Source organism: Vigna angularis, chromosome 1 (genome assembly GCF_016808095.1).
Source record: "Vigna angularis cultivar LongXiaoDou No.4 chromosome 1, ASM1680809v1, whole genome shotgun sequence".
Classification (NCBI taxonomy): domain Eukaryota; kingdom Viridiplantae; phylum Streptophyta; class Magnoliopsida; order Fabales; family Fabaceae; genus Vigna; species Vigna angularis.
In genome coordinates, this window is record NC_068970.1 from 57,469,706 (window position 1) to 57,572,463 (window position 102,758).

At 32.3% G+C, this 102,758-nt stretch overlaps 9 protein-coding genes and 1 pseudogene across 11 annotated transcripts; 6 read left to right on the forward strand and 4 right to left on the reverse strand.

The window, feature by feature from the left end:
* Positions 1-16,366: 16,366 nt before the first annotated feature.
* LOC108325771 (probable LRR receptor-like serine/threonine-protein kinase At5g10290) lies at positions 16,367-22,902 on the reverse strand (annotated as a pseudogene).
* A 2,642-nt stretch (positions 22,903-25,544) lies between these two features.
* Positions 25,545-31,650, forward strand: LOC108346296 (eukaryotic translation initiation factor 4B2). The gene is made up of 3 exons (XM_017585338.2): positions 25,545-27,031; positions 30,679-31,119; positions 31,285-31,650. Exons 1-3 carry the CDS (start codon positions 25,875-25,877, stop codon positions 31,307-31,309), a joined length of 1,623 nt encoding a protein of 540 aa, XP_017440827.2. The 5' UTR covers positions 25,545-25,874; the 3' UTR covers positions 31,310-31,650.
* A 3,708-nt stretch (positions 31,651-35,358) lies between these two features.
* LOC108335696 (GDSL esterase/lipase At3g26430) lies at positions 35,359-38,057 on the forward strand. Its single transcript, XM_017571806.2, has 5 exons — positions 35,359-35,672; positions 35,752-35,961; positions 36,739-36,908; positions 37,173-37,443; positions 37,535-38,057. The coding sequence occupies exons 1-5, from the start codon at positions 35,432-35,434 to the stop codon at positions 37,807-37,809; spliced, it is 1,167 nt and encodes a 388-aa protein (XP_017427295.1). The 5' UTR covers positions 35,359-35,431; the 3' UTR covers positions 37,810-38,057.
* A 1,738-nt stretch (positions 38,058-39,795) lies between these two features.
* Positions 39,796-45,375, forward strand: LOC108347687 (chloroplast sensor kinase, chloroplastic). Its single transcript, XM_017587089.2, has 9 exons — positions 39,796-40,256; positions 40,512-40,676; positions 40,786-41,106; positions 41,467-41,532; positions 41,608-41,676; positions 42,429-42,521; positions 43,479-43,705; positions 44,267-44,540; positions 44,849-45,375. Exons 1-9 carry the CDS (start codon positions 39,903-39,905, stop codon positions 45,104-45,106), a joined length of 1,827 nt encoding a protein of 608 aa, XP_017442578.1. The 5' UTR covers positions 39,796-39,902; the 3' UTR covers positions 45,107-45,375.
* A 6,774-nt stretch (positions 45,376-52,149) lies between these two features.
* LOC108325761 (early nodulin-75) lies at positions 52,150-53,788 on the forward strand. Its single transcript, XM_017558852.2, has one exon. The coding sequence runs from the start codon at positions 52,174-52,176 to the stop codon at positions 53,566-53,568; it is 1,395 nt and encodes a 464-aa protein (XP_017414341.2). The 5' UTR covers positions 52,150-52,173; the 3' UTR covers positions 53,569-53,788.
* A 9,642-nt stretch (positions 53,789-63,430) lies between these two features.
* LOC108331063 (uncharacterized) lies at positions 63,431-67,847 on the forward strand. Its single transcript, XM_017565682.2, has 14 exons — positions 63,431-63,575; positions 63,692-63,800; positions 63,914-64,051; positions 64,833-64,937; positions 65,641-65,724; positions 65,805-65,920; positions 66,078-66,179; positions 66,459-66,572; positions 66,667-66,723; positions 66,799-66,865; positions 66,974-67,027; positions 67,135-67,209; positions 67,302-67,337; positions 67,507-67,847. The coding sequence occupies exons 1-14, from the start codon at positions 63,556-63,558 to the stop codon at positions 67,618-67,620; spliced, it is 1,191 nt and encodes a 396-aa protein (XP_017421171.2). The 5' UTR covers positions 63,431-63,555; the 3' UTR covers positions 67,621-67,847.
* A 2,012-nt stretch (positions 67,848-69,859) lies between these two features.
* LOC108323802 (uncharacterized) lies at positions 69,860-76,277 on the forward strand. 3 transcript variants are annotated; one of them, XM_017556554.2, is made up of 15 exons: positions 69,860-69,974; positions 70,085-70,153; positions 70,273-70,384; positions 70,490-70,591; positions 71,001-71,105; positions 71,738-71,821; positions 71,901-72,016; positions 72,107-72,208; positions 74,740-74,862; positions 74,947-75,000; positions 75,102-75,168; positions 75,388-75,441; positions 75,528-75,602; positions 75,702-75,740; positions 76,005-76,277. In XM_017556554.2, the coding sequence occupies exons 2-15, from the start codon at positions 70,110-70,112 to the stop codon at positions 76,119-76,121; spliced, it is 1,194 nt and encodes a 397-aa protein (XP_017412043.1). In that variant the 5' UTR covers positions 69,860-69,974; positions 70,085-70,109; the 3' UTR covers positions 76,122-76,277. The 3 variants fall into 3 exon arrangements, with proteins under 3 accessions (XP_017412043.1, XP_052727793.1, XP_017412044.1); XM_052871833.1 differs by lacking the exon at positions 69,860-69,974 and having other exon boundaries at positions 70,003-70,153; XM_017556555.2 differs by lacking the exon at positions 69,860-69,974 and having other exon boundaries at positions 70,003-70,153; positions 75,702-75,778; positions 76,005-76,087.
* Positions 76,278-76,895: 618 nt separating this feature from the next.
* On the reverse strand, positions 76,896-77,500 carry LOC128195018 (uncharacterized). Its single transcript, XM_052871834.1, has one exon. The coding sequence runs from the start codon at positions 77,436-77,438 to the stop codon at positions 77,163-77,165; it is 276 nt and encodes a 91-aa protein (XP_052727794.1). The 5' UTR covers positions 77,439-77,500; the 3' UTR covers positions 76,896-77,162.
* Positions 77,501-80,590: 3,090 nt separating this feature from the next.
* Positions 80,591-83,401, reverse strand: LOC108323773 (uncharacterized). The gene is made up of 2 exons (XM_017556507.2): positions 82,928-83,401; positions 80,591-82,190 (listed from the first exon to the last, which is right to left on the reverse strand). Exons 1-2 carry the CDS (start codon positions 83,006-83,008, stop codon positions 81,096-81,098), a joined length of 1,176 nt encoding a protein of 391 aa, XP_017411996.1. The 5' UTR covers positions 83,009-83,401; the 3' UTR covers positions 80,591-81,095.
* Positions 83,402-100,254: 16,853 nt separating this feature from the next.
* LOC108337374 (putative clathrin assembly protein At4g40080) lies at positions 100,255-101,497 on the reverse strand. The gene has a single exon (XM_017573896.2). It carries the CDS (start codon positions 101,293-101,295, stop codon positions 100,315-100,317), a length of 981 nt encoding a protein of 326 aa, XP_017429385.1. The 5' UTR covers positions 101,296-101,497; the 3' UTR covers positions 100,255-100,314.
* Positions 101,498-102,758: the final 1,261 nt, after the last annotated feature.

The window sequence follows — 102,758 nt, forward strand, 5'->3', positions numbered from 1 at the left end:
TTAAAATTAAATTTTAACAAAATAAAATTAAGTAGGTGGGTTGGTAGACCAGCCCGGCCCACCACGGGTTCAATCCACATAAGTTGAGTTTAAATGAACCGGATTGAAATCTGACCCGTATAAAATAAATATAATTTTTTAAAATTTAACCCGGCCTGAATCTACGATGGACCGGATTAGTTTACGTAACCTATTTTTTCTAAAAAAAAACGTATTTGAGATTGTAACATTTTCCTGAATTCATAATCCAAAAATCATAATATGTAGTTTTTTCTTTTACTTTTCTAACACCCCACGAAGGTGAAGAAAAGATACCATGAGACTGAACAAAAAATATAGTTCATGAAAGTCACCCTCTTGAACTCAGTAATACGTAACGACCCGTAATATTTTTTACAACTTTTCTCATAATTAAGAAGTAAAATCACACATATTACTTTCGTTTTAATATTTTAAAATAATTTTAAATATTAAGTAATATATTTATTAAATTATTTTATAATATATTAAGTAATAATTGTTTACTAATAAGATTATGTGATTTAAAATTATGTATATCCTCAAATATATTACTATATGTGATTTATAATATATTAAATTATTTGAGGAGTTTTCTAATATCTCGTTTAGAAGGTGATGAGAATAAAAGTATACATTTGATTAAAGTTAAAAATAAATAAACATTGAGATTAAATTTCATAAAAAGTTTTATGATTAATGATAAAATATTTTTATAAAGGTATAGTGAAAAAAAAATCACACGTTCAGATAAAGATTAACTGTTTTTATTTTGATTATTTATTTATAAATGGGTTTCATTTTGTTTCATGCACAAATTGCTTAGAAAATTAATATATAAATCACTTTTAAGTTTGTTTATCTGATTCTCAATATTTGATAATTTGAAAGGAGAATGAATGAAAAAGATAATAAATTCATGTCTTGTAGTAATCTTGCCTTTTTTCTACAAGTTACTAAAATACAGATGAAATAATTTCAATATGTAAACTAAATTTACATTTGATTATTTTTTAAATGTATGGAATGACTATAAAATAATAAAACTTGTAATTATGGACATTGTCCATTTTAAAAAAAATAAATAAAAACTTCTATATTCAACTTGATACGGTAAACTATATTACAAGGCAATATTATAAGAAATGATTATTCTAACTGATGAAGTTTTTTTAGACAGAAACAAAATTTATCAATAAATTAAATTACTGATGAAAATATTTAACAAATTTCTAGAGAAAATTTGTCAGAACAATTTTTCAACAATTCATAATTTTTATTATCAATCAATATTTTAATTAGAGTTTTTGCTTTTATCTTTGATCATATATTGTGGTAAAATGTATGAATAAATTCATTGGTATGATTTTTTTTAAAATTATCGGTAACTGAGTTTTTAAAAATTCATTACTATCTTAATTTTTTAATATTTGTTAATAAATTTATCGATAAAATTAGAACCAAATTCTCGTAAAATCTAAAAAAATATGTTTATAAAAAAACCAAGTTATAATATTATTAAATTTTTTTACTAATAATTACATATTTACAATAATTATTGACAAATATTTATTAATGATTTTTTTCACTCATCAATAAAATTTATCAACAATCATTTCAGATTTTAACAGTTAAAAGCATGAGCCTGGTAAAAGCATTCTAATCCAAAAGTTGAAAAATTATATATATATATATATATATATATATATATATATATATATATATATATATATATATATATATATATATATGATTCAAAACTATGTATACACTATCATTAAACTATATATACACACATATACGCGTCCTTCTTGATTTTATAATTTTTAATAAATTTAACAATATAATGTATTAAAAAAGTGTTAAACTCCTCACCTTGATATGATAAAATTAATCAAACAAAACTAAGTTCGGACAAGCACTTATCGACCATATTTCAAATTAAATCCACCATTGTAACAATTGCTTTGTCAGAGTGACCATGCAAAATGATTTATAGAGAAGTGATCAATTTTAAACTAACAGCCCTTTCTACAAATGCTAATTATTTTAAGAAAGGATGTTGACTCTTCCCCCATTAAGCATGGACACTACCAACATGTATAAAGCTTATGTTTCTATGCATAAAATTGCAGAATGCATGAAAGTGAGACGGTTCATCTTAGATACTATACATTAATTCTCTGCAAATAAATTTAGCATTGGAAGAAGACACTTTAACATCTAGGAACTTCAGTGGAAACAAATTCCCCTCACATTGATGACAGGAATATTACTTTCAATCTATGATGATGACATTACAAATCTCAAAGGCCATTAAGAAAAGGTCCAACTGTCATCCTTTAAGTGCTTCCAAACATAACAAATACATATGAACATGACCAATAATTTATGGTATTTACATGAAAGCTTCACAAGGAAAATAAATGCACAATAGGATATTTAATGATAAAAAAGTATAATCAACATAAGTTATCATAAAATCATACTGTAATTGTTAATCATAGAATCAAACTTTTTTAGATTATACATAGGATAGAAAAGCTCACAAACAATTTTCAAATTATAAAATTTAAAAGGACCAATTTTAAATTTGAGGAATAAAGTACGAACTAACTCTAAACTTAAGAAATTATAAGGTTTAATACCTATTTTGGTCTCTCGGTTTGTAGGGTCTGTTCAAAGTTGTCCTCCTTTTTTTCAAAAGTCCACTAACATCTTACATTTCTCAAAAACGGTGCACGTTAGTCCTTTTTGCTTACGGCGTTAAAAAATTAACAGTAGAGTTGCTCCCTGGCCAAAATTAAATGACCTGTCCATTAGTTGGTAAGCTCAGCCAATAAAGAACTGCCATGCTCAAAACTAAAAGTTTTATCACACTTCTCCCTGCAATTTAGGATAGAAGAACTAGTGTCGGAATTTGAACCATCTCTTCCCCAAAATAGACCAGTTGAATCAAGATTTTAGCCTCGCTGGTAAAGTATTGGTTACTGCATTAACTAATGTGCTCCCATTTTATTAACTTTTCATAATGGATGAAGCTTAGAAGCATAAAAAAAACCCTTTTCACGACAAAGTGTAACATCTGATAGAATTATCCAGAATCATGCTACAGTGACAACTACCAACTTACTAACTCAGATTCCCATGACTAGTACTACTACACTAAAGCAACAGCTAGTAGTTGTGGTTTCACCTTCGAGGCATCTCTCAAGTAGAACAATTTCTCCATATTTAGTGCATCAGGCAACTAATGTTAATCTTGAAAAACAACAACCACTAGGGGATGCAGGCAATCTGGTTTTTGGGATAGAAATAATCAAGGAGGGGAAGATTTTGAATCATAGAATCCTAAAAATAGTCCAACTAGAAATCCTCGTGCAGGTATAGTGGCCTTGGCGTGATCCACGTGCAGGTAATTCTCGATGCAGGCAAATTGCCCCAGTGCAATCGACGCCTCTTTTGTTACCTCCGCTTCCCTTTCATCCAAAAGCCTCACCAAGGGCTCAATCAGCCTTGTCTCAGTGGCCTTGAACGTTCTCGCCAAATTTCCAATCGTCTTGATGCATGGAATCAGAAGGATTGAATCTGAATCCGCTTTCTCGATTATCTTGACCACTTGATCAACCACGGCTTTGCAAGCGGGAGAGTTGGGTTTGAACACCGATTTCCTCAATTTTGGATCTTTCTCTGCCACAACTGTAATCTCCATCAAAGTCATCGTCGAATTGTACTGCACAACCTCTGTTCCTTTCTCAAGGAGAACAACCCTTAAATGACGACGCAGAGAAAGCCTTGCCCATTCTGCAATTGTGAAACCCTAACTTTAGATGGAAAGGATATGTCACGTGACATCTTCTCATTGGCCTCAAATGACCCCAATATGCCACGTCAACAATAATTGTACAAGTCATCAAGTTTTTGCCAGCGGAGCAAGTTTGCCGTTAGCCATTTTAACGTTGTAAGCGAAAAGGACTAACGTGAACCTTTTTTGCAAAATATAGGATGATACTGAACTTTTGAAAAAAAGGAGGACAACTTTGAACAGACCCTACAAACCGAGGGACCAAAATAGGTATTAAACCTTTTTTGATATGTCTGTGTAGCAGTCTTTTAATATATATATATATATATATATATATATATATATATATATATATATATATATATATATATATATATATAACATGTATCGGCACCCAAACGCCTTTTTAAGGCAGAAAAGAAAAGAAAAGAACGTGGGAGGCGCAAGCAAGAAACGAAAAAGGTGAGATTCAATCATCGTTCATCTAGCAGGTATTTCATTTCTCATTCTTTTTGGTTTCTGAAGGTTAAAAGTTTTTACTCCTCTTACTAACCATTTTTTTTAAGTAAAAAATGTTTGGACAAATATGGCGCCGCTTCTATTCCAAGAAGCCGGAGCCAAAGAAGTTATCAGAAATTATGTCGCAGCGGAAGAAAACCTGGCGAGATGAAGTGCTAGCAGAGCAGGAGAAAGTAGGTGATATTTTGAAGTCTCTTATAAAGGCAGAAGAAGACAAAGAAAGAAAGGAGGCAAAGTAGGTATTTGAAAGGTTGGTGAAGCATCGGGAAGCATGTAACCTGCCGAAGTTAAAAGAAAGTTTTGAGGAGTGGTTTGATCGTCTGAAAAAGGAAACAGAAAGGGAGAAAAGAGAAGCAGAGAGGAAACTATTTTGGGAAAAAATGAAGGCAGAAGGTGTCGGGAGGAACCCGTCGGAGTTGGAGGAGTATTTTGACAGTAAGAAAAGAGAATCGGAGAAAAGAGTAGCGGAGTGTGTAACGTTTGGTGCATTTGTAAACCTTACATAAGCTTTCTTGTATAGCAAAGTGAAGAACATCATCTCACAATACTAAGCAATGTGGGACTAAAAACACACTACAAAAACTTAATCAATTACACCATTCAATTCAAACCATCCTATATACTTCAAATCCAAAGTACCGTACAAAACCGTACAATAGTCCAAAATTCAACATGCATTCATTTACAAGGCAGATTCAAGAAATAATTCAAAGAAAAATAATTAGCTCCCCTTACCTGGGTTCAAGGACAGTGAAGGAGAAGGGGATAAATGACTTATCGATCGGAATGAAGAGGACGTTCGGTAGAAATGAAGCCCTCTACTCCGCGGACGCTTGGGTAGCACCAAAATCGAATTCTTATGGTTTAAGGAGCTGGGAATCTAGAGAGAAGTCAGAGAAAACCTTTAGGGCAAGGGTTGTAGAGAGAAAAAGGGAAAGAGCTCAGGAAAGTGAAAAAGAACTATGAGAAGCCCTTCCTAAGGTTAAGCTGGCCTTAGGCTGATGGGCTTGGCTGCCACACATAAGGCCCAATGACTTCTTATTCATTTACAGGACCTTACAAAGTGGAAACGATCTTGAAAATAAATGCAGGCAGCGCTGGACAAGCCAGAGTTAGAAGAAAGTGTGAAGGAGCAGTTTGACAGTACGAAAGAGAAAACAAAGGCGAAGAACAGAGAAGCGATGAGGAAACAATATTGGGAAAAAATGGAGGCAGAATGTTGTTGGAGGATTTGGATGGAGAAGTGGAAAAGAAAATAGAATTGGAGAAAAGAATACCGAAATGGAAACAAGTTTGGGAATAAAATGGAAAAAGAACCTGCCGGAATCGAATTGGTTGGAGGAGTCGATTTAGTGCATTACTAAGGAACAAGATGAGGAAAAGAAGCCGAAGAAGACGGATTCATAAACATTTACACCTTTTTTTTTAGATTCAACCACAATCACGAAAGTTTTCCTATCATATCAGTGAAATGAAATTTGGAGCAATTTACTTTTGATTTTCTTCCTTTTTAAGTATGTCACTGTTACCTCTTCTATTTTTGCAGTTTTTAAAAGTATATCACATTTGTTTTGAAATCCTGCATAAACCTTGTGTGAAATGTTCAAATTATACTTAAACCTGTTGGGAACAAGGGTGTCAATACCAAATTTCGTCCGGATTGATTTTTGGCTTTACTGTAGTCTATTATATTATTTACTTATTTATATTTATATTTTGTTATTTTTATTTTTATTTTTTATTTTTTTTATCTTTTATTTTCGTTTTTTTATCTTTTATTTATTTATTTATTGTTATTTATTTATTTCTTTCTTTTCTCATTTTTTTTATTATTTTTTTATTATCCTAGTTTTATTTAGGCTTAATTACCTACTTAGTCCCCATGTTAAGAGGTGAATTATTGTTTAGTACTCGGTTTTAAAAGTGTAGACATTAGGTCCTAAAGTTGTGAAAATTGTATCAATTGAGTCCCTTCCGTTAAGTGGATAATAACGGAGTTAACTTTCGTCTGACGTAGCAAAGGAATCTGCGTTCTTTATTCTCTCTCTTCTGCCTTTTCCTGAAATCTCTCCAACTTTTTCTCTCTTTTCCTTTACCTTTTACCCCAATGCGTTTTTTATTCTCTCTCTTTTTAACTAACGTTCTGATATTTCACAGCCTTCGTTGTGGATCTGGATGAAATCCCAACCTAGCAGCAAGCTCTTGGTCCCACAAGCAAGGTGGTGGTGGTAGGAGAGGAGGCACTGTTGGTGGTGGCGGCGCTGCCACCGGAAATTCTCTGACAGGAAGGGCATATTGTAAGGGTTGGCACTGGAAGCTGCATAAAAAGGGGTCCCTGCAATGCTGTTTTCATCGATTTAAGCTCTTCCAACTCTTTTTGCAGCATCTTGTTCTCTTCTGTTAGACTTTCACAGCATTTTTTCAGTATCTCACAGTTCACTTCCGTTTGCTTCAGTATCTCACAGTTCACTTCCGTTCACTTCCGTTTGCTTCTCTACCTCTAACTCAATTTCTTCTCCGGCCAACTCATCTCGCTCTCTCTTGATGATGCTTGATGAGTTAAGAAACGAAGACACTGCACTCGGAGGAGAAGCACGACGGTGAAAATCAAAACATTCATCGGAATCCTTCCTTTTCTGGCTTTGTCTTTGTCTTTGCCTTCGTTCATGGCTCTTCATGCATGTTTCTTGTGACTGATCTTGGAGGCCAAGACCAAGACCTAGTTGAAGGTTAGAGGTACCTAAGACCATGATATTCTGAGAAAGATCTAATGAACAGAGTTCAATTGATGCAGTAATCTTATGAACAGTCTACAGCAATGCGCAAAGAGGAGTGAGAGGTAGAAGATGAAAGAATGGAGAGAGCGAGAGAGATGTGGAATGGTCCAAAGAGAACAATTTATAGTGGAGAGGGTTTTTGGTGGGGACCCTTTTATTATTGTTCATCAAGAAACAAATGAAATAATTAATGCATTAAAGGAAAATACAAAGTCTTAAATTACTAATATTGCCTATGATAGAAAGTTTTTATGGAAAGCAATAATAAAAAAGCATCCAAAACAAACTAAAGTATACTTATTTTTTACTAAGCTTATTTTTATCTTTTGTAAAAGGATTTTTTTTTTAATTATTTTTAAGAGATATTTTTAATAAAAATATATTTTGAGCTGTCTGTATTTAAAATTTTTGTTATTTCCATAGGCAGTTTATAATAAATTGCAAAGCCGTGTCATAAGGATCATATGCTTTTCTATTTGCTGAAATCGAAATGCGTAAGTGCATTTTTATTGTAACTATATTTTTATGATGTATATCGTCATTTTCTTTAATAGAAGAAATCTACTTGATATTAAAATTTCCATTGAATTTGTATCTTCTATAAAATAATATTCCTTACAAAAAAATATTTTATTATTTTTAATTATAAATATGAAAGTAATAATTTACTGTAAAAACATAATTAACTACAGATAAAAAAATTATATAAATATAATTTTATAATTTTTTTAACTTTTTTATCATTTAAATAAATTGACACATTAATTATTAAAATACAGCGTGTCGTTAAAAGGAAACGTTTAAATTATTATTATTATTATTTTTGAAAACGTAAAGTATTTATAGTAAATATTAAAAAAACTCCACGATTTAATCTAATCTAAGTATATTGAATTGAGTTTTTTTCAGTCAAGTTAAATCTATCTAAACTCCAACTTAATCTTTTATGGATTGAATAACAAGTTTATTAAATCTATTAAACGATATTCATTAATAATGAGAATATAATTATTAGGCAATTTATTTTAAGTCTCTGGTAAGCGGACAAATCCTACAAAAGCTATGCGGCTGTGTCATTGTATGTGGTATATAGTATACGTGGAAAGTAGTCGTCGCCACAATAGAAAAACTCACATGATATTTCACCCTTTTGCAGTTTAATTGTATTATGTTAGGCCTGCTCAAGAGCTTGATGCTAGGTTGGGATTTCATCCAGATCCACGACGAAGGCTGTGAAATATCAGAACGTTAGTTAAAAAGAGAGAATAAAAAACGCATTGGGGTCAAAGGTAAAGGAAAAGAGAGAAAAAGTTGGAGAGATTTCAGGAAAAGGCAGAAGAGAGAGAATAAAAAACGCAGATTCCTTTGTCACGTGAGACGAAAGTTAACTCCGTTATTATCCACTTAACGGAAGGGACTCAATTGATACAATTTTCACAACTTTGGGACCTAATGTCTACACTTTTAAAACCGGGTACTAAACAGCAATTCACCTCTTAACATGGGGACTAAGTAGGTAATTAAGCCTTTTATTTATATATATATATATATATATATATGTATATTTATTTCTTCTTACATTTTTATTATTTTATTTTTTATTTTTATTTTATTTTCATCTTTAGTTTTACCTATTTAAAGTTTATTTTGTTTAATATAATTAATACGGTTAAAAGAAAAAAAAAGAAAAAAAGGGAGATATGAGAAAAGAGAGAATGTTTTCGGGTTGGGGGACAAAAAAAAGAAACAGTGTGTGCTGGAGGGGAGTTTTCTGCAGAGAGCGAGTGGTGGCAGATGCGTGAGGGACGTACGAAATTGGTACAAGGCGATTTGGACATATGGGCTGGGTACGGAACGATTTGGGGGCAGAGAGAATTGCACAAAAACACAGAGAGAGAGGGAAGGCGAGGATTCTGGTTTTGGGGAGAAAAGCAAAGGAGTGGATACTGCTTCTTCGGACCTTGATCTTGAGTCATCATCCAGTCACAGAAGGGCATCCACCATTGGCTCCGGCAAAGAAAGACAAGGGCCAGAGGAGGAAGGAGAGGAAGTCACCGGATACTCGCAGCTAGCAGCAGCCATAGAGCTCCAAGAGGTAAGCCTCTTGCTTACCTGTGTGGTCATGTATGCTTACTGCATAACTGCCTTTTATGCTTATTCCATTTTGCTTTTATGCTTATTCCATTTTGCTTATGCTACGGTGAGTCTGCCACATTCCCTATTTTAGAATCTTATAGCATTCGTTCATCCTTTTCCTCTAAGCATCAATCTTCATCCCTTCATGACACTGAACCTCCAACACCCATCATCCATATTCACCCACTGCCACAAGCCATATTGACACCCACGACCAACATCTATCATCTTCGTCCCTTCCCTCTTCGTTTTCACCTCCAACATTTGATCTCAAGCACACTGACACAATTCCCTTTTTGCTCGCCACCCCATCTTCATCCTTACCTCCCAGCCAACATCCATCTCGTCTTCCCCACGGGATACCACCTCCAGCATCATCATCTTCACCCGTAACCATCTTCAACACGACCAACATTCATCATCAACCCCAACAAACAAATCCAGTGTTTCCCCCTCACGCTCATATGCACACAACACACTCATCGTTTCCAATCCCAAATAGACGAGAATCAATCAACATTAAAACAATCAATAATTGGTGTTGCGGGGATGTTTAGCAGTTGAGAAAATCCTCAACTGGAGAGGGAGGAGAGTGACGCTGGTGGCGCCGGTGAGGAAGCGCGCTCATTCTGCAATTGTGAAACCCTAACTTTGGATGGAAAGTATATGTCACGTGACATCTTCTCATTGGCCTCAAATGACCCCAATATGCCACGTCAACAATAATTGTACAAGTCATCAAGTTTTTGCCAGCGGAGCAAGTTTGCCGTTAGCCATTTTAACGTTGTAAGCGAAAAGGAATAACGTGAACCTTTTTTGCAAAATATAGGATGATACTGAACTTTTGAAAAAAAGGAGGACAACTTTGAACAGACCCTACAAACCGAGGGACCAAAATAGGTATTAAACCTTTTTTTATATGTTTGTGTAGCAGTCTTTTAATATATATATATATATATATATATATATATATATATATATATATATATATATATATATATATATATATATATATATATATATATATATATATATATATATATAACACGTATCGGCACTTAAACGCCTTTTTAAGGCAGAAAAGAAAAGAACGTGGGAGGCGCGAGCAAGAAACAAAAAAGGTGAGATTCAATCATCGTTCATCTAGCAGGTATTTCATTTCTCATTCTTTTTGGTTTCTGAAGGTTAAAGGTTTTTACTCCTCTTACTAACCATTTTTTTTAAGTAAAAAATGTTTGGACAAATATGGCGCCGCTTCTATTCCAAGAAGCCGGAGCCAAAGAAGTTATCAGAAATTATGTCGCAGCGAAAGAAAACCTGGCGAGATGAAGTGCTAGCAGAGCAGGAGAAAGTAGGTGATATTTTGAAGTCTCTTATAAAGGCAGAAGAAGACAAAGAAAGAAAGGAGGCAAAGTAGGTATTTGAAAGGTTGGTGAAGCATCGGGAAGCATGTAACCTGCCGAAGTTAAAAGAAAGTTTTGAGGAGTGGTTTGATCGTCTGAAAAAGGAAACAGAAAGGGAGAAAAGAGAAGCAGAGAGGAAACTATTTTGGGAAAAAATGGAGGCAGAAGGTGTCGGGAGGAACCCGTCGGAGTTGGAGGAGTATTTTGACAGTAAGAAAAGAGAATCGGAGAAAAGAGTAGCGGAGTGTGTAACGTTTGGTGCATTTGTAAACCTTACATAAGCTTTCTTGTATAGCAAAGTGAAGAACATCATCTCACAATACTAAGCAATGTGGGACTAAAAACACACTACAAAAACTTAATCAATTACACCATTCAATTCAAATCATCCTATATACTTCAAATCCAAAGTACCGTACAAAACCGTACAATAGTCCAAAATTCAACATGCATTCATTTACAAGGCAGATTCAAGAAATAATTCAAAGAAAAATAATTAGCTCCCCTTACCTGGGTTCAAGGACAATGAAGGAGAAGGGGATAAATGACTTACCGATCGGAATGAAGAGGACGCTCGGTAGAAAGGGAAAGAGAAAACCTTTAGGGCAAGGGTTGTAAAGAGAGAAAGGGAAAGAGCTCAGGAAAGTGAAAAAGAACTATGAGAAGCCCTTCCTAAGGTTAAGCTGGCCTTAGGCTGATGGGCTTGGCTGCCACACATAAGGCCCAATGACTTCTTATTCATTTACAGGACCTTACAAAGTGGAAACGATCTTGAAAATAAATGCAGGCAGCGCTGGACAAGCCGGAGTTAGAAGAAAGTGTGAAGGAGCAGTTTGACAGTACGAAAGAGAAAACAAAGGCGAAGAACAGAGAAGCAGAGAGGAAACAATATTGGGAAAAAATGGAGGCAGAATGTTGTTGGAGGATTTGGATGGAGAAGTGGAAAAGAAAATAGAATTGGAGAAAAGAATACCGAAGTGGAAACAAGTTTGGGAAAAAAATTGAAAAAGAACCTGCCGGAATCGAATTGGTCGGAGGAGTCGATTTAGTGCGTTACTAAGGAACAAGATGAGGAAAAGAAGCCGAAGAAGACAGATTCATAAACATTTACACTTTTTTTTTAGATTCAACCACAAACACGAAAGTTTTCCTATCATATCAGTGAAATGAAATTTGGATAGTTTACTTTTCTTTTTCTTCCTTTTTAAGTATGTCACTGTTACCTCTTCTATTTTTGCAGTTTTTAAAAGTATATCACCTTTGTTTTGAAATCCTGCACAAACCTTGTGTGGAGGGGAACCCTTTGGCATGATGATGGAGGAGACAAGGGCGTTGTCGCGACGGTCATGGGGGTTGGCGTTTCTGTGGCGGCAGCTCCTGACGACGGCGGAAGAGAGGCGGCGGCAGGCGGTGCCCAAGGTGGAAAAGCCTCAACCCTAGGTTAGTGCGAGAGAAACGAGGGAGAGAAGGCGATGCAGCCAAAGGTGGCCACGGTGGGGCTAGGTCTCGCCGACGACGTCGAGACGAGGTGTCGCCAGTGGCGCGGTGGCCGGTTCCGGCTGAAGAGGTGGTGAGCCTACGGAGAGAGTAGGAGACCTTGGGTCTCTAGAGAGTGTGTGAGCTGAGGGAGTGAGCTTACGAGAGAGTGTTGGATCTGAGTGGGTGAGGAATGGAAGGGGAATGCTGAACCCCTAGGGGATTCTAGGTCAGAAAAGCCAACTCGGGCCAGTGTTGGGTCAAGCCCAAGGAAAAAAACTCCTTTCTCCTTCGTGCAGCCCCTGTTTCTCACTTCCGCACCCCCTTTCAGTTTGGGTTTAGGCCCAATCCATTGACAAAAGAAAAAATAGTTTAGACACCCCAGTTTCTCATTTTGGCACCCCCTACTATTTGTTTTATTTTTATTACTTATTTGTTTTTCTTTATCTCTTTTATTTTGTTCCCTTATTTATCTTATTCTATTTGTTTTTTTTTATCTTATTTTATTATTTTTATTGTTGTTTTAGTTTTTATTGTTTTCATTTTATTTTATTTATCTATTCTAAATATTTATTTATTTTAAAATACATATTTAATAATACATAAAAAATAATATATATATATATATATATACAAAATTTACAAAAATATTTTAAAGGTTTAGGCACATGTGTGATCACACGCATGGTCCTTGTGCTAAAACCTTTTCTTCTTCTTTTCTCAAAAAAAATAATAAAATGTTTTAAAGGTTTAAACACATGTGTGATCGCACGCATCGTCCTTGTGCTAAAACCCTTTCTTCTTCTTTTCTAAAAAAAATAATAAAATATTTTAAAGGTTTAGGCACATGTGTGATCGCACGCATCGTCCTTGTGCTAAAACCTTTTCTTCTTCTTTTCTCAAATAATAAAAAAATATTTTAAAGGTTTAGGCACATGTGTGATCGCACGCATCGTCCTTGTGCTAAATCCTTTTCTTCTTCTTTTCTCAAATAATAATAAAATATTTTAAAGGTTTAGGCACATGTGTGATCGCACGCATCGTCCTTGTGCTAAAACATTTTCTTCTTCTTTTCTCAAAGAATAATAAAATATTTTAAAGGTTTAGGCACATGTATGATCGCATGCATCGTCCTTGTGCTAAAACCTTTTCTTCTTCTTTTCTCAAATAAAATACGAAAATATATTTTAAAGGTCAAGCACATGTGTGATCGCTCGCATCGTCCTTGTGCTAAAAAACATTTTCTCTTTCTTTTATAAAAAAATACAAAAATATATTTTTAAGGTTTAGACACATGTGTGATAGTTCGCATCGTCCTTGTGCTAAAAACTTTTCTCCTTCTCACATGAAAATACCAAAATATAAAACATTCACATCTTTAAACAACAATCAACCTTTCTCCCAGAACTACGTGATCCTTGATTCTCCATCAAGAGTGGAGATACGTAGGAGCAAGGTTGGTCCTTGTCAGGTTCACTTCCCCAAAAATCCAAATTTATCCATAATCAATTTTTCCAAACAAAATTCTCAAACAATTCTCCAAACAAACTTTCCAAATAGTTTCCAAAAGAAATACGTAACCCTGATTTCTCATTTTGAATGAGAATACGTAGGAGCAAGGTCAATTCTTGTCGGGCCCAAAAAACTAAAAAAATATATTTTGTTTATTTAGATTTTTATTTTAGGGGATAGTTAAACATTTTGAAAACCACATCATATTCGTGCATTTAGTTAAAGGTACTGCCTTAGGGCAGGCGTTGTAGGGTGCTAATATCTTCCCTACACGTAACCGACTCCCGAACCCAGAATATGGTTTTCGTGGACTGTGTCTTACTATTTTATGGTTTTTCCGTAGTTTTCCATAATAAACTGTGGTGGCGATTCCAAAATCTCTTTTCAAAACCCGTTCCATTTTTGGATCGTCGTCCCGTTGCGATTCCGGTTGCGACAAAGGGTAATAAAGGAAAGAAGAGAGAAATAAACACAAGTAAGAAGTATTTGTTTTGGTGCATTTGTAAACCTTACATAAGCTTTCTTATATAGCAAAGTGAAGAACACCATCTCACAATACTAAGCAATGTGGGACTAAAATCACACTACAAAAACTTAATCAATTACACCATTCAATTCAAACCATCCTATATACTTCAAATCCAAAGTACCGTACAAAATCGTACAATAATCCAAAATTCAACATGCATTCATTTACAAAGCATATTCAAGAAATAATTCAAAGAAAAATAATTAGCTCCCCTTACCTGGGTTCAAGGACAATGAAGGAGAAGGGGATAAATGACTTACCGATCGGAATGAAGAGGACGCTCGGTAGAAATGAAGCCCTCTACTCCACGGACGCTTGGGTAGCACCAAAATCGAATTCCTATGGTTTAAGGAGCTGGGAATCTAGAGAGAAGTCAGAGAAAACCTTTAGGACAAGGGTTGTAGAGAGAGAAAGGGAAAGAGCTCAAGAAAGTGAAAAAGAACTCTGAGAAGCCCTTCCTAAGGTTAAGCTGGCCTTAGGCTGATGGGCTTGGCTGCCCCACATAAGGCCCAATGGCTCCTTATTCATTTACAGGACCTTACAGAGTGGAAACGATCTCGGAAACAAATGCAGGCAACGCTGGACAAGCCAGAGTTAGAAGAAAGTGTGAAGGAGCAGTTTGACAATACGGAAGAGAAAACAGAGGCGAAGAACAGAGAAGCGGAGAGGAAACAATATTGGGAAAAAATGGAGGCAGAAGGTTGCTGGAGGATCCCGACAGATTCGAATTGGATGGAGAAGTGGAAAAGAAAATAGAATTGGAGAAAAGAATACTGGAGTGGAAACAAGTTTGGGAAAAAAATGGAAAAAGAACCTGCCAGAGTCGAATTGGTCGGAGGAGTCGATTTAGTGCGTTACTAAGGAACAAGATGAGGAAAAGAAGCCGAAGAAGACGGATTCATAAACATTTACACTTTTTTTTAGATTCAACCACAAACACGAAAATTTTTCTATCATATCAGTGAAATGAAATTTAGAGCAGTTTACTTTTGTTACCTCTTCTATTTTTGCAGTTTTTAAAAGTATATCACCTTTGTTTTGAAATCCTGCACAAACCTTATGTGAAATTTTCAAAATATACTTAAACCTGTTGGGAACAAGGGTAATAAAGGAGAGAAGAGAGAAATAAACAACAGTAACAAATATTTGTTTTGGTGTATTTGTAAACTTTACATAAGCTTTCTTATATAACAAAGTGAACCACCATTTCACAATACTAAGCAATGTGGGACTAAAAACACGCTACAAAAACTTAATCAAAATACACAAAAACAAAACTAACAAAACCTTCTGATAATATATTTTTGTAATAATGTTATAAATAGAGCTAAATTGAAATGTGTAATACTTTAGATAAATTGAGTTAAAGTGTAATATGATAGGAGGGAATTGAAACATATCGAATTATTCTAAATTGTGTTTGAATTGTTTTGAAGTATCTAACTTATTTGAATTATTATTTATAATATCTTATTTTAGAGTAAATTTTACAATTTCATAAATTATTTAAAGAAAACTCTATTTTAATTAATTCAATTCAGTTTTTTTTAATTTTTGAAGTAAACTTTTCTACATTACATACATATTCCAAAAGTATAATATATTTCGGGCTCTACAATCTAAAATAAATTTCAGAATTTTTTTTATTAAGGGTAAAACAGTTATTTTATGGAGGAAGAAAACATGAAGGTGAAGCAATGGCCTAGAAAACATGTAAAAAAACAGTTTTATGACGTACTTGAATATTGGAGTTTTAGCAAATGCACAATAAACTAAAATACAATTATGCCTATCTACTTGAAAAATCTGCTGCTGCACTACGAACATTGAGATTATTCAAAACACCAAAACGAGAAACAAGTTTTTGTGTCTTCTCTCATCTTAACGTTTGCAAGTTTTCAAGTCCAAACGAAACACAGAGTAAGTGCCAGATCACTGTTTGACAAGCCGCAATATAATGTTGTAGTTGTTGGGTACCCTGTAATGTAATGGGATAGATCACACCAACAGATTTTCCTAATAAATTCCTTACTTATCCAGAAACAAAAAACAAGTTCCTTGGAACATCAAAATTTTACAACCATTTCCCCCCTTTCTTTACAGTTGGAAAACAAGAAAAATCATATTCCTAATCAAGCTTAACCCATCATAAAAGGATATTAGTTACAAGATACAACATACATGTTTTAAATTTATAGATAATCTCATCTCCCACACAACTCAATGGCATCTTGATTATAGACGGAATCTTCTCCCCAATCAAATCTTCTTTGTAATCTCTCGTATTCTTGTCTCCGATTGACCTCACGTGCTGCCATTCCTCCCACCTTTCAGCCAACCCTTCTCCTTCAAGCATTCTTACCACCTTAGACATTGGTGGACGGTCTGTTAGGTATCATATTACTAAAATAAGACTCTCACAACTAAAATAAAAATGAGAAAAATTTATAACTAACACAAGACCAAGGACAAGAAAAATATTTACTAGATAAAAGAGATTACAACACCCTCTCTTTAAAGCAAGGAGGATACAAGTAATGTTTGGTGCATTTTACACCTTCTCTTCTTACACCTCTATTTATATGCAAATGAGGGAGGGAAGTCTTTGCCCACTTTAGATGTGAGACTTCTAACAACAACTTCTAACACGGTCCTCTGGTGTTGCTTGCGTACACAATAACGCAACTTGTATAATCATTTTTACTTCTAGTAGATTGTAATTTTTAGGTTTAAACCCTCCCTTAGGTTCTCATTTTTTTATCCTAACCGTTAACTCGTCTCAGACTACGTTAAATTAAGGTCACATGGTGTAGAGAGAATGTGCTTATGTGTATTTGTGCAAAGAGTGTTTTGATTGTGCATTTGTGCAAAAAGTGCTTTGATTATAATCATTAGATATATAATTTTATTACTTTGAAACGTTAAAAATATAATATATGTGTTGAATTTATTTAAATTTAAAAATAATATATATTTTTTAATGAAATTCATACAAAAATAATATAGATAAATAATTAACTATTGTACATTATTAAGCAAACTTTTTAAGTATATATTTTCTTTTTAATTTTCTGAGTTTTTCTTTAAAAATAAATTTATATAAATAAAAAATATATAAAATACCGTAATTCACTATAATAATATTATTTTATCTTAAGACAAAACATCACATCTTATATATTAAAGATTTATTTTTGTATTTTTAATATAATATTATTAAATTATTTCATTTTATATAACTTAATCCTAAATCATACAGGCTAGGATAACAAAATTTAATATAAGTAAAAGTAATTTTATTAAAAAGTTTATATGATTAAATATTTATAAAGTCTTATCTATTACAATTAATTTATGATTTTTTTATATATTGATTATTTTATTTTAATAATATTAAAAAAATATATTAAGATAATATATTAATTTAATTAATAATTCAATTTAATCATATTCACTAGTCATTATTTTAAATTAAATTATTTTAAATTTAGTTTTCTAATTTTAAAATTTTATAAAATTATGTGTATTTTAATTGAATATTAATATACAAAATTGTTTATATTATATCAAATTATTATATAAAAATAATAACTTATTTAATATTTTTTTTAGATGACTATTTGAGAGAAAACATTTCTTTTTAAACTAAAATATGTTTATTATATTTTAGATTTCATAACTAAAAATAAGTCTTATATATAATTTTTTAAATTTTTGTCAAAATAAATTCATAAAAACATTTAAACACAAAGAAAATTAAAAAATTATGTATTTTTACAATTCTATCCAAATATAAATAATTTTTAGACTTATAAAAGATAACTTATTTTAATATTTTTTTAAAATTATTTTATTTTTAAATTTAAATAAATTCAACATATATATTATATTTTTAACTTTTCAAAGTAATAAAATTATATATCTAATGATTACAATAAAAAACACTCTCTGCACAAATGGACAATCAAAAACACTCTCTGCACAAATGGACAATCAAAACACTCTCTGCACATACACACGTCAACACATTCTTTCTGCACTATATGGCCTTAATTTACCGCCGTCTGAGACCAGTTAACGGTTAGGGTAAAATGTGTTCATTTTTACAAAAGAATATGACCCAATTGAGATAAATGAAAAAATGAGGACCGAACTGATATTTTCATGCAAAAATAAGTAATAAGGAAGGGTTTAAACCTAATTTTTATATAGGTTGCGATCAACAATGGCGTCTAATCTTTTCTCCCGTTCTAATTTCTTAACCTGTAGAACACAAAAATGCAGTAAACACAGTAATCAGATAACCAACGAGTGAAAAGCATTAATGGTGCATTTTGGTTTTTGAATAATGATGACCACAAGCAACATGTTCGCTACGGCAGAACGCTAAACAAACACCGCAGTTCAGCTTTTCTTCATCAACATTATCATATAAATAACGCACACCAGCTTATTCCAACCTAAATCAAAATGCCTATGTACTATTATAGCTACACGAACTTCCTTGGCTCACTACAGCATTACTCATGTCAAGAGGGGTAATGATATACTCTTTAGGTAGAGCAACTATGACCGGCTGATTCTTGAACACAACCACTCACGAAATCACCCAAGAGTCACACAAAAGATATAAAGCGTGCTAAACACAAACAAGAAACAAACCAAAAAGACAACAAATAAGGAGGCCATGATGTTAGAAAGTGATCTTACATGGTCAAGTAGCAGCACGTCATCTTCCTCTTCTAATCGTGAAAAGTCAATTGCTCGTTGACCTGTAACGAGCTCCAAGAGCATAATCCCATAACCAAAAACATCAGTCCTTCCCGAAGATTTTCCAGTGGACAAATATTCTGGAGCTATGTGGTCCATCGTGCCACGAATTTCAGTTGTCACGTTGGTTTTCCGAACATCAACTAACTTTGCCAAGCCAAAATCACCAACAACAGCTTCAAAATCTTCATCTAGTAATACATTAGCTGCCTTCACATCCCGATGAATAATCTTAGGATTGCAATGCTCATGAAGATATTCTAAGGCTCGAGCTGTTCCCAGGGCCACTCGTTTTCCAGTAGGCCAGTCCAGAACAGGTTCACCAGGTTTGAGTTCTGCATCAGTATTCACTTGGTAAACCATCACTGGTAAAGATGCCAGATTTTACATATACACAACAAAATGTGGAAATCCAACCTACCCAAACACATTAAAGAAAGTATACAAAAATCATATTTAAATCTTAATCATTTAATCTCTGTTATTTATGGTTATGATATCATGTAAAGGTTATAAAGCTCAATATTTAAAATAGCAGCAGTCAGATGGCGGTGTTAGTGATGAAACCCCCATTGACACTTTTCATATCTTGTTTTATTTTGAAGTTCCTCAAATAAAAGTAATTTATAAAAGTATTTTTCTTTTGAAAAGACCATAAGATAGAGTTAAAGAGTCAAACCACGCTTGCATTCAAAAAACAAGTGAAAACCAGCAAAAACAGGAGAAATAGATTGGTTTAGGAAATGTGTACCGCAAAACTAAAACTAGGACTCGGTTGGGTCAGAAGTCAAGTCAGGATAGAATAAATCCTAAAAATGGTTGGCATATATCCTCAATTGTGTACTTTAAATATTTTTACCCAGTTATTTTCTTATAAGTTTAAAATGATAATATGACTGAAACAATATAAGAACTTATCGTGATGATATTCAACAATATGAAATCTGAATGGTCATACAACTCCAGTTACAGAAGTAAATAATACTTTCTTTTTGTAGAAATTCAAATTGAATGCCTAGCATACCAGTGACGCCAAAAATGATTTATTAATTGTTACCTCGAAGACGATAGGCGACACTTAAGTTCTGCATAAAAGGGATAAACCAAGAGACGCTCAGTCGGGGTAGTACAAAACCCAATCAACCGTAACAGGTTCCTATGCACAGCTACACTTATCGTCTCAACCTCACGCTGGAAAGCTGCATCTCCCCCAGGACTTTCATAATCAGTTAACCTTTTGACAGCAACTTTTGTGTTATCAGCAAGAACACCTTTATAGACCTTTCCAAAGCCTCCCTGTCCTAAAACATTCTTCTCACTGAAGTTGTCTGTAGCTATCTGTAATTCCAACAACGAGGCCAGTTTTTGATTTATGTGATGAACCTGGCAAAAGTAGACAGATTAGTATTCCGCTTGTAGAGAGGAATGAGGAAGAGATAACATGCACATCAAAAGGATGGAATAAACGTTCAAATAAAGTAACCTTGGTCTGCATTATCAGATTCGCAAAGTCGATGACCACAGTCCAAATTATTTCCAGTGAAACTGCAATAATGAGCACAATCACAAGAGTAAAATGTAATGGTAAAAATTATGTTAAAAATGGAAAAGCATCTCATGCACATAAATTAAAATAATATTCTAGCCGAGGACTCCGTGCACAGAGCATGCCATGTGGTCCCACAAGATAAAAGGGGGAACAAAAACATTTTCAAATTTATAGTTAACTACATAACCAAACAATAAAATTAAGAATTTTTTTATCATTAATGCTCTCATTTGCTGCACTTATAATGTGAGTTCCTTAACATGGTATTTGATCCACTTTGACCAAGTAGATGAGAGTTCAATCCTCATTACTCCTTTATTCTCATTTTAAATCAACTTGTTGCAGAAAATATTACTGCACAAAGTTTTGTCTATTCTTCAGGATCAAAAGGCCTATATATGACAAGGTATGTTAAAAGATACAAGTAACAACAGTTCTAGGTTTTCAAGCAAAAACCTAAGCTATTTTAGTAAGAATATAAAACACTCCAACACCTTTCATTCAACAATACTAATCTAGTGTCCAATCAATTTATTTCCTGGATGTTGAAAATGTTGTAATAATCCAAACATTCTGTATTAACTGTAATAATTACAGTTATACAGCCTTGCATAGCTTTAAATAATAGTAAACTTTGTAAATTCAGTGTGTAAATGAGAAAGTCTCTTGTTTCTCAATTTACTAATATAATTCAACATATCAAATTCTAAATTTCACAATACATAATTCACACATCAACATTATTAAATCAACAAAAACACAATTTTAGTATACCAACCAAAGTTTCACAATCATTTTATCAAATTAAACTACAATTTAATAGAACTATTTAAACTTAATCTAACTTTACTTAAATGGATAAATGCACTTAGATTCTCGTGTTTTACACATTATAAACTCTCACAGGCTCCATAATCTCGTATTACATATGTTTTTCTCTATTTATATATAACAAACTTTAATCAATGATAAAAACATACAAGTCCAAAACACAACACATGAACAAAATTTTTAAAATACTAACAAGAATGATAAAAAAAGATAACTTACTCTGTTCAAGATTATGATAAAATAAAATTGTAAACTTCGATGTCGTATGTTGTACTCTAATATTCAAATAAATGAAGAATGAAATAAAAAATCTAAAAAAAACATTTATTTATAAAAACGATAATTTTTGTAAAATAAGATTTGATAATAAAAATACATCTATAATTAAACTTTTTAGAATAAAATAATCAAAATCAAAATCACCAATACTCTTAAACTATTAATTTTTCAAGTCCTTACATATGAACATATTTTACTAAAAAATAAATATCTAAGAAAGTCTTCTTATTGTTACCCTTAAGAAGAATAGTCTGAGTTAACATATATTTATTGCTTCATAAGAGGAATGAAATTGAGAATAATATGAACAAAGAAAGTGATATGATGGTTTAATCGTTTAGCAGAATTAAAAAAGAAAAAGAAAATAGTAAAAGACGTAAACAAGATATTTTTGAATGACGTAATTATCTCTTAATACAAAGAGACATAAGAAAGTAAATACAATTATTAAAAATAAATATAACATAAAAATATTATATATTCGTAAAATATTTTTTATTCATTTATAGTGAATATATATACTATATATAATAATAATAATAATAATAATAATAAATTTGTAAAAAAGAAACAAATATAGTTAAAAGTACTTATTTATTATATTTTTTATATTTATTAACTGACATAGAATAACAAAATTTTACTTTTTTTTGTTATAGTCATAAATGATATAATGATATTTAAATATTCTTCACTCTCTTTATTATTGTTTTGTTTGTAATATATAGAGAAAAAAAAATCTTCATCAAGTATGATATGATATCATGTTTCGTGTATCGTTTTCCATTACTCGAGAGAATGATGCTCAATAACCATGTTTTATTTCTTTTTCTTCTACATATAAATGTTAGTTTTTCTAAAAAAAAAAAGAACTTTTGATTCTTTACTTAAATGCTAGTAATAGATATCAAATATATAAATAAAAAAATTACTTATATTTCTTGTAAGGACTTGGACATGAGTCAGCAAAAAGGGATGACAGATGGCAACAGATGAGAGGTTGAGTATTTTAAAATAAAATTGCATTGGTTTTGAAACGCTGATTTTTAACTCATTCCTCTTGTCTGAGAAACCATTTTTTTCCGTGCAAGCTCTCTCCTCCTCCTATATCTTCTCCCTTTCCATTCTTCACACTGAACCATTAAATTCTCGATTAGGTGCTGCCCCAATGATCACAAAGTAGCGGGTCTTGCTTTTAGTCGATCAATTTCTCCAATCAAAACCGGTAAGTGAAATCCCCTTTCTTTTGTTCACCTTAAAGCAGTGATCATGCAACAAATCCGGTTGCATGTAGCCATGGTGTATTTTTTTCCCAAGTTCTAGCTCCAATTAGGTTTTCAAAGTTGTCTTCCGTTTCCAATTTGTGATCAATGGGTAAAATTAGTTTTTCATTGAGGTGCAAGTGAGCAATTGGAGCCTCTGTGTCTTGAGTTGTTCGACTGAGAGGTAAGGGAAGCTGGAGTTTTTGTGTTGTTCTGTGAAATTCTTGAATTTGCATGAGTTAGATTTAGTAGATATAATGATAGAGTGCATGTAAAGTTTATGGGTTGGATTTTAATTAAGGATAATCTGAAAACTTGTGATTTTGCCTATTTGATCGTGTACTGCTGGTTGATGTTGATATGATCTGTGAATTGGATGATTAGGAACTGGTATTGATACAATGATGTGATAATTTTGAATGCTTAGAAGAAATGAATTCTGTTAAATAATTTATTAGGAAATAACCATGTGAATCATTGAAGTTTATAACCTATGAAGAGAACTAAGGTAGTCAAAATCTGAATTTTGTATTCTAGGGTGTTAGGATCAATTTAGATAACTTGGGTAAGTTAATTGTGACTCATTAGGAGTGTTAAAAGTGTTACAAATAATTTATAAGTGGTAGATTCAGAATTGAGTACCTAGGTTGATGAAATTGAGGGTTTAGAGTTTAAATCAACATTAAATCACTAGATAATAAGATTAGGAAGTATTAGAATCAGTTATACAAGTTTATTTCGTCATATAGATCAAGTTTGGAGTGTTAGAAACTCATTAAAGTGTCTCAGATGCACTAAAATCAGAAATAACATGTTGCTGTCAAAAACTGATAAGAATAATCGATTATCTCATTTGATAATCGATTATTCTAGTCAGAACGTCATATTTTCTTCAAAGTTCTAGTACATAATCGATTATTACATATAATAATCGATTATTGTCGTCGAAAAATCATCCAGGACAGTTTTGGGTGGTTTTCGGGGTTCCAGGTATCATTTTTGGAAGTTCTTTAGGTCATTTTGGGAGTTTTGGACCTTTCTGGAGCTGTTGGTGACGGTTTAAGAGTCATTTTCCTTATCTAAGTATGAGTTTACGGGGTTTTGTGTTGTTTAGTGTTTCTTCTGGGTCTGTTATTGTTTGTTTCTTCCTGTTTTGATTCCTTTCTTCTTCTGTTTTGTTTGGTTGATGATATATGGGTTTGGTATGAGCTAATAGAGTATGAATACACTTAAATAACTGTAATAATGGTGTGTTTGATGAATCAAAGAGAATTATGAACTGATCAAAGTGATGTGAATAGTATCAAGTAAGATCTCTAGGTGAGATCATTTAGTGTTAGAATGAATGTAAGAGGCTTCCATACAGGGGGTTATCCCAACACTCTAATGGTCTTTCATTCTCACTTAGAGAGGATTGACGCATGTGGTGAGAGTAGTGGGAGGTCCTAGTGTAGGCGTTTCTTGGAAGGCCTATTGCGCTGTAACAGACTAACCTTGTGTGTAGTCGGGTGAAACCCCTCGGCAATGGCTTTGCAAAGCAGTAGAGGCCACCACAAGTGCACAACCCGTCCTAGATCGATATTCATTCTAAGTCCAGACGAGTCTAGTATGTTTTATAATATGATATGATACTTGCTTTGTTTACTTGCTTATGAATGTGCTGTTATACTTAATATTATTAGATATCATGTATGTTTTTCAATCTAGCTTACCGTTGCTTTTTTGCTGTTTGTTTGTGTCTTGTATGTTTGTGTTTTTCCTTTTATAATGATCATCCACTTGGATGTAAGCAGAGATAGAGGAGATGCTTCTGCTTCTGGAGCAAATTTTGGAGAAAGATGATGCAGCTACCTAGTTCTTAGGATTCTTTTTAGTGTCTTCTCTATTTTGAAATAGTAAAGTTTTAAATGTATGGTCAATTTTGGATGACTGAAAAGCTTATAACTATATTTATATCCTTAAACTATTATGTCATGTCATAATGTTTATCATTCGATATTATATAGTTATATATATAATTATTGGGATGTTACGATTCTTAATCTCCTTATTAATAAAAACAATTTCTGTTATTTTAAAATAAATATTATTTAACTGTCGTTATTATGACCTTCATCAATAAAGTCTGAATACGAATCTTATCTTTCAAAAGATTGATACCTTTTGAAATTTAAAAGGTTGATACCATTTTAAATGAAAAAAAGAAACCGCTTATTACATCTCTGCAAAATGAGATGTGAAAAAGTAATTTAAAATGAAAGCATATGATAAAAAGAGTAATATTATTCATTTGGTTGTGAAAAAATATTATCTCTATAATTCTTTCATCTAAATAAAAAGTTAGGTAAAATTTTACTCTATAGATAAAATTGTCTAATGAAAAAGTGATCAAATCTTAACAAGTAAGATAGACGAGTATCACGAGAAAGAAAGTAAGAAAAATTAAAATGAAGTGCAATTTCTAAAATTGATCTATCTAAATTAATATATGAATATTATAAAAATTATCAGATATTCTGTATAAATTAAGAGTATATTGTATTTGATTTAAATTGAAGATATAATAATATTGAGAAATATGAGGCATGTGCGTATTGATTTAAAATTAAAAATAGTAAAATAGGTGGACTGAAAAATGGCCAAAAATAAAGAGTAACGAAAAAGAAGGTGGGTAACACGACGACGCATTGCTCTAGGCCATGAAAAATGCCCAATGGTACTTTCCCAATTGGAAGGAAAGCATGAACCCCTGATCCGCGCGTGAGGAAATCCCAAAGGCACGCGCACACGCTCCCAAACCAAACAAACACAAACGCACGCTAATGCTGGCCTCCTTCATCATCCTTCTCACTCCCCATCAACGCATTCTACGCTCTCCTAATCCTCTTCCGCTTCCTCTTCTTTGCATGTTATCGGAGCTCCGGCTCCACTAGCGGAGCCCCGGCTTCAGTTCAAACCCAACCACAAACCTATCCACAACTCCATTCTCTCTTTCTCGAGATCTCAAAATGTCCAAACCCTGGGGCAACATCGGAGCATGGGCCGCCGATTCCGAGCGGGCCGAGGCCGAGGAGCGCGAGGCCCAGGCTGCGGCCGCGGCCGCCGAGACCCAAAACTTCCCCAGCCTCAAGGAGGCCGTCAGCTCCAAGCCCAAAAAGAAGAAGGGTACAACCATCCCGCTCTCTCAGTTCAACCAGGGCGGCTTTCCCTCCGCCGGCGAGCACCAGGGCCTCACACGCGACGAGATGTTGGCGCTTCCCACCGGTCCCAAGGAACGGTCCCCCGAGGAAATGCAGTTCAACCGCCTCGGCGGCGGTTTCTCCTCATACGACCGCTCCGCCGGTCGCTCTCGCGACCGCGACGGCGGAAACAACGACGGCTCCTGGGGTGGTGGCGGGAGAAGATCCTATGGCGGATTCGACGAGGAACGCAGGGGTTCGAATCCTAGGGTTTCGGAACTCGATCAGCCTTCCAGGGCTGATGAGGTGGACAATTGGGCCTCCGTGAAGAAATCTGTCCCCGCGTTTGATTCTGGTCGTCAGAATCGCTATGGGGGAGGCGGCGGCGGCGGCGGCGGCGGTTTTGGTGGCGGAGGTGGTGGTTTTGGTGGCGGCGGTTTTGGTGGTGCGTCTAGGGCTGATGGTGTGGATAATTGGGCGGTTGGTAAGAAGGCTGCTCCTGTTAGATCTTCCAATTTTGGTTCAGGTTTTCGTGATTCGGGCGTGGAACCGGATCGTTGGTCGAGAGGTGGTCCGTCGCGTGAGACGGAGCGGACGGAGCGGCCGAGACTGGTATTAGATCCGCCGAGGGGCGATGGTTCGGTGAATGATGCTTCTGTGAAGGCGACAAACAAGGGCAATCCGTTCGGCGCGGCGAGGCCCAGGGAGGAGGTGTTGGCTGAGAAGGGATTGGACTGGAAGAAGATGGATTCAGAGATTGAGGCGAAGAAAACGAGCCGGCCCACGAGTTCTCACTCCAGCAGGCCTTCCAGTGCTCAGTCCAATCGCTCTGAGGGTCCCGCGTTGCAGGGGGTCGATGCTGTGCCGAAATCGAGGCCCAAGTTGAATCCGTTTGGGGATGCCAAGCCTCGGGAGATTCTGTTGGGTGAGCGAGGCATGGATTGGAGGAAAATTGATCTTGATTTGGAGCATCGCTCTGTTGACAGGTTTTCTTTTGTTTCTTGGTTAATTTATGCTTTTTTGCATCCATTTGTTCTTTGATCCATTGTCTCAACTTCTAAATGTTGTCGTGCTTTTACTTGTGATTGATAATGGTCTTAGATCGGTCTCTATGTTTTTGTTTGGTCTGTCTGGTGGTCATCCATGATTTTCATGCATTATTCAACAGTTGCAAGTAACTATCAAAAATAGCTTTTGTCCCCATGGTGCAACAAGGACCACCAATGTGTTTTTGTTGTGCTTGTTGTGGGGTGAGTTGATTTGTATTTTGGCAGCATTTACAGATTAGGCAAATCGTATGGGCTAATATTCAGGTAAGTTTTTTAACTGTATTTTATCATGTTTTTGTGTAAAAACGGTCAGCCTTTATGGTTTTTAAAGTTAGCATTAGTTGTGCAGGATGGGCTATCTTGCTCAACGATTCTTCATTATTCCCCAAATTTTTTTTATGTTGAGATGGTAATTTTTAATAGGATATCTTTCGTTTATGGCACTAAATGTAGGTGACTATTGTTTTTAACTATTATGTCCACATCTCATTTTTTAAGAGTGATGACTGATATTTTTTTATCAAAATATTTGACCTAATTTGTCTGCTAACTGGCTCATTGGAGAGGTTGTCAAGGCTGAATATACTTTTCAGATAGGTTGTATATTGTGGTGAAAATACTAATATTAATTCTTACCACATTACCATGTGGCAATGTGGTCAACATTAAGAGCTGTGCCTGTTGTTTGGTGTTTTCTGGATGTGTTGTTCTTTCTTCTTCATTTTCTGTTCTGTGTTGGAAGTGTTCTGCTTAGAACTTGAAGTATTTTGTTCCTTTTTTCTTGTCTATATTATTTTTAGTCTACTATACTTATTTATACATGATTAGCTTTTGTGGGTTGAGTTATGATCCCTGATTTTTACAATATTTTGTTCTCCCTATTGGTCCAATTGCGATCCTTGAGTTTGACTACAATGCCATGTGCGTTTGGGTGGGCTTTAGACTATAGAATATAAGTTGATAATGTTTTTATTAAACCAATTTTTCAGACTGGAGTACAAAATTCTTACTGTTATTTTTTCATTTAAATTTCACATAACCAGACAAAAATGATTGTTTTATCTAAATATTGAACATAAATCTAAATATTGAAGGGAATACTAACGGGCTCATTTCTGGCCAAATTAATCAACACAAGTGCACAACCTAAACAAGCATAGCTTGCAACTTAAAGGTGGCTGTAATGAAAGTGTGTGCTTTTAGCTGTTCAAATGTATCACTTTGATTTATTGTTCACACCCATGCAGTTATTTAAATATCTAACTTTTGGTTGAGTGCATGGCTCCCAAACAGCAGGCAATTGCGAGCACTTTGGTTTGGGAAAATTTATTGTTTGGTAAAAGCAATGAATTGCCTGTAGTGTACAGAGAAAGAAATCTAGAACTTTATTTCATTTGTGCCATACATTGGCATTGAATATTTTATGATGGCATTGAATGATGGGTGTTATAGTTACTAGGGAATGAAATCAATATAACGGAGGTGAGGATGTTGCCTGCATAAATAGGCACGCTAAGCAATCTAAGGTCAAGAATGATAAGTTGATAACATCAAAGAGACAGTTGTGGTAGCACCTACTTTAGAAAAATTGGTAGAATCTTGTGCTAGGTTGTTTGGGCATGCGTGGAAAAGTCTTAAAGAAGGCCTGGTTAGGAGAGTACATTTGATTAGGGGAGTCTAATCACCAGAAAGTAAAGGAAACTGAGATAAACTATACGAGAAACCATTAAGAGGGATTTAGAGCTCAATGGTATGTTTATGAAGACATGATTTACCATAGAACATTATTATTTTATCAATGTAACTGTTGCACCTAGTGGGGAAAAAAGGCTTGATTAGTGTAGTATTATGCTCTAGTTATGGAGAGTTGAGATTGTACTTGCAGTACTAGTACTTATTCAAGTTATTAGTATAAATTTTGTATCATACTTTCATTTGGTTACTACTAAAGTTTTTTTCCAGTCTCTACTAACATGTACTTCATAATTCTGACGTGATTCATCATACTTATTGATAATGATCTGTCCTCTGCTGAGCTTGTAAAAATTATATTTTCTAAACTATTCATGTTTCTTTTAAGTTTCTTATTATGGTTGTGAGAAAGGCGTTTCCTAAACACAGCTGAATCTCTCTTGGCTGGTGACCAATTGTTCAAGTGACCATGGGGGGGTGTGGTAGCAAGAGTTTGAAGTCACTGTTGGCCAGCCTGATGTGATGTGCTGGCTATGGTTAACTGGCTGTTTTTCTGAGTGTACACTAGTTCCCATGCACTGTTATTGAACTCTGACCTGAGTTCTATAATTCTATTTCAGCTTTATTTAAGGTTGCAAGTAGCTAGGGGCAAAATGTTAGGGTGCCACTGGTACTGGAGTCCCTTGAGGTGGTTCATATTGATGGTTAAAGTCATCAGTATGCCGCCTGCTCCAGCTTGTTTTCTTCTGACCTTGTTCAAAACTGTTATTTGTTCCCGTTTTATGTTTTTAATTCTGCTTCTTGCGAATCTGTTGTGCTTATGGGTGGCATTTCTCTTTATTTCTATCTGTTTTTTCCTTTTTGGGGTCAGAATTGCCCTTGATTTCTTTGAGTTTGGTTGTTCTTATTCCTGTGTTTGGCATGCTTGGTTGCTGTTGTCACCTCTTTTTGGTCGTTGATCTTTGTTATGCTTGGCTGGACTTGTCTGATTTTAGACTTAGAAACTGTTTGGGTGAGTTTCCCCATAAGCCTCTTCTGGGAGAGAAAAAAGAAGAAAAAATGAAATTAGTTTCCCCATAAGCTAACTTGTGTAAGTTAATTTTTTGCTCATGGAAGAAGTCAAGTTATTTCTTACAAGGGCTTGTGGAGAAATTTGTCCAAACAGGCCCTTACATGCTGTTTGGGGCTTTGGGGTATTTATTCTTTTACCTGGAGATTGGAATTTGATGTTCTTTTTTCTGCCATAAAGTATTTTGATTACTTGGTGGTATGAGAGTCCTTTGTTTAGGTATTAGTTTGTATGTCAAGGGAGACCCTTAAAGTAGAAAATCAAAGGCTTCTAGTAGCTGTCTACGTAGGACATGGTCAATAGTTTGATATTCATGTCTAGTAGCCTAAATTCTTCAACTGAATTGACTTGTATTAATTTTCGTTTTCCCGTGATTTTGCTATTTGTAACAAGCTTAAGTGGGTAAGCTTGGAGGGAGAGTGTTAGAGTATTAGGATTAATTAGTTTCAGTGTTATTTGCCTTGGGCTTGTAGTTGTACCAAGTACAAGACACATTTTTTTAGTACAAGTAGAAGTAGATTGTGGTATTGTCTTGCAGCTATTTATCAATTTCAGTATATTAGTTATCTTTGTATCAACTTTTTCTTTTCCCTTATCTAAAGCTTGTAATTCCGAGAGTTGGATTGCTAGTAGGTAGTGTAGTTGTTCTATATCATTTACTAGTCTGGCATCTTTCAGGACATGTCTTAAATCTCATTCTTCTATATCATTTATTATGCACAGCGTTCCTACATAATTGTGTAACTACTTAGGTCATCCTCTATGTGTGAGTTGTCTTTGAAATATTCAATTTACCTTGTTGACTCATGCATTAACATTTCAGGCCTGAGACAATGGAGGAAAAATTGTTAAAAGAAGAAATTGATAATTTGAAGAAGGAACTTGAGAAAGAGTCTCCAATAAATTCAAACAAGGAATCTGAGGGTGAAGCTGGTATAGACCAAACCAGTACATATGCAATATTACAACAGAAAGAAAAGGAGCTGGAAGCTCTTGTCCGTGATTTGGATGATAAAGTACGGTTTGGACAGAAAGCCGTTGAGAGGCCAGGTTCATCAGCAGGAAGATCTTCTGGTTTTTCTGATAGGCCACCTTCTAGATCTGGTTCATTTGAGGATTCTAGAAGCGTAGATTATACAGATAGACCTCGATCTCGTGGTACAGCAGGTACAGGAGATGTGTGGACCCGTCCTAGTGATGACAGAAGACAGTTTCAAGGTAGTCGGGAAAGGGGGTGGTTTTCTGGCAGCAGAGATTTGAATAGGTGAGAAATATACAATTCAGTATTGGCATTGTTATCTCACAATTCTTAGCGCCTCTGATAATAGTTTGCTCACTTTGGTTGTTATGTGGCTTTTAATTCAATTTTGTTTCTTGTATTTTAAATGTTGGGAAGTATTTGAGAATGGTTATATTTGTTGTCTGACAGGTCAAATTCAAGAGAGCGTTGGTGAACAGCAGTTTTGAGTGGATTAAGAGTTATCTTCAACTTTTGATGACCAGAACCTAATACTATTTTATTACTTGTCTTTTCTAATCGTTTTGTTCATTTTACTCCAGGCATTTGGAGCAACAATCATTGAGTACTGGCACAAACTTTTGCCTAATCTGTTATTGCATCTCGAAACATTGTAAATTTCTTTTTCCTCTTTCTGGTAATTTTTTGGGTGTCTGGATGAAGGCAGAAAGCCTGTAATTTTATTAGGACTAAATTTTTATCGAGGATTATTGAACTTCCTAGTTAATGTTAATGTGATATTGTTCAGATATTAAATTATATTCCTTCAATTTTGCATCTGCACCATTGCCAAGTTTCAACCCGCTTTCCTCTCTACCTGTGAAGGGTGGTCAGAATTTAGCATTGTAAATTTGCTGGCAGACCCATTATTTATGTTTGCAAGCTTCTTTGAGAAGCGTTTATCGGCTATTTATTTTTTAAAAACATTTTAAATTATTTTTGGTGAGATAATGTAAATAAAGAATAATAGAAACTCTTGAAATTTTTTATTATTTAAAATTGTCTTTTTTCGAGTTAGGTAAGAAAATATTTGAAATTTATCGTCTTTCTCTCTTCTTTCTTCCTTTTTCTCTTTTCTTTTAATTGGTATTTCTACCCTTTCTTTTCGTATGCTCTTCATTCTCTTCTCTACTCCCTTTCTCTTTATTTCTTTATTTCCCTTCCCTTTCTATATATATATATATATATATATATATATATATATACACACACACACACGGTGTTACAGTTCATATTTTTTAATCACTAAACAATATTTACTCTAGTTATTGAATATTTAATATCAATTCGTTTTATTTTTACAATGTCAGTTTTAAAATTAAAAAACTAAATATATAAGCGTATATCAGAAATGAAATTACTCTACTTAATCTTAAAAATTAATATTTAAGAATTTTGAACTTATTTAACCAATCTTTTAAACGATGAAGGGAATTTAAATCAAATCATTTAGGTTTCAATCTTTTCAATTTTTTGAAATTTTAAATTTTGCTTTCAAACACAACAATTATTTTTTTGATGTCATTTTAGCTCAAGTGAATTGTGCTTTCTCGTTTAGATCTCCTGAATCTGATTTCACAATCTTTAGAAAAAGAAGTTTCAAAGAGTTCTATAGCTCATAATAAATGTAGTCTCAGTGTTGCAGAGGATTCTTCCTCCATGTGTTACATTTTTCTTCGTGCATCTCCAAAAGTTTCTAAATACCTTGAATATTGGCTAGAGTAAAATCTTAATTTTTTTCTCTTTTTATATTTGATCTTGAAGCACTTACCCCTCACAATTTTACTCGCACGTAATTTCTTTCGCTCATTCCTCATGCACCAATCTTACACCCCATAATTTGTGTTGTTTTTTTTTCACACTCTTCATCCCACAACCTCGTTCCCTTTCATTCCTCCATTATATTCCTTTTCATCTTCTTTGTTTACACATTCATCAAGAAAGTTTCCATTTCTTTATATTTTTTAATTTCTTATTTGAGGTCTTTTGTGATAGAAATCCATTTTGATCATGAGATCTACGTAGGTAGGTGATTACTGAATTTTGAAATTTGATTTAGGATATTATCAGATTTCAAAATCTGGTTTAGATTAGTATCAATCAGATTTTGAGATTCGATTAAGAAAAGTACTGAATTTTGAAATTTGGTGTATGGAATGTTACAAATTTGGAAAAGGTACTGAATTTTGAAATTCAGTTAAGTAGTGTATTGGATTTTAAAATTCGGTTAAGTACTGTATCGGATTTTGAAATGTGATTAAGTAGTGTATCAGATTTTGAAATTCGATTAAGGAGTCTATTGGGTTTTGAAATTTAGTTAAGTAGTCTACTAAATTTTGAAATTCAATTAAGTATTCCACATGATTTTGAAATCTAGTTAGTAGCCTACTAGGTTTTGAAATTCGATTGTAGACTATCGAATTTCAAAATCTAGTTATTTATTCTATCGAACTTCGAAAGCTGGTATATATAATTTCTTTTAATTTATTTTTAAGGGCTTATGATCTTGTTAATTTTTCTTTATGTATATTGCTATTAATGTTTTCTTTTTTTGAATTTGTTTATTATAAAAATGGAAAGAACTTGATGCGCCTCAACATATTGGCTAAGAATTTTACACATGGTGAAGCTAGAAGGTGATATATGACATTTGCTCGAGGTCGTAATGGTGAAGCTACTGAAACTGCAAGATTAATTGATCGTGATGTTGATGAGCAGTAAGATGATGTTATTGAGCAACACAAAGATGTTGTTCACCAAGAAAATGAAGTGGTTGGATATCCTATAGGTCTACATGACACTTTTTTGCTAACTAGTTATGCTGATCACGTTGCATATGCATTATAGGAAGGTTGAGTTAGTAATGATTTTTTTTATGTTGATAAGTTTTTTAAATTTTATATGTAATTATTATGTGTAGGATCGAGAGAGATAAGTTGGTCTCTCATGGAAAAAATTAAATAAATTTAGAGCATGTCATCTCGTTGTTTAAAATTATGTGTTGAATTCTTGTTTAATGTCTCAATGTGATATTTCGTACGTTTACACTGATAAAGGATAGATATTGGCATTTATTGATAAATGACATAGAGGGACAAACACTTTTCATGTCCCTGTGAGATGATTGTCACACTAGATGATGTGTCCATGCTGGTACATCTGCTTATAGTGAGACATTTGTCTGAATGAACCCCTAGACTTTGGAACAACTTTAAAAATTCTCATGGATCTTTTTGGACGTGGATCGTATAAGGACTACATTTGAGCTTAGACAATGTCGTGGTCCACATGTAAGACTGAATTGGTTAAGAGACGTATATCATGATTGTTGTGAGTACCAATTATGAGAGTATGCCGCATGGACCTATTTGTTGCATTTTGTTCCATGCACCATTTTTGTGGATAAGAACGCCACATACATCCTTGTATCCTACTTGTTTCTCTTTAGAGATATGCAATCATGTGACAAATATGCTTGGGGAGTTGTTACACTTGGCCTCTTGTACGAACAACTTGAAAATGCTAGCTTTAAAAGACTAATGTGACATTACAAATAGCTTGTGAGACATTCAAAAAACATGCCTCAACAATAGAAGAGGTCTTAGTGTACACCACAGGAAAAAATACACCCACGAGAGTTATAAATATAACACATTATCATGCTTTAACTACACAAAGAAAACTCATGACAAAGATTATATCACATTCTCGTGGTCATAAACAAATATAAATTCACTTTCAACTATTTTGAGTCACATGCATAGACTTGAGTTACATGAAACATCAAAACAATACACTCGTTCAAAAGTAAGCAAAAAGTAAACTTATTTTACTTTTAATTTTGATTGGTTTAGAGCTTTGTACCAAGATTTTTAAAATGTCTCTAATTTTTAAACAAATGAGAAATGAGATAAAAGATATAGATAAAAGACAAAGAAAGATTTTAAAAAAGATTTTAGAAAGATAGTAATTTTTATAAAATAAACATCAATTAATAAAAAAATTATTTACAATATATAATGTTTAAAATAATAAAATATCACCTTTTAAAAATTATTATTATTTTTTATTATTTTCTTAATGTTTATGGTTTAATAATCAAATTAGCATGTACATCTTCAATTTAATCTGTTTACATAAACTCAAACATAATGTTGAAGGATACATGTTCATGAACTAAGAATAGTAATATTTCATTATAATTAGTTAAATAAACATAAAACTCTCTAATTATTTTAATTAATAATCCTTAATCTTCTTATAATTTTTAATATAATGGTATTAAACTACTTTACTTTATTTATAATTTTACTTTTTCATTTTTCTTTTCAATTTTTATATTCCAAAACTTATTTTTGTCTATTAAACTTTTAGTCATTTAATGTTTTTAAATAAAAAAAGAAAACCACTTTATTGAAATATAAAGAAAGAAGATACATTTATTTATTCTATTAAAAATAGAAGAGAGGTTACAGCATCATTTTATAATGGAAAAACAGTTAAATATAAAAATGTGAGGGGGTCTCTTAGTTTAAATTCTTCAAAAACCACAAAAACCATGTCCGAGAATTTGTTACAATTTGTGAGATGGCTTGTAATTTCAACAACACTGATGCAGAGTAATGTAATTTGTGGAAGAGAAAGCAATTTCAGAGCAATTTTCAACTTCGGAGACTCCAATTCTGACACCGGCGGTCTCTCGGCGGCGTTCGGACAAGCTCCTCCTCCCAACGGAATCACGTTTTTCCACTCTCCAAAAGGACGATTCTCCGATGGCCGCCTCATAATCGATTTTATAGGTAATACAAAGTAGCTATTAGATCAGTTCTTTACTGAAGCATCACCGCATGAACCTTTGATAAAAATGAATTTCAACAGCGAAGAGCTTGGGCTTGCCTTATCTCAGTGCTTACTTGGACTCGGTGGGGTCCAATTTCAGCCACGGAGCGAACTTCGCCACCGCGGGATCCACCGTCAGACCTCAGAACACAACTAAGTCTCAGAGCGGATACAGTCCCATTTCCCTAGATGTGCAGTTTGTGCAATTCTCCGATTTCAAAACCAGATCCAAATTGGTTCGCCAACAAGGTATTACACACACTTCAACATCCTGCATATGCAATTGTAAATTCAAATCCCAATATCACAAATTAGCTCCAAAGTTGTCTTTATTCAAATTGAAACTCCTAATTTTTTTTCTGACTTCTTTTGTACCAACATTTAATAATTATCGTAACATATTACTCTTTAATTAAAGACGTGGGAATATAGTAGGTAGGGATAGTAAAATATCTATAAATACGTGATTGTGTAATTAACATATCACAAATTAAAAATAGTATAATTAGTAAGTGTTAAAACTAAATTAGTATATTTTTAAATATTGATGTAAAAACTAAAAAAAATATGTAGATGTACTGATTTCAATATAGACAGAGTATACTGAGACTCTTGGTACTTTTTTAAACATGTTTTGGTTGGTAAAAAAACTGATCGAATTTTAGCTTATCAGGTTGGTCTAATGGTTTGTAAAAAGTTAAATTTCTTTATTTTATAATTGTCGTTGTACATAATTTTTTTTCAAGATTCCCGATAATTTGTAAATTAAATCCATATATTTGGCAAAATTCACGCGAGTTTCTTCTGATGAGAAAAATAGATAAATTGTGGCGAATATATAGTGTGGCAGGAACATTTTCTAATAACTATAATGTCTCCTTGGAAAAGGCTTGGGTTGGATTTGTACTCCTTCTGGTAACTTTTCCTTCTTCCTTGGCTTTGTTCAACTGAAGGGAGAAAATTAGTGATTAAAATGGAACAAACTAAAAAAGATGCTAAATGATAAACTATTTTAATGTGGTACAGGAGGGGTGTTTAAGGAGTTATTGCCCAAGGAGGAGTATTTTTCTGAGGCTCTATATACCTTTGATATTGGCCAAAATGATATCACAGCTGGCTACAAACTCAACTTGACCACAGAACAAGTCAAGGCCTATATTCCTGATGTATTGGGCCAGTTCACCAGAGTTATAAAGGTCAGTTATATATTTAACCTTTGTTTTTGGGATTCTCTAACTTTTCAAAGAGAGGATTAGCGTAATGCAAAAAGAGTGTGAGTGTGTAAGAATATAAATAGCCAAGAGTGTTTGTAAAATTTAAGAAATGTTGTGATTTATTTTTCTTTTATAGAAATCCAGAGAGTTCTGTTCAGACATCTCTTGTTATAATTTACTTTGATAATTTCATGTGGTGTATGAAATTTACTGAACCAATGTGTTTTGGATAATCAAATGAAGTAGGGTGTGTATGAGGAAGGTGGGAGGTCGTTTTGGATACACAACACAGGCCCGTTGGGATGCTTGCCATACATGCTGGATCGCTATCCCATGAGCCCAGCCCAAATGGACGAGTTTGGATGTGCCAAACCATTCAATGAGGTGGCCCAATATTTTAATAAAAGATTAAAAGAAACTGTTGGGAAACTGAGGGAAGAATTGCCAGAGGCTAAAATCACCTATGTTGATGTGTATAGGGTGAAGTACACCCTCATCAGCCATGCTAAAAAATATGGTATGGCTTTTAATTTCTCTTTCATCGTTGTTGCCTATTTGAAGTTGGAAAATGCAGTGAAATAATAGTGTAGAATTTTTGGAATGAAAAGGTTTTGAGAAGGGGGTGATAGCATGCTGTGGACATGGTGGGAAATACAACTTCAATAATAGAGAGAGATGTGGAGCAAGCAAGAGAAAGAATGGGAGAGAGGTTGTGATAGCCAAATCTTGCAAAGATCCAAGTGTGAGGATCATTTGGGATGGAATCCATTACACCGAAGCTGCTAATAATTGGATCTTTCTGCAGATAGTCAATGGCTCATTTTCAGATCCACCAACATCATTAGGAGTTACAAATTCACGTTCTTGGAAGACTGAATTTTGATCTCTGTGCCTCAACTACCAGGTTTTACCAAGTGTTTGATGAATCGTGTTCACAAAGTTTATTCATCATTCATTGATATATATTTTTTACCAGAGTTTAACATGTTAATTATGATTGAGTTAGAGCCCTGCAAAATATTCTTGATTCTTGATTCAAATCTATTAAAAGACTGCAAAACTAAGCATCTAGTAGAGAAATATGTTACATACAAAATAATATCCATAAAAATGTTTGAATTTTATTCCTTATATTTATTTTGTATGTTAAACTGGTGTCAACAAAACCTGCAAGTATTTGAATGTAGCTTGCAAAAAAAATAATGTACATACTTCATGAATTACACATAGGGAATATAATTTAAGTCTAAACAAATAAAAGAATTTCAACTAAAAGTAATATCATTTGAAGCTAGTTAGCTAATTTTTTACTATATTTGACATTTTTTCCAGATAAAAATAAATTTCACACCAAACATCAGATGAATTCAAAGTTACAGTATACTTTTTTTTCAACTTCAACTTCTTAATTAAGATTCAAATACAATTTAGTATCTTTTTTATAGTCTTGCGAATTGTATTATAAGTTGATCTTCCTATATTCCTTGTTGGTGTATTGATGGTAATATACTTGTACTTTATAGACATATTCATGACATATTAATGACTAGGATGGATTTATACTGATTATGCAGTTTATTATAATGTTATGAATTGCTATGATAAGGGATTTGTCGTCAAATAAACTTGACATGCCAATCTCTTATTAATTTGATAATTCGATTGATAAGGCGAAGTTTTATTTTTCAATCCACTTTTATAGTATAACATTAAAACTTAAATTACAATACTTACAGATGAAATTGTAATGATTAATTATAATGAAATAATTATTAATTATAAAAACCATTAATTAATCACTTTTTTTAAATATTTATAATAGTAATAATAATAATAATAATAATAAATAACAATAATAACTGATAAGACGGGTCAAAATTTTCAAAGTGCGATCCCTTTGATGTTGTGAATATTGTTTGGTTTCATATATTTTTTATATTATTTTACCTAATAGTGTTTAATAAAGTAAGCAAATTTTAATTTATTTAATGGTAACAATTTTTTTACACAATTAATTTATTTTAAAAAATATTTTAAGCTAATTAAAATGGTAATCATCATCACGAAAAGCCTACCCATATGTTTAGAATAAGCAATTAACTACTTCTAAATATTTACTCTCTGTAAACAGCATTTCACAATTTCTAGAAAATTTAAATACATAAATGTAAAGTATTTTTATTTTAAACTATTTAATAATTAAATATTTTATTTGAGTGAAAATTGAAATTTATTAAAAATTGCATTATCTTATTTTTAAAATATCTCCGTTCTTGTTCTAATCACTTATATTAATAGAATTTGAACCTTTGTTATGATTTGTTCTTAAAGATGAAAAAATAAAACAATATTTCAACGTTTTTTACCTCAATTTTTAAACGAAATTATTAAGTTTACTAGAACATTCTCTATTAGAATAAAGATATTTTATTATCATAATTTAAAATTGCCATCTGAGTTTTCAATGATGAACAAAACTGTTTTTGTAATAAAAGAAAAATTTCTTGATTAACATTTGAGGTTATCTAAGAAGATATTAATTACAATTCTATTAGTTAGATTATTTTTTTTCGAAGTCATTCATCACAATCTATTTTTTCTTTGCTAAATTTTCGGTTTTCAATTTAGTAACTTTGAGTAACATTAACTCTTCGTATTATATGACTGAAAAAAAAAAGTTTGATATTACCCAAGAAGACGCCACTGAAGTTAATGAAGAAAATGTTGACTAGTGTAAGTTAAACGATCACTGACAAAAAAATATTCTTTGTTTAAGCATTTTCCCTCAACGCCCTTCATCGTTCAGTGGTCAACATTGGAACAACAGATAAATACTAATAATAAAAATATGAAGAAAAAGAAGAGTAAATTAATAAGAAAAAAAGCTATAAGTTCTTTTTGCTGAAGGATGAAGAATCCAATCAAGTAGAAGTAGAAGGTTGATTTTGGTGTTGCAAAGTAATCAATCAAAGGGAAATGCTTGTCTGTGCAGCGAGCTCAGGTGTGACTCACACTCCTCCACACTCTTCGCTCAGCTTCTGCTCTTCCAACGCCAAATCCCACCGAATTTTCTCCAATTCCGTCAGCCTCCCTATCACGCACAACGACAACCCTACCTCCGATTCCGATGACGCCCTCCGCCTCACCGTGCCTTCTGCCGCCGCTGTTGCCTCCGCCATTCGCAAGGCCTCCACATCCCCCGTCCAGTTCACCCAGACCCTCCAGACCGATCGCCAAACCGGACTCGTGCTTCCCAGCACTGACTTCCATCGACTCTGTCTCCACCAGCTTCACCTCTTTCGCAGGATCGTTCCCGAAGCCCTACTCTCGGTTGCTCCTCTCTTTCTATAATAACCTGCGTCGTTCGTTTGTTGGGTTCAATTATGAGTTCAATTTCATGCATCAACTTGATGGACCGTTGATTACTACGATAGGGACTGAATTTGTTTTTCTGTAATATTCACAGCTGTTATTTGCAAATTTAGAAACTAAGTTGGCTGTTTCTAAGTAAGGATTAAATTTTTTGTTTGTTTAAACTTGAACTGAGTTATGTGATTAGGGAGATATGTTGTTTTCGGTGTTCAGGTGTATGTTAGACCAGCTGGTAGTTATGTGATGGATCGGTTGGAGCTTCGACGGGTTGCACTGTACCCTGGAGATGCAGAGTCAGAGGGCATTGTCATTCTTGTGGGTCATTTTAGTATTCCTGCGGGCTTGCGTACTGCTGAGGCCACACTTTCCAATTTGCAAGTGTGTATATTATCTTGAGCACACAGTGTGCTTCTGCTTTTGTTCCACTGTGCTTGATTATTCTTCTTGGGTAGGATAAATTTAATGCAGTTGTTGATTTTAATTGTAGGTTAATGTTGTCCCTGAATGCAAGGCTGTCGTTCTTCCGATGGTGAAACACCCATTTGTTGTTGGTTTCTTGGTTGCTGAGCTTCCATTGGTGGAGGAGGAACAGTGTCAGAAAGCTCAAAGTGAGGGTCCAGATATCCACACGTCTGTTGAGGAAGCTTATTCGTTGCCTCCCTTCTTGGATTTAGACAAGAAGTCGAGGGAAATTCAGACCCTTCGGGTCAAGGACGAAAAAGTTGGTATGCGTAACTTCACTTCTGAGCAAAGATCAAATGCTGTCAACATTTCACAGTCTCTTGCTATGGCATATGTGATGGATCAGGTTTATAAGCTGCCGCCTTTGTTTTCCTTTGAACAAAAGAAGAAAATCCATTCATTAACTCATTACTCTTCAAATATGAAATGGTTGAAAGTTTTACAGTCCCCAAATTCTGTGGGATTTCCTGGAAATTTGCATTTCATAACAGTTGCTACTTGTATGTGTGCTTTGATAGTTGTTGCGTTGAAGTTCACAATTATTTTATCTATCAGTAGACTAAGTTACTGTTATGTTGTAGCGTGCAATGCATGTCTTTTAAGTTTATTTCTCTATGACATTGTTGTATGGGTTCACGACTTTTACAACAATAGCTTTAACTTTTTGTCTGGACCTAAATTTCTCATGGTTATGCTCCTTTTACAGAAAGCAATGTTACTTCAGCAATCAACATGGCAGAATAATGTCAGAATGGGTAATCTGGTTGAGCAAGTATGGGTTATGGACTGTTGTTGCATTCCTTTAATATCTCATTTTCATCTTGATCTAATTTTTCTTTTCTTACAGATCCGTGGTCCACTTTCCAGTATTCAAACCTTAAGTAAAATCCTGTCTGCACAGACAAAGAGAACTCAGGTTTGAAGATTGTCTAAATTGTACCTGATGAAATGTAAATTCACATACGTTTACATTTGTGTAAGTGGGAACCCAAGTAGCCAGTTGGACGAGGTCCAAGCTGAACCAAGTTTGGGGCAATGGTATGGGTCTGGCCATATGATCCAAACCCATGGATAAAACCCTGTTCTGGCGGGGATCATTTTTCCATTTTTGCGGGGGGTGAGATCAGGTTGTAAAATGTGTACTATGATTGTTATTTTATCTTAAAAATAAAAACTGTGTCATTACCATGTTAATTATAAGTCACTTTCTAAAAACTGAGTATTCATACGTTATGTTTACAACAAACTGTTTATTTAAACTAGGTCAATCCATTAGTTGAATTGATATATGATCATGTCTAGTCTGCAATATAAGTGCACACATATCATGTATCATAAACTACCATTTTAGGCAGATTTAATATTTTGAGAATCCCTTGTTTGAGCATGCACTTTATGTGTACTGAATGTGCTACCTTTAGTAAGTTGGAGATTGCAGGCTATATTCTTATTCATGAGGCCTTGAATTTAATTCTTTTATTATTTTTATTGCAATAATATGGGAAGTTTTAGATAAAGGAATTACTAAATGAAAATAGATAATTTCAGAAAATTAGTGTGAACATGCTGCAAAACGAAAAAGTGTTCAATCTGAAAGGATATTGAATCGTTGTCCATACCTTATGATTTTTGTAAGTCAAGAATGTCTCATAATTGGTAACTACACAGATTTCATATGACATTGTTGAAGACCTCTTGGTGCAAGGTAATCGGTTGAGGGACGTTCTCCAACAACTACAGGATGCTGTTTATTTGACGAAGGTACTTCTTTCTTTTCTACTTATAATCATGCTAGCATGCAAATACTTTTCATTTACCAATAATCAATTAGTGACTTGATGTTCAATGGACGTTGAAAGATCTTGAGTTTTCATCCCTTTTTGTCTCTTCCTCTATATAATTGTTGCATGCAAAAATGTTCTTATGGGCAAATGTGTCTTGTCACAAAAGAAATAAGGGGATTTGAGTCCTAAGTATTACATTCAAGGGATTAATTCGTGATAACTGAATTCTCTAAAACCTTTTGTTACTCAAACGACAAAAAGGGATTATTACTAGAGAATCAGAAGAGAAAGAAATTAGAAACTTAAATCCTGAAGCACATGAAAGAGTTCAGTGATAAATTGCTTAGGTCTGTGACCTCACTTGCATTCAATTGTGGGATTTCCAATATCTCTGTACTCATGTGTTCTCTTATCAATTGTGAATCCCCTCTGCTAACCTAAATCTGTGGTCTTGAATTGCTTATATTCTTTCCCTTACTGAAATACCAAGTTTGGTCAACTAAGGCACAAAACAAGAAAAGGCTAAGGAATCAAGTTACTTGTTAGTTTAATGATAATAACAGCCAATTGCATTTCAGGAATTGAGGTTTGATCATGCAATAATTCTAAGTGCGTCTTGGATTGAACTTATTTTTGCAGCTGGATAGAATATTTGAAAAAAGAAGTGACGATTTCCTTGAAATTAAGCCCAGTGAAGCATGATTTATTTCTATTTATGCTAGTAGTTTTAGTTCATTATGTATTGTCAGCAGTCTATAATTAACTAATGGCCAATTCCAAACATGCTAGAAGTACATTTTCTTGAACAAAGTTTGTCTTTACCAGTTTCTTATGGAGAATACTCAGCAAGCATTTTGTAATAAACAAAAAAGGGAAGCAAACACCTGTAGAAATTAGTACACCTCTGATGTTAATTTTTTTGTCCTATACGTAGAATAATATAGTGCGCTACAATGAAGAAGCAATCAAGAAAATGAATGGTTCTACCCACATACTTGCTGAATCAGCTAGATCTCAATTGCTAGATAACTCCCCAGGGGATGACGTCTCTTCAAATAAAATGAAAAACTCTAGTGAGTCACTTTCTCTAACTGCTGCTGTCTACGATATAGAGATGCCACTACCACCTTTGGCTCTTGCTCCATTGCAACATGGAATCAGGTGGGTTTCACTGGTTAATAAAAGCTCACGCTTCTTCTTATACTGCCATCACTTACCCCCATTTTCCTCTCTCTCTCTCTCTCTCTCTCTCTCTCTCTCTCTCTCTCTTTCTATATATATATATATATATATATATATATATATGTTTATGTATGTTTGAAGAGTGATCAAATTGTTTTCAGATTAACTTTGTGAGAGTTATTTTTCATTTTCACTCTTGATATTCTCTTAATTTAGTGGTGAAAAATGAACTACTTAGTAGAACTCTTTAGATTAAGAGAAAATTTAAGGTTAATATGAGGAGTAACTCTCTTAAAGTTACTCTTGAAGCGACTTCATCCTCCCCTTCCTCTCTTTCTTTATATATACCCTCTTGATTTTTTTGATATTCCACTCAACCTAAATAAGCTCTTAACTCTGCACTTTCTTTTTTGCATCAATAATATCTTATATATTTAATTCGTTCATTAGTTTTCAGCTATGCTTTTGGCTTAGATATTTTTATTAATTATTTTCTTGTATGCATTTTTTTGCTTATGCTCTTTTGTTAACGTCAGGAAGATCATGCAATGTTTCTGAAGTATTGACAGAATTAGTTGATTCAGTTAGACCACTTGCCCAGGGTCAAAAACGTTTGGTGGAACTAAGTGAACTCTCATCACCTTTGCTAGCTGCTGTAGAAGAACCTGCACTGCGCCAGGCTTTCAGCAATCTTATTGAAGGTGCTTTACTACGGACGCATGTTGGAGGAAAGGTTGAAATTGTATCTACTGCAGCACCAGCTGGTGGCACCCTTGTACTTATTGATGATGATGGTCCTGATATGCACTACATGGTAACTTCAGTTCACTCCCACTCCTGTAGTACTTGCTTGGTTTTCTTTTGAACGAGCTGGAAATTGTTTTATGCACGTAATTTGCAAATTTGAAGCATCTCCATGGGAAACTTGGGAACATTTAGTGCCTTGTGCTTGATCAACGTCTTAGTTTAAGCATATTTATTGTGAGAAAATATTGCAGCATTTTCCCAAGTATAACACTGCACTCGAAGCCCAGTCCTTATTTATATTCAAACAGTTCTTATATCGAGTGTTTAATTGCAAGTGGAATTGAATTTTGTAAAAATAGAAATTAATGTATGCAGACTCAGATGCACTCACTCACACCTTATGGACAAGAACTGTTGTCTGATGGTATGATTGAGGACAATATGACTTGGAACTTTGTTGCTGGGATGACTGTTGCTCGTGAGATACTAGAAAGCTATGGCTGTGTCGTCCGTATCGTTTCACCTCGGATTAAAGATGCTCCTCTTGGAGCTGGGGGAACACGTCTAGAACTCTGGCTTCCTTCAACTGCAAAATCTGATTTGAGCAGCCACACCCAAGAGGGTATAGCATGAGTTTCAAGTTCTCATCGAAGATAAACACATCCATTCTCAAACAACACTACATTGTAGGACTTGGTGATTACAAGATTGTGAAATTAAGGGGTGGTAAATATTACTAGTTTTTTCTTCGTTATTGCTGAGGATCTATCTCTGTATATAGCTCGTAAAGATTTCTTGTTACAGCGTTACTTTTATGGCTTTGTTGTGTGTCATGTAAACATTTTTTCAACACACTCAAGTGTGTGCATATTACATCACATGAATACTTATTGGGTTTAAAAGAGTCGTTGTATCTGAGCTTCAGCTTTTGTACCATTGGAATGAATCCCCTCAATTTTGTGTAAAAAAAAATACCCAGTTTTGGAAATTACTCGTAATTTATCCTATTAACCAGCAGCAGAGAGAAGTGCACTGGTTAAAAGTAAAATACACAGACCAGATTTATTTGATTAAATTTAAATGAAGTGCTTTAATCTTGTTTTATTCTATGTATTTTTAATTAAAAATGTGATACTGATTAAAAAGTATTCTTATGTATATATTGACTGTTACATTTCATTGGTGGACCAGAGTAAAATTATCCTCTTGATTTTATTTCTTTTGTGTTAAACTCTTAACAACTTCATTTTTTATTATCAGTTTTCTTTTTGTATTTTCTTGCTTCAATATTTTCTCGTCTCTTATTGTAGACAGTATGAAATGAGTTCATCATTTATACAGTTATAAAATATTTTAAACTGACCAAGTTAAGAAGAAAGAAAAATCAATACTAAATGTATAAATAAGTAAATGTATAAATAAGTCTTTTGACAACTCAATATTTAGTGTTTTAAGTTTTGAAGTAATATTTGACATTTTCGAAATGTATTCTATCACATTTCCTTTGTCTTGATACTTCATAGAACGATACTTCATAGAAATCAAGTTCTAAAGAAGAATACGTGTTTGATTAAGTTATGAAGCAAGAAAAATCAATATTAAATGTATGAGCAAGTCTTTCAACATCTCAATCTTTAGTGTCTTAAGTTTTGAAATAATATTTGACATTCTCGAAATGTTTTCCCTCACAATATTTCTTTATCGCAGATACTTCATAGAAATCAAGTCTTGAAGAAGAACACTTGTTTTTGTCTTATCGTTTTTTTTTTCAAAAATGCTATTCAATTTAGTGAGGAAATATTTGGCACTTTAATCTCCTTAAAGATAGTATCCAAAAGACTTTAGGAATGTCATGCTTAATGACCACAAGACTCATGCAATTTGAGTATCTCTTTTCTCATAACTTCTTCTTTCTTTAATGGTACTAGAGTTCTTAAGAGAAGTGAGTTTCTCAATTCTTAATACAAGGTCAAGATCCATACAATCAAGAACAATATCCATTTTATTTTTCTAGTCTTAAAATTTGTTCCATTAAGAACCAAAATTGAATTTGTACTATATGTATATAAGACCATCTCGGCCTACATACCTAAGGTTATCTCAGGCTTGCTTGATATCATCTTGATCCGTAATGATCAAGATCTTTTTGCTTCTCATATGACCGGGATGAACACCTATGGTGAATTGGATCACATTGACCTCATAGCATTATAATAATAAGGATTATCTGAGTTAGTAAAAGTTAAGAGCTAAAACGAATTAGCATATTATTAAACAAATTAATTATGATAATTATCTATGTGATTCAGGCCTAGCCGGATAAGGGTCTATAAACCTAATATAAATAACACAGTTCATGAGGTAATTAATTATGTATTCATTATTACAACATTTATTACTATCACCGATGCACACCTTTGATTTGAGTGTCGCGTCAAGTTGGTGTATCTTTTGTAGGCACACCCTTGCTTAGAGTGATACCTAGATTTTGGAACATCTCAATTTGAAGGTTGAAGAATGTAGTGAAGAGCTTTTTGTGGAGTTTTTTTAGGGTATCTTCGATCTTGCTAGAACGTTCAAATTAGTCTATATTGAAACAAATAGTAACTAAATTAAGAACAAAATAAATAATTTAATTATGTTCACATTATAAAAAAAAATTAACCATCAATATGTTCATCATCTTAAGATACTAGTGTACCATTAATATCAAGTCATTAGAGAGTAACACCACTTGCTAGTGATATCATATTGTAATGATCAAATATTGATAATAAAACATATTAAATAACAAATCTATTTTTGGATTGATTTATCATTAATAAGTAAAATCTTACCATTATCACACGTTTATCATCACAAGTTTGTATACAATTTGTTTATTAATCTTCATTTAAGTATTACTAATATTTGCATACATAAACATAAACATTTAAAATTTTTTACAAATAAATTTACCCAAGAGAGGTCACTCTGGTGACTTCTTGATTCATTCAATTCATTTAAAATGTTAAATTACCAAAATTTGAACATTATGTACCAAATCCAAAGATGAAAAATAACAATAAAATAAAATAAAATTCCAAAATAAGTTTCATTTTGAATTTGGAAAACACCAATTTTAAATAGCGTTGTATGTATAAGTTAATATGCGTAATCCAAATTTCAAAATTTTTAAAATCACACATTAGACTTTGAAACCACTTCAAGAAATTTTATAGCAAATAATAATTGTGTTGAATCACATGTTTTTGTTCCTAAGGAACTCGTACACTAATAATTCACGATAAAAATAGAATGCGAGAGTGTATCTGAATATGCCATTGAGTGACATAGATAATGATATCAATAATAACAAGAAGTATATGATATTTCAATATAAAGAATCTTATATAGTTTTCTCCTCTTATGAAGATGAAGAGAAAATAAAACTTTAATAAAATATGTAATATTATCTTTTTTATAAATAGAGATCATAATAACATCTATCAATCATATTATAGATTCGTAAAATCATAATATTACTTTAAAACTACATAATGTTATAAACTTACTATTAACGTGTAACTTTATAATTTTAACTAATCATATAATAATCTTTAATACATTTAAATAATATATGTAATAAAAAAATTAAATATATATAATTGTAAACATAATCTATCTTACAAGTTGATTTAAACTTAAAATCATTTTTAATAACAATGTATATTTTTAGTTTAAAAAAATGTGTTAAACTAAATATTAATCTGCAAATCCTCGAAATAATGGATTTCACTCTTTAAACAAATGATATATACATTTTTAAAACATAAGATCAAAACAATTAATGAAATAATCATATATAAATATAGTTAGGTGTCTCCAAAACAAAATTATTGAGCAGTTTAAATAAACCCCATGGATTCCCTGTGGCTGAATAAAATAATTAAATTATTTAAATTTCAACTATTCATTTCAATCAGAATGACACAGATTCCCTCATAAGATGATAAAATACTTAATAATTTCTAATCAGAAAATTAATAATTAAAACACAATAAACTAATAGTGTTACTCTGTAAAAGAATAAAAACTATCATTTACGATCTTAAAATAAAAAACAAATAAAAAAAGGACAAAACATAAATAGTATAATACAGTTTTATATATGTTACTATTCGAATACGAAGATTCACATATCAACTATTGCTGTGATCAGTAAAAAGAAAAAGAAAAAACTATTTATGCATGATTAGCTTTAAACTATATCTTGTTTGTTGTGTTAGATTCCAGTGATGGTTAATAATATTTGAAAAAATGAACAGTTTTTGACCTTTCATTAACAAGCAAGACATTTCGAAGATTAGTTAACATGTCACTTTCTCCGACAAACACATGCATGCATCTAAATATGGCTACGTGCTAAACTATGAAATAAAATATTAATCTAAATTATATTTTTTATATAAATTAAAATTCATTAAGATAAAAAAATGTTATTCCTTGTAGAGTGAAAAGAATATGTCTTTGAGTGAAATATCTTTCATGGATATACATAAAGTTTTAATAGTTCGAAACACTGTGCTCAAATTTGGCAGCAACTATGGAGCCTCAAACCTTGTAAATCCAAATTAGGCCAACGTGGCAACACTTAAATATCAATATAATTTTTTATTTTTTAAATTTTATTTAGTATATAATGAGAATTAAATTATAAACATTTTTTTCTTTTATAAAATATTCTATTTAATGTAAATAATAAAACATAAAATTGAATATACAACAAAAGATTAGATTTTTATTTTATTTTCTCTTTTATTGTCTTTCTAGGTATATATTTATGTATTGTAATAATCTTTTATTCTTATATTTTTTTTTTGAAAAAAAAAAGTTAGATATACAAAGTGATTCTTTATACTCTCATTTCTCATATATTATGTTCCATTTAAAAAATAATAATTTTCTATTGTTTTATTTGATAATGAAATATTATAGTCATAGTATTCTTTTATTTCATGAACAGTTTTTATGATATTGTTTTATAAACAAAAGAAAAAGTTATCTATTATGTATTTTTTTTCATATTTTGTTTTATTGTGGTTTAATATTACAAAAATTCTTTTGTAATTATGTCTGTTATTTTTTATTAGATTTTGATAAATTGGTTTTTGGTCTTAAACTATGTTTTTTTTTTCAAAATATATTGATGAAAAATAAAGCAAGAAATTTATTTTTTAAAAATTGATAAAAGGGAAACTTCTCATAAAGATGAAAATAATACATATTTAACTTCTTCCAATTCTCAAACATGATATTAATGATATAATTGTTTAATTAGAAAAACTCTTTTTTTAAGATTAGAAGAACAATTAGAAAGTTCATGTATAAATTTTGTTGTATTAATAATAATAATAATTAAATATATAAATTTTGAGTGTATTGTTAAAGGATAAGATATGTCATCTTGTATAAGTTAACTTAAATGCATTTTTTTAATCCTATGAAATGTTTTTTAAAGATCAAACATTGAGAAAAGTTTGAGGTTGTAAAATGAATAATACTTTAAGTAGGATACTTAACTTCAATTATTAAAGAATTTAACATTGTTTACTTATAAGAACTAAAACTCTCAAGAAGAATTTGAAATTAAAAAAAAAACTAAATTATATTGAAAAAGAAACGTTATTTACTAAATTATATTGAAAAGTTGTTGGTAATAGAAGGGATAAAATTTAGACCTCTATCATTTCAAGCTATGGCGGTGGAACTTCGTTCATGTTGCTGAAAGAAACTTCACATTTTTTATTTATTTGAGGAAAGTACAGTTTAATTTTTCTTAAACTTGCTTTTCTTGATAGAGACTTTAACTTTCAGTTCAGTGTCAATTTTTTTAAACTTTTTATAAATATTTATCTTGTTTATTTCACTTAATCTTTTAAATTTAACCTAATACACTTTTCAAATTAATCTCAATTTATCCTTAAAATTCACTCCATTTGTAAATAGTCTCATACTATAATGAAGTTAATTTACTAAATACTTAATAAACAAAACTTTTCAATTGTTTTTACTTTAAAAAATCACCTTTAAAAATAACCCAATTTAACCGTGCTATTTTACAAGTTTAATAAATTCGTCTTTTATGTATTGATAATGAAATATTATAAAAATTCAATTATAAAATTTTGATAAAAAAAATATTGTAATCGGTAAAAGGAAATAAAATGAAATTTAACCAGTTATATTAAATTAAGAGTAAGTTTTCCCTAAAACCATAGAAATTTTCGTCAGATTATATATTTAAGCCTTTAGAAATATGCAGGTTTACGAGTATAACGTGAATATATCGATACCTTAACTAATACCGAAATGAATATTAACTAAAATTGCGAGTTATACATATACATAAAACAAAGCACTGATATTAATTTTAAAAATAGTAACCTAAAAATACTTTATTTAGCCACACTCTTTCACAAATAATTTTAAAAGAAAACAACAAGAAATAAAATAAAATAAAATAAACTTCTTTTTGGATAAATAGTTTTTTATTAATTTTCAAATTGGTACTATTAAAATTGATACTTTTAAAATTATTTCAATATTTTTTAATTCAACATTTAATAAGTATAAAAAGTTAATCTTCTGAATAATTTTCTTCCTCTGAATTAACAATATTAATATGTCATTATTCTGGTAAATATTTACAAGTATCAACATTAGTACGTCAATATCATTAATTAAAAAATACGAATAACTATTATAATCAATTTCACATAGTTTATTAAATGGCGAGTATAAAAACGACTTGAAAAATTGAACATGTTGTTGATTTAATATTATAATCAACAATATATGTCAACAATATTAAAAAATTGTTTTTTTTTGTGTAACCATGTCCATTTAATATGAAAGGTTTTGTTTAGTTATATTAATTCTTCATCATCAATACTTTTCACTATTCTATAAATCACCTTAGAAAAAATAAAAAGAAAAAAAGCACACATAAATAAATGAATATTATTTCTATCTATAAATGAAGATAAAGACACGTTCACCTCAATTTCCATTATCTTTGGTATGGAAATTAAACTTTGATATTTGTGTATAGTTACACTCCTATCATTATTCTCTTATTTTCTTTGTAAATATTAAATTCTTAGGAATACGTTTATTTATACTTAACTGTTGTTCTTAATGTTTAAGACAATATTAATTATTTTTTCTAATTATATTTTTATTTTTCCTAATTTTTTAAATTAATTTACAATGTATTTATTTAGATGTACAAATAAATAATAATAATTTACAGAGAAAACTTAAACCTGATTTTCGCACAATAATAATTAATCCCACACCCCGACTTATTTCGAGAATAGATAGAACTAAAGCCTATAATTCCATTTCATATTTAAAAATATTAAACATGTTTTTGAAAATTTAGTTAAAATAATTAAAAAATTCAGAATTTGTTTTAAGAAATATTTTAAAAACTTAAGCTAAAATTTAGTAGTATTTAAACTCAAATGAATGGAAAATTCACTCAAGAGAGTAGTTATCAGTTTAAGAATAAATATTGCACCGACTAATTTGTTTACATTTATATTTTTTATTTTAGCATTTATATCGTAAAATAAGTAAAGAATTGCATGTCTGATTATGTCCTATAAATAGTTTGGAAATGTTATGACATTTTTCTTCACCAACAGCTGAGACACATGACTTGTAAACTACACTCACTTCTGTTGCTCCTACTTGGAGTGGTGATTCTCACCACTCCGGTCTTTGCTTCCTTCAAGCCACGCTTCTTCTACGATCCTCCTCCAATTCACAAACCACCCACTTACCAACCACCACTGCCACCACCACCACCACCACCCCACCCTCCATATCATCATCCTCCACCACAATATCAACCTCCTCATGAAAAATCTCCACCAGAATACCAACCTCCTCACGAAAAGACACCACCTGAATATCAACCTCCTCACGAGAAACCACCGTCAGAACACCAACCTCCTCATGAGAAGCCACCACCTGAATACCAACCTCCTCATGAAAAACCACCTCATCAGAAACAACCACCTTATGAAAAGCCACCACCAGAATACGAGCCCTCCCCACCAGAATATCAACCTCCTCATGAAAAGTCACCCCCGGAGTACCAACCTCCACATGAGAAGCCACCACCGGAATACCAACCTCCTAATGAAAAACCACCACCCGAATACCAACCTCCTCATGAAAAACCACCACCAGAATATTGGCCTCCTCATGAGAAGCCACCACCGGAGTACCAACCTCCTCATGAGAAGCCACCACCAGAGTACCAACCTCCTCATGAGAAACCACCACCGGAGTACCAACCTCCTCATGAGAAACCACCACCGGAGTACCAACCTCCTCATGAGAAACCACCACCAGAATACCAACCTCCTCATGAGAAACCACCACCAGAATACCAACCTCCTCATGAGAAACCACCACCAGAATACCAACCTCCTCATGAGAAACCACCACCAGAATACCAACCTCCTCATGAGAAGCCGCCAGAGTACCACCCTCCTCATGAAAAATCACCACCAGAACACGAACCTCCTCATGAAAAACCACCACCAGAACACGAACCTCCTCATGAAAAACCACCACCAGAACACGAACCTCCTCATGAAAAACCACCTCCGGAACACGAACCTCCTCATGAAAAATCACCGCCAGAACACGAACCTCCTCATGAAAAACCACCACCTGTGTATGAACCTCCTTATGAAAAATCACCACCAAAACATGAACCTCCTTATGAGAAGCCACCACCAGTGTATGAACCTCCTTATGAAAAACCACCACCGATTCATGAACCCCCTTATGAGAAATCACCACCAGTCTATGAACCTCCTTATGAGAAATCACCCCCTGTGTATGAACCCCCTTATGAGAAATCACCACCTGTGTATGAACCCCCTTACGAGAAGTCACCTCCAATAGTGTACCCACCCCCACTGTACCACCCTCCATACGAGAAACCACCATTTTACGAGCCACCACCATTGGAGAAGCCACCAATCTACAACCCCCCACCTTATGGCCACTATCCACCATCTAAGAAAAACTAATAACCAGTGCCCAAGATCACATGTTTTGGTCTGCTCAAAGTTAGACCTGTCGTTTGTCGTATAAAGTTTTTTGTTTGCGTTTAGGAAGCACTTTTAATATGTGAAGTACGTACAACCTCTCCTTTCTGCATGCACTGTTTCTTCAGAATAAAGGCTCTACGCCTCTTTGTAATGTATAATTTCAGTTTCCCTTTCATATAAATAAATATTGTAATGTCAATTATCAGTGTTTCTCTTTAAATCTTCTTCCTAAGAAAGATAAAAACATGATTTTGTTCTGTACTTTATCAACTTCATAATCACAGGTGAACTAGAAACCATGATTAAAATTGCATGGCCTGCTTATTCATGTTTGAAATATTTGACATCAATGTAGTACAAACAAATAAGTAAGTGTGTATTCTTGGTTGGCAGCAGAATCAAGTTCAGACAGATTTGGTTTCCACCATAATTTTCTTGCCTAATTTTTATTTAAACATGACTTTGGAAATCCTGATGACGTGAGAGAATATGTGCAACATAATGGGAAATGCATATATATAGTCTATATATATAGTCTGATCTAATTAAATATGACTTAATCATTTTATATATTACACATTGAATTATATATTTACGTATAAATATTAAAATGAATATTATCGTATAAATACATATATATATAGTATGCATATATATATATATATATATATATATATATATATATATATATATATATATATATATATAATATGTTAACTGCAATCAATTATAGAACGTATATGGTTGTTAGATAATAATAAATTAAAAAATAATTTTATAATTATTTACAAAATTAAAAAAGGCCATTATTATCTAGTGAAAACACAATAATAATTATTAATATAAAAATAAATATAAATAATTTGTAAAATAAAAAGTAAATTTATTTATTTATTTTGTAGGTAGTTTTTTAAAATAAAATTAATAAATATTTTAATTTAAAAAAAACAATTACTAAAAGATAAAATTGTAAAAGAAAATGTGAACACCAAGGTGAATCTCGGCATAAATTATTAATGTTTCTATTAAGACTAATATTATTATTATTATTTAATTTTTATTAGATTATTATTATTCGTTATTTGTAATTGTTCTTCTTGTTACTGTTATTATTTTGCTTATTCACATTTTTAATTATTATTATATTCATATTTTTATTAGTTTTATATTATTATTATTATTATTATTATTATTGTTATGTATCTAATTATTCTTGTATTTTTTATAATATAAAATGAAAGATGATAGATATTAAGAAGTGGACTTTAAGTTTATCTCAACCCTACAAAATCGGCTTGTATTGTGAGGTTTGTATCCCACTTGTATATTATAATTTGGCTTTATCTATGATCGATGTGAGACTTTCAACACACCCCCTTCACGCCGAGGTATCAAAGCCATGGTTAGAGTGTATCCTAGCGAGATCTATGTGGCATTTCTATTCCATCCGCTATTGGGCCGCTATCGAACCACCCATTAATTATACTTTCACGCTCGAGATGTCTATACCTCGACGTTAAGGGGTGTGTTGGAAGTCCCACATCGACTAGAGATAAGGCCAATTTATAATATATAAGTGGGTGCAAACCTCACCTTACAAGCTGGAATTTTGGGGTTGAATTAGGCTTAAAAACCACTTTCTAATATGGTATCGCCATGGTTTGAGCCTTTCCTAACGAGATCTATGTGGGCATTTTGTTCCACCCGCTATCGGGCCACTATCGGACCACCCATTAATTCTATTCTCACGATCGAGATGTTTATACCTCAGCGTGAAGGGATGTGTTGGAAGTCTCACATCGATGTGTTGGAAGTCTCACATCGACTAGAGATAAGGCCAAATTATAATATATATAAGTGGAGTGCAAACCTCACCATACAAGCCGGTTTTGTGGGGTTGAGTTAGGCTTAAAGTCAACTTCTTAACATGGTATCAGAGTCATGCTTAGAGCTTATCCTAGTGTGATCTATGTGGGCATTTTATTCCATCCGCTATCGAGCCATTATCAGACCACCCATTAATTTCTACTCTCACGCTCGATATGTCTATACCGACGTAAATGGGGTGTGTTGGAAGTCTCACATAAACTAGCCGGTTTTGTGAGGTTGAGTTAGAGGTTTAAAATCACTTTCTAACGATAGAAAAAAAGTTAAATATATTAATGTTTTAAAAGAGGTTCGTGAACGAATCCATTTTATTGATCTTTATTTCTAAATATATATGAAATTATAGTAATCTCATTCTTCAACCATTGTATTTAATGATTGATTAAATATCAAAACAAAGTATTTAACTTAGTTTTATTTGTTTTTGCATATAAAGAAAAGTGTGTAACTTTAGTAATGTGGTAGTTTTATCAGACCTCATTAGTGGAGGAGTCAGAGAGTATTTTGTTCAATCAAAATTTCAAAGAAAGAAAACTTGTTTTACTCTATAGATTCTTTCTTTTTCCTATTTTTCTTACGATATCAATTTTGAAGGATCAGTTAGAAAAAATATCCTGTCAACTTATTTTATCACATATGAAGTTTGGAAATTTTGTCTTGCATATAGACATTACAAATAAACACTAGTAAAAAAAGTTTTTAACTTGCCCATTACGCCTCGGTTTCAGAAAAACCGAAGCGTATCAAAACGTGGTGGTAATTTTGTAATTTTAACCATATTGTATGTTTCAGTTATAAAGTAACCGATGCCTAAAGAGCATATTGCCTTAGTTTTAAAAGTGAACTGAAGCATATAACCCTACAAAAAGTAATGTAGTCAAACGTAACGTCTAACACCTTTTTGGGAAGGGGGCTATTGCCTCGGTTACCTGCGAATAACCGAAGCAGTAAACCCTGCCACCAACCTACTCCCTCTGAAACAAAACCTTTTAAACTCATGTAAGTCAAATGATACTGCCTCGGTTGTTGGGAACCGATGCCATAATAATTCTAAACTGAAATTTAAACTGTAATAACCTAGTAAATAGAGTATTAGAATTGGTAGGTGTATTAAAATAATGAGACCAAGTATTTTATTTTGAAAATAATTTCACAATATAAATAAAATTTTCTAAACTTATCTCATTACTTAAAACACACTTTATCTCTCTAAAACTCTTTCTCTTTGTTTTCTCTCACATCTCTCTAAGTGTTATTGTTCCTAAGTCATTTGTTTGACGATCATGAGGTGTTTAGACGATCACAACGTCAAGGTCTACAATTCTAGCATATCAATTTCTATCATAGAACAAGTAAATTTCTATTCCTTTTTTACCTGTGAGTTTTGGTTCATGATCGTGCAAAGAAACTATTTTGCATGTATCAATTGATCTTCTTCCTTTGTTCTTGGTTGATCTAGAGTTCTAAGGACTGTGTTCGTTTCTAATTTGGTGTTTCGTAGGTCCGTTTAGAGTTTCTTGCATTTCAAGCAATCAACGAAACGTTCCTTGGGTTGAGTAGTTGTTTTGTGAGGTAAGGGAAGCTAAAACTTGTTCTATACTATTGTGTTGATTTGAATTTAATATATCTATATGTAGAATAAAGTGAAATGCATGTATTTGAATTGGTTGTTCTAGTGATGTTTGAGTTTTAAATGATGATACAAGGTGGTTTGATTGTTTGAATGATTGGTGTGGTATGTTTAGATTGTTTTACTATTATAATTATGTGTTTGGAGGTTGTATTATGTTTGGAATTTGATCTTAAAGTGTTTGAAATAATGAAGAGTGAATTACTTGAGTTTCAAGCTTAAAAAGGGAGGTTTTGGTGAGTGAAATTTAGAAATAGGTATTGGAGTGAGATGACAAATGGTCTAGCACTGTTATGTGGTTAATTGTGACCTTTTAGAAAAGTTAGATGGTTGAAAACTGATATGTAACAAAGGGAGTGGTTCATACTTAAAGTTGTCTAGTGTTTTTGGTGTAAAGAGGGGGTTTTAAGTAGTGAGATTTTGAAACAATGAGTGTAAACTATTTTGGATGGTTGGAAGTTTGTTTTAATTGGTATTAGGACTTGTCTAGGCTATTAAATGATAGAAATATGGTTTAGAATGATTGGAGTCATCTTAAGTTGAGTTATTGGGAGTTTTAGTATAAATTAGAGGTTTTGCATGGTGAAAACTTGAAATTGAGGGGCTGTGAGTATTTTGAGATGTTGGGATGGGATAACAAGTGTTATTGGACTTGGTTAGGCAGTTGGTAAACTGTTATAAGTGTTAGAAAGTGTAAAAATTGAGTTTGGGTAGCTTATAGGAGTGAATTTGGGTTTCAAGGGGTCAAATTGAGTTGTAGCAGTGTTTTCAGTGTTTTCTCAATGTTTGAAGGGTCTTAGGGGTCTTTAGAAGTTGGGGTAAAGTGTGCAAAGTGAGAAAAACATGTCTTGTTCTTTCTAATAGTGCTTGAGCGTTCGTTTCTAGTGGTCAGGGAAATGAACGCCAGCCCTAGGCGCCTGAGTGCCATTGGGCACAGCTGGGCACCACTACACCAATTTCCGGGGGGGGGGGGGGGGGGGGGGGGGGGAGGGGGGGGGGGGTCAGGGTTCTAGTTATCAGTTTTGGACGTTCTTTAGGTCATTTTAGGGACTTTGGACCCTTTTAGAGCTGTTGGTCATGGTTTCAAAGTTGTTTTCTTTACCTAAATGTGAGTATCAATATGTCATGAAGGAATTGTGTTATTGTGTAATTTCTGATGACTTGTAAGGATGTTTTTATTTCTTTGATGTATGATCAGTAGTCTCATGTATTGACATAATATGTAAAGGTGAAGTGATATCAATGGTTTCAAAGTTATAAAGGCTAGTTGCAAGGTGGAACTTCTTGGTTTGGTTCAAGTGTAGTAGAATGAATGCATGTAGCTTAGTCTTGGGGTTTTCCTGACGCTCTAATGGTCATACATTCTCATATAGAGAGGTTTGACGCATGTGGTGAGACTAACAGGAGGTCTTAGTCTAGGTGCTTCCAGTATGGCATATGACGCGGAACAAACTAACCTTGTGATGTGTGGTAGGGTGAAACCCAATTGACAAGAGCTTTACAAAGCAGTAGTGGCCACCACAAGTGCATAATCTGTCATAGCTTGACATTCATTCTAAGTCTGGACAGTCAGTTTAGGTCTTTTTATGCTAAGATGTTTGAGTTGATCTATACTATCTATATGATTATTATGTTTTAACTTATATGATGTACTGTTTTTTAATCTAGCTTATCCTTTTGCTTTTGTTTGTGTTTGTTGTTATGTTTCCTTGGTTTGGTTTGGCGATGATTATCTGGTGGGTGTGAGCAGAGAGTGATGAGATGTCAATTGAGCAGACTATTGGTGGAGATGTTTCCGATGTTCCATTACAGTAGTAGTAGATTTATTTGTTTTTTTTTTATTTTGTGGTTGAAATGATCATTCTTATATAGTTTTGATATAACTATATTATATATAAAATTTTAAATTTATAATTATTTTAGATGACTATAAATTATACTTTATAATCATTTCTCTAACCGATCTTTTATATTAAACACGTGATGACTATTATATAATATTATGTTATATTTTGAGATGTTACATAAATCATCTTTCTTTCTTTTTTATAGTCAGTACCAATTTTATAAAATTAAATAAAATAGTAGTCTCACACCACATATAAATTTTATGAAATTAAATAAAATAGAAGTCTCCCGCCCCATAATTTTGAAATATATGTTCTCACACCATTTTTATTTGACTTATTTTTATATAACTAATTACAACTAAATTTTTTAATATTAAAAAAATATTGTTTCTAATTAAAGTGAAATTCTTTGAGCAGAAAAATAAAAAGTAACTTTAAAAGATTAAGTTAAGAATTCAAAGCTGGTTTTTTTTATCTTGAAAGTGTCAATTAATTAGTGTTGTTTTTTAATATTTTATAACAGAAACAACTCATTATTAGAGTGTTAATAACTCCAAATGTATTGAAATGTTAGATATTATTGAGTGAAAGAACAGAGATTACAAAATATAATTGACAGAAGTAATATATATATAAGTATTTTTTTTTATAAGGTGAAACGTACATGGTGAGGTGACAGGTCGAATTCGTTGGATGCGTGGATCCTTTCGTGCAAGACGACAACAAACCTAAAATGAAAAATAGATTTTCCTTTTAAAAAAATTGATAGGGAAAATAAAAAGTTAAAGTGAAAAAAAAAAGGAAAGAGAAAATGAAAACAAGTTTAATTATCAGAGTTATGTTATCCATCACGCATAAATTTCCACTGCAGATTCTTTATAAATATAATTATTTGAAACAACTCTTCAATATTTGACTTAATATTTGGAGTTGTTTAACTTTTTTTTTAAATGTTTCACACATATTCAGAATTTTTATTGAAATAAAATTGTATATAATTTTTTAATCCAATACGACTATATATTATATTTTTAAATTAAGTATTGAAGAATAGGGTAACAAAATATATCGAGCCGCCTAACTTACTTATCCCAACTTTATTTTTCGAGCCAAAATTTTATTTATTTTTTACTGAAAATTTAAAATGGGTTAACCCGCCAATTTTTTTTACAAGAGTATACTAATTATGTTAATTTATTATTTAAATAATTGTATCGTTCGTTTACTAAAATGTTAAAACAAATACTTATGTGATCGTTGTTTTGAAACCGAAATGTTAGCTTTTATATTTAATTTCTATCTTTCACAGTCAGCAAGACTCGTGGATCTTTCCTATTTTGTGTAAATTTTTCTATAAAATCAAATTAATTCTTTTAATTAGTTACCCAGACAAAGAAACAAAATCATTAGCTATCTAATCAACACTCGTACTTCCTTAATTTGCATTAGCGAGAGGCTTGACTTTGTATATTTTTATTGTTATTACTTTTATTACTAATTAATAATAAAAGAAAAAGTAAATTATTTAGGTGAATAAATATAAATATGGATATGACTTTACACGGCAAGATTCAAGGGTGCCGTAAAAGAAAAATAGTTGAAAAGTGTGACTTAACCATTTTTCCGCTTGAATTTCCTCGGGTGGTAAGTATCCGTTCAGATCTTACTGTGCAACAGATGCAGATGAAAGCAAAAAGAAAATTACAGCAAATAGTTGTTATAAATTCAAATATTCGTCTCTGTTTAAATTTTTTGTAGTAATTTTCTCAGAAAGAAGTTGCACGGCAAAACAACACACAGAGAACAAAGTGATAAAAGCAAAGCGAAATCGGTGTTGGGTTCGGTGGTGTTACAAACCCAAAAATGTAAGAGAGAAGATTCCAAAGATCACTGTTCCTTCTTTTTCACCATTGTTTCTCTCCTCCAAGAACTCCATAACTACCACCGCCATTGCCGCAAACCTCAGATTTCGGTTTCCAGTAACCACTCTGAGTGTTGTTTTTCCTGTTAAAACACACTCTCTTTGCCAGATCTTGCTTCCAGATTCAGGTGCGCTTCTCCTTCTCCACTCTCATGTTGTCTTTTGCGGTTTTTAGAAATCGTGTAACATATATTATTCTGCCACTTGCTGTTATTTAATTTTCCTTTGTTGTTCCTTGTAATTGGGGAAAATGACACATGGTTACTTAATCGCGGAGTATTTTAGGGATATTCCTTGGTTGCTTATACGTTGTTTGCGGTGGTTATAAGGAGAAAATCAGCACGTGATATTCTTGCTTATGGTTTATTTTGTTTTATTTCTTTTTTATAGAATTAGGATGAGGGAGTCAAACGTCTTTATAATCGGAGGATTCAAGTTGACAGACTCTTGAAATTCTGGGGTTATATGGAAGAGGGAAGAATTAAGCTGATAATTGATGTGACTGAGGTATTTAGATTGTGAAAAGAATGTTTCCACGTGATTTAAAACAATATATGAAGTTGTTTGAACTGTTATTTCATTAGGTACGCATACCATTAATGCAGTTCTAGTATTAATAAAGTACCACTAATACATGGAGAAGTCCATGAGATTAGTAATGTAGATATGACTCAGAAGACACTTACAGTTTTGATATTCGATGTCTGCCCATAGAGTTGAAGCTTGCTAAGGTCTTGGCTTGTTACCTGTAAACACACTGTAAAACAAACCTGAAAGTTTAATGTTTCCCCGTCAGAGAAGTTGGAAAGACAACATTGTTGACGAGGCATTGAAAACATTGAATAACTGCTGGAGAGACAACGAGCATATGACTAGATGGTCAGATGGGATTTTGAAAGCATTAAATAAAAATGGTGGCAATCACAGACTGATGGTGAGATGGTCAGAATGCGGCATGGCCAAGGAAAAAGCTTATGATTGAGTGTCAAGAGAACTGTTGTAGAATATTTTGTGCAAGAAAGTTGTGTGCTCATATTTGGGCTGTATAGACATGTATGTGGGGTAACTAGTGTGAAAACATCAAGAGCTGATATTATGGTTTTTCCAATAGGAATAGGACTACATCATGATTAAGGCTAAAGTCCTTACTTGTTTAATCTAATCATGGATGCTTACTAGGGACATACAAAGACCTATTTCTTATTGCATGGTTTGTGCGGATGATATAGTGTTGGTTGGAGAATCAAAGGAAGAACTCTCAACTTAAACATAGGAAACAAATTCTACCTGCTTAAGTAGGAGTAAGGCAGTATATGCATTACAATTTTAGCAAATGACAAGAAGAATTGATGTGGAAGAAGAAGATACCATACCACATGTTTTTAAGTTTAACTATTTGGTATCAAAACTACAAAGCAATGGAAAATTTAATGAGGATGTCCTAATAGGATACAAGTGGGATAACTAAAGAGGAGAAAGACATGAAGGGTTATTTGTGATCTCAAAGTACCTACCGAACACAAAGACAATATTTATCATATTGCTGTTGATCTGACTAGATTTTATGGTTGTAGACGTTGGACTTTGAAGGGACAACTTGAGAAAAAGTCGGAGGGGTAAAATTGAAAATGTTAAGAGGGATGTGTGTCCATACAAGAAAAGACAAAATACCAAATGAATGTGTATGAAGAGAGATTGGTTCAATACCGACAAAGAAAAAAATAACGTAAAATCAATTAAGGTGGTTTGGAGTCTATTGAGAAGAGTAGAATGTACATGTACAACAAAGGCCTCAAAAGGCACTAGTATGAGTAGATTGTATGATTTTTGGTCCTAGTAAGAGGAAAGTAAGATCAATAACAAGACATATTTGGGGAAGTTCTCAAGAGGAATCTCATGGTAAATAAATAACAAAATCAATTAAGGTGGTTTGGTTGAAGTCGTGGATTGAGAGAAGAGTTGAATGTACATGTACAACCAAGGCCCCCCATAAGGCACAAGTAAGAGAGTAAATTGTATATTTTTTGTCCTGGGAAGAGAAAAGGGAGATCAAGAATGGATATTTGAGGAAGTGCTCAAGAGGAATCTCATGGTAAATAACATCGTTGAAATTTTTGTCTATATTCAACATAAATGAGTGTTCTGTAGTATCTTAAGATACTTGAAGAATGCTCCAAGAAAGGTTCTTTTTTTAAGAAAGAAGTATCAACGGTCAAAGCCCAAATTTTGAGTTCTATACGAGGGGGGTCACAAGTTTTTCTTTATTTTTTTATCAACTATTTTTGATTTGATTTTGTAATAAATCTGTTCAGAATCAGATTTGAATAAAATTATGATCTGATTGTGGCTGATAGGCTATTTGTTACTTCTTCATTACAACAGATTTGGTTTCCTATTTATGTAAGGATATTCTTTTGGCGATGGAGGGATAATGCATCTGCAGTCTAATATTTTTTGTCTCAATCTCAACATGGTGTATGTTCCTCTTTTTTTGGAAACATTTTCTGGTTCCATTCTGTAACACGTTTAGCTGGTTCTTTGTCCTTTCTACAGGGCCTGTTTTCTTATAACAAGTATCTTTTCTCCTTACATGGGGGATGCGTGCCCTGCTAACTAGTGAAGAAGAAAAGCTCTTGTGTATAGTTTTATGACCATACAATCAGAAAAGCTTGGATATAATGGGGATGAGTACACGCAGGTCCAATCTTCAAGGATGACCAACTTTGTTTATGTTTGTCATTTTAAGAAATTTCAAATGTGCAAGTTTACATCAGAAACTCAGTTCTATTGACATTTGCATCTTGCTGAATGCAGTTCTACCAATAGGAAACCAAGTGATAGTATGAGACTTATTGTGACAACTTTTGTTGGAATAGTTTTTGGATTCTTTATTGGAGTGTCATTTCCGGCATTGAATACAAAGGTGCAAACTATACCTTACTGTTAGGCATACCTCGTGCTTGAGAATTTGATGGTTAAATATAAACGTTTTTGAACTGAATAATTGAACTCTAATGGCTTATTAACAATTTGCAGTTGAATCTCCCATCCAGCCTGCTTCCTGTCATTGACCTTTCTTACATTCAAGAAAAATATGCAGTTCATGCACCTGCTTCTGTGAAAAATAATAATGGCGACTCATCACAACAGCAGTTAATAAATGATACGTTGAAGGTACACAGCTCATGTCAGCCTTGTTAAGGGCATTAAAATTGCTTGATGCAAGAAAGTTAATATCTGCATAACTTCTTTCACTGAGAATGAAAAAGATGTAATTGAATAATATAGTTGGAACAGGTTTCAAAATCTCTTCAAAGTTTATGCACATTATTTGTTGAATGAAGGATAGTATAGAAAGTGTAATGAGTTAGTGGGCAAGAACAATGAAGTAAATTTTATCAATTAATGTCACTTTACAATTATAAATGAGGTTTTGAGAATCATGCTTTAATGGGTTGTAGTGGATAGGCTCTCCAGATGAAATAGATGGAAACTTGAGTTTCCCAGTATTCCGTAATGTAAATCTTCCTTTCAGTCATACAATAGACTGCTGTCTTGAGTAAGTTTGTTAATTCAGAAATTATTTAACTCAAGTTAACATATGTTTGGACAAGCTCTCTCGCTCTGTTTCTCCCTCTCTGTTTGACACCCACAAACTATTTTACCATCAACAATCTAGAGAAGTTGAAATGTGAAAAGTCAAATTCCTTTCTAGAAGAAACAATGTGCTTTTATTAATTGATAAAACATTGATTAAAGTGCAAGGAAATTACTGCTATGGCGATGTTATAAAATTGGAAAAATTAAACAAGATCAAACACAAAACAAGAGGTGCAGAAAGGCCACATGATTCATTTCTTTGTGGCCTTCGGTATGATTTTGGATAATACAATATTGGGAAACTGGTCTATTAAAGTCTAATGATCGCTGCAAATTTCATGATTCTGTTTTGCAGATATGGGTTCCATCAAATCCAAGAGGTGCAGAAAGATTACCTCCTGAGATTATTGAAGCTGAGACAGACTTTTATTTGCGTAGATTGTGGGGTCAGCCCAGTGAGGTGTGTATCCTAAAATAATTTTCTTATTATTTTTATTTTTCATTCTTTCGTTGGGAGCATCAGGGGGTTAAAACATAGAAAACACGTTCTTTTGCATGCATATGCTTATAAATATTAATTAAGGTCCAGTTACTATTGTTAATAAACTTGTTACTATTGTTAATAAACTTGTTACTGAAGACTTCATGCGTGTTTGATTTCCCTTTGGATTCTCTAGAATCATGCTGAGATACATTTCATATATGTTTGAGGAAATTATCATGGTTTAGAATTGATTGAGTTGAAACAACTTTGGATAGTTTTTCAGTTGGATAAAAAATTTATACTGAGTTTTAATACTAACTAGTTTTTATAATAAAAACATCCAAACATAAATTAGGCCACTTCAAAAATCAATTTTAACCGAAATCAATTATGGAAAATAAATTTTGTCCATGTGCATCCAAACCCAAACTTATATGTTGTGACCAGATATTTGTTTTGATGAAGGAAAATTGATGAAACTCCTCAATTACAAGATTGAGATAATTTGCGAAAGAATGTGTCTAGAAAACTTATGTTGCTTGCCACATGTGCATTTTTCTTCTAGCATGATTTTTTTGTTTGTTATTTGGCCCGTCTGTAAAATTTTGAACTGGAGAGGCCCCTGATGCTTGTATTGCGATATATCATACTGAGCATTGGATTAAGTTGCTGTTTGCAGGATTTAACCATGAAGCCAAAGTACCTTGTAACTTTCACTGTCGGTTATAATCAGAGATATAATATTGATGCAAATATGAAAAAGGTAACTGTTAGTTTGTTTTCGTGTTTCTGATGATTAAGCTTCTGTATGTATCTTTAAAGTAGTTTCGTTACTCGGAACAGTTTTCAGAGAACTTTACAATACTTCTATTTCATTATGATGGCCAAACAACTGAGTGGGATGAGTTTGAGTGGTCAAAGCGGGCAATTCATGTGAGTGTTCGCAAACAGACTAAATGGTAAGAATCCACCGTTCTCAATCATAACTATTGGATGCCAAATCTTCAGAGCTACTTTTACCATTATTATTGTTTGCCTAGCTAAAACCAAGTGTTCTGGTAATGCAAATATTTAATTACGTGATGATATTAAGCATTTAATTGTTTTCCCTTCCAGGTGGTATGCCAAACGGTTTCTGCATCCAGACATTGTGGCACCATATGACTATATTTTTATATGGGATGAAGACCTGGATGTTGAACATTTTAATGCAGAGAAGTGAGTACTTAATATAATATAATTCATAGTTTAATTCTTTATATCTGTGTAATGTTTTACAACATCATCTGATTACTTGTTAATTTTTCTAAAAGAATTGTCTTTAAGTTTGTTAGTAATAATCTTACCTTTGGAATGTGGTAATATGTGATTAGATGACAGTGTTTGAAATTTCTGTAACTGATAATGAATCAAAACCAAATACGTGTACTTTTATATACTTTAGGTTTAATTTTTATTTTACTCATGAAGTTTGATATGCTCTAATTTCATCCGCAGATACTTAACACTTGTGAAGAAGCATGGATTGGAAATTTCGCAGCCTGGTTTGGAACCTAATAAAGGGTTGACATGGCAAATGACAAAGAGAAGAGGTGATCGTGAAGTTCACAAGTAAGAGAGTACTCCAGTGCTAGTTTTCTTCTGGTACATATTATGTATAAGAATGTGTAATAAGTTACTGTTTACATTTTGTGATTTCAATTAGAGAAACGGAAGAGAAACCAGGATGGTGTAGTGATCCCCATCTGCCTCCTTGTGCAGCGTAAGTATCAATTACAATATTCTTGCTGTATGATCTATTAATACCAAACGGTATCTAATGTTGTTACCCATGCAGGTTTGTTGAGATTATGGCTCCAGTTTTTTCACGTGATGCATGGCGTTGTGTGTGGCATATGATTCAGGTTAAATGTTTACTCTTTTTATTCTTTTTTTCAAATATCCATTAGCTAGTTGTTCAATGTCTGTTTAAGCGCTCTTTAATTACGAGTGTACCATTCTGGGCATTTCAGAATGATTTGGTCCACGGGTGGGGCCTGGATTTTGCTCTTAGAAAATGTGTTGAGGTAAGTCTGTTGTCTCATCAATTTATCAAAATTTGATTTTCTTTAATTGCAATTGCTATCCTATAAAAACCCTAAACGTGAAACAAATATCTCTTACTTTCATGTAGCCTGCGCATGAGAAGATTGGCGTTGTTGATTCTCAGTGGATTATTCATCAAAGTGTTCCCTCACTAGGGAATCAGGTAATTGGTTTTCCATGGTTATTGATGTTAGTCTCATTAGTTGTACTCTTATTGCCGATGTATGATATGCATGTTTTTCTGTGTTTTTTTAGGGAGAATCAGAATCTGGGAAGGCACCATGGCAAGGGGTATGTTATATTATACCCGTTTCATACAGTTTTATCTCTCTTTCTCACATCTATATAATGTTTTGCTTGCATAGTTCTTGAACATTATACTTGTTATATTATTCAAATACTTCGATTACTAAATAGTAATATGCATGTTGATGAATCATGTCCATGGTGTTGGTGGCAGGTGAGGGAAAGGTGTAAAAAGGAGTGGACAATGTTCCAGAGTCGGTTGGCAAATGCAGAAGATGCATACTACAAGGCCGTGGGAGTAGACATGTTCAATTCAACTACTCCTTAACGACAGAACCTGACTTGTACACATCCATCACCATTGTTGAGTTCGATTTTGCATAATATATAGTTTTTTTCTTAAGTTTGGAAGTTACTTGCACTTGTAACTCAGAGTCCTAAACAACAGTTCAACGTGGGATTCCAGTGTTAAAAGTTAGAGAATTAGATAATATACGTAAATGAAACTTACTGTAAGTAGTGTATTTGATTATATAATATTCTTTGTTTTAGGAACCTTTGCTTGCAGGGAATACGAATGCAATACCGTATAAAGGTATACACAATTTGGGTGTGATAAGGGAAGCCCTTTACGTAGTTGAAACGGAAAATAAGTTAGAAAATTTATTTGTCAAAATTACAAGTTAAATAGGAAGGAAAGTAGTAAACTGAGAAGAGATGGAAAGTATAAAATGTTAAAAAAATGCACCTGAGAATATATGTTTAATGGATACAGATAAAGTATAAAATCAATTAAGTAAATAAACTTTTATCTATTATGTTTTCTAAGAATATATAATTTATTTCTTTTATGCTATAGTTTTAATGAAAAAAAAGGGTAGTAAATCTGAAAACGAGTCTGATTATGTATTGTCAATGTTATTGCTTTCTTTTTATCATTAACTAATAAGTAATGCTAAATATAACTTACAAACTCATACATGTTAATAAGTTAAAAGATTTATCATATATGTTAATGTTAATTTTAATTTGTAACTACTAGTTATATACTGCTTTAAAAAATTGTATTCAAATAAGTTAAGAAACAGTTTCCTACACCTCATGGCAACTTAGAGTAGATCTTTTCTCAGACTTAATAGTCAAAAGAAAATTCTTAATTTTCTTCGTAAATAACTATTTAAAATTTGATATTTCTATTTCAGTTATCTGGTATCGTTTCTTTTCTTTATGTTTGCAATGAAAGAAAGTCTTTATGCTTTTTGTAATGAAAAAAACATGTATAACTATGCTTTTCGACAATTTCGGGTGGAATTTCAACCGAAAATGCTTTTCTACCTTTTTCCTGCGATGGTTATGCCACGGATTATTCTTTTAGGTGCGTAAGATTTTTTTTCAATCATTATTTTTTGGTTCCACTTTTTTTAGTTATAGTTACTCTATTTAAGGAACTTTTAAGACTATGGCATTTTCCTTCTTACTTTTCTCTGCTCAAGTTTCCCAAATATTGACACGTTTTTGGATGGCGTGTTGGCACAATTTATGGTTCACCCTTTGCTAAGGAATGTCAAACTGAAAATAGTTTATTAATGTCGTGAGGGAGAAACACACCCCAAAACATGTTTTACCAAATCAATCACTTTGATTGGTTGGTAAACAGTAATATTAGTTATTGTAATTTCCTATGACCTAAATTTCAGAAAACCTTAAAATTAGAAAATCGACTTTTCGTCCAGTCATTAGAAAACACCTATCTCACTGTCCAATCAGAATTTCAAATAATTATAAATAATCTTTATAAACAAATAATGTAATTATTTTTTTCTTAAAAGAAGATTTTTTGACTGTGTAATTCGAAAGTCAAATAACTTTCGAATAAGCCAATAACGTCACAAACTACACATGAACATCAGAAACTGCAGATGTCTGTTCACTTTCCAAACATAAGCCCAAATTAATAAAATCCTCATGAATAAAGTGTTAAAAGTAGAATGAAACCTAAGAAAAATTAGCCAGAAAAAAAAAAGACAAACTACTTGCTTTTTAAAGTTTATATCAAGAATGTTTTCAGCATGACAGTTACAAGCTCATTTCTTTAAAATTTCTCACTAAAAATGTTATTAATCCATTTTTATTCACTAAAAAGATATTTAAAAAAATAATTCATTCCAGAACTCATGTATTACTGCATAAAAAATTCAATTCTCAAGTAGTGTAGTGTTTTTGTATAGATCTCAAATCAAATGATGTGTTATCAAGGAAGAGTTTCGTAAACTTCACTGAACAATAAAAACTGAGTTGAAAAAATTGTGAGGTTGCACGTTTCTTGTATTAGAAAAAAAGGGCACATAATTTTTTAATTCCTGATTGTGCATCTTAATTTGTGAAGGAAACTGCACAGGTTACTTGGAGAGGTTTTTTGGGGGGAAAAGCACATGCGTTACATAGTTATGGTTCCTCGGTTTCAACAATGGCTTCATTTTTTAAATTTCGTTCCTTTTGCTATTTCTTGGATCATACTTATAAGATGTGCTTTCCAGAGGGTTCACACTTGTACAATTTTCACTTTATTTATAAGTTGGAAAAAACTATAAGAAAATCTTAAGATGACTTTTCCACTTGGGTTGTGGAAGTGGAACGAACACCTTCATAGTGGAAGTATAACTAATCTGATTTGGGGTGGTGGTATATTCCAAACTATGATCTTTTTCTCTCTTACCATATATATGTGTGTTTTCTCCTTTTGTTCTTTTGAATGGTAATCTGGTAATCTCATAATTTCACACTTTCAACAGGGTTTTTAACAAGCGACCTAGTTTCATGTATGGAGGAAACGATCAGAAAATGGTGACAGCTACTCGAAGGTCTACTCTTTGGAGATACATAACATTGTTGCTGTGCTTGTTCTTAAGAAATTTTACATATGCTACAATTGAAGTCAGCTGCTACCTAAACTTGACATTTGCATTTTTGTTGTCTGCAGTTTTGCTGTTCGGAAGCCGAATGAAAGTATGAGACAGATTGTGTTACTTTTTGCTGGAGGATTTTTGGGATTAATTGTTGGATTATCACTTCCACCACTGTCCATAACCAAGGTGCAGAAATTGAATATCTTGTTCCTGATGGGCATTTATTCATATGGTTTGATGTTGGTTAACTTGATCATGGAAGTAACTCTGATGGTGCTTAACAATTTGCAGTTGAATCTGCCATATGGCCTGCTTCGATTCTCTAGTGTACAGGAAAAGTATATAGATAGCAGCACCTCATTTCAAGAGCAGTTTCAAAGTGACCCAACAAAGGTATGCTTCTTTTCCTGTCATCCATGTGAAGGACTTGGAAATTGTACGTTGTACAGTGATTCAAGAAAGTTAAGGGGGAAAACAGATTTTATTCAATTGTATAGTTGGAATGCTATTGATTAATTCAAGAATGGTTTAGCACCTTTCTAATTTAGCATTATCATGCTTCAAAGGTTTGTAGCAGTTTAGGTCTCCTGAGGGAGTAGTGTTGGCGATCAAATCAAAAGATTATTGAGATAATATTAGAGGTTTACGATTTTATCTGACAAGAGTGGAAAAGATAAAGTAAATGTAGCAAGATTCATATTGTTTTGTATTTATAATTGCTGAAGAACTTGTACTGTATATTACATAGTATTTGAAAATATGACATGTTAAATTTTGTATGATGATTCATATCTGTATGCAGATTTGGGTTCCAACAAATCCAAGAGGGGCAGAAAGGTTACCTCCTGGGATTGTTAATGCAGAATCGGACTTATTTTTGCGAAGATTGTCTGGTATTCCTAGTGAGGTCAAGTATACTATAACAATCTATGTGCTCAATGTAGATGCAGAGTAATATATTTCGTGTGTTCTCCGATTAGTGTTTCATGTTGGTAATGCACATTAACGCTTAAAATGAAATATTTTATTATATAGATTATCAAAGTGAAACTTGAGTCATGATCTAAGAACAAGATAAAAGATACCTATATAAGTTTTTTCTTACATAAAATGCATCTAAACATAGTTCAAGGTAAACATTATGAAATAGTTAATAAAAGTGTGAAAGAAATCTTATTCTATAATGTATCAAGATGGAGTCTAACTCAAAAGTATAGTCTGTGACCACTAAGTGAGAAAAGTTCGTCCACCATATTAAGTTTCTTGTTCTGCAAAATGCAGACTCGTAACATCGTACTTTAGGATCGTTTAACAAGATCTTTTACTTGCTTTCATCGAAGGAAAAAAATTACTCCCTAAATGCGAGGTTCAAATAATCTGGAGAGAGGTGTTGAAAAGTGAATGAAAAACTTAAGCTGCTACATGTGTTTTTCATTTATAGTTTTCTATTTTTGCTTGATGCTGTTCCGTATCTTGGACTAGTAGTGCCTCTGATACTTTTAGTTTATACAGTGAATTTGATTAAACTTCTATTTGCAGGATTTAACCTTTATACCGAAGTATCTCGTGACCTTCACTGTGGGGTATGAGCAGAAAAAGAATATCGATGCAGCTGTGAAAAAGGTTTTCTCCCATTTTCTTTTTTTCTCCCTCTGCATAGGCTTGTGGACGCGTGTTTAAACTAGATATGTCATTTGAACAGTTTTCAAAGGATTTCACAATCCTTCTATTTCATTATGATGGCCGAACAACGGAATGGGATGAGTTTGAGTGGTCAAAACAGGCAATTCATGTCAGTGTTCCCAAACAAACCAAATGGTAAAAGAATTCTCTGCTTAAATTTTCACATGGACATTTTTAACTTTTTACCAATCTTAAAAGTGGCTTGTTATTTCTTTCTCTTCTTAGGTGGTATGCCAAGAGGTTTCTGCATCCAGACATTGTGGCACCATATGACTATATTTTCATGTGGGATGAAGACCTAGGGGTTGAGAATTTCAATGCAGAAGAGTAAGTAATATATATGTTAGGATAAACTTAAATGGACAATAGTTAATGAATTATCCATTGGAGTCTTATGGATAGTTAATGTATTAACCGTTGGAGACTTATGAGCAGTTAATGAGTTAGTCATTTATAGTCGTTTTTGTCAGTTTTGAATTCATTGGTCAAGAAATGTGAGTCTATAAATTGTATTGTTCATTGTATGAAAACGACAACAAGAAGAGGTGAATCCAGTTTTTTCACAAAGAGAGGTTTGTTGTCTACAAAGTGGTATCAAGAGCCATTTAACTTGTGTCTTAGTGAAAAAAAAGGGAGAGAGTTAGAGAGCTTAAGTGTTTGAAAAAACAAGAGAGAGTAAGATGGTCAGTCTTAAGAACAATGTGTTCTTACCCAAGTTGACAAAAGCGATCAATTATGACAATTAGAGTCTCGAGATGAAAGCCATTCTTGGTTACCAAGACAATTGGGAGGAGGTGAAAAATGGTCATGAAGAACCAACAAACACCACAAATTGGTCAAATTCTCAGTTGAAAGTGTTGAAAGCAGCATGTGTGTAGGACAAGGTAGTCCTGTACATATTGTACCGAGTTGTTGACGAATCCAGCTTTGAGAAGATTGCAAATGTCAAATCTTCAAAAGAAGTGAGTCATATATTGGAGAAGGCGTATAAGGGGGGTGATCAAGTAAAGCAGGGACAACTTCAAACACTTGGAGGTGAGTTAGAGCATGAGGATCAAGGAGACAGAAGGATTTTCTTAGTACATTACTTGGATAGAAACCATGGTGAACCAGTTTAGTAGAAATGGAGAGACGTGGCCCGCTAGCTGAGTTGTGGGAAAGATCTTGAGGTCATTGACAGACAACTTTGAGAATGTGGTGTGCACAACCGAGGAGTCTAAGGACCTGTCGAAACTCTCGATTAAAGAGCTTATCGGTCCCTTGATGCGCATGAGTAGCGGAAGAAGAAGAAGAAGGTGGAGCCACTTAATCAACTACTTCAAATGAAGGGAGAGGATCAGAACATTCAAGGTAGAGGTCGATACCAATGCAGTATAGCAAGTGGTCTTGGTGATAGAAGCCGAGGACAATAAGAAGAAAAAGAACAGTTTTGTCAACAAAATTGGCATGGAAAAGGACGAGTTCCATGGAGAGGAGGTTGATTGGGAAACTCAAATTTTGAGTGCTTTAAGTGTGGCAAGTATAACCATTATACAAAGGAGTGTTACTCAAATAGGTGTTTTAGTAGTGGCAAGGTTAGACATTTTGCTAAAGTTTGTCGACCTAAGGACAATAAGGAAGAGACGACCAACCTTCTCACAGAAGATGTTGAAGGGAAAGTGGTGTTATTGATGATGGAACATAGCTCGTGAGTCAAGCACAAATGAGTGGAGAACTCCACAAGACAAACGAATAGGTTAGAGAGGTCGGTAAGATATGCAGACAGCCTAGACAGCACGGTGGAGCATATGAAAATCTCGAATATCTCAGTGGAGCAAGTGAAAAACTCAGATTGATCAGTGGTGCACTCAGATAGCCCAGTAAGATGCATGAAGATCTCATAAAGCTTGGTGGGTAGCCCATGTAGTTCGATGGAATAGTAGATAGCTCGAATAAGTTGGTGGAGTAGGTGGGGAGTTCGAATAGCTCGGTGAGACATCTGGAAAGCTTAGTGGTACATTTGTACAACTCAAATAGCTCAGACATGTGCGAAGACGAGCTTGTTATTCAAAAGTTGGAACTTGAAAAAGGTGATAGAGGCAATTCAATTCTACAAGCAAGCTTAGAGAGAAGAAAACATGTTTTGCATAAGCTACACTTGGAACTTAAATAAAATGTTTCAATATTGCAAAAGAGTTGCAAGCTGAGAAGGACCAGAGTTGCAATGGAAATCCAAGATGAGAACTGGTGACTTGAAATGGATGAAGAGATAGATGCGATTGTATGCAACAATACGTAGGCATGGTCCGATCTCTCAAAAGGATCTCGGCCTAGTGACAAGAACTCACTTAAGAACAATTTGGCTATTGAAAGAGCAGAGAACAAGTCGGCCTACAATAAAAGCAAAGTCAGCCATCAAGAAACTGAAGACAGTCATGATAGGAACAAGCATGGTATGAGAAGAGTTACTACATGTGAGAAGTCAGGGTGAAGAATAGAAGAATCGAGATGAAAAATAAAAGAAGCATTTAAGTTTAGAGGGAGTTATGTAAGGATAAACTTAAATGAAATAAACTTAAATGGGCAGTAGTCAATTAATTAGCTGTTGGAGTCTTATAAGTAGTTAATGTATTAGTCATTAGGACTCATGAGTAGTTAATAGGTTAGTCGTTTATAGCCGTTTTTGTCTATTTTGAATATACGGTCAGGAAATGTGAGTCTATAAATTGTGTTGTTCGTTGTGTAAAAACAATAATATGTGAATCAAGTTTTTTCACAATAGAGGTTTGTTGTCTACAATATATATGGCATGTAATTCCGTATTTTCTTGGATTGGCATTGTTAAGGACGTGTTGGTGCCTCTTTAATTTCAATTGCAGATACCTAAAACTGGTGAGGAAGTATGGCTTGGAGATATCACAGCCTGCATTGGAACCTAGTAAAAGTACAAAAGGGGTGTGTTGGAATATGACAAAGAAAAGAGAAAATAGTGAAGTTCACAAGTAAGAGTGATGTGAACCTCTTCTTTAAGCTTTGTGGTAAATAATGTGAGATTCTTGACTGTTTATTTCTTTGATTTGTACTAGAGAAGCAGTGGAAGCAGGAAGGTGTAAGTACCCTCTTCTACCTCCTTGTGCAGCGTAAGTAACTCTCAAATAATTATTGATTTTTTTGGGTGTACAAATTCTTGTGCCATTTTTATCTGCTTCCACAATGTTGTATTAATAGTGTCAACATGCAGGTTTGTTGAGATTATGGCTCCAGTGTTTTCACGAAATGCATGGCGCTGTGTGTGGTATATGATTCAGGTTCAATGATACTCTATTTTATTTTTCAGACATCTCTGTGTACAAGTTACTGAGAATAACTATTGTATATCTATCAAGACCACTTCATTCCAACAAAAAAACACCAACATAACATTGATTTGTTGTGTCTTAATTTCTATAGCCAACTGTCCATACTAGAATCTCTCAACTGTTGATGATTTCCATTAAGTTGTGACTGTAACACACTACTGATTGCAGAATGAATTTGTGCATGGATGGGGTCTTGATTTTTCTTTTAGAAAATGTGTTGAGGTGAGTCTCTTACCTGATTACTTCACTCTGCATGAAACTGATACGCCATATGAAATGTAAACTGATACTTTGTTCCTATGGTATAGCCTGCCCATGAGAAAATTGGAGTTGTTGATGCTCAGTGGATTGTTCACCAAGGTATTCCCTCTCTAGGAAATCAGGTAATTATTTTTCCATGATTATTCCTATCATATGTTGATTATTCACTCAAATGTAGCTTTGTATAATAATACTTGTTTGTTTTCCTTTGTGATTGTTAGGGAGAAGCACAAACTTCTGGGAAACCTGCATGGCGAGCAGTATGTTATGCACTTTTCAATGATTAACATACTTAATTGTTAGTTAAAATTTATCAAAATCTACAAATTTCTGCTAGTAATTATAAACAATGTCTTGAAAGAATATGCTATTAAGATTTCTCTGCATATAATGTGTACTGGTTTTGGTTCTGGTTCTGGTTCATTCCCAAGTTGATGAAGAAGCAGTTTTATAACATTGTGTTTTGTTTTTAATGGAGTTTGGTTCTGAAATGTGTGGTTGATTCCATTTGGTATTGGTGGCAGGTGAAGGAGAGGTGTGGCATGGAGTGGAGAATGTTCCAGGGCAGATTGACTAACGCAGAAAAGGGATATTACAAGAACAAGGGAATTGATTTTTCTAATTTGCTCGTTCATAATTAGCTTGTCTTTGTTTTCGATATCATTATTTTCATATTTTATTGTTTAATTTGTAAGCAAATATCTTTGTATAAGTTTATTCCATAAACAGTACAAAATTAAGATAAGTGAAGGATTCAATTGAAATAATAGAATAAATCATTTTTACACCATGAACTATTCATTGTGCAAAAGTACAGGAATTTGGATTCTTATACGTATAGCAGAAGGACTGCATGAAAAACACATCAGAGAATCTATTCGATCAATTTTAAGCTGGACAACAAACCACATGAGAATTTCTTAATTTTTCTGCTACCAGTATGTTCTATAAAATAAACAAACAACTGGAGCATGATAATAGTAGTCGAATCAATGAAAAAATTAACTCAGATAAGAGAAAACATTAAGACCAAACATGTGATCAGATTTTTCTGACAGAACTGCAAAAGGGACATATACATATTCGGTTGAAACATACCAAACTCGATAAACTGATTAATTCTATGCGCTGCGCATATATACATGGCTGAACTGAAAGTCTCAAATACATCCTCATTATGCAGAAGAACCTATAATTCCAGGAATATACTCTGAACACAAATTTTCTGTAACGTATATCATTGCTTGCCATTTGCATTATTCTACACATGTAACAGACTGCAATTGGAGAAAATCTGTAGCCAACAAACCCATTATAGCTCCAAGAAGTTTGTATTAATTCTGCAGGAGCTGAGCATATCTTGTAATCTGCAATAAACTCTGTTTTTGCAGTTAAAAAAGTTAAACAGTCCAAGAAAAGTTAAAGACCTTGGTGCATTTATTTAGGAAGCAAAAGACAGAAAGAAAGAACAAGGTCCCTAAGTACTTCAGTTGTAGATATGGATAGTGAATTTGATATCACCCCAAAATCTTTTAACCATTTTAAGGGTCACCAAATTAACCATATATCAAATCACATGAAGGCCCTATAGATATATATAAATAGGTATATATGACATGTATATATATATATATATATATATATATATATATATATATATATATTATATATGCAACAGAAGTTCAAGCATCCCTTGTTGACATGAGCCTAGCCATTTCCATCCTATTGTGCTCATACAGAATAAAGGCATCAGCTTCTTGATCCACGCTTTTATAAGCTCTGTGATTATGGTTAAACCCAGTAGTTTCATAACTTTGCTCAAAGTTATTGGCTTCTGCTTCAGCTACAGTGTCTTCATAGATGTCTCTGAATGCCACATGACCCTTCTGATGCCTAGGGTACTCCTCAGAGGGCCTTCGCCACCCATAATGGTTCCAGTTGTTGTTTTCGTATGCCATTTTTGTTTTCTCAGAGGGAAATATGCAGAAATGGTTGAATTGTTATGGTGCAGCTTCATCATAAGTTCAGCTACTATATATAGTTTTATTCTTCTCCATGATGATGATGATGATGATGAGACAGAATCTGGTTCTTCTTCTCTCACCCTTTTTACGGCTGCATGCATGAGATTATTCGGAGATATTTTCCATGAAGCATCCAATTCGGTAATTTTGATGGCTCAAAGAATATTCCAGTGCCACCAACTTTAATTTGTTCGAAGATAGCATAGCTAGGAGAAAATTTGATTCTTCAAGTTGTTCAAAAAAACCTCTAACTTGTTCATTTTCAGTGGCATGGCAAATACTTCAGAATCTGATGTCTAAAACTACATTGTTTGTTAACACCGTACTAGTTTTTATACTTGGATATTTCTTTATTCTTTTTATTTATCATTCAAATAGTTAGACCCATAATGGTATTTTGAAAACATTTTTTGACAACATTTTAACATTGTCATTATGTGATTGGTCTATATTGGTGTTTATAATTATTATTATTGACTGTGGAGTAATTTTGGACCAATCACAAAATGACACATAGGTAATATTAAAATGTTGTTAAAAAAATGTTGTCAAATTATCATTATCCTAATTAAATATATCTATTTTTGTTTTTTTTAACTTGTTAATTAATTTTGTCAAATACTTTTAATTCAATCAACTATGACATATAATTTTTCAGCTTGCAAACTTCAATTAGCTTATACTTAGACTTTCACTTAGCTTAAAAAAGTTCAATTTTACTAAATAAAATTATTAGAAAAGATAACAAAAAAATCATTCAATAACAACTAATTTAGAAACCAAAAAATAAATAATTATTATATTAACTGTTAAATACTATTTTGTAAATTAAAAATTATTAATATTTAGTATAGTCTCTATTATTAATAAAAAGAATTACAATTAATATAAAAAACAGAGTATGAATTGGTCTCTAATATTATTAGTTTAATTTTAATTGGAGATTAATTTAAAATCTAATAATAATAAGTAGTTAAAATTTTAATAGCTAATATTAGAAATCAAATTAAACTCTGACTCAAACTAATTATAAATTTTATAACAACATATTAATAATTTTTAATTTATAAAATAGTATTTAGTTTTGATTAATTATTTTTTATCTCTAAATTAAATATGGTATTAGGTATATTTTAATTTAACATTAATTTGAAAAATCTTTACGCAAGTTTAAAATAATGACAGCTGATACCAATTAATAAAATTTGATTTCTAAAGAGGAAATTACATACCAATATTCCTTTTCTCTAATTCAAAGCAATTAGGTTGGACCCGTAATTCAATTACAAGGCATGAAAAATATGCTAGATACATTTTATTCATACTTTTTTTAATCTTAATTTTAACATGTTTTTTTAGAAAATAATAAGAGATACATTTTTTAACGTGACATTTAGTTTATTTTAACTTGTAACTGTTTAATTTTAAAAACATGATATAAACCAATACCTAAAACCTATAATATTATTATCCATTTTTACAACAAATCCATCATCTAATCATAAACATATAAAAATAATGTTATTAGCTTTCACTCTTCCCATTCTCTAAATTAGCCATTCTTAAAATTCAGTGTTTCTGCCCTTTAAATGTGCATATACTTTAACTAGTATCTTAGCCTTAATGTTGGTCAAAACGAATATTTATTTTATATTAATTAAATTTTATAATAAATAAATACTTCTAAATATATTAATAATATTATAATTAAAATCTATTATAAGAAGGACTGGTTTTTTAACATATAAATTATATTTTATATTTATCATAAATTATTATATTATAATACAATGTTGATTTTCATTATTGAAATTGAAATTCATTTCAGAACTAAAAATATTAAAAGATACAAAAGTTAAAGAAAAATCCTTCAATATTTTATCGTGAAAGAAAAACTCTCAAAACTACTATTGTTAAAGAAGGAAAGTTTAAAATACTGTCTTCAATGTGTCTTTTATTGATCTATATGGGGAAATATTTTCTTAATTGCGTAATCTAACATCTTTTAACCTTATATATCTTAACACAATTTTTTTTAAATGTTAATAGATAGAAATAATCTTATATCATGATTTAAATTATTCGTTATAAATGTAAACTATAATGTTTATATTTAAGATATATTTATTAAGGATTTAATTATTGAAAAATAAATATTGTGTCATAGTATATTTAGTTTATAAACTAAGAACATTACACTACGGATATTTAATAAAGGAGTTGCATCGTGGCATGCGCTGTCAAATTGCGAGGTATTAAAACAACAATGAGCCCTTCATCTTGAGTTGACAGCCTAATTATCTCCTTAAATTTATTCTCTTTTGTAGTATAAATATATTACAGAATAATATTTTATATATGATTGAATACTCTAAGATATATAAGTTATATCAGAATGAAAATATGATCAACAATATTTCTAACCATATATTTATATTATAAATTTTACCCCTCTCTTCTTCCATTATAATTTCTTAATCAAAGAAATTAAAAGTAATGCTCAAAACTAAAATAAATAAAAATAAAAGCTCTCCTAACGTTCACTTCTCTTGAACCAAAAATACCCAAAATGATAAAAATTAAATTTGTAACAGTAGAAAAAGAAAAGATAATAAACTACGTTGGGCTACATACATTCATGAACACCGACCAAATCTCCCCCACATGAAATTGGTAGATACTATGAATCATAGAAAATTATATCAAAGAGAACTTCGCAGCTATCTCTTAAATTATAGGTTAAATATAGAACAATGAAATCTACAGATGATTCTTCAAATTCACTCTCTTATCACCCTTACCAATCCTGTTATAAAGGCTGAACAATAGCCCGTTTTGATGTTCAATTTCAACAAGAGCACTTTATTGATGATAGTAAACACATAAACCCTTATTCTGAAATGGTTAAAATTAATGTATTAGAAAATTATAGAAGTGGTTGATTATGAACACACATGCCTTACTGTGAAATGGTTAAAAGAGAAACGTTCAGAAGGATAAGACGTGCATGTGCTAAGAAAATACATAATATAAAATGAGTGAGATACCTCTTCTTTGAGAATACCATTATAATGAAGAAAAAGAAATTAATGGAATACAGCAGACTATATTTATATAATGCAAAGAACTGAGTCAGTATTGTGATGATATAGTAGACCAACCAATCGGATTAGATAATTAGCATAAACAAAGAATAATACGAAAATAATTGGTCTGCAAAACAAAACTTCCCATACAGGAAAAAGTGGGGGATTTTAGACTAATTTCGTGTATTGGGGATCAATCACATTAATGATAAACACGGTTCATGAAGACAAGCCTCTTCTCAAACAGTCGCTCAAAGGTAGAAATGCTGCTGCTCCCCTCGAATGAAGTCCAGGTCTAAACTATATACAGAATTCCCTCTAGATCAAAGAATTTATCCGAAATGAATGAATTCCCAAAGAATATCTCACTGGACAAAGATAGAGCTGTATGAGTGAAACTGACACACAATCATCACAACCACAGTTAAAAACCCAGAGGAGAGTCACTTGAGCTGTACAAGCTACAAGCTCAGAACAAGCCAGTATCAGAAATGACTTTCCAAAATCATTTTTCTCTTTTGCAATTTCCAGGCAAAAGGAATTTATACTTCTCAGCATTTTCCAGAAGAAAAGCAGGAAGATGAACTGCAGAATAGGAATGTGGTATTGGTCCCATTTTGCCAATGATATCCTTGAAAGTGTACTCCTCCGGCAGCATATCAAACAAATCAGCACCTTTGCATATTACCTTCTGAATTCTATCAGGATTTAAATAGTGAGAGAATCTGACTCTATCATAGTGGCTGTAGGCTTTCATCTTAAAAATGAAATCACTGATCCGACGGAAGCAAAAGCTACAATGCCAGCCAGCATCGGCCAGCATGTCATCAGATTGGCGATAATGTGCATACCTTGTCTTCCCAGTCTGATACCTGTGAATTGAAGCCCTCCAACTCTTATCATCAACGCGAAATTCAAATGAATAGAGATAGTTTTTCAGCTGCAGATGAAGGATTGAGGGTACTTCATCACACCACCTCAGGAGATTAATAGTGTGAGCGCTTGGTATCTCATCCACATCAGACATAATCAACAAGTCATCATCACTAATACCAGCTATCTTGAGGAGCTGGTCCAATGCTACACGCTGATATGCCTCCTCAACAAATGGGTTTTCTCCCTTCTTAAATCTCCCACCAATAGTACCATAAGTTAATCGTGGCTCGATAAATTTGAACTGCTCCCTATTGCTTTGGAAAACCAGAGGTTTGGGCAATCCGGTAAACGTAGAATTTGATTCAAGGAGAACAAAATCAGTTATGTAAGGGTACAGTTCTCTCCATCGCAAGGTTAGTATTTCCAACTCATTACTAAACAACACAGCATCATAAACACGTCTAGGATATTCCCGGACTCCCCAGCCATGAAGTCTGCAGAGATTCTCCATGGTGACATTTTCGTTATAGTAATGAGGGATGACATTGAAAGGCTTTGGTGCTTTTTCCCATAGGGGCCTCAGAAAGTAAGAGATCTTTTGCCCATGTATATAGAATCCAAAGATGCACATTGGGACAACGGCAAACATGAAGATGTAGGTTTTAACATCCAAACCACGCAGAATGCAACGAATCCTTGACATGCTTGAAACTTGACTTGATTCCTGCATAATTAAGGAACAAAACATATAAGAAAAAACACCTTCGAGAATGAAAAATCATGAAATAAACATGTGATGCAGAATCATACAATCTTATAAAAATTCCAATGCTGCTCTCTATCGGTGCAAAATTTCAAGCATCATACAACTCTAATCACCGATTGCAATCACAACCAGAGCTTAATCATGTAGCGATACGAATCATGCCCCGGAAAATCCCAAATGCAAGCGGTTCGTGAGAGAAACCTTGCACCCGTCCAAACCCAATTATGCTACAACAGAAACGAAAACCCTTTCCCTCCAAACCGAAAAATCTTCCAAAAATAGGAAGAAAAAAGAAGAGGGAAAGGGTGTCTTCCCTGGCGTTCACTTACAATCCCAAAAAATAGTTTCGAACGTTTGCTAAAATTAGAAAAAAAAAAAAACAACCGCTAAAACATCCGAAACGCAGCTTTATCGGATACCTAAGTTCAGATCACGAAAAAATCTCTCGCGCACACCAAATTCCTTTTAAGAAAAATAAAAACAAACAACAGAAAAAGAGCAAATCTAGGAGAAAATTTCTGAGTCAATCCACCGATATAGATTACACAGCAATCCACATCAACATTGAAAACCCATTGAATTTGAGTTACCCAATAGGCGACAAGTAAGAAAAACTTTTATCCACACCGCAAACGGAAAAAGCAACATTTAATTTTTAAAAAAATAAAAAAAAATAATAATTTTCCACAACACACCTGGCCACAAACATTGCTGCACAGATCATCGGTCTTCTTAGAAGAGTAATTCCCTCCAGCCTCGCCCATCATCCACCACATTTCGGCGTCGAAGGAATGAAAGAATGAATGAAAAGAAAAGCAGATCGGCGTGTGAAATCTTAGCGTATAAGGAAAAAAGCGCGTGTGAAGGGAGCAAAAGACAGAGGAAGGAAAATCCGAGGTTTATAGTTTGGGTATAGGGAGGAAGAGAGTCGAGGACGGAAGAAACAAGGAGGTAATGTCCTCTCTGTAACTTTGGAAATGGGTGGTAGTTGTCGTCTCCACACAGCTAAGCTTGCTCTCCAACGGAACTGATAAAAAAGTTCCCGTTACCTGATTGATTGAGATTCCCCTTTCTCTATGCTATTCTTATTTTCTCCCCTATTTTTATTTATAACATAAAGTCTTCACCCAGACTATGCTTTTACTCAGTCTCCCACTCCCTACTCTTCTCCACGCGTTCTTATGTTCTGTTTATTGACTCCCTACTCTTCTCCACGCGTTCTTATGTTCTGTTTATTTTCTCTAATAACCTCGCTCCTAATAATACCATTCATAACTTATCTAACCAAAATATTTTAAATAATATCAGAGATAAGATTTCTTTTTTTTTTCCTTGATAATTATTCAGATAAATTTTATTTTATTTCTCTTATTAAAAAAAAGTCACACACACTCACAAGAAAACAGGGTACTTATTCGCTTCGCGTTGAGAATTTCCAAAGGCTACAGTACACGTGTCAGCCAGCGTATATGTGCCCGGTTTTGCTTTATTTATTGAATCCAATATATTCGTTACACTACAAGTGGTAGAAATAATTGTTTTCAAATAAAAATTATCCAATTTATTTAGTTTAATGTAGACTTTTTTTTATTGGAAGTATCTCAAGAAGACAATTTGTTGGATATTTTCTTCAACACTTAACTGGGTGTGTAATGATAAGAATAACTTTGTACGACTTTGTTTCACATGTGCATCTTCCTTTTTTGTTTTCTTACAAAATTGATTAAAAAATTAAACAGATTTATAAACATGAAATGAAACGTATAAATGACTTTGCGTAATTTTTAATAAAATTAGCCAATAATAAAATGGATAATATAGTGTTAAAGGAGCGTGTCACATTTGTGTTGGTTACACTTGTGATGGCAAAAACGAAGAGTGTTACGCGTTGGTTTGGGTGAAGCTGAGACGACGTCGTCGTTTTGAAGAGTACGTGGTAATGGGAAGCGGCAAAGGAGGTGTTTGGCTTATGCGTGTGCTGGAACAGTCCAATCCAAGACTGGCACGACGAGATGTTGGGTTGCGACGATAAAGTGTTTATTTAGGAGCATAAGTTAACCTAATTAATTAATTATTATACAGGGTTTCATCTGGGAGCATAAGTTAACCTAATTAATTATTATTAATTTAAAATTAAATAATGAGAGAGCAACGAGGAAATTGACAAGTATAAGGAAGAGAAACACGTTAGAGTGGGCCACGTTTAGCAATGAGGTGGAAACTGGTTGTGCCGTGGGCCCCCACCACGAGTTTGTCGCTTATCGTGGCCCGCTTCGTTGTGATGTGGGCCTGCCCTCGAACCGCCAACCAAGTCAAGCTTTAACCAACGTCTTCCTTTAAGGAGAAACCCTAATATTTTATAACCATCCTTATTATTACTATTATTGTTCCTTAGAATATAATTACCAATGTGACTGAAAAGAAAATAAAAATAACGAAGAGAATCATTGTCCTCTATTATTTTGTATCCTGACCCTACTCGACTAAATTGTAGTATACGAGATAATAATCCTATGCTAGGCTAAGGGCTTACAAAGTTGTCGATTTAATGTCACATTTCTTTTTACAAAATATTAAAAATAGCCTCTCGATTCAAAAACGGAACAAACTTGTGTTTTTCTTAAATGATTTTGTTTCATAATCTAATATTAAATATTTTAAAGATTATTTTTTAGGAATAAAATTATAATAATTTATAATCATAAATAGCTTTCTTCTCTGAAATAGTTAATTTTATGACTAAATATTCAAAATATTCATTTAAATGAAGTGATTTTTTATAAAACAAAAATTTGCTACTAATAAATCTTAATATTCTATACGCAATAATATAGTTTTATTCTTATTTTATTTTCCCGATCCCGTTTCCCCGTTTTAATCAAATAATACTATAAATAATTAATTTGCATTCCTTTGCAAGCATAAACTGACTTCTTTTGGATAACTTACTATTTTTGTGATATATCTCATAGTATTCATATCAATATATCAATGGCAATTCTCATACTATATAATATTTTATGGCTAGATATACATATTTATTAATATTTTTATAAATTATATGAAATTGGATTAGAATATAATATATTTTTTTTACCGTTTTAAAAAAAATTATTTTCCTTTTAACGTAAAGAAACATAAATTAAATTCCAAAAGAATATTTTTCTGATCAAATATCATAGTATTTATAATATTGTAATAACATATATAAGTAATCATAACAAATTACCGGCACATTGATATATTCCTTTTATAATATAAAATACCTTTAAAAAAGTAGTTTTATGATAAAATATTCAAAATAACCTGTTATCTTCAAAAATTAAAACAAATTTGTGGACTTTTAAAAAATATGATCGTGTTTGTAAATTTTAATATTAAATATTCTATCATTTTTCAGAAATTAATATATATTCTGTTACAATAAAAAAAAAAATCTTATTTTTAGAGAATGTGTATTTTACTATTACTCTTATCTTCATAGCTTATATAAAGGACATTTTATCTCTATTGTATGTTTTATCTAATTAGAATTTCTTGAAAGTTATAATTAGGGTATTAGTTTTTAGAAATTAATTTATGTCCATTTTACTCTTATAAAACGTATTTAAAAAACGACTAATTTAATGAAGACAAGTATTCAAAATAACCTATTATTTTGACGTTTTGAAACAAACGCCGTCTTTTAAAAACATTTACGTTTGAATGGAAAGTGATTCCTCTTATAAGAAAAAGTGTAACTAACAAATCCTCATATTTTAAGTAATTTCCTTATGAAATTGTAACAACCTATTTTATTAGAGAAATAACCATCACCAATACAGGATTAACATTTTCAATAACACAACATTTCAATTATATACATATATATATATATATATATATATATATATATATATATATATATATATATATATATATATAAGTACATCCAAAACATAAGATCATAAAGCTATCTCTCTTCACGTTTTCTGTCGGTCTAATTGACCTCTAACTTCATAGGCTAAAACATCATATGGTCTCCTAAAAAATACGGTCATAGATAAAATAAGAAAAGGGTGAATTTATGAAATTTTATTAAACTAACATTTAATTTATTTGGTTGCAAAAAAATTGACTAAACATAGTATATATGAAAATCTTAAATGTAAAACACTAACTGCATCCCAAAGTATAAACTATTTAATTTACAAAGTTTTAATTCCATAATACTAATAAACTGAATAGACTAAGGATTATGTATTTGTCATCTCAATCGCTAATTTTTATAGAGGCTTTCTCCGGTTTCTAATTTTTATAGAGACTTTCTCCAGATCCTAATTTTTATAGAGACTTTCATTTTATAGACTTTTCTTTTTTAACAAGCAAAACAAGGTAAATACTAGAATTAAATAATTGATCTTCATTCAATGTTTCAACTAAATAATCTCATTCAACTCTCACAATTATACATCTTCCTCCTAGTGAGTAGGATGTTTAGAGGGGTTAAGATAATTTCTACATAATCACTTAATAACCATACTGATAATAATAAACACATAATAATTCAATCAAAGATAGCATAGCAATATCAAAAAATCTCATACTAGTAAAGCTAAGGTTGCTCTAAGCACCAATGCACTTCGTGCTTGCTACATCGTCCACTAGTACACCAACGACACTCAACTCTAATTCTCCTTGTAGCTCTATGTCAAAATGACATTCAAGCCTTTGCAGTGCTTGGCGTCTCAACCACTAGAGCTCACTGTGAGATCAGCGCCTAACGGTACTTAAGCAACACTTATGCCATAATTTTAAGACAAAAATCGTCTAGAGAGTAGACTGTCTAAGCAACCAAATTTTGAAGTTTAACCGTCAACATTAAGCAAAATATCATTGGTTAGGAGAAGATGTTTTCAGTCAAGTAATGCCTGAAAAAGAAGCATCTTATAACGTCTGAAGCCGAGAGTTAAAGTAATGTTTTCTAGACTAAACTGATTAAATGAATTAGAAAGACATAAACAACCTCTATGAGCAAGTAAGCTAACTTCTTATGAAAAATAGAAGTTTATCTCTTATATAACATTAAGACTAAAAGAAATATGCTTATACAGTGTTATATTAACCGAAGCATTCTTAAAAAATATCATCTGATAAGTGACCACCAAAACGCTTTGGCCTTGAGAAAGCATCTTATAATATGATGAATACACATTTGTCTCACCAAACAATGCATTAATTAGTGAAAAAATAAATGAGAAATGTATTGAACACGTTATACTGTTTAACGTTTATTAACGTTTAAAATATTTAATGCATGTACAAAAGATTACTTCGATAATTAAGGACTTTGTTTCTTGATAACCATGTAGATTAATAAGGCAAAAAGATATGATCAGAATCACGACAACCAAGAAAAAGACGTTAAGAGAGAAGAAAAACATTTTGGGAATGTTTCCTTGAAGCCATTTGCTTTGTCACATCGTACAAGTTCAAATTTTACTTAAGGCTATGATAAAAAGTTTTGGACCCTACAAACTAGACTAAAGTCAAACTTCACATCATAAAGCTATAAACTCTTCAGAAGTCAACTTCTTGGTCCAACGGTCATCTTTCAAGAGAAGCTATATATAGAAGAAAGCTTGAAGAGAATATGTTGTTGATGAAAAAGTGCATAATAACATAAGAAGAGAAGCAACAAGAAAAGAGAGAAAAATTCAAAGTGTTCTTACATCGTCTAACGCTCAATGTCTTTCAAAGAAAAATCTTTATAAAGAAAGAAACACTTTCAAGTGTTACATATTGTATTGTATTTGAACACACGTCCTCTCGTCGAGAGTCATTCATTTGTACCTTGTAGAAAATCCATTTTGGATTTGTTGTAAGTTTTGGAGAGAATTCAAATACTTAGTTGTTCAGCTCAGGTTGAGTCGAACTTATAGGCAGTTGTCTAGGATTAGATGCTGGAGAGGCTAAACTCGATCTAGTCAGCTTGACCAGGAAACTAGAAGTGGTGCTAATACTCATTGTAGTAAGAAGTGATGAGAATACTTGGGGAGATCTTAGAGAGACAAAAACTCGTGTAATCTTGAAAAAGATTAGTGAACCCTTTAAGAGTTCTTAAAGGAGAATTAGATGTAGCTTAGGTTAAGTGAATCAGTATAAAAATTTGTGATTTATTGTTTCTCGATCTAAAATGTTTTCCATATGCCCTATGACTTGGAGAGGGCCTAATAGAGAGAGACTCTCTCAACACCAAGAGTTCTAATGCTCTAGGTCAATGTAGCGTATGGCGCTCAACAAAATACAATACCTCAAATTTAGTATTTTCAAGTTTTACAAGAATTAAATGATTTATCTTTCTGTTGAATCCTTTATAATTCAATAAATTTAAATTTCTTATGTTTTAAAATATTTTAGATAACAGTCATTCTCTCATAGTTGAAAATCACAAACAATCAAGAAATCAATATTTACATAATACTCATAGATTCATCTATCATTTGCATATTCTTCACCATACAGTTAAAATAAATCAAACACGCATATATTTTAATAAGCTTTGTATCAATTTCATCAAAAAAAAATTTGAAGAATACTTAAACCGTAATTTTAAATTTATAAGCTTTCCTTAATGATGAACTTTTTTTTCACATGACTCTTAGCTAAACCTAACCCTTAAACAGCTATATCCACATAGTAGGAGCTCAAATTAATGATCCAATACTACCCTAAGGATCATTAAAGAACATGAAATCACTTAGAAGAATCTAAGAACACATGCAGCCAAAGTTTATGGTGCATGCAACAGATCGTGAATTTGGGCAAAAAAGAGGAAGAATGGAAACTTACTCATATTACAATTCTAATCAAATAGATGTTAGAAGACTAAGGCCTTGTTCACTTGAAGGGATTTGGGAGAGAGTAATTGAAGAGATTTGAGAGGATTTGAAGATAAATTTTTTTGTTGTTTATTTGAGTGAATTTGGAGGTAAATTAGAGTGTATTTGGAAGTAAATTTTTTTAATCTGTCACGTCAATAAAATCCTACACTAATTCTCACAAATTTTACTTCCAAATACACTCTAATTTACCTCCAAATTCACTCAAATAAACAACAAAAAAATTTATCTTCAAATCCTCTCAAATCCCTTCAATTACTCTCCCCCAAATCCCTTCAAGTGAACAAGGCCTAAGAGATTTTAAAAAGAGGACATAAAGACATTAGAGAACTAAATTATAAAAAAAAAAAGATGAAAGTTTTCTTAAAATTAAATTTGTTTAAAAGAATATTTTCTTATAGTTTTTACTTTTTACTAATTAAATATATCGTGTCATTTTTAAGAACCTTATTCCCTCTTAAATTCTATTTCCTAAGGCTTCACATAAATTCTATAAATAAATACTTTAGAGATTAATTATGTTTCTTTAAAATCATAAAATATATTTAAAAAAACAACAACGCATTTAATCACAAAATATTGAAAACAATCTCTTATTTTAAAAAATTGAATAAATTTGAGAATTTTAAAAAAAATCAAACTATATGTATATTTCTTTTAAATGATTTTTTAGAAAATGAAATGACCTATTTACTAAAATGTGCAAGTAACTAATATTAATATTGTAAAGTGACAATATATTTTCCTTCGTATAATTTTAACTAAACAATATTAAATAGTCAATGGATTATTATTTTTAAATTAAAAAAGTAGAAATTAAAGAATATTCATTTACAGTTACAAAATACTATTTAAGAAGCAACTAATTTTATGATAGAATATTCATAGTAGCCTTTCATTCTAATATTAAATAATATTTGGAATGATTTTTTAGAAATTAATTTATGTTGATTGACCATTACAAAAAAAAATATTTTATTAGCTAATAATTTATGAGAATAGTTTTTTTGGTAAGGGAAGCATTAGTCATAGGAAGGAAGCAGTCCACCCTATCTGTATGGTATGGTGAGAGAAATGGAGAAACAGTTGAGAAGTTATTGAGAAGAGACAAAGAAACATCACAACCACACTAACCCACTCAACCTTTACAAAATAACACTCCTTCACCAACCTTCACAAACCTTTTTTCTTAACTTCTTCAAAACCCAAGTCAAACACTTTTTAACTATCTCTTCTAAATTAATCTGTAACGTGTGTTTTCACTCAAATTCCAAACAACATATTTTACTTGAGCATCACACATTGCACTTTTTTTCAATTTTTTTTATTTCAATTTATATTTATGTGTTAAAATGAAATTTTTACAATAGGAATTTTGTTATGTCTATGTCCAGTCAACAATTCCTGGCAAAGATTTGTTAGAAGCAAGTGAATTTTAAGATGATAACAACATTTTGATTTATAATATATTGTTTATCACTACCACTTTAATTTAGTATGATTCATTTTACTAATTTTAAACACAATATAATGGATAAAAATACATAAACAAAAAATATAAGGATATAAAATGTATTTACATGAGAAAAATAAAACAAAATTTTTGAAAGATAAAGAGATTTACACAATAAAACATTATATACATAAATAACAACTAATCTTTATAAAGATCATCGACAATTATATTGTATCACAATTTTTTTACTTGCATTATTTATTGTTCATATATTATATGATTATTATATATGGATAAACACAACAGCCAACATATAAGATAGTATAAATTATAAATATTCTACTTTTTACAGAAATATAAGTCATAATATCCACAAAATATCATTTTTAACTGAAGTATGAGAAGTTAATTGTCCAACATGTTACACAAGCATAGTCCTCATGGCTTAACTTGACTCGAAAACTTGATGGCAAACCTCTGGCCAAGGTCCAATTACAAGAAGTATGGCCAAACAAATTCAAGAAGAGTTAGAGTTATCAATGAAGGATGAAGTTAAACTCTTATTCTTTTGGGTCATCATGGAGCCTAATCAAGTAGAGTAAAAATATTTTTGAGCCTTTTTATTTTGACCAAGTACTATAGAGTTTTGGTCAACTTGAGTCAACTAAAGTTAACATCCAATGTTGACCTAAGCAAGACGTTTTCTAGAGTTGACCACATGGGTCAAATTTTTGTCTTAACTTGGTGAGCAAAGATAAGGGATGTCCCATCTTTAAAGAGAGTAGTTATGTGTCATGCTCTCATTGAAGAGGATTTCTCGTATGTAGTGATCATGTGTCACTCTAAAAATGAAGAAGATTCTCCTATGTTAGTTATCACATGTCATCCTCCTAATGGATAAGATTTTTATCTTGATCTCCAAGTTGGCCAAGTTGAGGTTTTTAAGGTTTTGCTTCTATAATTTGGAAACACCTTAAGCCTAGAGGTGTCTCCCCCAATGTAAATTTACTTTGAGATTAATATTAAATGTTGTCAAATTTTTATGTCTTTCTACTTGTCTCTAAAGTCAAGACTAGAACATCTCATGTGGTCTTCTGTAGCCACCTTTCTTGAAAGATGACCTAACCTCTCTTGAGAGCACCCAACATCACCATTACCCCCTTCCTAACATCCAAAATCGTAAGCATTACCCACCATACACCATCACCTTCACAGTCTCACCTTCATGCTTTGGATCATCCTAGCTTGAGGAGGAGAAGGCTATCAAGACTATACACCTGTCATGATTCAACCCCTTCCAGATGTATTGCCCCGATTATTATATAAATAATTATTATTTGATTAAAAATTAGATTATTTATTTATATTGAAAATAAAATCATAACACAACCTATATATGTGTGTGTAATTCAATATTTTACATCCTTGCAATTATTCATAGTATATTACAAAAATATATAATTTGTACAATGTTAAGAGTTCTACATCAAAATAAAAGACTACCTATATATTGAATATTTCATAAGGATATTAATATGAATTATCTGAGTCAATCTAAAAAAGGTCTCACATTTCTCGAACAACTCTTATTGAACATGTTTTTCTTATACTTATACAAAGTACAAATGAAAGGAAAATTATGAAAGGAGTGAGATCTTTGTAAACTTAAACATCAACCTTAACAAAATCAATAAACATTATAAACATTGGAGTCTAGAATTGGACCTACAACCATAAGACTCAATCTCATTCTATCAATCATACGAATGTATATTCCACTTTTAATGATCCAACATGAGCTTCAAAAGTTATTTTAGAAAGTGATTAAATAGAGTATTTCTCATAAAAACATTGCTACAATCATAATTATTTCTTTCAAAAGTATCAATCATTTATTACTCTAAAAATGATATATATACTCATTACCAATATTGACAATGCCGAATAGATATCAAATAATCCTAATATATAAATATTTTAGTCCATGACACTATTTTGAACAATCCATATATTTACATACTTTGGTAAAAATTCCTTAGACTCCACCATGATCTCTGCCATTCATGCTTAAATCTTTTTAAATTTTGTTTCAAAAATTTTAGTTTGGAATTTTTGAAGGTGGACAAATAAGTTGAAGGGGTGCAGGAAGTGAAAGATGAAAGAATAATGTAAAGTAATTGTTGCCTAGGGCTGATAACCCAAACTCTTCAGGGTTTTGTTTTTTATTGAAATATAGAAACTAGTTTGGGTTTGGTACTTTCGGAGTTCAAACAAATGAACCCAAACCTTTTACTTCTTTTATGGGCTCCGTATAACTAAAAAAGAAAAGAATGTTTCATCCTATACTTCCAACATATCTGTACTTCAACAAATTTTATTTTTAACTTTCTGACATCATTTATCTTCAACTTTTTTAAAAATTTTATTTTTAATTTTCTTCTCTTTCTTATTAAAGACATTTTAATAAATATCTTTCTATTTTATTCTCTTTCTTATTAAAGACACTCTACACCACCTTAATAATAATTCTAATTTAATTTAAAATTCAAATATTATTTAATATAATTTTATATTTTAATAATTATTAAAATATGATTTATATTATAATAATAACTATATTAAAAAAATAAAAATAAAATAATAAAAATAAAAATAAAAATAAAATAATAATAATAATATAAAATTTGACTTAATATATTCAAATATATTAAATTATATTAAAATAAATTAAACAATTATTAAATTGTAAATAAAAACAAAAATTTTCAAAAGCTTGTTATCGAAAATCAGTTTTGTTTTTTATTTAAAATTTAATCAATATTTAATTTAATTAAAAATTATAGCATTATTTATTATATTTTTATATTTTAATAATTATTAAAATATGATTTATATTTTTATAATAGTTTTATTAAAAAATAAAAATAAAAATTACTAAAATAAGAGTAAAAATAATATTAAAAATCACATTTAATATATTTAAATATATTAAATTATATTAAAATATTAAACTAAATTAAATAATTATTAAAATCTAAATAAAAATCAAAATTTTAGAAAAATTTATTTATTGGATATCCATATCATATCCAATTATAAATTTATCGGATCCCTATATCCGATTAACATTTCTAAAATTTTATTTTTTGAAGATACATGATGAGATGTTGGAGGTGTAAGATGAAACACTCAAAAGAAAAATGTTATAGGTAACATTTGGGACACTTAACTAAGTATATCTTATAAACAGGTGAAAACTTACATAGGTGAACAAATAATTAAGATAACAAAAAATAATAAAATCATTATTATAATAATTATAAAAATAAATTTAAATGATGTTTACAATTTTATTATAGGTCATTTTTATTTTTTTCAGATAATTTTTTTATTATAAATATTTATTTTAGTTTAAAAGAATAGTGAAAAAAAAGGATCAAATAAAAAAATGGTTAAACTTAAATGAATGTCCTTTTAAAAGAGTAAAATTAGTAAAATAATTACTTTAGTTTAATTTTTTTAAAGAATAAAATTAAAAATAAAATGTGTACGAAAGAATCCTCTTATAGATTATAAATTCAGTACATGATTTATTTTTTTCAAAAAGTTAAAACGCATTTCTATTAATTTATTTAGAATTAAATACATTTTTATACCTCCAATGATGGACCCATATTAAAATTATTACTAAGAAAACATAATATATTTTATACTTACCATTTAATAAATATATAAATTTATATTACTCTTAAATTATGAAGAAGGACATATAAACATCCTAATTTAATATTTATAGGAATGCTTGCATAAGACCCTATCAAAATTAACGCATCAAGATGATTGATTTAAAAGTAGCAAGGTAATTCTCATGACTGAATTCACATGTTCATTAATATTATGTATTACACACACAAAAATAATTTAAAGATGTTAGGTATAATTCATTCATGTGGATGACATCAATGCACCTTCACAGATGTGGCATTACATTGAATTATGTTTAATCTTTTCTGATTTGAATTCTGATTAATGCCTAATAAATGAAATTAAATCAAACCATCTTTTGCCCACCGTTTTTTTTACGTGATGCTGATATGTGAGTCCATTATACGAGTCAACCAATCTTATGGATAACTATCCTAATTCTCTTATTTAATATAAGAAATTAACATTCATCCGAAATTCTAAATATTCAAATCCTAATTACCTGCCACCAAATGCATGTATATAATTAAAAACAAATGAAGCAAAAGTCTAACTTACCATTTCAACTACGTATTATGGAAAATCAATGAAGTCTCGGTGTTCCAACTGTTGATTTTTCAATCATTTTTTATATGAACTTACTTTTCAAGAGAGAGAAAAAATTAAGAATTCACGTCATAAAGAATATGAATCACAAATCATCATAGATGATCAATTTGTTTATGATGACGAAGAAGAAAGTCTTAAGTCCTCATATATACAGACTTTGGGAAAGGAAGGAAAAAATAGAAAAAAAAAAGGAAGAATAACTATCAATAAATAGTTTTACAATATAACAGAAAACCTAGGTTTGGTATTAGAGATGGATCGTCTCCTTTCCTTTATAATAGGTGGTTGTTTATTTTCTATTTCTAAATTCTGGTTTGTAAATACCGGTGGAGAAGAATATCTATTAAAAGTCTTTCTATATAAAAGTTAATTCAGTTTCAAATGTAAGAATATTATTAATCATAAACTCTAATTATAGTTTTTATAATGAACATGCATTTTATTAATGTTGACCTAATTATAGTTAATGTTGTTAAAATGGATTGCAACACGTGAATCAATTCGACCCACCATGAGTTTGGATTAGGTTGAATTGAAAAATTATTTGAAAAATCAATAAAAATCAATTTTGACTCCGATTCACCAAGAATCCAACTAACCTAGGTTGAACCTGTGGTGAGCCGGCTTGACTCACCAACCTACTTAATTATTACTTTATGTTTCAATATTATTAGTTAACAATCTGTTTTTATTGCACTGTAGGGATAAAGAAGAAGATGCTTCAAGAAGAAAGCAAAATATTATGAATTTATCCATTCAAGACTTTAATCTTATAAATGGATAAGTGACACAAAAATTATCAATGTTAGATACTTATTTGTTTTGCCTTTTGTGCTTGATTTTGAATTGTATCTTGAGTTTAAGATTATTTTAGATTATATTGTATTTTTTTTTTATTTTGAATTGTTTCTAGAGTTTAACATCATTTTGAAACAATATTTATTTAGATTTGAATTAAAATTTATCTTTTTTAATTGAAAAATATAAACTTGTAATTAAGTATGGTAGTAAGTCAATCCATTTAACTAACCAGCACGTGGTGGGCCGGGTCAGGTTTGAATTTTTTGGCTTGTTAATAACTAAGCCGAGTTTGGTTGACTCATTAAGTGACCAACCCGTGGTGGACCAGGTCGGGTGACTAATTACGATCCAAACATAACTAATCACGATTAAATTGTTAACTGGAATGGTTTTTTGAGTAAATTTGTGATACCTTAATCGTTCTATCGTTATGACACTAATGCATTGTTGATCGTCCGATCTAGTGTGAGAAATTCCAACCATTTTGCTAATTGAAGGGTTGACTGTCTGGTTACTAGTTGACTAGACGAGATATACTATACACAAACCCCCAAACTTGGGTATAATCTAAGTTGCAAAGGGGTTTGTTCTTTGACAACTTGATATTATGTGTTGTCTTTCACGTAGGTCATTTGTGCTAAATTATGACCGTTAAGGGCGATAGTTAGGACGCTTCAAACTTTGTGCCTATTAAAATATGAAGTGTTGGATCGTTTTGGACCGTTAAATGCGAAAAGATCTAACGATTGAGACTTCAAAATGGTTAAGATACACACTTACTATTGGAAAAAAGACTTTTATGATGACTTATTCTAACAGATGAAATTCACCTTTCATAGTAGGTTGAGTGGTGACATTTTCGAATAAAAGTAACATTATTATGATAGGTAGAAGGGGACGTGTCATAATAAGTGGATGCGGTGACAAAATTGAAATTATGATCAAAACTTATTATGATAGGTTTAGTAAGACTTGTCATAATAAGTTTTTATTATTATGGTTAATTCATCACATGTCATAATATGTTGAATCGGTGAAAAAATTGAAATTATATTCAAAACTTATTATGACAGAGTCTAGGCATACGTGTCATAGTATTTCTTTACTATAACGGTTAATAAATTACCTTCATAACATATCTCAATCTCTAATTTTACTAATTCATTCACGCATCTCTTTTTTTCTTTTCTTTCATGGATCTCTTTTCTTTTGTTATTTTACGCATCGATTCTTTCTTCTTCTCTTCATTCACGTATCATTCTACAACCCATTGCCTTTTTTTTCGTCTTCGTTCACACTTCTAAATTTCTTCGTGCACACATAATTCCATAACTCATTGCTTTTTTTCTTCTCTTTGTCACACTTCCAAACTCCTTCTTCGTTCACGCATCATTCCACGACCCATTGCCTTTGTCGCTATTGCTTTTCCACGTCGTTGTCTCCTAGACGCCGTTGACGAAAGACGCTGTCATCTTCGACCGAAGACATTGCGTTTTTTGCTTTCGTTTGGAAAATCATATTTTCCCTCTTTCCTCTACTTAGGTTTTGACATTTTGTGTTTGAGATTAATTGGTTAAACTATAACAAACTCACACCTCACCATTTAGGGTTGTAGATTTTGACAACCCATTTCCCCAATGGGCTATTGGACTCGACGTTTTAAGATAATGTTTTGGTGTTCTTATCTTTTAAGTATTTGGAAGCCAATTTGCTTGAAATTGAGCTCCGATTGCATCCTGAAGGGAGTCCCTCTCATGGAATGAGTTACGTCCTTCATTGAAAGGATCCTTTTATGGCCTCCATGTATCATATATTTGATAGCAACAACAAAATATTGTTTTATTTATCACCATTGGTGAAGGAAATGGAGGTGCAGGAGATGAAGTGGGTGCAGCAGCGCTGTGTAAAGGAACACGAGTTGGCGATGAAGTGATTTTACATTTTTCATTTTTTAAAATTTTCATTAAGGGTAATATGGTAATGTTGGAAGAAAACATGGGGTGCAGGAAGAAATGCCCTGACACAGAGAGTGACCAAGTGTGGATGTTGAACTTCCATACCACGAAGATCTAATAGTTTGTGGTATACACGTGTAGTTTATAAAAGTAAGTAAACTTTTTTCTTTTCCAAAAGGCGTTATTGTTTGGCTTCGGTTAGTAAGTTTCAGTTAATCTATTAACGTTCACGTATGGTTTCTAAGTTTCCTTCTTTAAACCACGCTCACATACATTAGTGGAAACTTATTTATTAATCATTTTAAGTTTAGTAGATGTTTTTTTATTTCTACTTAAATTATTTTGCTTGAATTATTATTCGGAGCTCAAGTTAGGAAGTTTAATTTCCATTAGAGAGAACATAGGATTGATTAAGATAAATACATTTTTAAACGTAGTAAACCACCCATCTAGTAGTAAACGTAGTTGTTAGTTGAACCTTCCATTGTATTTGGTGAGTGAAGGATGAGTTGGTCCTTTCTAATGGATGGTTGTTTCCTTCTAAAGTAATTTAATGTTAAAGTTAATTTGATTTCAAAAATAAAAATAAAAAATACGTAATTAATACATAACATATTATTTTATCTTAAATTTCAATTAATATTTTTTGTAATGATATTTTCATTAGTGTCATTCTAATTATGGTTTAAAGATAACTAATCACTGTTAAGTTGTTAACTGGAATAATTTTTTGAATGATTTCGATATATATTAACTATTTAATCACTATAATATTAACGTACTTTTAAGGTTTAATTATTTCGAAAGTTTATATTTATGCAGAATCCTCTCAAATAGATTTTCATATTTTTTTTTATTTTAATTAAATTTTTGTTTTTATAAAATTGAGTCAACTAAAATCTTACTCTTAATTTTGTTATAATAGCATTAAGATTACAATGAAATAAAATGCACTTTACAAATTTGACATGTGGCAAAATTAAGTGGAATTTAAAATTATTTTAAAATTTAAAAATGTATCTTCTTTCTTTCTCGCATTCATCCTCTTCTCCTTTATCATCTCCTCGCCGTGCCCCTCCGTCTCCCCCGCCGCGCCCTTGGCAACTCCTGGGGCGGCTCCCACTGGTCGCCGAATCCGCGCGTCGCTCGACCTCCTCCAGCTTCACTATGCTCCTGAGAATTTTTAATCTGGGGAATATTTCCCCTGTGCCTCTGAGTGAGCTGGTTGCGAATTGGGAGTTTACAGTTATATTAGAGGTTTATGGTGATCTACCATCATGTCCTGCAAGGGTCACGCGCGGGCCTCAAGCGTGAGGGCGGTGAGATTAAAAAATTGGGGCAACTCGAGGAAGGAGGTGCCCCAAAAGGGAGGTTCGTTGGTGAGGGGTTGGGAGAGGTTCCAGGCGGGGCGGGCCATGACGAGTCTATGGTTTACTCAAATTTGCAGACAAGGTCTATGGTAAGTTCCTAATTTTCAGTTCGTTTCGATTTTGATTTTATTAATTTATCAGATTTGGGTTTATTAATTTAAGATTGTCTCTGAAACAGTGATTCATTGGTATGAATACAAGTGAGCGGCAGGTCAGTTTTTTGAGTATTTCTTCACTTATACCACACAATGAATTGAATCGCATACTTGAGAGAGAATTATTGGACCACCCTAAGACTGAAACAATTTCTCAGATTATCCAAGACCTGAGTCAACAGAGAGAATCCATGTGAATGAAATGCAAATCTAACCTTGAAAGGCTCATTATCCGTTCTGAAGCTCACACCAGGAACATACTTCAACCATACTATTCCTCTAAAGTACACCATTAAAGAACGACGACATTAAGAATCACAACCAAATCTCACATTATGAAAGAAAAATGTACCCAAAGTCCCACTCAGCGCACACGTAAGGTCTAATTCGAAGGTTGGCATAAAGCCCCACCTTCTGCACCGTCTTAATAAACCGTACTTGATCATACCTTCCTTCAAAATTATACTGCAACCCAACATAAAAAATAATCACAGAACTAGAAAAAAATGTTACTTTATAAAAATAGAAACTTTGATAAAAAATACGAAAACCTGTTTGAAACTATTATATAAGGACTTCCGATTAAACATACTTTTAATGTTATGATCTAATTTAAAGAATTCCAACAATTTTACTTGTAGAAGTATTGACCGTCCGACTTCCAATTAACCCAACGAGATATAAGGTTAACGTTCTTACTCGAAAGAAAACATAAAACATTTAAACCCAATATTTTAAAAATTTTAAATTAGAGAAAAAAAAATTAAAAAGTAATATTGCAATACAGTAAAATAAAAAACGTTATAAAGTTAGTGTGATTACATTATTGTTGTGGTGGGTGGGACTTTATATTGCCTATTTATTTCATCATCCATCTGATTGGTTGAACACACTATGTAGTGCTATTACCCTTTTTTAGTTGGGGTACCTTATTTATTCATGAATAAGGATAATATATACACATAACTCAATCATCATCACCTTGTTTATTAATGAATGGTGATGATGCGATGCAACAACAGTTTTTCTTTAATGTAAAAGTAAAAAATATAGTTTCATAATCATGATATAATAACAAGAGACAGTGGTAATAAATAAACAAAAAGAAGAAAAAAAGTTGTGGTATTTATCTACATTAACGTAAAAAATGTTACAACAATCTGCCGGAGGGGAACGACAGAAGGTGACGGTTATTGAGAACCCGACCCGAAAACCGATCGGACTCACTGACCCTTAGTTTTGGGGTGTCTCTCCGCAACTTACTCTCTTCTCTGTAGACCTGAATCTCAGCCATGTCCTTCACTAGGGTCACCATATCCCACAATTTCAATTCTCTTGCCTCATCCATCGTAGCCAACACCTTTTCTTCGCATTGTTCCAACCTCTTCAAACAGCAAACTAACTCAACCGCTTCCCCAAACTTAAACCCCCCGAACCTCTCCTTAAACTCGTTCAACCTCACGCGCACCTCAGCCTGCACCACGCCCCAATCCCCACGCGCCAGCTTCATAATCTCCTCCACCAAGAGGTTTCCGTTGGGCTCGGGCCTCTTGCAAAGCCCTTCGACCAGAGCCACCAGAGAGTCAAACTCGCTCAACAAGTCGGCGTTGGAGAGACCCGACGCTCTGTCTTCTCTGCTCTCTTTGTCGCTGGCGGTTCCGAGGAAGAATCCCAGGACGCGGGAGGCGCAGAGAAGCTGCTCGATGTGCTGTGCGAACCAGCGGACCCAGGAGGAGAGCTGCCACGTGGTGGGGTCGGTCGTGTGTCGGAAGTGGGAGAGGTTGAGGTAGTTTCTGCCGCCGGAGTTGGGGTAGACCGAGAGCTGATCCTGGAGGATGAAGCTGCCGTGTAGGATGATGTAGTGGACGGCGATCAGGCACTTGAGTGCCACGGCGGCGTTGTTCGTTCCCTGTAGCCGGTCCATCAGAACCTCCACCGCGGCAGAGGCTGTGGCGCGTGGCCCGTCTCCCGATGAGAGGAGCATGGCCAGATGCTTGGTCGTCGGCGGCGTGGAACAGTCGTGGCTGGTGGCGCGTAGCAAGGAGAGCGTGGTGCGTTTGGAGAGTAGCGCCGCCTTGCTCTGCGACGCTTTGTCCTTGATTATCCCAATTAGGTGCGTGAGTTTTGTCATATTTTTTTTTTCGCGAAAACACTTGCACAAACAAAAACACAGTCACTGCCAGCGCATGGTGTCTGAAAATCTGGATACTAGAAATTGGGAAGGGAGTGTTTGGCTTTGGCCTGGGAGTGGGGCATAATATGATATTATGATTATGGAATCACGTTGCTGTCTCTGCCATAATGGTGAGTTAGATATTTTTTAAAAACTTGTATGCCTTGTTCACGTTTGGGCATGTTCACATCGATGGTTGATGACTCTGGAACGTTGCAGATAACACTTACGTGTGGTATTTTAAGAATGTCTTAAATTAATACCGTATGATGCATTCAACGTGTGTGAAATAGTTAATCAATTTAGAGAAGCGGAACTTAGATAATTCTATGCATATTTTAAATTCAAACTTCATGTAAGTAATATATTAATTAAAGGTTTAGGTTAATATGTATACATTTTAGTAGATAAATAAATGTAGGAAGGAAAAAGAAACAGTTGACCGGTAATTTCTTAAAAAACTAATCTAATAATGGTGGACTTGTCAACGAAAAAAAAAATACCGATTGATTGTCCATGTTACTAAAGTGATAAATATATATTCAGATATCGTCCATTCAATGGGATTAGGTTGAAAGAGAAAAACTAACTCTATTCAATTTCTTTTGTCTTATCATTTAATCCATTTTATTTTAATTTTTAATCAATTTAAGCCGAAATGATTTTGGTTTTCATATTAAATCAATTACTGAGATTTTGCTTTACGATTTGATGATAAAATAATTTAAAAGATATATAATTGTTCTAAATGTGTGTTTTCTGTATAAGCAATGAAGGTACTTGGAGCATTCCAATGTGTGTATGGGAATAGTCTATCTTATAGATGTTTCTCTTTTTCTTATAGAAATAACCTATTATTAGTTTACTGACAACGTGTTCTTTGTATATGAAAATAAATAAGTGAATTAATTGGATTCCAATATCACCAAAAGCTTAATTGACTGGTCATCTAAAATAGGCTATAACACTAAACATCTACTCAGTCAATCACTTACAAAAGAGTAAAATAATGAATAAATAAATAAAATTTAAAGGATGAGAAATTTTACGTATTAATTAATTGCTACTAGCTTAAAACTAATGCATCTTGTTTTGAATGTTAAATTATTAAAAAATCTATATAATGTTACAATTAGTATTTTGAAGTTACATATTATTTTTTGTTAGTTTAATTGTTGACTCTTTCATTCATTTTGGTGATCTTACTTTTTACTAAAATACTAACAAAATATACGATTAAAAATTCTACAATATTTCTTTTATTTACTAATTTAAAATTAATACAATTATTATTCATATATGATTTTTTTAAGAGGCGTTTTAAAATTAAGAACACAAAAATTAAACAAATTAATGTATTGAATTTTGTTAATAAAATTCTATAATATTTATAGAATTTTATTAACAATAACTTACAAATT

Bases quoted from the DNA above. Each gene is read 5' to 3' on its own strand.
- LOC108346296 (XM_017585338.2), top strand. From the start codon at position 25,875: ATGTCCAAACCCTGGGGCAACATCGGAGCATGGGCCGCCGATTCCGAG. The intron at 27,032-30,678 runs GTTTTCTTTTGT...TTAACATTTCAG, and splicing joins GAGCATCGCTCTGTTGACAG to GCCTGAGACAATGGAGGAAA. The intron at 31,120-31,284 runs GTGAGAAATATA...GTTGTCTGACAG, and splicing joins GGCAGCAGAGATTTGAATAG to GTCAAATTCAAGAGAGCGTT.
- LOC108335696 (XM_017571806.2), top strand. From the start codon at position 35,432: ATGTCCGAGAATTTGTTACAATTTGTGAGATGGCTTGTAATTTCAACA. The intron at 35,673-35,751 runs GTAATACAAAGT...GAATTTCAACAG, and splicing joins CCTCATAATCGATTTTATAG to CGAAGAGCTTGGGCTTGCCT. The intron at 36,909-37,172 runs GTCAGTTATATA...CAAATGAAGTAG, and splicing joins AGTTCACCAGAGTTATAAAG to GGTGTGTATGAGGAAGGTGG.
- LOC108347687 (XM_017587089.2), top strand. From the start codon at position 39,903: ATGCTTGTCTGTGCAGCGAGCTCAGGTGTGACTCACACTCCTCCACAC. The intron at 40,677-40,785 runs GTGTGTATATTA...TTTTAATTGTAG, and splicing joins CCACACTTTCCAATTTGCAA to GTTAATGTTGTCCCTGAATG. The intron at 41,677-42,428 runs GTTTGAAGATTG...GTAACTACACAG, and splicing joins CACAGACAAAGAGAACTCAG to ATTTCATATGACATTGTTGA.
- LOC108325761 (XM_017558852.2), top strand. From the start codon at position 52,174: ATGACTTGTAAACTACACTCACTTCTGTTGCTCCTACTTGGAGTGGTG.
- LOC108331063 (XM_017565682.2), top strand. From the start codon at position 63,556: ATGGGGATGAGTACACGCAG. The intron at 66,180-66,458 runs GTGAGTACTTAA...TTTCATCCGCAG, and splicing joins GAACATTTTAATGCAGAGAA to ATACTTAACACTTGTGAAGA. The intron at 66,724-66,798 runs GTAAGTATCAAT...TTACCCATGCAG, and splicing joins CATCTGCCTCCTTGTGCAGC to GTTTGTTGAGATTATGGCTC.
- LOC108323802 (XM_017556554.2), top strand. From the start codon at position 70,110: ATGTATGGAGGAAACGATCAGAAAATGGTGACAGCTACTCGAAG. The intron at 70,385-70,489 runs GTGCAGAAATTG...AACAATTTGCAG, and splicing joins CACCACTGTCCATAACCAAG to TTGAATCTGCCATATGGCCT. The intron at 70,592-71,000 runs GTATGCTTCTTT...ATCTGTATGCAG, and splicing joins TTCAAAGTGACCCAACAAAG to ATTTGGGTTCCAACAAATCC.
- LOC128195018 (XM_052871834.1), bottom strand. From the start codon at position 77,438: ATGGCATACGAAAACAACAACTGGAACCATTATGGGTGGCGAAGGCCC.
- LOC108323773 (XM_017556507.2), bottom strand. From the start codon at position 83,008: ATGTGGTGGATGATGGGCGAGGCTGGAGGGAATTACTCTTCTAAGAAG. The intron at 82,191-82,927 runs GTGTGTTGTGGA...TTAATTATGCAG, and splicing joins GCAGCAATGTTTGTGGCCAG to GAATCAAGTCAAGTTTCAAG.
- LOC108337374 (XM_017573896.2), bottom strand. From the start codon at position 101,295: ATGACAAAACTCACGCACCTAATTGGGATAATCAAGGACAAAGCGTCG.